Raw genomic sequence first — 144,179 nt, 5'->3', positions numbered from 1 at the left:
CAGTATGTGGTTTGGCATTGTCATGTTGGAAAATGCAAGGTCTTCCCTGAAAGAGACGTTGTCTGGATGAGAGCACATGTTGCTCTAGAACCTGGATATACCTTTCAGCATCGATGGTGTCTTTCCAGATGTGTAAGCTGCCCATGCCACACACACTAATGCAACCCCATACCATCAGAGATGCAGGCTTCTGAACTGAGCGCTGATAACAACTTGGGTCGTCCTTCTCCTCTTTAGTCCGAATGACACGGCGTCCCTGATTTCCATAAAGAACTTCAAATTTTGATTTGTCTGACCACAGAACAGTTTTCCACTTTGCCACAGTCCATTTTAAATGAGCCTTGGCCCAGAGAAGACGTCTGCGCTTCTGGATCGTGTTTAGATACGGCTTCTTCTTTGAACTATAGAGTTTTAGCTGGCAACGGCAGATGGTATGGTGAATTGTGTTCACAGATAATGTTCTCTGGAAATATTCCTGAGCCCATTTTGTGATTTCCAATACAGAAGGATGCCTGTATGTGATGCAGTGCCGTCTAAGGGCCTGAAGATCACGGGCACCCAGTATGGTTTTCCAGCCTTGACCCTTACGCACAGAGATTCTTCCAGATTCTCTGAATCTTTTGATGATATTATGCACTGTAGATGATGATATGTTCAAACTCTTTGCAATTTTACACTGTCGAACTCCTTTCTGATATTGCTCCACTATTTGTCGGTGCAGAATTAGGGGGATTGGTGATCCTCTTCCCATCTTTACTTCTGAGAGCCGCTGCCACTCCAAGATGCTCTTTTTATACCCAGTCATGTTAATGACCTATTGCCAATTGACCTAATGAGTTGCAATTTGGTCCTCCAGCTGTTCCTTTTTTGTACCTTTAACTTTTCCAGCCTCTTATTGCCCGTCCCAACTTTTTTGAGATGTGTTACTGTCATGAAATTTCAAATGAGCCAATATTTGGCATGAAATTTCAAAACGTCTCACTTTCGACATTTGATATGTTGTCTATGTTCTATTGTGAATACAATATCAGTTTTTGAGATTTGTAAATTATTGCATTCCATTTTTATTTACAATTTGTACTTTGTCCCAACTTTTTTGGAATCGGGGTTGTACATAAGAGAGCACTTTTCAGATTATAAAAGAAAACATAATGAAGGCTGCTGGGTTTTGGTGCAAAATGAAGAAGCGAGTGTGACAAAGTGTCCAGAAGAACTGTGGCTGGTTCTGTAAGACGCTCAGTAAAACCTACAGCTCATTTCCTTATAAAACTGCACTCATTGTACCTGAGACTACTTTTTTCCCTTTTTTTTTAAAGCAAAGGGTTGTCTCACAGCAAATTACTTTCATTTATTATGGCTTACTGCTGTTTATAGTATTTTTTAAATGTTGAAATATTTAATTTCATTATTTTTTAAGTCATTTTTTCGACAGAATTTCTTTACATGTACCAAAACCCACATAACTCAGGTTTAACCTTCATTTGATTTGATTTGATTTATTTGGTAAATAATGAAAAACATATAACAAATATGAAAGACATTAAGAACCAGGATAGCACATGAAAGTGAAAACACTTATTTCCAGTGTGGTCCTAGGAATCACATAACTATCATGGACACATGACTACAAAAAAAAAAAAAAAAATTATAAAAAGAACAAAAACTAAAAATATATAAAAAAGTGTTATTTTCCTGGTCTATGGGTTGATTAAAAAAATATAATTTAACTGCAGACTTAAAATTAACTAAACTATTTATGGATTTATGGCGGCACAGTGGTGTCATGGTTAGCACTGTCGCCTCACAGCAAGAAGGTCCGGGTTCGAGCCCAGCAGCCGGCGAGGGCCTTTCTGTGTGGAGTTTGCATGTTCTCCCCGTGTCCGCCTGGGTTTCATCTGGGTGCTCCGGTTTCCCCCACAGTCCAAAGACATGCAGGTTAGGTTAACTGGTGACTCTAAATTGAGCGTAGGTGTGAGTGTGAGTGTAAATGGTTGTCTGTGTCTCTGTGTCAGCCCTGTGATGACCTGGCGACTTGTCCAGGGTGTACCCCGCCTTTCACCCATAGTCAGCTGTGATAGGCTCCAGCTTGCCTGTGACCCTGTAGGACAGGATAAGCGGCTACAGATAATGGATGGATGGATTTATGGATTTAATATGGCCTGGAAGAGCATTCCAGGCCTTGATACCTGTGTACATAAAAGTGGAAGCACCATAAGGACCTATGTGAGGTATCTGCAAAGAAGTGCCACTTGACCTTGTGTTAAAGGAATGGGAATTTTGTAGAGCTGAACTGGCCTGAAAGAAAATATGGTGCATTAACGTGGAGCATTTTGAAGGTTAGGTTCAGCTTCAACTGGATATGACTGGCAACATATTTACCTGCTTAAATTCTGGTGGAAGTGTAGCAGTTGAGGCAGCCATGGCCTGAAAGTTAAAGAAGCAGCCTTGGGCCCAAAGCGTTGCTGGTTCGATTCCTGGGACCAGCAGGAAAATGTGAGTGGAGTGGAGTTGAGTGAATGAACAGAACTTTCCCCTCATGGCTGAAGTGCCTTTGAGCAAGGCCCCTAACCCCTCAACTGCTCCCTGGGCACTGGAGCAAAGCTGCCCACTGCTCTGGGTATGTGTGTGTGCTCATTGCTCACTTGTGTGTGCATACATGTGTTCACTACTTCAGATGGGTTCAATACAGAGGAAGAATTTCGCAAGTGTGTGATGAATACAGCTGTTCTTTCTTTCATACGGTATGAATTAAAGTCTAATGCAGTGCGCTTTATGTCCTATAGGGGGCTATCTGAGATTTGATATGAAGTCGAGGGTGAGCATTACCGGAAGTGACGTCTGAATAGCGTCTCAAAAAAACTACGAATATTAACCTGTTTAATATTTATGAGAATTTTGTATCAGATATGCTTTGTGAAATAGATGACTGAAAAGTAAAAATAGTTTAGGAACTTTTCAAAGCTTTTTTTTTTCAACACAATACAATACAACAAAGCCAATCATTTAAAGGAAATACACAGACATCAGATATTAACAGAAAGAATAAAAAAAACCCTAACATATAATGAATGCAAGTAATCAATTATGTAAAGAGTTAGCAGATCACCTATTCAATACTGTGCTAATAAAACACAACAGTCTGTCATTTCTTGAATTTTTCTTAACTAGATTTGGTATGAAGTCGAGCGTGAGCATTACCGGAAGTGACGTCTGAATAGCGTCTCAAAAAAACTACGAATATTAACCTGTTTAATATTTATAAGAATTTTGTATCAGAAATGCTTTGTGAAATAGATGATTGAAAAGTAAAAATAGTTTAGGAACTTTTTAAAGGGTTTTTTTAACACAATACAATACAACAAAGCCAATCATTTAAAGGAAATACATAGACATCAGATATTAACAGAAAGAATAAAAAAACTAACATATAATGAATGCAAGTAATCAATTATGTAAAGAGTTAGCAGATCACCTATTCAATACTGTGCTAATAAGACACAACAGTTTGTTATTTCTTGAATTTTTCTTAACTAGGTTCGGTATGAAGTCTCGCGTGAGCATGACCGGAAGTGACGTCTGAATAGCGTCTCAAAAAACTACGAATATTAACCTGTTTAATATTTATGAGAATTTTGTATCAGATATGCTTTGTGAAATAGATGATTGAAAAATAAAAATAGTTTAGGAACTTTTTAAAGGTTTTTTTTTTTTTTTTTACAATTTCCGGTGGGATTTTTAAGGGGGCGGGATTTAGGGGTCTGAATAAAAAGCAGCACCGCCTTCCTTTCGGCCATTTTCCTGCAGCACACATTGAGGTGAGATATTTTTATATTTATGTGTTTTGCTTTTGAAAACGAATATAAAACTGTGCACCTTTTCTTTTTCTAATAGTGTTTGGTTAAGCCATGTAAAGATTTTTGCGCAGTGAAGTTTGAGTATTCTGGTGTTTATTATAGTTAATTTTGGAGTGAACAGGCCCCAAACCGACTCTAAATCTCCTGTTCTGCTTCTTGAAGGATTCCTAATCCGTGGCCATCCTGTGCTTGGTTTTACTTATCGCTTATGTTTTCACTTCAGCATTAATATCACTTTATTGATGCGTTATTACTAGTGATTATTAACACGTTTTGCTGATTTGCTTGTCTGGATGAATGACTACTGAAGTTATGGCGTGCAGTTCTGCATGCTGCAGACATATCACATCTCTCAGTGATGATAACTTTCACAGACCTGTACTGAAATACTGTGATTGTAACTATATAATCTGATGAGAGATTTTTTTTTTTCTACCTCTTCCAAATCGCAGTGTGTTATAATGAAATTTCTCAGGCCCCCCACATGGCCATCCAGGCCCCTGACTCTCACTGCTTTCTTTTATTGCAGTGAATTGGCTGAAGCTGCAGCAGCTGGACAGGTGTGTGAATGTGTTTTATTTCTGTTTATTCTGAGTATAAGTCAGAACAGACTGCTTGCTTGGAGTTTAATCTACAAATTGATTGTTGCACTGCTTTGATGAGTCTTGAACTCTCTCTTACTGAATTCTGTTGAGGAGTCCATGTGTTTTATTCTGAGTAGTTGATCTTCCTCTTATACACTTCATATGGTCATGTACGTTGTGATCATTGTGAAATGTTCTTTGCAGCTTCTTTGACTTCCTGGGCCAGTTGGCTGATAAATGGTAAGTCTCGTTATGTCCTTGGCTTTCTTTTTTTTTTCCCTAGTCTGGGGTTATGATGAGTTAATTGACAAGCATATGTCTGAGTTTCAGTGATGCTCACTTTTAAATCTGAGTCCCTTATTTCCCAGTGTAACAGGTTAGAGTTGATCCTCTTTCACTAATCATTCCTTTCTTTTCTTGGCTAGAAAGATGTTCATCGTGAGACAAGCTTGTCAGCAGCCCACTGAACATGTGGTGCTTATCTGTAAGTAACTTTTTTTTTTGCACTTAATATTTGTTAATAAATTAGGTCTGAAGTGATTAAGTGGGTTTCATCCCATAATTTCTGGATGGCTACTTGGTCAAATGACGTTCTAGTCACCAAAGTCTGATCAGACTTTGGTTGGTGTGGATCAGAATCCAGTCATGTGATCAGACTTAATGTTTCACTTCCTTCCACACTAGGGGCCCTGGCTTCAATGTCCTTGAAAGATGTTAGGTGGTGAGTACGTGTTCATGTTTTCAGTTTTTACACTGCAGTCTGAAAGGATGAACTGGGTTCTACCCATTAAACTTGTGGACGGCATTCTTGTCTCATGGCATCTGTCACCAAAGCGCTGATCAGACTGTTCATAATGCAGCTTGTTGTAGTGAAGGTTTTTTTTTTGCTTCATTTCCACTATCTGTCTTTCAGATGCTGTGTAAAGTGGCTTTGACCCATGGTAAGCTTCTCCATAAGCTTGTTGGTTTTGTTGAGCCTGTCTCAGTGATGTGACCTTTATTCTTAGCTCAGTTTGAACCCATGTGATACCACTGAAACATCTGAGAGATTGAGGTGCTTTTTTTGTAACTTGTATTGTTTTGTTTGACTTTGCATCAGTCCCCCTCTCTTTCCTTCAGATGTCTTTACCTGGAAGCTTGAGGGTGTTTGCAGATGGGGTAAGCAGATGTTCTAGTTGCATTTATGACCTTTAGTCAGTGGCGTGCACAGACACGAGGTGGTGCTCAAGCGCCTGCCCCTCTGTCCAAAAAAGTGCCCTTTTGAATTTTTAAAAAAAAAAAAGTTTACTGAGGCCAATGTCGACATGATCTCTTAGAAAAGCCGCGGCATTAAAAGAATGTGTGAAAATGGTCCTGATGTGTGCCCCCTCCGCATACACACACCGGACCGCTGTCTCTCTTGCTCTGTCACGTGAACAAGCGTGCAGTGCATTCAATGTGAGGTTGCAGCAGCATAGCGTCCTGGAAGCCACGGCCTTGTCGTAGCGCAGACAACCCATCGGGCAGTCAGTCAGCTCTTCCCCTGCCCCACCAGCCAGGTGACACATGAATCAAGTGAAAATGTATTGTTTGCCCTCTAAGCCCAAGCTGTAATTTTGTCGTGAAGTAGCCCGTCGCATACAGAAACAACTGCACAAGTATATTTTTTGCCAGACCATTTTCAGATTTAGGAAAAATTTCTATTTTGTTCAACTAGAGATTCCTGGCAAAGTCAAAAAGCCTTGATGTAATAAATTAACATTAAGTAGTTGTTTTACACCTTTAAAAGCTAAAACGGGTCAGTGGCGACTCGAACACAAGAGGAGGGTTAAATCTCAGACTTTTATAATAAGGTGTTCCACATGCGCAAAAAAAGTGCCCTTTTTCCCCTCAGAGCACTTGCCCCCCAAAATGTCTGTGCACGCTACTGGCTTTAGTGGTCACATCATGCCACAAACTGTATGTTCTGTTAATTTTTGTTTGACTATTTCCTTCCTAAAGACTAGATGTCCTTGCCAATAATGAAATTTGGATTGCATTGAGCAAATTATATGAACTGCACTAAAGATTTAATGTGGGTGTTTTTTTTTTTTTGTTAAGTTAGATGGCTCTAAAGCTTTATCTAAAAAGCTATTTGTTTTCATCCACAGATGCATCATCCCTCTGAAGCGCAGACATTTGTGACCTTGAGGTCTTGGCTCATAAGTGCTCTCTTGAATGCAGTGTTCACGGTAAATGGCAGTTTCTGTAACTGCTTTTATAAATGGTTCTGGTCTCAGTGATGAAGATACTTAGCTCACTTTGACCCAATGTGAAAAGTTATGAACACCTGAGAGATCTATTTGCTTGCTTTCTACTCTACCTGCCTGGCCAGATCAGTCCTTGATCCTTTTGTCCTTTTTACAGGATGGCTTCAGGAACATGAGAACTTGATGGTCTACAGTGGATTTCAGGTAAGTTGCTGGTGTGTGGGTCCCCCCCGATGTCTGTCTGAATGTTTTGCATCTTATGATGATTTTACTCTGGAATCTCGTTCGTCTGAATTCCTGTTGAGATTTTTTTGAATGCTGATGATGCTTTGATCTGTTACTAATTGACCTACTTAAGGAAAGTGCAAACTAATTGTAAGTTCTGTTGTAGGTGGGCCTGGCAGTTTGTATTAAACAGGTGAGAACTTTTTGTTTTTAAAATTAAACTGACTGCTGGTGCTTATGATGAACCTTGCACGTGTCTTACGCACTGTGCTAATGCCAGAACCTGAAAAGGTGAACCCACTGGTGTTGCCAGGGCAGCAAGGGGATGGTTTGTTGGGGTTACCAACAGTCTGATGGCCCGGCTACAATTTTAATTTGCTTGTGTGGTGTGTTACTTTGTCTCATGCAGTGCCTAATTGTTTTTTAGCTGAGACTGGAGGAGTTGGATGCCCTTTGGACCAAAGATTTTCTTGATCAGGTAGGTGTGCAGGTGAAATTAAATTTCAAGTTCAGTGGTAACTGATATGATGAGTAGCTTATACCGCCCCAGTCTGATTTTGATCTGACTGATTGGTACCCCTCTGATCTCTGCTCATATCCAAGATAGTCAAGGATTTGTCAGCTGGATTGTTTTCCCATTGGTTGTACCTACAAGCCTGGTGCCAAATTCAAGTTTGTTTCAAAGGAATATCTTTATCTTCTAGGACCGTAAGCTGATGCATGAATGTACTGGAGCTGCCCTGCATGAGGTTTGTATTTGTTGTGTTGGTGTTTAACACTAGGTTGAAATGATGACTTGAGCTTACCGCCCCAGTCTGATGTGTAGTGACTGATTGGTACCCCTCTGATCACCTCCTAGAAAATGAACAAGATCTAATTTTATGTTGGCATGCTCTAAATGTAACTTTTAAATCCTTTGCAGATCCTGTTTTGTTGTGGAGCTGGTTGATTTTTGGTGAGTTGTATACTTATTCTTGTTGCAAGCTGCTGTAATAAATGATGAGTAGTGATACCGCCCCAGTCTGATTAAAATCTGACTGACTGGTAGTCTTCTGATGTCTTCTACAAAGCATTTGCTCATATATGCTAGTGAATAAATATTAATGTAGTCTTCTCTTTAAGGTGCTGGAGTCCATGGACCTGTGAAGTTATGCCTCTAACTGCATTGTCTTGTTTGCTGTGAGATTCAGACCTTGTAACTGCATTATTCAATAAACCTGCAGGGTGAACGTGTGCTTTTTTTTTTTAAATTTATTCCTTGCTGGCCTAAAGGGGTGGGGGGATTACGTTGTGACTGTCCATCCCAGGACAGGGTACTTGCCTTCTGAAGAGTGTATAAAAAAAAATTTCACAAGACTTGAGGCAATATGCATGGGTACAAGTTTTCCGGCACATGCCGGAATCTCCCCCCTCCTGGTTCTGAAAGTCACTTTTTTCCAAATCATGTAAATCTGAGATTTTTTTTTAGGGGTGGCCCTTTTGCTCTACCACAGTACAGTCTCTGCACGAGACAAAATCTTGTCTTTGCCACAAACCTCATTTGATTTATTCGCTGCTCACCGACAAAGCAGTCCTGATTAGCCTGTTTCATGGTGTTATACACGTGATGTTTCATGCACCATAGCTATTCCCATGAGTCACCGTTTCTTTTGGTGCAAGTTAGAACGGTGCTTTTTGATTGGCTCACTGTTAACTGCTGTCCAATGAAACTTCAGCTTTTATAATAAGCCTTATTTCACTTCCCTCCCTTGCAATATATTCACGTGCTTTGTCTCTGGTTGCTGACCTAAAGATGTCAATGTCTTTATCGGAAGGCTCCAATACAAAAGAATTAGAAAGATGTCTAGAAATAAATGGAGATAGGAATGGTTAAGAGAGGGTGACAAATGGGGAATATGGCTGAGAAAACCAGATGTCCTGGGAGTTGCGGATTGTGACTGCTGTTCAAAGACTAATCAAGTCTGGCTCCAGCGGGAAGAAGGGACTTAAGTCATGCGGATGAGACTAATCACTTTCTGATTTTTGTGCATGTAGTAATAAGTGAATTCGAAACATTTGACTTGTCATCTGATATTGTGTGATGTGCAAATGCAATGTGCTTTCTTCTAGAATTGAAATTCATCACAAGTATCTGCTTTTATAAATTTGACATTTGATTACCTTTCAATTATTAAATAAAAGTAAGGCAGGTCTTGAAATAAGTTTGTTTGCTTTTTATCATCTTTTCTAATGTGGTTGTTGGGTTGAAAAACTCCTTTGTAGTCATAATGGATTATAAAATATAGAATTTTTGTATATGGAAAAAGCTGAATCTTATTTGCTAAAATCCAGGCATTTCTGAGGATAAGACATGGCCCCTTATTTAAACTCAAGCTGTGTATATATTGTAAAAAAAAAAAAAAATCACAGTAAAAGCATATTAAAAATGGTTGTTTCAACTTTTAAATTAGTAGTTGCTAGTGTTTTGAAATATCAAGCCTTGTACTTGAACATTGGTATTTCAGATGAATTGATAAAATGTATTAAACATTTTGATGTGAATATGCAAGTTTATATAAATTAGTTAAGCGTTTACATGAGAGACAACCATTTTAACTTGTAGTTTAAAGTTGCTTTTTTGGGGGGGGCTCACCCCCTTTGTAAACATCCCCCACCCTGCATGGCTGTGCCATGCATGTCAGACTTTTCAGGTTTTTGAAAGTGTTATACTTGCACCCATGAATATGTTGCAAATGTGCATGTTTCAAGTTGGTTCCCATTTTACCAGAGTTGGTCCTTGATTAACAAAATTATACTTGGGCAATTGCATTTTTTTTTTCTGAAATTAACTCAATTGTTGGAGGAATTTCACACAACCTGGTAAAAGGCATTGTATTTTAAATTTTTTTTTTTTTTTTAATTTGGGTTTTTTAAGAAGTCTCAGCCTTTGATTAACAATTCTATTCATCTGTCCTGGGAAGGATACTTGCCTTCTGAAATCAACTTTTTTTGGGGGGGGAGGAATTTCACCAAACTTGACAGGATTCTTTGTTGGCAATATACATATTGCAATTTTGTTCAATTCAGTTGTATTTTCAGTGTTATGGCCCTTGATTACCAAACTTGCACTTTGACAATTTCATGAGGGTGTATTAAGAACTTGTAGTTGCCAGTAAGGGATATTGTGCTTTTGGAGCACTCTAAAGACTGGTGGAATTTACAGTAAATGCCAACTAAATGGAGTTAAACCTGCAACAGATGTAATTGGAGAGGGTTATATTTTAAAGTGATTTTAATGGATATAAATAAACTTTGATCCATTCCTACTTCTGCCAGATAAAGTGAAGTAACCTCAGTATTTGAGAAGGGGGTAAAGTCTTTCACAAACAGTTAAGATGACACGTATTGAATTCAAGTGTATAGCAAAACTTCTATTGCACAGAGGTAAATGTGTATATATTTTTTTTCTAAATTGGTATAGACTAAGTTTGACTTGTAGCATGAAAGACCTCTTTCTCAAGTGGCATCAACAAACTGAAGCTTACAATGCATTTTAAAATGAACTGATAGGATCTGAGTGTAGTGTGGATGTGTGGTCAAATACACCCCAGCCCACCTCTGCAACTGATCTAAATATCTCCTGGCAAGTGTTTGATGGCCACAACATTTACAGTGTGAACAGGGCATTAGTGGCTTCAAGTCAGGTTTGCACTTTAAGGTTGTACATTCTTGTGCTATTACAATATTTGGTTCATGTTTTAACTTTCATGTTACTGGGTGCAGGCCCACTAACGGGTATGTTGTCCCGGGCCCAGGAATGGGGAGGGCCCAGAACTGGGCTCTCATGAAGTTGCGATTATTTTATTTCATTTCAAAACATGTTGATTTGGGGGAGAAATGTGCTATATTTGCATTCAATAAATGATTGCTAGATCTTTTGCCTTTATTGTCTTTGAAAAAGGTGTCAAGAACCCCCTACCACCCCTAATGCAAAAATGGTTTGGTCTGACTCTTTAAGGGGAAAAAACGACATCGTTCGATCATAGCGCTTCGATAATCAGCGTGCGTGCCATTTGCCAACATGCACAAGTCAGGAGCACAGAAAAGAGAGGAAGAAACCAAGAGACTCGGGTTCACTGCATAAATATTTTAAAAAAGATTGGGATGATGCACCAGGTACTAGCAAAGGCAGTGCGGCAGCTGAGCCAGGTAAGACACAGCCAACTTTTTCCAGCCCCGTAAAGTAACCCCAACCAAGGTACGCGCGGCATGCGATTCATGTTACAAACGAGGGGAGAGCAAGTCACACTGAACACCATATCAAACGCACAGGGCATTGAATTATTTCATAACCACAATGGCTTAATAACATTGTGTTTCATATATCTGATTGAAGCTAAGAATATTCACATTAGCCCGCAATCGTATCCCGCCGTTTCTCAAGCGGTGTGTTCTCTGCTTTTCACACTGGACAGTACGCATGCACAAAAGTCCGGCGCATTGCATTTCGCGCCTGAATAGTTGCAGACTAAGGAAATGTTAAAACTGTAAAAATGTTGAAATGCTAAAATGAAATGGTTGTTGACCAGTTGAATGGTTTTTGAATACCTGTCATTTAAGGGTTGGAGTGAGTGGAGACTGGGATAAGAGAGGTGGGCATGTGTGTGGGTTGGCCCGGGGGGTTGTTAGGGGGGGTCCATTCAGAGCATTTTGTCCCGGGCCCAGCCAAAGCTGTCAGCGGCCCTGACTGGGTGTTTTAAGGATAAAATATAGTGCAGCTCTAACTTAATTCACAATCATTGCTGCTGGGAGAGTAGAACTAGAGAGGTGTTAAAGAGGTCCAAAATGAATGCACTTGATCCATACTGCGAAAGCAATTTAATAAACACGTAAAGTCACCTTTTACAAACAGTGTCCATCTGTTGAGGTTTGGGCCTTCACAGCTGTAATACTGAATGTATTTCTCAACTTATTCACAGGACATCATTTAAACCATTTTCTCCATAGGTTAGCAACATAAGGTTAAAATGCAGACCTTGATAAAGGCAGAGTGTTATTCATCTGAAAGGAGGGGGAGGGAAAAAAAACCTTCAATCACGTAGACTTATGCATTAGTTATGATGCCTCCTCAGGGTTCTAACCAAAGAATAAAGATGCTCTTCCTACAGTTCTATCAACAGTGAATTGTAAAACACAAGGCTGTTTTTCTCAGTCTGCTGTAAAAATCCGAGCAGCGATATCATCCAGGAGCCAGTCTACACCTGTCAGGAGGTTCTCTCCGGTCATGGCACTGCAGCCCACTATACACCAGTGATGCGTCTTAATCTCATCCAGAGCTAGTGCCTGTCAAAACAATAACAGTCACCTGTTGGAGTAAAGGAAAACTAAAAAGACAATTTAAAGTAAAGTACTGCTTTTGCACTTCTGGTTATGATTTATACACTTGATTTTGGCTTTAATAAAAAAAACAATAGTTTGAATCGGTGGTCTAGACACACAGTAGCAGTCAAAAGTTTGTACACCCCAACTCCACAGATTTCTGTATTGTGACCATTTTCTACATTACAGAACAATACTGAAGACATCAAAACTATAAAATAGAACATGTATGAAATGTAAACAAGTGTTAATGTTTAATATTTTAGATAGCCTTGCCAATAGCGTACAGTGTTATTCTCTTAACCAGCTTCACGAGGTAGTCACCTGGAATGCTTTTCAATTAACAACTGTGCCTCATGAAAAGTTAATTAGTGGAATTTCTTTTCTTAATGTGTTTGAGGTTATCAAAAATGTAATAATTACTATAAAAGGTGTCTTGCATAACAAACAACTGACATTTAATGCCGTGATCCCGTAGCACTGACAGCGAGGCTAGATGAATTACAAATGTCTGTAACAAGCATTTTCTCACTTGTAATACACACGCTTCAGCTACAATAAGTCCCTTTATCAAAGCAACTAACTGAGTTTGGGCATGACTACCCTGGGCGGTGCAGTGATTCTTTAAAACTGAATTATTGCAATCCTGATTTCCTGAAAAAAGAAAGATAGATATTGACCTCTCTGATGGCATCCCTGGACAATGCACCAGGCAAATCCTGTTTGTTGGCAAACACTAGGAGAGTGGCTCCTGCTAGTCTCTGGTAGAAGAAATGAATGGAGTGTAGAGAATAGAAGGTGAACAAGTTGATGACAGTAGCTATGAAAGGAGTAAAACAGTATTTAAAATAAACAGAACAGGGTTTTCACCTCCTCCAGTAAAAGAGCACCGAGTTCCTTCCTGCAGTCCTCCAGTCTCAGTCTGTCTGCACTATCCACCACCCACACCAGCCCATCTGTGCTCTCGAAATAATTCCTCCAGTACGAACGAAGAGACTTCTGACCCCCCACGTCCCAGATGTTCAACTTGAACCTATTTTCATGTGGGGGAAAATATAAACACAAGCAAGACAAACATAAGTGTACAACATGTGGGTGAGATGGTTTACACTGGGGCATTAAAGGAAAAGTCCATCCTGAACACACATTATATATACTCACAGTGTACTTTATTAGAAACCCCTGTACACCTACTCAATCATGCAGTTATCAAATCAGCCAATCATGTGGCAACAGTGCAGTGCATAAAGTCATGCAGATATGGACCAGTGGCTTTGGGTACTGTTTACAGCAACCATCAGACGGGGGGGGGGGGGGGGGGGGGGGGGGGGGGGGGGGGGGACACGACAATAGGATCACTGATTTTGATAGTGGTTGTTGATGCCAGACAGGCTGGTTTGAGTATTCCTTGAACTGCTGATCTCCTGGGATTTTCACACACAACAGACTATCATTTACTGTGACTGGTGCAATAAAGAAAGAAAGAAGAAAAAAAAAACATCCAGTGAGCAGCAGCTGTGTGGGGACAGAGACACCTTGTTGATGAGACAGGTCAATGGAGAATGGTCTGACTGGCTCGAGCTGATAGAAAGATTAAAGTAACTCTGATAACCACTCTGTACAATTGTAGTGAGCAGAAAAACATCTCAGAATGCACAAAATGTTGAACCTTGCTACAACAGACCACTTCTGTCAGCCAAGAACAGAAAGTCAAAGCTTCAGTGGGCTCAGGCTCACCAAAACTGAACAACTGAAGACTGGAAAAACATAGCCTGGTCTGATGAATCTTAATTTCTGCCGATTACCTGCCTTGTGTGAACAGTCCAGGCTGGTGGGGGTGGTGTAATGATGTGGGGAATGTTTTCTTGGCAAACTTGGCCCGTTAATACCAAATCAGTCATCACTTGAATGCCACAACCTATTTGGGTATTGTTGCTGACCGTGTGCATCCCTTCATGGTCACAATTTACCATCTTTTAATGGCTGCTTCCAATATGATAATGCACCATGTCACAAAGCAAAAGTCTCAAACTGGTTTCATGAACATGACAGTGAGTTCAGTGTTCTTCCCAGTCACAGGAGCTGAATCCAGTAGAACACCTATGGGATGTGGTAGAACAGGAGATTCGAAGCATGAAAGTGCACCTAAAAAATCTATAAGAATTGCATGACACAAATCATGTCAACATGGACCAGAATCTCAAAGGAATGTTTCCAAAAATCTTGTGGAATCCATGCTATAAAACAACGGAGGCTGTACACAATATTCATAGTGCTTCTAATAAACTGCTCAGTGTATATGCTTTTATTGAAATATTCATGAGTTTAGTGATTCAGGTGCAGATTTGTTGGGCGGTGTTGTATTTCCATTATTCACATGAGAAGTTATCAGCTGTGTCACACAGTGACATCGCAGCGTGCCAAATTTTAGGTCAAATCATAAATATGACCTAAAACATCATCAGATTTTCACACAAGTCCTAAAAGTAGATAAAGAGAACCCAGTTAAACAAATGAGGGAAAAAAAATTATACTTGGTCATTTATTTATTGAGGAAAATGATCCAATATTACATATCTGTGAGTGGTAAAAGTATGTGAACCTCTAGGATTAGTAGTTAATTTGAAGGTGAAATTAGAGTCGGGTGTTTCAATCAATGGGATGACAATCAGGTGTGAGTGGGCACCCGTTTTATTTAAAGAACAGGGATCTATCAAAGTCTGATCTTCACAACACGTTTGTGAAAGTGTATCATGGCACGAACAAAGGAGATTTCTGAGGACCTCAGAAAAAGCGTTGTTGATGCTCATCAGGCTGGAAAAGGTTACAAAACCATCTCTAAAGAGTTTGGACTCCACCAATCCACAGTCAGACAGATTGTGTACAAATGGAGGAAATTCAAGACCATTGTTACCCTCCCCAGGAGTGGTCGACCAACAAAGATCACTCCAAGAGCAAGGCATGTAATAAATCGGCCAAGTTACAAAGGACCCCAGGGTAACTTCTAAGCAACTGAAGGCTTCTCTCACATTAACATTTAGCCAATGTTCATGAGTCCACCATCAGGAGAACACTGAACAACAAATGGTGTGCATGGCAGGGTTGCAAGGAGAAAACCACTGCTCTCCAAAAAGAACATTGCTGCTCGTCTGCAGTTTGCTAAAGATCACGTGGACAAGCCAGAAGGCTATTTGGAAAAATGTTTTGTGGACGGATGAGACCAAAATAGAACTTTTTGGTTTAAATGAAAAGCATTATGTTTGGAGAAAGGAAAACACTGCATTCCAGCATAAGAACCTTATCCTATCTGTGAAACATGGTGGTGGTAGTATCATGGTTTGGGCCTGTTTTGCTGCATCTGGGCCAGGACAGCTTGCCATCATTGATGGAACAATGGATTCTGAATTATACCAGCAAATTCTAAAGGAAAATGTCAGGACATCTGTCCATGAACTGAATCTCAAGAGAAGGTGGGTCATGCAGCAAGACAACGACCCTAAGCACACAAGTTGTTCTACCAAAGAATGGTTAAAGAAGAATAAAGTTAATGTTTTGGAACGGCCAAGTCCTGACCTTAATCCAATCAAAATGTTGTGGAAGGACCTGAAGCAAGCAGTTCATGTGAGGAAACCCACCAACATCCCAGAGTTGAAGCTGTTCTGTATGGAGGAATGGGCTAAAATTCCTCCAAGCCGGTGTGCAGGACTGATCAACAGTTACTGGAAACGTTTAGTTGCAGTTATTGCTGCACAAGGGGGCCACACCAGATACTGAAAGCAAAGGGACACATACTCTTGCCACTCACAGATACGTAATATTGGATCATTTTCCTCAATAAATAAATGACCAAGTACAATATTTTTGTCTCATTTGTTTAGCTGGGTTCTCTTTATCTACTTTTAGGACTTGTGTGAAAATCTGTTGTTGTTTTAGGTCATATTTATGCAGAAATATAGAAAATTCTAAAGGGTTCACAAACTCTCAAGTACCACTGTACAATCACATTCAACAGGACAAACAAATTAATTGAGCGTAAATACAAGTTATAACAGTCAGGGTTTGCTGTCAGCTACTAAAATCAAAAGACAGAGTTCTTTTCTCATTTACTATTTTCCAGTGACATTCATCGTCATATTAAAGGGGTCGTCTCACTCTTCCCAGAAGCCTCTGCACTAAGCAGCGAATCACCATTTGTCGTCATCGATATTCCGCAACAATCCGCAACCGTGCAGCATAAGCCATAGATCATAAAGTGTAATGTGAAATTGAAGTTGTAGGATTCTGCATCAGTGCATTCAGAGACAAATGATGCAAATGCTAAATATGGAAAACTAGCACTGCTATCAGCAATCAGTCAAACAGCACTGTGGGTACAAAACCATTAACCAAAGTGAAAAGAGACGAACGTGTTAATGAAAAGTTTAAAGATAAAAAAAAAAAAATCAACTATGATATTCATTCCATAATAAATCTAAAAACTTTGTTAAAGATTAATTCATTCATTCATCTTCAGTAACCACTTCATCCTTGTTAGGGATGTGGCAAAGCCAAAGTCTGTCCTGGGAACACTGGACGTAAGGCAAGGACACACCCTTGATGGGATGACAGTCCATCACAGGACACCATGCACTCGCACATTCATACCTCGGGGGAATTTAACACAACAAATCTACTTTCTGGCATGTTTTTGAAGGTGGAAGGAAACTCATGTGGACATGGGGAGACCCACAGACCTGGACTCAGGATCAAACTGGAGATGTTGGAACTGTGAGATGGTATCACTACCCAATACTGTTAAAGATCACATGTTAATTGAATAAAAAAAAAGATTAACATGTAAATTGATCAGGGGGAATTTTCCTTTATGTATTCAGGGAGTAGGTTTTGCATTTTTAAAATGCTATATTTAGTTGTTTTGGCAGAGGTACTAGCTTACTGTAGGGCAGCATGGTGGTGTAGTGGTTCACACTGTCGCCTCACAGCAAGGAGGCTCTGGGTTCAAGCCAATGGAGGCCTTTCTGTGTGGAGTTTGCATGTTCTCCTCGTGTCTGTGTGGGTTTCCTCTGGGTGCTCCGGTTTCCCCCACAGTCCAAAGAGATGCACTTAGGCTAACTGGCTACTCTAAACTGTCCATTGTTCAAAGCTTTTTTTGTGTGTGTGTGTGTGTGTGTGTGTGTGTGTACAATTGTGAACAATAGCATGATAGAATACAATTCCACTTGGCCAATCATCTAGTTCACTGTAGCTCATCTGGTAGTGGGAGGAGTGGTCAGAAGATGCCTGTGGACCCTGCATTTAAAGGCCTGGGGGCCAGTGTCTACGGGTCCAACTACATGTTCTGGAAGGCTATTCCATACCCGGACAGCAGTGTGGAGGAAGGTTCTGTCCAGGGTGTGAGTATTAGAAGCTGGGAGGTCCAGGGCATGATCTGGCACAGCTGTGCATAGGCGGGTGGTTTGCCGTCTAGGGTACGGCGGGGGGAGCATATCCCGGAGATCCATAGGGCAGTGGTGGGTGTGCATTTTGAACAGGACTGTAGCAGCAGCAACCTGTCTTCTGTGGTCAAAGCTGGGGATGGAGAGTTTTGTGCTGGCAGTGTCCTGGTCCACTCCTATAATCTTTAGTGCCTTCTTCTGGATGTTGTCAAGTAGGCCAAGATGTGTTGGTGAGGCACTCATCCAGCTGAGTGAGGCGTATTCCATGACGCTGCGTACCTGTAGCTTGTAGACAGTTGCTCGGCTCTCCGTGGCGAGTTTACTGGCCACTCTCTTCAGCTCTGCCAGTTTCTGACCTGCCCGTATGGAGATTTTGGTCAGATGTTTCGACCAGGACAGCTTCTTGTCTATTGTGACCCCCAGGATGTCCAACTCATTGGCCGTGGTCAACCGGCGACCATTGAAGTGCAGGTCCAGTGCAGATGGAGTCCTCTTTCTTGAGAGTGTAACAAACTTGCACTTTGATGGTTCGAAAGTGGTCTTCCGCTGGTCTCTCCAGATGGCGATTTGTTAGAGATCCTGGTTCAGGCTCGCCTCCATTTCGGCCTTGTCTACTGAAGATCTGATGCGTGCATACAGGGTTAAGTCGTCAGCATACATGTACATCTCATTCTCACATACATCAACCAGGTCGTTGATGATGATGAAGAAGAGGAGAGGGCCAAGGATCGATCCTTGAGGTACTGAGGCATTGATAGAGTAGGGTTCTGAGGGCTGGCCTGACAGGACCACTCTGATGGATCTGTTCGAGAGGTAGCTTTGGAGCCATCGGAGCAGCTTTCCAGACACTCCTCTCGAATAGAGTTTGGCCATCAGACCGTGATGCCACACTTTGTCAAATGCCCCCTGGATGTCCAAGGCTACAACGCAGACGTCCTCGCCTGAGTCTAGGGAGTTGTTCCGCCTCTGATTCTGATTCAGATTCAGAATATTTGTCGTCATTGTCACAAAAAGAACAACGAAATTTCATTTGGAGCATCCATACAGCAGAGTTGATAAAGTGCAAACTCAAATAAATACATACCCCCCTAAGTAACCCAGTGTAAGCATTTGACCCAGTATTACATCAGTACAACAAAAAGCAGCATAGCAAATAGCAGCATAAGTTCAAGTCATCAATGTTGATAAAGTGCAGAGCAGGGACATTCCAACAGATACCTGAGTATTATGACATTGTATAAACAGTGCAAAAACCAGATCAGTGCCATTATAATGTTATAACGTTACTGTCTGGGGGTGTGTGTGTCAGGGGAGAGAGAGTAGTGACAACTGCAACAATGCAAACCAGTTCAATGATATTAATTGGTGGATATGGTTGTGGCAGAGTTCAGTAGCCTCACAGCTTGTGGATACAGGCTATTGGCCAGTCTGGATGTTCTGGCCTGTATAGACCTGTATCTTCTCCCTGAGGGCAGCAGGTGGAAGAGGTGATGAGCAGGGTGGTGCTGATCCCGCAGGATGTTGCGCACTCTTCTCAGACAGCGAGTGGAGTAGATGGTGCTGATCTCTGGGAGAGTCGTTCCAATGATTCTCCTGGCAGCTTTCACCACCCACTGAAGTGCCTGCTGGTCGGCCTTAGTGCAGCTGGAGAACCACACTAGAAATCCATGTGTCAGCACACTACTGATGGCACAGTTGTAAAAGTTCACCATCAGAGGTCTGGGGATATTAGCGCTCCTCAGCTTCCTCAGGTAATAGAGCCGCTGTTGTGCTTTTCCCACGGCTGTGGAAATGTGAGTGCCCCAGAACAGGTCCTCAGTCACCGTTACCCCCAGGAACTCTGGCACAGGATGTTTAGGAGGTCAGCCGTGCTGTGTTCTGGTCTGAATCCAAACTGTCTGTGGGACATGAGATTGTTTTTGAGAACGTATCTCTGTAGCTGTTGGTTCACTGCTGATTCCATAACCTTGCTGATGACTGAAAGCAGGGATATGGGGCAGTACTTGGATGGGTCCGCTTTCGAGTTTTTCTTGGGCACTGGAGTAACAGAGGCCACCTTCCACTGACTTGGGAAGAGTCCACTTGAAAAGCAGCGGTTAACGAGGTGACACAGGGGGCTTGTGAGCTCTGCACCACATTCCCTAAGGACTCTGGTGGGGATTTCATCTGGCCCAGAAGCTTTGTCTGGTTTGAGTCCTTTCAAGAGCCTCTTGATGTCCTTTGGTTTGAATGTGATGGTGTTGATAGTGCAGGAGGTGGCTTGCTGGATTTGAGGTGCCGGGGCAGTTGCATCTTAGAGATGGCATTTTTGTGTGAATGCCTTGCAGAACACTTCTGCCTTTTTATGGGCAGTAATGTGGGCTGTGTTGTTGTGAATAATGACAGGGATGTCAGAGATAGCAGCTCTCCCAGAGAGTGAGTTAACAAGCCTCCACCATCTCTTGCCGGTCAGGTTATTGCCAGTGAGTTCCTTGGTGAGTCTGGCGTTATAGTTCTGCTTAGCTTGCTTCTCTGCCTGGTTAAATATGTGTCTGGCATCTGCAAACTGCTGCTTATTGGTGGGTGAGTTGTTGCTTTTAAGCTCTCGAAAGAGACGCCGCTTCTTTCTCACAGCTCTTCGGCAGTTCTCGTCGAACCATGGTTTGTCTCCTGGTTTTTTTGGTGACAGTTTTGTTGGGGATGAACTGTTCCATGGCGGTCTGGATGATTTCTGTGATCTGGGCACATATGCTCTCAGGATCTTCCACAGAGAATACCTTCCGCCAGTTGGTGCCTGAAGTGAAGCCTTGCATTCCCCAGTAATTGGCTCTCTCATACTGCCACACCTTCCTTTTGTATGGCTTATCTCTGTATGCTGGCAGGTCAAGCCTTACTAGGACAGGGTTATGGTCCAATGTTCCCACGTTGGCCAGTGTTGTGGATACAGCTGGAAGGTCAGTCATGATGAGGTCTAGAATCTGGTCACCTCTGGTTGGAGTCGTCATGACTTGTTCTAGGCCTAGACAGCTCGCAAGCTCCAGGGCCTGGTGACCAGCTACATCAGTTGTTCGACTTCCTAGCCAATCTTCATGATGGACATTAAAATCTCCAACCAGCATGACAGAGTGGGCACCATGCTTGAAGAGGGATGGGCTCCACCAACTTTAAAATGCCCTAGACACACCAATGATCCATCCATTTTCTTCCGCTTATCCGAAGTCGGGTCGCAGTGGCAGAAGGCTAAGCAGGGTATTCCAATCGTCCGTCTCCCTAGCAACACTTTCTAGTTCCTCCTGGGGGATCCCAAGACGCTCCCAGACCAGATGAGATATATCGTCTCTCTAGCATGTTCTGGGTCTACCCCGAGGTCTCTTCCCAGTTGGACGTGCCTGGAAAACATTGAAAGGAAGGCACCCAGGAGGCATCCTAATCAGATGTCCGAACTGACTCCTTTCAACCTGAAGGAGCAGCAGCTTGACTCCGAGATCCTGCCAGATGTCTGAGCTTCTCACTCCATCTCTAAAGGTGAGCCCAGTCCATCACACTAATGATGGACTGTTAAAATGTCATCAGTGGTGCCCTTGCTGGCTATGGGAAGATAAGGATGACGACGACTAGCTTACTGTAGATCTGTGTAGGTTCTGTTACTTTTAACACATCAGTTGAAACATTTGCTTTTCAGCATATACAGTGGTTCTGTTGATCCTGTTTCAGGTTTTCCTTCTGTATCTAATTGGATGCCCATTGCAGTCCATATTGAAGAGCTCACTACAGCCGGGGTCCCTAACTTTTTGCAGTCAGGAACCTCTTTAATAGTAAAATAAATACTTTCCACTGAGTGCTGAGTACAAATTTACTTTAAAAATGTATTTTATTGATGTGTATAATAACAGTGACTATTTTTAAGAGCCATCAAGCTTTATAACCGACTTTGAAAACCACCGATCTACAGTGTGGGTTTTACTTCAAATGTCAATTTAGGATGATTTGACTCTTAGCTAAATCTAGGGCTCAGTTGATAGAAGTGCTCGGGTCAGATCCACTACTGCAAAGCAAATTCACATGATTTTAAACCAAATCACAGAACATTTATAGATTTGAAACATGAAACTGGATTCATCTCACTAGCTTCATCTGTAACAAGCCTCAATATACTGAAAGTTGAAATTTACCCTCTGTGTTCCAGTGTCTTTATGTTGAATCCTAATGTGGGAGAAATGGTGCTCACATCCTCGCCATTAAATTTCTTCAGTATGGTGGTTTTCCCAGCATTGTCCAGTCCACTAATCCAGTAGTTAAGGAACCAGAGAAGAACAGAGTTTCAACTTAACACGAAAAAACAAGGCTCTTAGCTAAAGCAGCATTTAAAAAAAAAAAAAAAAAAAACACACACACACACACACTATATATATATATATATATATATATATATATACATACATACACATACATACATATATATATATATATAGTACACACACACTGGCATGCAAAAGTTTGGGCACCCTTACTGAAAATCTCTGTTACTGTGAATAGTTAAGTGAGCAGAAGATGAACCGATCACCAAAAGGCATAAAGGTAAAGACGACACATTTCTTTTCAGCGTTTTCTGCAAGATGTGTGTATTATTTTTGTTTTGTACAATTGGAAAGTGAAAAAAGAAAAAGGAACACCATGCGAAAGTTTGGGCACCCCAATACATTTGAGTTCTCAGGTAACTTTTACCAAGGTTCCAGACCTTAATTAGCTTATTGAGCTGTGGCTTGTTCAAATTCTTCGTTAGGAAAGGTCAGATGATGCAGATTTCAAAGCTGTATAAATTCTCTGACTCCTCAAACTTGTCCCTAAAATCAACAGCCATGGGCTCCTCTAAGCAACTCCCTCGCATTCTGAATAATACAATAATTGATGCTCACAAAGCAGGAGAAGGCTACAAGAACGCAGCAAAGTGTTTTCAGGTAGCTGTTTCCTCAGACTGTAATGTTATTAAGAAATGGCAGTTAACAGAAACAGTGGAGATCAAGGTGAGGTCTGGAAGATGAAGAAAACTTTCTGAAAGAACTGCTCATTGGATTGCTAGAAAGGCAAATAAAAACCCCTGCTTGACTGCAAAAGACCTTCAGAAAGATTTAGCAGACCCTGGAGTGGCGGTGCACTGTTCTACTATGCAGCGACACCTGAACAAATATGACCTTCATGGGAGAGTCATCAGAAGAAAACCGTTCCTGCATCCTAGCCACAAAATTCAGCGTCTGAAGTTTGCAAATGAACATCTAAATAAGCCTGATGCATTTTGGAAACAAGTCCTGTGGACTGATGAAATCAAAATAGAACTTTTTGGCCACAATGTGCAAAGGTATGTTTGGAGAAAAAAGGGTGCTAAATTCCAGGAAAAGAACACCTCTCCAACTCTGAAGCATGGGTGTGGATCGATCATGCTTTGGGGTTGTGTTGCAGCCAGTGGCACAGGGCACGTTTCATTGGTCGAGGGAAGCATGGATTCAAATAAATACCAGCAAATTCTGGAAGCAAACATCACACCATCTGTAAAAAAGTTGAAGTTAAAAAGAGGACGGGGCCTACAATAAGACGATGATCCAAAACACACCTCAAAATCTACAATGGAATACCTCAAGAGGCCCAAGCTGAAGGTTTTGCCCTGGCCCTCACAGTCCCCTGACCTAAACATCATTGGAAATCTGTGGATAGAGCTCAAAAGAGCAGTGCATGCAAGACAGACCAAGAAACTTGTAGAACTGGAAGCCTTTTGCAAAGACGAATGTGTGAAAATCCCCCAGGTAAGAACTGAGAGATTATTAGCTGGCTACAAAAAGTGTTTACAAGCTGTGATACTTGCCAAAGGGGGTGTTACTAGGTACTAACCATGCAGGGTGCCCAAACTTTTGCTTTGGGCCCTTTTCCTTTTTTGTCATTTTGAGAATACAAAAGATGAAAATAAAAAATTGTTTTGCTTAAAATATAAAGGGAATGAGTCATCTTTAACTTTATGTCTTTTGGAGATCATTTCATCTTCAACTTGCTTAACTGTTCACAGTAACAGCAATTTTGACGAGAGGTGCACAAACTTTTGCATACCACTGTACATACATACATACATACATACATACATACATACAATATTTTATATATATGAGCAAATAAGCATAAATCCTCTTTAGGAATTAAGGACACATGAAGCAAAGCTGCGTAGCTTCTTAAGGATACAGCATCAGTAAACGCATCTCCCGCTCCTTATGTTTCAGCTTCTTTAATATGGTCAGTAAGCCCATCGTTTTCTCTCACCCTGTCTGCCTAAACAAAATGATAAACTGAAACACTTTATCTAAAACTGCCCCAGCTCTTCTTTCTGTCTTAAAAGAAGCATCACTCCATCACATCACCGCTTTCTTCAAACCAGGAAGTGTTGCTGCGCGTCGCTCCAACATCCTCAAACGTGATTGGTCACACCAACGAAATGCCTGACAAAATGATTGGTTGTCTGCCATAGGTCTCACCCATCTCTCAAATTGACCAATCAGCTCGAAGCTTCAGGGCGTGTCTGTACACCGGATTGGTCAAACGCAGAGAGACGCTTCTACACTGTCGCAGCATGTTCGGCCTCCTGACTCCACACCGCCACCTGGCGGCGCTCAGAGCTTCAGTCAGCTTCTGCAACTGCTCCACAAACTCATCTCATCTCATCTCATTATCTGTAGCCGCTTTATCCTGTTCTACAGGGTCGCAGGCAAGCTGGATCCTATCCCAGCTGACTACGGGCGAAAGGCAGGGTACACCCTGGACAAGTCGCCAGGTCATCACAGGGCTGACACATAGACACAGACAACCATTCACACTCACATTCACACCTACGCTCAATTTAGAGTCACCAGTTAACCTAACCTGCATGTCTTTGGACTGTGGGGGAAACCGGAGCACCCGGAGGAAACCCACGCGGACACGGGGAGAACATGCAAACTCCACACAGAAAGTCCCTCGCCAGCCACGGGGCTCGAACCCGGACCTTCTTGCTGTGAGGCGACAGCACTAACCACTACACCACCATGCCGCCCCTGCTCCACAAACTGATTTGGGTTATTTTTGTAATCACTATATCGCTTCATCAAACTTTATCCAAACTTACAGTAGAGTTATCAGTTATCAGTTAACAGTTATCAGTTATCATTATCTGTGAACACAATTCACCGTGCCATCTGCCGTTGCCAGCTAAAACTCTATAGTTCAAAGAAGCCGCCGTATCTAAACATGATCCAGAAGCGCAGACGTCTTCTCTGGGCCAAGGCTCATTTAAAATGGACTGTGGCAAAGTGGAAAACTGTTCTGTGGTCAGAGGAATCAAAATTTGAAGTTCTTTATGGAAATCAGGGACGCCGTGTCATTCGGACTAAAGAGGAGAAGGACGACCCAAGTTGTTATCAGCGCTCAGTTCAGAAGCCTGCATCTCTGATGGTATGGGGTTGCATTAGTGCGTGTGGCATGGGCAGCTTACACATCTGGAAAGACACCATCAATGCTGAAAGGTATATCCAGGTTCTAGAGCAACATGTGCTCCCATCCAGACGACGTCTCTTTCAGGGAAGAAAAAGTTAAATATTTTTCAATATTATTTATTATTTATTTTTCAGTATTTTTAATCGTGAAAAATTTCAATATTTCTATGTTCAGTACTGGAACATGTAAATTTCCCTACCGAGGGATGAATAAAGTTTATTTTATCTTATTTGATCTTATTTCATTTTTCCATCAGTTATTTAAGAAAGTGAAAATTTTATATATTCTAGACTCATTACACATAAACTAAAAGGTATCAAGCATTTTTTCTATTTTAAATTTTGATAATTATGGGTTACAGTGCAAAAAAAAAAATCTCAAATTATTAGAATATTTCATTTCGAGTTTGAGTACACCAGTATAAATACTGTGTATCTCTCAGTCTAGTTCAGTACATGCAACCACAATCATGGGGAAGACTGCTTACTTGACAGTTGTCCAGAAGATGATCATTGACACCCTCCACAAGGAGGGTCAGCCACAGAAGGTCATTGCTGAAAAGGCTAGCTGGAAAAGGTGCGCAAGCAACAGGGATGACCGAGCATTTTTAAAGGATTGTCAAGAAAAGTCGATTCAAGAACTTGGGAGAGGTTCACTAGAAGTGGACTGAGGCTGGTATCAGTGCATCAAGAGCCACCACACACAGACGTCTTCAGGAAAGGGGATACAACTGTTGCATTCCTAATATCAAGCCACTTCTGAACCAGAGACAACGTCAGAGGCATCTTACCTGGGCTAAGGAGAGAAAGAACTGGATTGTTGCTCAGTGGTTCAAGGTCTTCTTTTCAGATGAAAGTAAATTTTGTATTTCATTTGGAAATCAAGGTCCTAGAATCTGGAGGAAGAGTGGAAAGACACAGAATCCAAGGTATTTGAAGTCCAGTGAGAAGTTTCTACAGTCTGTGATGATCTGGGGTGCCATGCCATCTGCTGGTGTTGGTCCACTGTGTTTTATCAAGCCCAAAGTCAACACAGCTGTCTACCAGGAGATTTTAGAGCACTTCATGCTTCCATCTGCTGACAAGCTTTATGGAGATGCCGATTTCCTTTTCCAGCAGGACTTAACACCTGCCCACAGTGCCAAAACTACTATTAAATGGTTTGCTGGCCATGATATTACTGTGCTTGGTTGGACAGCCAACTTGCCTGACCTGAACCCGAGAATCTATGGGGTATTGTCAAGAGGAAGATGAGAAACACCCGACCCAAAAATACAGATGAGCTGAAGGCCACTATCAAAGTAACCTGGGCTTCAATAACACCTCAGCAGTGCCACAGGCTGATCACCTCCATGCCACGCTGCACTGATGCAGTAATTCGTGGTAAAGGAGCCCCAAACAAGTATTGAGTCTATCAATGAACATACTTTTCAGAAGTTGGATATTTCTGGATAGTAAATCCGTTTTTGGTTGACTTTAGGAAATATTCTAATAATTTGACATACTGGATTTCAGAATTTCATAAGCTATAAACCATGATCATCAAAATTAAAACAAAAAAGGCTTTAAATATTTCACTTTACATGTGATGAATATAGAATATAGAGTGTGTGTGTGTGTGTGTGTGTTATAGAATATATGTGTGTGTGTTTTTTTTCTATACTTTCTTTCTGTCTGTACTATGAAAGCTAAGTCGAACCGGAGTCAAATTCCTCGTGTGTGTAACATACCTGGCAATAAAGTGCTTCTGCTTCTGATTCTGATATAGGAAAGTTAAACTTTTTGAATTACATAACAAAAAAAACCCTTTTCCATGATATTTTAATTGTTTGAGATGGACTAGTATTTCCCAACTCTTTTTATTTCCATCTGTTATATTCAAATGAGTGGGGCATGGTTATTTCACAGATTCAGAACTTAGCAGTTAAAAATGATGAGCATCAGAGGATACTATTTTGGCACTTATTGAAGACATTTTAGAATTACTCAGATGGATAAGTGCTCTTCAAAATACAGTATGGACATGGATATTGAAGTGTTAAATTTAATAGGTTTGAGACTAAGAAATGGACAAAAAAGAAAATTACTGGTCCTCTTTACAGCAGACTTGTCTTGTGCACATAAAACTTGTCTTAGTATAAAAGAAAGTTAATTAATATAATCAGGCTATACCTTTTTATGCAGAACTTTATAGCCAGGTCATGAAACTTATAATGAATATTATAATAGTCTATGTGTCTAAATGCAAGAAGAATGTGTGTGTGCGCACAAGAAGTGATATTGGTGCTTTTCAAAACTCAGATTAGTTTAAAACACAGGTTCCCAGTTAGAGCCCTGCACTCCCGCGGGACCCGCCGCAAAGCAGTGCGGCGCAGGACAAATTTTGAAAGCTCATTGCGGGCGCGGGCAGGAGCGGGAGTGCACAATGAGGGCGCGGGAGGGAGCGGTGATAAGCTGCAGTCCCGCTAACTAAAAACGTGTTTAAAATAAAATTTATAAATTATTAATTTATGTCTATCATATATAATTTGTGCTGGATATTTTATTTGGCATCAATAAAAAACATTTTAAGATGCCTAAATTTGCAGAGAGAGTCAGATTGCCATTGATCACTTTAACGGGCAATCCTTTGATCACTCTAATGACTCGCCGTTCACACCCAGCCTCCAGTGACCCACACTAACATGATGCCTCAATGACACCTTAGATGAGCTGGTCATCAGAATTCTGATTCTGATTCTGATCCAGGAGAGGATAAATATCTCTCGTATGTTTCCGATTCCTTTCCTCTTCCGTGTTCGAGATCTCCGATCATGGCAGAAGAGCAGAGCTCCTCTACTGAAGCTCACAGTGCTTCAAAAGTAAGTGCTGCTTTAAAAAGAGATACATTTACCGTTAAAAAGTCAAGAGTCCTGAAATTGGACATTTGGAAATCATTCTCACTCGTGTACGACGCGGAGGGAAATCAGCTGCCCTTTGCTGTGATAAGTGCCAAAAGGTTCTGACATACTAGGATATTTTAGTTAGAAATGCTTTACAAATGTAAACTGGGTTAGCCTAATGTTTTGTATGGCTGAACAATAAATATACCAAATTTCCACTTGGAATTATGTGCTTGCCTGTCTTTTTTTATTGTTTATTATTATTATTATTATTATTATTATTATTATTAGAGACACTGACGAAGGCAACAGCCGAAACGTTTGTCTCCTTCTGCTGCTAAAAACAACTGAAAAGAAATGTAACTAAAAGAATAAGTTCAAGAGTGCAATCCATCTCTCCTTTCGCACTAATTATTCATAGGAGACGCACCACGGGAGAGCGCATACTTAAATGATTAGCCTACTTAAATAATTATTATTATTAGGTCTACATGTTGCCATTTCAACATTCCGAATTCAGAAACAAGGTAAATAATAACAAACGTGAACGTAAGCTGTAGATATTTAAGCTCAAATCCACTCAAAGTAGGGTGCGGGGCACCATCACGCTGTGTCAAGACAAGAACTTTCCTGAGAAATAACGCGAATGTCTGCATCATGCGGGATTTGCGGGCGGGAGCGGGACAAAATATGGCAGGCGCGGGTGGGAGCGGGACTGAAAATCATAATTCTTTGCGGGAGAGGGCAGGAGCGGGACTGCACAATGCGGGCGCGAGCAGGAGCGGGACTGAAAAATCTGACCCGCGCAGACCTCTATTCCCAGTCATGGTTCTGGAGTACACTTGAACATTTTTGGGCTTTCCCAACTCACCTGATCCAATCCATCTACAACCCCGATTCAAAAAAAAGTTGGGACAAAGTACAAATTGTAAATAAAAACGGAATGCAATAATTTACAAATTTCAAAAATTGATATTGTATTCACAATAGAACATAGACAACATATCAAATGTCGAAAGTGAGACATTTTGAAATTTCATGCCAAATATTGGCTCATTTGAAATTTCATGACAGCAACACATCTCAAAAAAATTGGGACAGGGGCAATAAGAGGCTGGAAAAGTTAAAGGTACAAAAAAGGAACAGCTGGAGGACCAGATTGCAACTCATTAGGTCAATTAGCAATAGGTCATTAACATGACTGGGTATAAAAAGAGCATCTTGGAGTGGCAGCGGCTCTCAGAAGTAAAGATGGGAAGAGGATCACCAATCCCCCTAATTCTGCGCCGACAAATAGTGGAGCAATATCAGAAAGGAGTTCAACAGTGTAAAATTACAAAGAGTTTGAACATATCATCATCTACAGTGCATAATATCATCAAAAGATTCAGAGAATCTGGAAGAATCTCTGTGCGTAAGGGTCAAGGCCGGAAAACCATACTGGGTGCCCGTGATCTTCAGGCCCTCAGACGGCACTGCATCACATACAGGCATACTTCTGTATTGGAAATCACAAAATGGGCTCAGGAATATTTCCAGAGAACATTATCTGTGAACACAATTCATCGTGCCATCTGCCGTTGCCAGCTAAAACTCTATAGTTCAAAGAAGAAGCCATATCTAAACATGATCCAGAAGCGCAGACGTCTTCTCTGGGCCAAGGCTCATTTAAAATGGACTGTGGCAAAGTGGAAAACTGTTCTGTGGTCAGACAAATCAAAATTTGAAGGTCCTTATGGAAATCAGGGACGCCGTGTCATTCGGACTAAAGAGGAGAAGGACGACCCAAGTTGTTATCAGCGCTCAGTTCAGAAGCCTGCATCTCTGATGGTATGGGGTTGCATTAGTGCATGTGGCATGGGCAGCTTACACATCTGGAAAGACACCATCAATGCTGAAAGGTATATCCAGGTTCTAGAGCAACATATGCTCCCATCCAGACGACGTCTCTTTCAGGGAAGACCTTGCATTTTCCAACATGACAATGCCAAACCACATACTGCATCAATTACAGCATCATGGCTGCGTAGAAGAAGGGTCCAGGTACTGAACTGGCCAGCCTGCAGTCCAGATCTTTCACCCATAGAAAACATTTGGCGCATCATAAAACAGAAGATATGACAAAAAAGACCTAAGACAGTTGAGCAACTAGAATCCTACCTTAGACAAGAATGGGTTAACATTCCTATCCCTAAACTTGAGCAACTTGTCTCCTCATTCCCCAGACGTTTACAGACTGTTGTAAAGAGAAAAGGGGATGTCTCACAGTGGTAAACATGGCCTTGTCCCAACTTTTTTGAGATGTGTTGTCATGAAATTTAAAATCACCTAATTTTTCTCTTTAAATGATACATTTTCTCAGTTTAAACATTTGATATGTCATCTATGTTCTATTCTGAATAAAATATGGAATTTTGAAACTTCCACATCATTGCATTACATTTTTATTTACAAATTGTACTTTGTCCCAACTTTTTTGGAATTGGGGTTGTATATACCAGACTATGCTGAGTTGAAGTGAGTGGATTAGAGTACAGTGGTGCTTGAAAGTTTGTGAACCCTTTAGAATTTTCTATATTTCTGCATAAATATGACCTAAAACAACATCAGATTCTCACACAAGTCCTAAAAGTAGATAAAGAGAACCCAATTAAACAAATGAGACAAAAATATGATACTTGGTCATTTATTTATTGAGGAAAATGATCCAACATTACATATCTGTGAGTGGCAAAAGTATGTAAACTTTTGTTTTCAGTATCTGGTGTGACCCCCTTGTGCAGCAATAACTGCAGCTAAACGTTTCCATTAACTGTTGATCAGTCCTGCACACCGGCTTGGAGGAATTTTAGCCCATTCCTCCGTACAGAACAGCTTCAACTCTGGGTTGTTGTTGGGTTTCCTCACATGAACTGCTCACTTCAGGTCCTTCCACAACATTTCGATTGGATTAAGGTCAGGACTTTGACTTGGCCAAAACATTCCAAAACATTAACTTTATTCTTCTTTAACCATTCTTTGGTAGAACGACTTGTGTGCTTAGGGTCACTGTCTTGCTGCATGACCCACCTTCTCTTGAGAGACAGATGTCCTGACATTTTCCTTTAGAATTTGCTGGTATAATTCAGAATTCATTGTTCCATCAATGATGGCAAGCCGTCCTGGCCCAGATGCAGCAAAACAGGCCCAAACAATGATATTACCACCACCATGTTTCACAGAGGGGATAAGGTTCTGATGCTGGAATGCAGTGTTTTCCTTTCTCCAAACATAACGCTTCTCATTTAAACCAAAAAGTTCTATTTTGGTTTCATCCGTCCACAAAACATTTTTCCAATAGCCTTCTGGCTTGTTCACGTGATCTTTAGCAAACTGCAGATGAGCAGCAATGTTCTTTTTGGAGAGCAGTGGCTTTCTCCTTGCAACCCTGCCATGCACACCATTGTTGTTCAGTGTTCTCCTGATGGTGTACTCATGAACATTAACATTAGCCAATGTGAGAGAGGCCTTCAGTTGCTTAGAAGTTACCCTAGGGTCCTTTGTGACTTTGCTGACTATTACATGTCTTGCTCTTGAAGTGATCTTTGTTGGTCGACCACTCCTGGGGAGGGTAACAATGGTCTTGAATTTCCTCCATTTGTACACAATTTGTCTGACTGTAGATTGGTGGAGTCCAAACTCTTTAGAGATGGTTTTATAACCTTTTCCAGCCTGATGAGCATCAACAACGCTTTTTCTGAGGTCCTCAGAAATCTCCTTTGTTCGTGCCATGATACACTTCCACAAACATGTGTTGTGAAGATCAGACTTTGATAGATCCCTGTTCTTTAAATAAAACAGGGTGCCCACTCACACCTGATTGTCATCCCATTGATTGAAAATACCTGACTCTAATTTCACCTTCAAATTAACTGCTGATCCTAGAGGTTCACATACTTTTGCTCCTCACAGATATGTAATATTGGATCATTTTCTTCAATAAATAAATGACCAAGTATATTTTTGTCTCATTTGTTTAACTGGGTTCTCTTTATCTACTTTTAGTACTTGTGTGAAAATCTGATGATGTTTTAGGTTATATTTATGCAGAAATGTAAAAAATCCTAAAGGGTTCACAAACTTTCAAGCACCACTATAGGGCATCAGGATGGATCAAGTAGGTCTGAAGAGCAGGAGAGGTCAGCATCACTGGTGTGTAACTTGACAGAGAGAGAGAGAGAAAGAGAGAAAGAGAGCGTGTGTGTACATTGTGTGCTGAGTAAGCAAACTTGCAAAACTATTCATGTAATCTGCGGAGGAAGAAGCTCTGAAGTCAAAAGGTCAGAAGTTGTTTTAGCTAAGTGTTATGTTTAGAAATGCAGAATTTAAAAAACCCCTTCATGTCAAAATTATTGCCTGTATGGCTCATAAACACACGTCTAGCAATGAACTCCTTCTTATCCACTTCTGTTCACTATATTTTTTACTCTATGATATGGTGTATTATATATGATTTTACTATTCTTTTTTATTATTTGGAAGTCATACAAAATAATAACCTTTTGTTATCTCTAATAAATGGCATTAATTTTTTATCCCAGGTGTATGAGGTAATAAAGTTGTACACCTGTACTGTAGGCTACATGATCTTTTCAAGTAAACACAAGTATATCTCATGTCAGCTAGTTAATCTAATAAATTATCTAATATATATATACACTACCATTCAAAAGTTTGGGGTCACTTTGAAATGTCCTTATTTTTGAAAGAAAAGCACTGTTCTTTTCAATGAAGATCACTTTAAACTAATCAGAAATACACTCTATACATTGCTAATGTGGTAAATGACTATTCTAGCTGCAAATGTGTGGTTTTTGGTGCAATATCTCCATAGGTGTATAGAGGCCCATTTCCAGCAACTCTCACTCCAGTGTTCTAATGGTACAATGTGTTTGCTCATTGCCTCAGAAGGCTAATGGATGATTAGAAAACCCTTGTACAATCATGTTAGCACAGCTGAAAACAGTTGAGCTCTTTAGAGAAGCTATAAAACTGACCTTCCTTTGAGCAGATTGAGTTTCTGGAGCATCACATTTGTGGGGTCGATTAAATGCTCAAAATGGCCAGAAAAATGTCTTGACTATATTTTCTATCCATTTTACAACTTATGGTGGTAAATAAAAGTGTGACTTTTCATGGAAAACACAAAATTGTCTGGGCGACCCCAAACTTTTGAACAGTAGTGTATAAGCACAGACTGTTATTTGGACTTAATCCCATTATATTCCATCATACTATATTGAAAATAGCATGTATCTGTGAGTGTTTGTGGTTAATATTCAGTTTATACACCTTTGGTAAACATATACCTCTTTGGTCTCAATATTTTAAATTATCAGTGTTGATTTTTTTCCCCCTCAAAATACTTTCCATGATTATTGATTGGCAGCACTCTATCTGGAAAAAGCTGGCCAACATGACATTTCATCTCTGCCCCAACTGCAACTGTACCATCCGAACTTTAACACACTTAATATCACATCAGAGGCTTCATTCATATGACCACAGGGAATGAACGCCTTCCTTTATATAGCACACGTTCCCAGCCCTGGTCCTGGAAAACCCATTGTCCTGCACATTTTAGTCTTTTCCCTGCTCTCAATAGACCAGCTAACAAACAGCCATTCCTGAGTTGAAGTAGGCGTGTTCGAGGGAAACAGTATAATGTGTGGGACGGGGGTACTCCGGGATGTGGTTTGGGAATCTATGCCATATAGTATCTCGCCTGTGTATCAGAAGCATGCAAAACATCCTCCAAATTAATTAGCCTTGTGCAAATCCAGTCGCAGTGGTGCCTCCTTCTGAATTCTTGGAAATGGAAGCGTTTTTGTTGAGGATCCTTGGGGGCTATGGGCCTCACTCTTATCCCAGCACTGACGTCTCTGACCAGGCAAACTGCCAACAACAGCAGGAATGTTCAGGGATAAGGCTAGTCCATAAACTATAGTGCTCTAATCATTCTTCTTTGAGAGTGCTGAAGGGTTGTGTCAGGGTGTTCCTGGTCAAGACTAGGGATGTTTAAGTTAGAACTGATGTCTAGGCTATTTGCACAGAAAATTAGCTATCTTATGTTTTTTTAAAAAAAGCTCTTGGCTAAAGGCTAAGTATAGAAGCTGTAATAATAGCAGGCTTATATTTATTCAAACAGTGAATTTCAGAAGTGGTGTAAGAGTACTGCAGTAGTTCTAGTGAATAATGTGGCTTTGGAAGTTTGCCACATAATCATTACCATCCTTCTAGAGGCAGGCTTTTGGATCAAGGCCAATATATTTCGGTTTTCACAATAATTTCATCATCACAGGAAACGTAATCCAGACATAAAAGCACTGTCGTGGCCTGGGAGTCCAGACCATGAGTCATTATGTGTATACTGGTAACATTTCAAATTTTATCCCTGATTCAGGGAACTTTTCAGAATAGGTAGGGAATTTCTGGGGAACTGGAATAATCAAAGATGTTATGGTGATGCAAAAAGGAAAAAATGAGTCAGTCCTTCCGATCTGCTGAATGACCTGACACCTCCCATTATTTTCATGTTTTAGTGTCACTTACAACTGTTACAATAACTGTGGAGTGTTGTGTCAGCAATATAGGAGGGCAGGAGATATAGGCAACATCCACTGACAGCTACAGGATTAAAAGACGGTCTTGAAGAAGACATACAAGCTATATGTACTCCGAGTGAGCAGTGGACTGAAGAAAGTCCATGTAAACCTTTGCAGGGTTTATAATTTAATGAGCAGCAGCAGTAGCAGCAGCTCTACCTCAACCACCAGTGTAGTAAAGATTTAAAGGGACCAGCTCGTCCTTAGAATAAGAATAGAATAACTTTATTTAACGAGAGTTGCATAGAATATCAAAAATGTGATAAAATACATACGGCTCTCAAAATAAACGATCAAAAATATAATTAAACAAATTAATGAAACTAAAAATGAAAAACTAAACTTACTAAATTATCAATTTCGAATAACAATAAAAACTAACCTAATAAACCTAACTTTATTGTAAGGTCTTAATCAAATCGCAGAATACAAAATATGATTTGATTTCTCTAGGTAGAGAATTCCAGATTTTAGCTCCACTAAATAAAAATGTCTTTTGTCTGAAACTTCGGTTCACACGAGGTAACAAAAGGCGATAAGCAGCAGACCTCATGTTCTTATCATGGACACTGCTGAAATTAACCAATTTTTCAGTGAGATACTTTGGCGCCAGGCCGTTCTGAACTTTAAACATCAGTTGGCATTTAAGTCACCATACTCTTTTGTCAAAGCGTTCAATGTTAAACCTTTGAAACAAGTCAGCTGATGGATGGTCCCATCGGGCATGACCAATGATACGTGCTGCTCTTTTTTGTAGTTTAACAATTTGATCAGTGTGCTTGGTGCTGCTATCTCCCCATACCACTGCGCCATAATCTAAGATGGGTTGAACCAGTGTTGCATAGAACGTCCGACGAGCTTTGACACTTAGAAAATTCTTGGTTCGTTTAAGAAGACCTAAGCGCTTATTGACTTTCTTAATGACGTGATCAATGTGGGTGTTCCAAGAGAGCATATTATCAAGGTAGAGTCCCAAAAGCTTTGCTGATGATACTTCATCCAACTTTCTGTCTCCAATGACAACTTCTAATCCAGTTCCTGTTACAGTTATGTTGCGAAGTTTGGGCGTGCTGCAGATCAACATTGACTTAGTTTTTTCACAGCTCAGTGTTATTCTATTTTCATTAGCCCAAGTGCCGATGTAAGTGAGTTCCGTGCACAAACTAGCTCGAACCTCATTTAAAGATGCTCCTGCGGCTATCTGAGTGGTGTCATCCACATACATCGAAGTAGTAGTATCGACGGTGTGCAACGGAAGATCATTGACAAAGACGATGAACAAAAGAGGGCCTTCCCATAATCCAATATGCTGTTTTAGTTTAAATAAAGATTATTGCTTTTGGAAAGCATATGAGTGCTACTCTGCTTGCTTTTTCCATCCATCCATCCATTATCTGTAGCCATGTATCCTGTTCTACAGGGTGGAGCAGCTGACTATGGGCGAGAGGTGGGGTACACCCTGGATAAGTCACCAGGTCATCGCAGGGCTGACACACTCATTCACCCTCACAAACATTCATTCCAGCTCATGGTCAATTTAGAGCCACCAATTAGCCTAACCTGCATGGACTGTGGGGGAAACTGGACCACCCGGAGGAAACCCACACAGACACAGGGAGAACATGCAAACTCCACACAGAAAGGCCTTCGCTGGCCACTGGGCTCAAACCCAGGACCTTCTTGCTGTGAGGTGATAGTGCTAACCACTACACCACCGTGCTTGCTTTTTGTTGAACAAATTTAAAACATAACTACTTTGAGAAAATTTCCACTTCACGTTGCAATGCGGCTTTGGATGTTGCCGCGTTGTTGAAGAAGAAAGAAACCTTTATTCGTCACATGCACACTTTAAGCACAGTGAAATTCATCCTCTGCATTTAACCCATCTGAAGCAGTGAACACACACACACAGATTGTTCCAGATCGCTTTTCAAATGTAAAACAGAGGAATATCGATGGCATCGAAAATGGTGATTTCGTGTTGGCTTTCTGGAAGGGTGAGCTGGCTTCTATATGGTACTCTGTACATAACTGAACTGTAACCATCCATCCATTATCTGTAGCCGTTTTATCCTGTCCTACAGGGTCGCAGCAAGCTGGAGCCTATCCCAGCTGACTACGGGCGAAAGGCAGGGTACACCCTGGACAAGTCGCCAGGTCATCACAGGGCTGACACATAGACACAGACAACCATTCACACTCACATTCACACCTACGCTCAATTTACGCTACGTTCACACTGCAAGGCTTAATGCTCAATTCTGATTTTTTTGTGAAATCCGATTTTTTTGTGAGGTCGTTCACATTAACAAATATATGCGACTTGTATGTGATCCTCAGTATGAACGAAAAGCGACCTAAAAGTGTTCCGCATGCGCATTGCAGGATACGACGATGTCACACGCAGTGAGCATGGCCAGTGTTTACGGAAGTAACCTAAAGTTTCCTGTGTATGACAGTAGCCAGCATGGAGTACCTGGCGATGATGCAGTTGTTGTTGCGACGGAGCCAGGACATGCACAATAGCCTGATGTTAAGGAGGAGGTTGAGAAGGAAGAGGGCAAGGGTTTTGGCTCAGGCGTTCTGCGGGGTAGTGACTGCAACCTCCGTTCAAAGGAACGTGTCATGCGCCATGTTTTTGTAACTTTTTTTGAGAGACCCGCCGCCTACTTCAGCGCAGAATAGTGACGTTTGTGGCTTGTTGATGACGTGTAAGTCGGATGAATGCGACCTGGCGGTTCAGACTGAAGTCGCATATGAAAAGATCGGATAGGAATCGGAATTAGGACCACATATCCAAACGGCCTGGGTCGGATTTGAAAAAATCGGATCTGTGTCGTTCATATTGTCAATGAAAGATCGGATACAGGTCACATATGGGTGAAAAGATTGGATTTGAGTCACTTCAGCCTGCAGTGTGAACGTAGTGTTAGAGTCACCAGTTAACCTAACCTGCATGTCTTTGGACTGTGGGGGAAACCGGAGCACCCGGAGGAAACCCACGCGGACACGGGGAGAACATGCAAACTCCACACAGAAAGGCCCTCGCCGGCCACCGGCCTCGAACCCGGACCTTCTTGCTGTGAAGTGATAGTCAGGGGCGTAACTAGGATTTTTCAAAAAATAATTACCATTGCTAGTTTTAGGCAGTGGTGGCACGGTGGTGTAGTGGTTAGCGCTGTCGCCTCACAGCAAGAAGGTCCTGGGTTCGAGCCCCGGGGCCGGCGAGGGCCTTTCTGTGTGGAGTTTGCATGTTCTCCCCGTGTCCGCGTGGGTTTCCTCCGGGTGCTCCGGTTTCCCCCACAGTCCAAAGACATGCAGGTTAGGTTAACTGGTGACTCTAAATTGACCGTAGGTGTGAATGGTTGTCTATGTGTCAGCCCTGTGATGACCTGGCGACTTGTCCAGGGTGTACCCCGCCTTTCGCCCGTAGTCAGCTGGGATAGGCTCCAGCTTGCCTGCAACCCTGTAGAAGGATAAAGCGGCTAGAGATAATGAGATGAGATGAGTTTTAGGCAGCTTAGAAACCGGCTCTCCATTATTGCTGTTCCATCCACGTTTTCTTGATGTTGTGTTCTAGAAACAGCACACCAAAACTTAGCTTCGAAGCCACAAAATGCAACTTTGATGGAAAAAATATATATATATAATAAATTGCTTACCTCTCTTCACGTCGAAAGAAGGAAAGTTTCGCTTGTTTTGACATGGTGAATTATTAACACGAGTGCTGGAAATTTCTTCTCTTTTCAGTGAGTCTGATCATTTGTTTCATTTATGTACTATAAGAGTTTCACTGAAGGACCACTGAATAATCACTGAAGGACCAGTGATTATTCTTCTTGTGCTCAAACACACGTCACTTTTCACGAGTGGACTGGTGGACTGATCAGTGTTCATTTAGGGACAAGTACAGCATTGCGTCATGTTTCACTGAGGAGCTTTATTGAGCTCCTGACTGTGGATTTCCTGTCGTGTGGAATAGAAAAGGAGTGTGTGTATGTGTGTGGAGTGTGCAGGACTGTGGGGGTGTTTATGTGAATCAGTGAGCACACAGCAGAGCGGGAAGAGGGCTGCAGTGTTCGGGAAGCGCGTCCTGGCGCAATGTGCCCTGCCTTCCGCTCTCCGCCTCCGCGAACGCGCCCGTTTCAAATAATGTGAAAGTGAAAGAGGGTGCACCCACAAAGAGGCTCAGTATAAAATAAAGCAGGACACTCAGGATCACACCAGTTCAGCTGCGTCAGGCCAATAACCTTCCTCCGGGTTGCATCAGCATTAAAGACGCTGTGTTTCTTCCAAGAAAAAGCGCACAGCTCATATTTAAGGAGCTTCAGCACAGCAGAGCTTCACTCTCCTCCTTCACTGGACTGAAGAACATGGACACATCTGTTCAACTGCTGCGTTTTTAAAAAGCGAGCACTGTGCTTTCGAGATGCCATTTGCGCTCATGGAGAAGTTAGATGAAGAAACAAGCTCTTTCTCTGGAAGTGATTCTCAGAGTCCACAGAACTGGGTAATCCCTTTATTACATGCATGAATTATAGGCCTAAGATTATTAATTACATGCATATCTGTGCAAACTATTGCATATACATGTTTAAATATATAGTATCAGTGCTAATTCTACTAATACTGCCATTAATAACATAATTAAGAATCAATATTGTACTCCATATTCTGTATAATAATAATAATAATAATAATAATAATAATCCTTATAATAATAATAATAATAATGCATTTACTAAATTTTTTAAAATTAATTAATTTATTTATTTATTATGATATATAGATACACACACTAGGGTGCATCAGTTGCCCTCACTTTCATAAAATCTGATGCATTTTTGTTCGGGTGTTCCTTTTCACCAATAAAGACATCCTGTAAAATTTTTTGACCATATTCAAAAGTCTAATGGTGGCACCATGAGGTTCATTTTTTTTTTTTTTGCCAAAAAACGCTTATTTTATGTTTTCGCGTAAGGTTTGAATCACAATGTTGGACTCCATTTATTGATTTCTTGTGACCCAGAGATCATGTTAAGAACCTTTGCAAGGGATTGAGAAGCATTAATGTGATTCATAATACATTTGTGTTGTTTAAAAGTAGTTGAACAATGATTCAGTGAACAGCTAAAACTCAAACTGTGCTTGATAATATATTTAGAATATGTACTAAAAATGTGTATCTAAGATATTTGGTATACTCTATAAGGTGCCATAATGTGTCATGAAAAGTGATTGAAATTTTGTCATAAAAGTCATAAAATAGCAGCTTTTTCCATAAATTTGGGCTCCTGGTGCCACCATTAAACTTTTGAATTTTGTCAAAATATTTCACCCAGTGTGCTTTCTTACCAAAAGGAACATAAAAACAAAAATGCATCATGATCGGAGGAACTTTTCATTTTTAGGGGCAGCTGATGCACCCTAACACACACACACACACACGTCCACATGCATTAAGTCCAGCATGTGTTAATTCGCTCGCTGTGGTACTGTGTTCAGGGTGGAGGTCAGCTAAATGTGCGGATTTGTCACCGTCGACAGCGGAACAGAGATGCAGCTCGGAAGAGTCGCAAAAAGCAGACAGAGAGGGCCGATGTGCTTCATGAGGTCTGTAGGCTTTTCCACAGACGACCATTTGACTTCATGTTGATACCATGCTACACTGTAAAACATTTCAAATTGTTTTAACTTAGAAACGCAAAGTTGACCTGCCGCCTTGAAAATGCAGGTCAACTCGATTTGACGATTATCTTTGTTTCAGCTCAGAAAACGCCAAGACAACTAAGTAATTCGAGTCTAACCTTTGAAAACTTGCACTTGGATTAGTTCAAATGAAAACACTTCTCAGAGCTCATTGAGTTCAAGGGAAAAAGTAAGTGGACATAAGGCTGAAATGTTTTACAGTGTAATATTACCGCATACTGATGCTATACTGTTTACCCAAGCCAGTCCATCATCTTAATCATGCATGTCTTGTTGCCAACTGATAAAACATACCATTTAAGTCATGCTAATAATATTACATATTACTTAGTATACAAATACTTTACAAATAGTTCTTCAAGGATTCTTGAAGTGTTTGAACCTTTCGAACCCTTCAGTGTGTACTATACACCTGTTCCAATCCGGAAACACTTCACTGAAGACTCTTAAAGGTTTAAGGTTCTAAATTTTCTACAGAGTATACTGTATATTTATTTGACCATGAAAAAGGAAGTGCTTTGAAGTATGTGGTTTCATATTACATTTTGGGTTCATGTACAGGAGTGAGGTTACTGGTTATAGTATAACTTGAATCTGTGTTTACTTTGAAAATTTTTAATATCCGCGGTCCTTTCATAGCAAGTGCTTTTATGAGTTTGTAAGAGAGAGAGAGAGAGAGAGAGAGAGAGTGTGTGTGTGTGTGGGTGGGGGGAGGGGGGGGGGGGTGTTGGGTGGGTTGTTGGGTGGGTGTATATGATAAAATGTGCTTGCCCAGGCAGGCATTTCTTGGAAACCCAGTTGATTAACAGAACAGCTATGGTAACTGGAGGTCAGATTCCTTCACCCATGTGTCATCTCAGTCTCATTTGTGCTTTCCTTTGTATAGTATTACTACAGTGGTTAGTTGTAAACTCTTTTGCTCAACTTAATGTCTATTTACTTTATCTTCAATGCTTATTTTAGTTCTCATTTCCATTTTAGCAATAACCTCTTTGATTTAATTCACCAGGACAGCTGTTTTGCTTTCACTTTCTCTTCTGAGGTTGTGCAAACCTTGGACTTTCCCCCCTGCTTAACTTTCCTGTTATTCCTCATTATCTTGACAGTAGCATGAAACCCTAGGAAAAACATGTACTTTACCGGATGTAAGGGTTTAATAAATATTCCTGCTGGGGGATGCTTTAAAATTTCAATGTAGAACAATACAACAGAGGATCTTCCTGTTAGACTGGGTTCCAGGCAGGACGTACGGTATTTAAGAAGCTAAGAAATCTGAAGTAGTCAAAGAACCCTTGAGGAACTATTTTTAAGAGTATAGTGGCTCATTAGGCAGATAATAATCGGTATAATTAATTATAACAAAAGTACAGTAATAGCTATGAAAATCTGTTTTGTGCAGTGTGGCCATAACTTGTGTTTATTTATAACAAAAATACAGTAATAACTATGAAAACATATAGAATGCATGCATTTTTCACACTGATATAATACATATTCCATAATTGAATACACACCTGCCACTTTAATAGAAACACTGGTACACCTGCTCATTCGATTCAAATTAACTCACTGCAATTATACAATCAAATCAAGTCATGTGGAAGCCGTGTAACGCATAAAATCATGTACAACCCTGATTCCAAAAAAGTTGGGACCATGGACATCACTAGGATTGAGAGATGGGGGGGGCTTAGCCCCAGGAGTGTGTTCAGTAATGTGCGTGCGCGCCGAAATTTTTTTTATTGCTCCTACATAGGCTTCGTCAATTATTCATTATTTGAAGAACATTTATCAGAATCTGTTATCTGACATGGCAATGTACAGGAGGCCTACAGTAGCCTATGACTGTTCTCATTAAATTAAATAATTGGGGGCGTCGTGGATAAGGCGCCATACCATAAATCCGGGGACCTGGGTTCGATTCTGGCCCGAGGTCATTTCCCGATCCCTCCCCGTCTCTCTCTTCCGCTCATTTCCTGTCTCTACACTGTCCTATCCAATAAAGGTTCAAAAAGCCCAAAAAAATTAAATTATTATAAAATAATCATTAATTCATTAAATATTTTGTTGTGTAGGCCATCAAACGACTTCAGGTGATGCAAAATGCAGCGGTTAGGGTTCTCACACGAACAAAAAGGACAGCACATTACTCCAATTCTAAGGTCCCTTCACTGGCTTCCAGTAAGCTACAGAATTGACTTTAAACTGTGGTTGGTTGAAGAGAGCAACTGGACTTGCTTGAAGTTGAATCTTCAAGCAAGTCCAGTTGCTCTCTTCAACCAACCAACCACAGATTACTATGTACCTGGATGACTGAGATTCGTCACAGATAAATTGACTTTAAAGCATTGCTGCTGGTGTACAAATCTCTAAATGGTACAGTACAGGGCCCAATTACCTCTCTGATATGTTGCAGCGGCCTAACCCAATCAGATCTACCAGATCGCAGCAGCAAAATTTACTGGTAAAACCTGTTGTTAAAACAAAGTGTGGTGAAGCAGCTTTTAGCTACTATGCAGTACAGCTATGGAACCAACTCCCAGAGGACATCAGAAATGCTCCTGCTGTTGGCAGCTTCAAATCTAGACTAAAGACCAAGCTGTTCTCAGATGCTTTCTGCTAACTGATAAATATCATCTTTACATGTTTTAAACTTTACTTTTTTACAGTCTCTGCATGTTTTAAACTTTACTTAACTTTTATTCTATTTTATTCTGCTGTTTTTTACTGAACTTTTACTTCATTTTATTTCTACTATTGTTTAATTCTTACTATTTTTTTCTCTCTTCTTCCCCCTTTATTTTATGTAATTTTATTTTCTATTGTTTACTGTTTTGCCTTTACCTCTGTAAAGCACATTGAACTGCCACTGTGTATGAAATGCGCTATATAAATAAACTTGCCTTGCCTAGGCCTACTGTATGTAAGCTGGCCTATCTTTAACATCCAGTGAGACTAGTTTAGACTATAAGCTAAGCCTAGATAGGGAATACAAGTCAAGTTGGCCAGAACTGAATATGAAATAAGGGGCTAGTTTATGCCATGCAAGACAGTTAATTCAACAGAAACAGAGGTGCACTAAAGGCGTTGATCAGACAGGAGCAGCTGAGTGGGCCATCGCTTGCCATTTGCTTTTATCCAAGCTTGATTAAGGCATATAAATATGGGGATTACTTTATTTTCACTTATATCATTCAACTGGAGGTGGATAGCCTACTGTGCATGTTGTCTTTTTTTATTTTTAATTCAGTGGGTTTTTGATGGCCTGCACATCAGTGCTGATATGGTGACTTCTGACACACCCACCAAACGAAAGAAAACAAACTCAGAAGCCTATTGCAAAGGCCAATGCGGTCACAATGTTTTGAAATGTTTTCCTACAGTTTCCATTCTTATGCAACGCATTGTCATCTTTAACTCGAGGAAAGCGTTGTGGGCTACTACTTCAGCATCAGCTCCCTTGTCACTCTCCTGTTCCTCACTCACTTAAAAAATTTTCGTATATCTATCTAGCCAATGAACTGAAAGGACACATTAAATCTTCTCTTGCTATAACTATTGCTACTAATGGCATTTAGTTTTCACTCACAATAGTTGAAGAACATACCAATACTGTTAGGGTTTTACTGGGATTCGAACCTGGTTCGCTGGTGTGATAATCCAGCAAACCCCCACTAGGCCACCAGGGGAATGACTCATGTGCAGAGGCATGAGGCGGAAGTAGAAAAGTATCAAAAGGTTTATTTACAATATTTACAGTCCCAAAAAATACAATCCAAAAAACGCTCAGAAGATGAAGGGAAAAATAAAATATCCAAAAGTTCAAAGTCAAATCCAACAGCCAAAAAACCAGAAAGAAAAGGCAAAAATACCAACGCTCAGAAGATCCAAAAAACGATAAATACAAAGTCCAAAAAGAAAAGCAAAGTGCAAAACCAAAAAGACAAAGGCAAGGAACACAGAGCAGTGGTAACTGGAGCTAAACATAACAGCATAAAGACTCCATGACAAGAGGACTGAACTCAGGGGTATAAATACAGGAACTAATTAAGGACAGGGCGGGGCAGGAAACAGGCAATAAGACAAAAACAAAACACAGAACACAGTGGTGACCTCTAGAGGCCCAAAACAAACATGACCAGAAAAGGAAATAACAGCGGCCTCTAGAGGCCAAAACAGTCCCAGACCTAACAAATACACAGATGGGACAGAATATAGAAAGCTGTCAAGTTTAACTGTTCACGCTAATATTGGCTAACATTTTCCATAAAGTTCAATTTAGCTGCCATAATGTTAAAAGGGACAAGTAGCCTACAACATCACATTTTCTTCCCCTTAGATAAACGTAGGTAACGTTAAGCAATTAACAATGACTGACATCAACTTACAATCTCTTGTTCACTGTATCATTCACTGCGAATTAAGTCCTCTTCTTCTCTTAACAACTCTGCCGGCCTCAGGAATGTAACGTTACAGCAAGTAGGCCTAATAACACACCGGTACAGCTCCCGCCTGAACCGCGCATGCCCGCCTACCTGGCTATGCTAGGAAACATAGCGATAATTTTATTCGTGTCGTAGCTAGAACTTGTAGACATATTATTGTTTGACTTGTTTTCTTGCTGGTTTGTGTTATGTGCAAGTCTGCACTATTATATATATATATATATATATATATATATATATATATATATATATATATATATATATATAAATACTGAAAATTATAGGGGGGCTTGGGAACATTTTAGGGGGGCTTAAGCCCCCCTAAAATGGACCTAACGACGTCCATGGTTGGGACAAAGTACAAATTGTAAAAACATAAAAACGGAATGCAATAATGTGGAAGATTCAAAATTCCATATTTTATTCAGAATAGAACACAGATGACATATCAAATGTTTAAACTGAGAAAATGTATCATTTAAAGAGAAAAATGAGGTGATTTTAAATTTCATGACAACAACACATCTCAAAAAAGTTGGGACAAGGCCATGTTTACCACTGTGAGACATCCCCTTTTCTCTTTACAACAGTCTGTAAACGTCTGGGGACTGAGGAGACAAGTTGCTCAAGTTTAGGGATAGGAATGTTAACCCATTCTTGTCTAATGTAGGATTCTAGTTGCTCAACTGTCTTAGGTCTTTTTTGTCGTATCTTCCGTTTTATGATGCGCCAAATGTTTTCTATGGGTGAAAGATCTGGACTGCAGGCTGGCCAGTTCAGTACCCGGACCCTTCTTCTACGCAGCCATGATGCTGTAATTGATGCAGTATGTGGTTTGGCATTGTCATGTTGGAAAATGCAAGGTCTTCCCTGAAAGAGACGTCGTCTGGATGGGAGCATATGTTGCTCTAGAACCTGGATATACCTTTCAGCATTGATGGTGTCTTTCAGATGTGTAAGCTGCCCATGCCACACGCACTAATGCAACCCCATACCATCAGAGATGCAGGCTTCTGAACTGAGCGCTGATGACAACTTGGGTCATCCTTCTCCTCTTTAGTCCGAATGACACGGCGTCCCTGATTTCCATAAAGAACTTCAAATTTTGATTCGTCTGACCACAGAACAGTTTTCCACTTTGCCACAGTCCATTTTAAATGAGCCTTGGCCCAGAGAAGACGTCTGCGCTTCTGGATCATGTTTAGATGCGGCTTCTTCTTTGAACTATGGAGTTTTAGCTGGCAACGGCGGATGGCACGGTGAATTGTGTTCACAGATAATGTTCTCTGGAAATATTCCTGAGCCCATTTTGTGATTTCCAATACAGAAGCATGCCTGTATGTGATGCAGTGCCGTCTAAGGGCCCGAAGATCACGGGCACCCAGTATGGTTTTCCAGCCTTGACCCTTACACACAGAGATTCTTCCAGATTCTCTGAATCTTTTGATGATATTATGCACTGTAGATGATGACATGTTCAAACTCTTTGCAATTTTACACTGTCTAACTCCTTTCTGATATTGCTCCACTATTTGTCGGTGCAGGATTAGGGGGACTGATGATCCTCTTCCCATCTTTACTTCTGAGAGCCGCTGCCACTCCAAGATGCTCTTTTTATACCCAGTCATGTTAATGACCTATTGCCAATTGACCTAATGAGTTGCAATCTGGTCCTCCAGCTGTTCCTTTTTTGTACCTTTAACTTTTCCAGCCTCTTATTGCCCCTGTCCCAACTTTTTTGAGATGTGTTGCTGTCATGAAATTTCAAATGAGCCAATATTTGGCATGAAATTTCAAAATGTCTCACTTTCGACATTTGATATGTTGTCTATGTTCTATTGTGAATACAATATCAGTTTTTGAGATTTGTAAATTATTGCATTCCATTTTTATTTACAATTTGTACTTTGTCCCAACTTTTTTGGAATCGGGGTTGTAGATACATGTCAAGAGCTTCTGTTAATGTTCACATCATTATCATCATCAGAATGAGGAAAAATGTGATCTCAGTGACTGTGTGATAGACAGGCTGGTTGCAGTATTTCAGAAACTGCTGAATAGAAACGTCACCTGTACTTTTCCAATCTTAAACTGTCCAGTTTCGGTGAGGCTGTGCCCACTGTAGCCTCAGTATATCGATTCCTGTCCTTGGCTGACAGGACCGGAACCTGCTGTGATCTTCTGCTCAAGGTTCAGTGTGATGTGAGTTCTGAGATGATTTTCTGCTCATTGTGGTTGTAAAAAGTGGTTTATTTGATTACTGTAGCCTTCCTGTCAGCTCCAACCAGTCTGGTTGTTTTCTTCTGACTGCTCTCATTACTAAGGTGTTTCTGCCCACAGAACTGCTGTTCACTGGGTGTTTTTAGTTTGTCATACAAATCTGTGTAAACTCTAGAGACTGTTGTATGTGAAAATCCCAGGAGATCAGCAGTTTCTGAAATGCTGAAACTGGCCTGTCTGGCACCAACAATCATTGCCACAGTGCTCACATATTTCACCCATTCTGATATTTGATGTGAACATTTACTGAAGCTCTTGACATGTACCTGCATGATTTTATGCATTGTACTGCTGCTATATGATTGGCTGATTGGATAACTGCATAAATGACCAGATGTACAGATGTTCCTTATGAAGTGTCTGGTGTCTGAATGTAAATGTTTTGTAAGATGTAAAATGACATAAAATGGTTTTACCATGCAATTAAAACTCAGTTCTTGCTTTTTTAAACAGGAAATGCAGACTCTAGAACGGTCCAACACTGCCTTAGCGAAAGAGATTTCTCAACTGGAGAAAGAACTGGAGCGATACGTTACAGCCTTAAAAGAACATGAACCCCACTGTACACTATCATGTTGGTCTGGAACTTCCATACCAAACATGTCTACCTCAGATCTACCCCAACGCTGTAACCCAAACCCTGGTGGAGAGCCTAATTTTCCAGTGAATGATCCAACCATACCAGATTCCTCTCTCGATGAGCTGCTGTGTAGAACTGACTGGATGTCATGGGACTCAGACTTACCATTGTCATCATTTTGAAAAGAAATAATAGATGTTAAAGCTGAAAACAAACAAAAATGTAGCTATGCTGAACGTACTTCCTCCTACCACCTCTGTCTGGCTTTAACACGTTCTCGTGGGTGCTGGTTTTTAGACGTCTGTGAGATTCAGCATTGTACTAAGATTTATTATTAAAATTCAAATTTATTTTTATATTGAAAACAAATATAGTCTACTTTTTGGTGTAAAATATAATGACCTGAATGAAAAAAATGTGTATGTTATTTCAGTTGTCCACAAACCACTTGCTGCTCATGTGTATGTATGAAAATTAATATAAAATGTATGACGTGTATATGTAAATATGTAAGCCAAATGTAAAATGATTGAATCTTAAATCACTGAATGCAGCCTGTATACTGCATTTGTATTTATAAATAATGTATTCAAAATATATACAGTTTGACTGATCCCTTGCATGTGTTTGTGTCCATGTCAGATGCAAAAGTGTATAAGGATTTTAATGCCAATTGAGGAAAGGTGTCTCAGTCAGCATCGAAGGGCAATGTATTGGTACATGATTAGATAATACAGCTGAAAATATCTCAATTATTCTCAATTTTCTTTCACTGTAACAGCCCTCTCAATATATTTCTGAGAAAGGGGCAAGTAAGAAAGAGTAGTAGGCAGAGGTTAAGCCAGGGATCCCAGCAATAATTGAAAAAAATAGAGGAATGTAAGAAACTATCAGCATGGGTCAAGGGGGCTGCAAGCCCTTTGCGGGGTGCAGGGGCAGCACCCCTGCTGGGGGTACAGGGGGCGAAGCCCCCTGAAGCTGTTGAGATTTTAACATTTAAAGATGCTATAGAACACATTTTTTACATAAATTTAACATAGAAAAGCAACAGAATTTAACAATAATGTGTATCTATTTGATGCCATATTTTGTAATCTATGACATAAGTGGCAAAAAAATTATTTATAAAAATTAGACGAAAATGTAGCTTTGAAGAATATACTTGCCTAAATATTCCACTGATTTTGTTATAATATAACAATAGTATCCATAGTTCATCTCATTTGTTTATTTTTTTGTTTCGAGTTAATGTCAATACTAGTCTAATATAAGCCACATTCATTTTTCAAAAATCATGAATATGAGCAGAAATCAATGATTCAGTAATATTATGCCGCTTTTCCACTACAAACGCGGCTGAGTCGGGCTGAGCCGTGCGGTGCTGAGTCGAGCTGAGCGGGGCTGTTGGAGTTGCATTTCGACTACAACCGCGCTGAACCGTGCTGGCTGGAAGTGGGTGGACACATTGGGTGGAGTTAGCGAAAGTGGGTGGACGTCACGTGATGTCGTTAAGCAGCGCAAACAGTGACATCAGTGAGCTTTTAAGCGGTAGTCTCACGACCCGAATAGTAAACAATAAACATGGAGGACATGGAGTCATTAGTGTTGCTGGTCTTGGTGCTGTGGCTTGTTGTCACCGACAACGTGGACAGATACTGGCAAGAGCGTATAGATGAGGCGAGGCGCATAAGGCTTCAGAAATTCTCGTAATTCGTAATTATTCTTCTTCCGGGTTTGCGGTGTTTACAGATCCCAGCGCACTCGCGGGGCGTGTGTGGGCATGTGAGGACACGCCTCCTCACCAATCAGTGCACAGGGGAGTGTCTGCTCACGCCCCTAGCCTCACTTGGCTCGCTTTGGCTCGCTTCAGCCCCACTCCAAAACGGTGCGAGTTTTAGGGGCTAAGCAGGGCTGAAGCGAGCTGAGTCGTGCTGGTTTTTGGTAGTCGAAACGCGAGCCGTGTCGGGCTGAAGTGAGCTGAAGCGAGCTGAAGTGAGCTGAAAAAGGGTAGTGGAAAAGGGCCATTAGATATATACATATGTACAGCAAATATTGGAGATATTTGATTTAAACCTTTCTCTTTTTGAAAGGTTTCACTGCAGAGGAATTTAATGCTCTTTTCTGGGGTGCATTTTGTGAGCTTTCCTCCAGTTTTCTCTGCTTTTGTTTCTCTGATCTTTCCTTCTGCTTTTTCTGATGTTCCTGCAGTGCTCTTTTGGATAGTTTCTTGGCTACTCTGTTCACATGAGCTTTTGTTTCAAGTTCTGTATTCACCACATTCATTAATCTCTTCTTGGATTCAACTTCCTCTCTGGCTAAGCACAACTACGCTTTCCACGACATATTGAATTAAGTTCAACGCATTAGAAACAAAAGCATGAACGGAGTTAAAACACGTTTTCTAGCAAATGGGCGCAGCCATATTGTTTTCTCATTCTATCGCGTACAGTCTCGCGGTATTTACATCAATTTAACTTCTGAGTGTTCCCGAATGTCAATGAGAACAAACGAAGCCGATGAAAACATCGCTAAACAAGCAAACCAAATCAGAACGTATTCTGCTGGTCATTTTACTTAAACATATTTTTAACAGATATACAAGAGATTTTAAAAAAGCAACACTTTGGCTAGAAAAATAGCGAAATTCCGCTAAATAGCGGACATCTGGGATCCATGTTAAGCGTAAGTTGAGCAGAGGCTGCGTTAGCCGCCGCCGCGATGTATAAAAAAGAGGGGGGTCCGGGGGTCCTCCTCCGGAAAATTTTGAAAATGTAGATGTTAAATGGTGAATTCTGAGTGATCCTGAATGCAAAATTTTATTTTTATGAAGTATAAATTATGAAGTAAAAACTTATGAATTTCAATTCTTTGAAAAACCACTGTGAGTAGCCGGCAATGGAGCGTTTGTAGGCGGCAAAATCGCCGGTTACCGGCAGTTATTGAGAGGACTGCTGTAAAAATCGCTGTTAGTGTAGAGTATCTGTTTTACATCAAAATACTGTTTTATTGTTTTTCAGGACGGTATTGTAAATGATAGGGTGGTGTAGTGGTTAGCGCTGTCGCCTCACAGCAAGAAGGTCCGGGTTTGAGCCCTGTGGCCGGCGAAGGCCTTTCTGTGCGGGGTTTGCATGTTCTCCCCGTGTCCGCGTGGGTTTCCTCCGGGTGCTCCGGTTTCCCCCACAGTCCAAAGACATGCAGGTTAGGTTAACTGGTGGCTCTAAATTGACCGTAGGTGTGAATGTGAGTGTGAATGGTTGTCTGTGTCTATGTGTCAGCCCTGTGATGACCTGGCGACTTGTCCAGGGTGTACCCTGCCTTTCGCCCATAGTCAGCTGGGATAGGCTCCAGCTTGCCCGCGACCCTGTAGAACAGGATAAGCGGCTACAGATAATTGATAGATGGATGTATTGTAAATGATTAGGAAATTAGAGCAGTGCTCTGGTTTACAGTAAAATGCTAGAAAATGCAATGCATAGTGGGATAGCTAACATTTTTGACAGGGGTGAAAATAGTAAAAAAAAAAAATTCCTTGTGTTGATATTGAATTTAACTTTATATGCTCTGGTGCCTCAGTAGTTAAGGCTTTGAGTTACAGGTCAGAAGGTTGTGTGTTCAAGCCCAGTACTGCCAAGCTGCTTGGATGAGTCCTTGAGCAAGACTCTCAACCTTCTGTTGTGTCCTTGTAAAATGTTCAATATATTACTGGAAAGTAATACAATGTAGTAATACACATACAGTCGGCGGCGGCACTGCTGAACCATGTTTGATTGACCTAGCCAGAATTGTAACAGTAGGGTGGCCGGTTCCTTTCTGTGCACTCACACAATTTAGAGTAGCCAGTTAACCTAATTGCATGTCTTTGGACTGTAGAGGAAACCCACACAGACACAGGAAGAACATGCAAACGCCACAACAGAAAGGCCCTCGTCGGCTGCTGGGCTCGAACCCAGAACCTTTTTGCTGTGAGGCAACAGTGCCAACCACTATACCACTGTATCACCCACACATACAGTAATATGCAGTAAAGAATGACCTGTAATTATCGGTAAAGATATGATAGTACTTTACTGTGAATATATTTTAAGTCAAGTCAAGTCTATTTTTATAGCGCTTTTAGCAATAAACATTGTCGCAAAGCAGCTTTACAGAATTTGAACGACTTAAAATATGAGCTAAGAGCTAATTTTATCCCTAATCTATCCCCAGTGAGCAAGCCTGTGGCGACGGTGGCAAGGAAAAACTCCCTCAGACGACACGAGGAAGAAACCTCGAGAGGAACCAGACTCAAAAGGGAACCCATCCCCATCCGGGCAACAACAGACAGCATGACTATAACATTAACAGTCCTAACATAAAGTCAGCTTCGTTGATGCTATAAACCCCCCACCGACAGAAACCCGAGCGCAGAACCATTCATGACAACCGCAGTCCCAGAGTCAGCAAGTCAACTGCAGTCCAAAGCACCACTGCAAGAGTCCAGCGCGTCCTCCAGGCGCGACCCCCAACTGTCCACATGGGGCCACCCTCCACAGGAGTGATGTGATGAGACTCCAACCAGACACAGGGCACCAGGATGGATCAGGCAGGTCCGAGGAGCAGAAGAGGTCAGTATCTCGATCCCAGGACCGACATGTAACTTTTTGGGGGGTTTACAGTATTTTTACGGTAGATGTTGATGTCCAGGACATACGAAACAACAAATTGTATTTTTCTCCTAGTTTTCATAATAACTGTTTACCAGTTAAGAGGCTGCCATTTTACCCCAGAGTGAATGTTTGGCATCACACATGATTCGGAATGATTCGTTTCAAGAGGTGCAGTGAAGAATAGTCAAGGAAGGCAGCACACAAAATCACTGGGGTTCAGTGTCTCTATGTGTGTGTCCATGTCAATCCAAACGTAGGGACTGTTGTTTATCAGGTGTGTGCTAGTGATGACTGAAGGGGTTTGATCTAGGCTCCTTTGTGCGTGAACATAATGCTGTAGGGACATGGCTGATCAGAAATCCCTTCATAGAGAGAGAGAGAGAGAGAGAGAGAGGGAGAGAGAAAGCTAATGTGCTGTGTGTGAGTGAAGCCATGATGGATATGTGATGGAGCAATAAGAACAATGGCTCTGTGCGCATGCAATGTCAGTCCCAAAATACCGCGAGAGAGAGAAAGAGAGAGAGAGATTGAGAGAGAGAGAGGAGGGCTTGGAGGAAGGAGACACAGACGACGATTATAGGCTATAGCCTTCCAGATAGTTATATGATCATGATCATGATCATCTGGGATTTATTTTAAAGAAAGACAAACCAGACGTCGGTGCTGTTTGGATTAGTGAGCGAACCAGCCGTGGGAAGGATTTAAAAAAAAAAAAAAGAGCAGTAAACAAGGTCGATAGCGCAAGTGCATGTGAGTAAATAAATAAATAAACAGAACGTCATCCGCAGTGTGTGAGCTCCAGCCCCCATCTCCTTGCAGCACCTGCGCGCGCGCGCTCAGGCTCCAGGAGCAGGAGCAGACGGAGCGCGAGGAACCCAAACACGAGGAGCACAGATCAGGAGACTGGGGTTTGGTTTTGCCATTATTGATCAAATCCCTTTTTATTTTATTTTTTTGAGAGAGAGAGAGAGAGAGGTGGTTGTAACGGCGCGGTTGGGTTGCCATTGCTGATGCACAGATCAGAAGATCAGGGTTTGGTTTTACCATATTGATCAAATCCCTTTTTTTTTTTTTTTTTGAGACAGAGAGAGAGGTGGTTGTAATGGCGCGGTTGCTGATGCACACATGTCCGCGGGTGTGAAGTCGCCATTCTCTGCCCTGCAGCGCGGATTCTCCGCCTCTCTGTGCTGCGGACACCAGCCCTGATCCGGATCATCACACACTATTCATACCCGACTAGCAGCACCACAGACCTGTAAGACCGAACCAGTGGCCTAAGACTCAGGATCAGTGGCCTGATCAATACCTGATGCAGTTTATTCTGTATGGACGGAGCATCTGACCGGATTTTTATTCCCCAGCACCTATTTTCCCAGACCTTCACCATGGGACGACACTGACTGGAGAAAGAAGAAGAAGCAGGAGGAGGAAAAAAACCGGTATGTTGATCGCATCTTCATTCTCTGTTCCATCCCGCTAATCTCCTGAGCCTATAAATATTTTAATAAAGACCAAATCCATGCTGATGACTTACCAATGACGCCAATACAGCAGCTCATTCTGTATAGTAGCTCTGGATGTATCTGTTCTCCCCCATAAGTAGATTTCATCGCTTGTTGTCTTATTTTAAAGGCAGATCCCTGGGTTTTGTTGTTGGGTTTTTATTAAAAACATAGGGATCCACCAAATCCAGCACTGATCATTCTATTCATATCCTGACTGGGCCAGGTTTTACTTCATGCTTATTTCTTCTTCTTCTTGCTGTTTTGTCAGCAGCTAATACAAGGCACTAAGGAACAGTTTTCTCCCGCTGCCTTACGGACATCAGGCTTCTATCAGGCTCGCACCCATGGATCAGCCCACCAAGCTGCCGCCGTCGAGTCCGTCCTCGCCCACAGCGGCCTTCTCTGTGCCCAGTGCTGAGAAGGTGGATGGCTTTCCACGCCGCTCCATGCGCAGGGCCCGCCAGAGAAGGTCACACAGCTCGTCGCAGTTCCGTTATCAGAGCTCGCAGGTGGAGCTCACACCTCTGCCTCTGCTCAAAGGTAGGCCACAGACTCCTGGGACTATGGCTGTTCGAAGGCTCCTTCCATAAACATCTTTAAGTTCCTCTGTCCATTAAGAGATCTGGATGGTAAAAGTCTTAAGTGCAGGGCTGGAGGGGAGTGGAGTCTGACACAGTCTGGTATGTTCCCTGCTCAAAGACTTATAATTCATAGAGCAAATAGATATATTATAAGAAGATCTAGTACTATATAAAATATGTACGATTTATAAAACCACCAAAATGTGATGTCTGTAACGTTGACGTAAAGTATACGCATATGGTCGAAACCAGGCGGCACAGTGGTGTAGTGGTTAGCGCTGTCGCCTCACAGAAAGAAGGTCCGGGTTCGAGCCCAGTGGCCGACGAGGGCCTTTCTGTGTGGAGTTTGCATGTTCTCCCCGTGTCTGCGTGGGTTTCCTCCGGGTGCTCCGGTTTCCCCCACAGTCCAAAGACATGCAGGTTAGGTTAACTGGTGACTCTAAATTGACCGTAGGTGTGAATGTGAGTGTGAATCGTTGTTTGTGTCTATGTATCAGCCCTGCGATGATCTGGCGACTTGTCCAGGGTGTACCCCGCCTTTCGCCCGTAGTCAGCTGGGATAGGCTCCAGCTTGCCTGCGACCCTGTAGAACAGGATAAGCGGCCACAGATAATGGATGGATGGATGGATGCGTCGAAACCTTATTCAAGACCCTGTATATGACCACATCTTCTTAAGAACAAGGCAAGTATCCATTACTGAAATATGATTACCTGATCAAAGCATATTCCATGGTTCTTTCAGCACATGAACATTTCAGAGACATCAGTTCATGCGCATTTGATTTCTGTGAGTGTGAAACATTTAAGCTGGACGTAACCAGTTACTGTACTCTTGAGCTCAAATTCGCTTACGTTATAATAATTAAGATAAAGATTTTAATGCTTTAGTCAGCATTAAAGGCAATGTTTTGGTGAAGGGTAGATAATACACCTGAAAATGTTTTCAATTTTCTTTTGTCTTTTTATGTAGTCACTATTTGTTGATTCATTATTAATGTCCAGGACACATAAAACAAGATAAATCGTATTCTTCTCCCAGTGTTCATAATAACTGTGAACCATAAGAGACTGCATTTTTACCCCAGAGTGAATTTTTAGCGTCACACATGATTCATATTGATTCATTTCAAGAGGTGCAATAGAAGAATGGTCATGGAGAGCAGCACACAAAATCACTGGGTTTCAGTGTAAAACCTATAAATCCAACATTCAGTCACTCTAGGTCATCTTTATCACCTTATCACCTTGATAACTCAAACTGCAAAGCAACATCACTCAGGACACTGGTAGTGTTATGAAACAGAAGATAACGTCCTCCACCACAGGATATTAGACATATTACTCAGTGACTCACCAAACCATGACCAGATGTAATCCAAAGTCAGTTTATTTCTTACCATCAGTTGTAAGAAAGATATCTCTTTTCATAATGATCACAAATATGACTCAGATTTTGTTCTTTTCATTTAGACACCCACAAGACATTTGTGATTCATATTTCAGCTCTGGATGATTCTCCTAGGATTTATCTGGGATTCTCTTTAGTTTCTTTTCTAGGGCAGCAGGATTTGGCAAGACATGTTCACATGTGAAAATGCAGATGTAAAATTGTTGCCAGTAAATGGAACCATCAAGGTCCAGACATGGCCCCTGTCCTTCTTTCTCATACTAATCCACCATTTGTAGTGGAACACACACGGATACTCTAAGCAAGAGCAGCTCTGAAGGAACTTCTAGTCTTTCATTAATTATATCTGACTAATAATACATTTAACCTTCATGCTCTCCATTGCACAATGGTTTTGGTATTGTATGTCTGTCATATAATGTTCTTAATGCAATCCATGACCGTGCTTTTAACATTAACAATAAGCCATGCAAACATTTACATTGAACACTCAAATGAATCTGTTGCGGCCACTTTGATTTGGAGAGCTTAACAGAGGCAAAACATTGTTTAAAAAAAAATCTTATTTGACACTGTCTAGAATCGTACACTATAGGTAAAAAAGTCCAAAAGATTATGGTTCTTTATTAACATTATTTTTGTGGAATCTAGTTAAGTATTCAGCATAGTGTGTGTTTAGGTTTTCTAGTGTTTTCTGTTTGGTATGCTCTACATACTGTTGCAGCTTGATGACTAAACCATGATGTTGCAGCCCCATAGCAGCATTTCAGCAGTTCTGCGCTAAAGTATGATTCTTTTTTTAACCGTGGTTAGGAAATGCATTTGAGGTTGTACTTATAGACTGGATAAACTGGGATTTTTGGAATCATTCTCTATGTAAATATTGCATTTATTGTATTTGTGAACATGGCATCTTTGACTGCTGGCATTATGATTCTTATAGTGCTCATGAAATTGCTTGAGAGTTGTGATTCTGATGCTGATTGTGGTTAGTTCCTTTTGAAACAGGAAGTCATGGAAGGAGCGTGTTGTTTGGTTCGACCGATTTCCCCAATAGTCAGTAGTGTTTGAGATACACCATATTTCCTGCCAAATCTAAAGAGACTTGATAGTGGTTTAGCAAATGGTCTGTAAAAGGACACAGTTTTAAATAGAGCTTGGCTTTAACGGCGTAGGATTTCTGATTGCCAATTTACTTATTGTCATTGTCACCTTTATCACGTTTGGTATCCTAGAACATAGGATTCCAGCCACTGTGCCTCAAATTGGTACCAGCCATGGCAGGTTTTATTATTTATTTATTTATCTATTTATTTATCTATTCATTATTTTATTGCTATCTATTCTCTGTGGCAGTGACAGCATTCCCCACGGGGGAAAAGACTGTAAAAAGGAGCAAACATTTTGGATAACTGTCTCTCTCACACACACATATACACAATTCACACCAATGTGCTTTGATACGTCCAAAAGCGCATTAACTGTATATTAAACTACACATCACAGCACAAAGTCCATCACAATTAGTGTGTCTTGCAATGGTCAAGATAAAGATTTTGGAGGGGGAACGAGTGAAGACATGCATACAGATAAACTTCTACCTTCTTTTCAACACATAAAGGATTGTTTGGAAAGAGAATAACATGCAGTAACATGCTGCTACTTTACAGTGATAATATATGGGGGTGGGACAAATGCATTTTTGAGAGCATTTGATTGGATGAGTATGGGACGAATAATTAGAAGTTTTTTCACGGTTTCCCCAGAAATGATAAACTGTAAAATTGTAATTAAGAATATCTACAAAAATAACTATGTCATTTTTAATATATATGGTTTGATTTGTGTCGACAACAACAAGAGACTCACACAACAAGTTCTAAAACACAAATGTTATAGATGGAATAATAGACCCGTATTTAAAAACAGAAAGGTTACATACAAACCCCATTTCCAGAAAATTTGGGATATTTTTCAAAATGCAATAAAATCTGTGACTTGTTAATTCACGTGAGCCTTTCTTTAACTGACGAAACTACAAAGAAAAGTTTTTCAGTAGTTTTACTGACCAACTTAACTGCATTTTAAAAATATAAACAAAGTTAGAATTTGATGCCTGGAACACACTCAAGTTTACAAGATATTCAAATAACACTGTTTTGGAAGATTCCACAATAAGCAGGTTAATTAGTAACATGACTGGGTATTAGGGTGCATCAGTTGCCCTCGCTTTCATAAAATCTGATGCATTTTTGTTTGGGTGTTCCTTTTCACCAATAAAGACATCCTGTAAAATTTTTTGACCATATTCAAAAGTCTAATGGTGGCACCATGAGGTTCATTTTTTGCCAAAAAACGCTTATTTTGTTTTCGCGTAAGGTTTGAATCACAATGTTGGACTCCATTTATTGATTTCTTGTGACCCAGAGATCATGTTAAGAACCTTTGCAAGGGATTGAGAAGCATTAATGTGATTCATAATACATTTGTATTGTTTAAAAGTAGTTGAACAATGATTCAGCTAAAACTCAAACTGTGCTTGATAATATATTTAGAATATGTACTAAAAATGTGTATCTAAGATATTTGGTATATTCTATAAGGTGCCATAATGTTTGATGAAAAGTGATTGAAATTTTGTCATAAAAGTCATAAAATAGCAGCTTTTTCCATAACTTTGAGCTCCTGGTGCCGCCATTAAACTTTTGAATTTTGTCAAAATATTTCACCCAGTGTGTTTTCTTACCAAAAGGAACATAAAAACAAAAATGCATCATGATCGGAGGAACTTTTCATTTTTAGGGGGCAGCTGATGCACCCTACTGGGTATTAAAGGAGCATGCTCCAAAGGCTCAGTCTTTGCAAGCATGGGTGGGATGTGGCTTACTCCTTTGCACCAAAATTCATGAGAGCATTGTTTGTCAATTCAAAAAGAACATTTTTTAATGCAAGATTGCAGAGAATTTAGGTATTTCACAATCTACAGTACATAATATTGTGAAAAGATTCAGGGAATTCAGAGACACCTCAGTGCGTAAAGGGCAAGGTTGGAAACCACTGTTGAATGTGCGTGGCCGTCGAGCCCTCAGGCGGCACTGCCTGAGAAACCATCATGCTAATGTGACAAATATAGCCACATGGGCTAAGGAGTACTTCGAAAAACCATTGTCACTTAACACAGTCTGCCACTGCATCCAGAAATGCAACTTGAAACTGGATTACACAGGAGGAAGCCATTCATCAATTCTATGCAGAAATGCCACCGATTTCTCTGGGCCTGAACTCATCTCAGATGGACCGAAAGACAGTGGAAATGTGTGCTGTGGTCAGATGAGTCCATATTTCAGCTTGTTTCTGGGAAAACCAGATGTCGAGTTCTCAGTGCCAAAGGCGAACACGACCGTCCAGTTCGTTATCACAGAAAAGTGCACAAGCCAGCATATGTGATGGTATGGGGTGGATCAGTGCCCATGGTGTGGATGAGTTGCATGTGTGTGAGTACCACTGACACTGAGGCATATATTGGGATTTTATAGAGACATATGTTGCCATCAAGGCAACGTCTCTTCCCGGGAAGTCCATGTTTATTTCAGCAGGACAATGCCAGACTTCATTCTGCATGAGCTACAACAGCATGGCTTCGTAGACACAGTGCGTGTGTTTGACTGGCCTGCTGCCAGTCCAGATCTCCTATTGAGAATGTATGGCGCATCATGAAGAGGAGAATCAGACAATGTTGACCATGGACTCTTGAGTAGCTGAAGTCTTGTATCAAGCAAGAATGGACAAAAATTCCAATTGCAAAACTGCAACAATTAGTATCCTCAGTTGCCATACGATTAAAAAGTGTTATTAAAAGGAAAGGTGACGTAATACAATGGTAATAATGTCTCTGTCCCAGCTTCTTTTGAATGTGTTGCAAGCATCAAATTCTAACTTCGTTTATATTTACAAAATACAAGTAAGTTGGTCAGTAAAACTATTGAAAATCTTTTCTTTGTACTTTCATCAGTAAAATAAAGGTTCACGTGAATTAATAAATCACAGGTTTTTGTTTTGGGGTTTGTATATAACCATGGTGCTACACCTTCAGAACTTGTGGAAGATTCTCGATCATTTCTCATTTCCTTGCCTAGTACCCTGACACCACGGCACTAGTCTGTAAAAGGCCTCTGCTATGTCACAGTCATCCTTTGGTCATTCTCGTCAACCCAAGTGACCCGAGTGACCCTGGCGCTATTTACATAACCTTCTGTTCTACCTTCTTTTGCCTACCACTTAGGCTATTTCCATTTGAAATCTTAGAAGCCATGTATAAAATTAGTCACAAAGGTTCATAAGACATCCTGATGATACGAGTACACCTCTGCAGAAAGTAATAGGTAGCACTCATGAATGATGCTGATACTATAGTTTACTGAAAATGAGATATTCTAATGAGGATTAAAATTAATTAAGTGCAGCTGCAGTTCTTTACTGTTTTTTTTAATGAAAATTCTGATACTGTATTTAATTAGCCAAGATGCCAATATTGTACTCTACTGAGGACTAGAATCTTGATGCTGTCCAATGTGGACAGTAAGGCTCACTCAAACTCATGATGGCACATGAGCTGCAGTGAGGTAACATTCATTCTGTAAGATCTACAAATGTTTGACAGTGAACTCCATGCCATTGCATCACAAATGTTCACAAGCGACGCTAGTCCTGCTCAAGAGGTTACCATATTGCATGCTGAATTGCATTTAATGGTATAAGGCATCTCTTATACCATCAAGAATGCTTGTGCAGTCCCTTCTTTTACTCAATAGGCTCAACATCCTTCAGACAGCAGAGCCTCTTTATGATGATTTTGTGTCCCCTGGTGATTGATGTAAAATCTTTTGCTACCGTTTCCCCATTTGCAGGTAGAACACCTTAAAGTAGGAATTTCACACTAAACCAGTGCCTGAGGGTGGGAGCACATGCTCTTATAAACAATACTGACACATGCCTGGTGTGCGACCACTCACAATTTCCTGATTGCATTCCTAATTGACATAGCTCTGTCTTCTGTCAAAAAGGCTTGCATAGCACATGAGTTCAATTTCATGCCTTGAACTGCATAGTCTGCCCAGGTGACAAATGATTCTTTATGTACTCTGTGTAATCCTAGAACTTCCACATGCAAGTTCAGGAGTTCTGTCTTGCTGTTGAGACTGTCACTGCTTGCTATGTGATTTCACGTATGTAGAAGAGGCAGAATCATTTGTGCTCCACAGCAATTGGAATGCAGAAATGTACATCCTTCAGATCTGTGCTTACAACCCAATCACATTTGCCCACTGTTTGCATCATATCTAGTATGTGTAGTATAACGAATGGCAGTCATTTTAAGATCATTGTTTAGATCCAGAATGGGGGAGATTCTACCTACTCTTTTTTTGGAATCTAAAACTTCTTCAGAAGAACCTGCTCAGGCTCTCTGGTCTAAGTACTTACATTTCTATTGTCTATTTATCTAGTAGTGACTGTACTTCTGCAGTCAGTAAAGGTGATTGCCTTGGGTATTGCACCTTTTTGGGGAGGACCCCTATGTTTGCCAGTGGCCAACAGCAAAAGTGTGAGGTATATCCTGTGGCCACTGAGTTAAGTAAACACTGATCTGTTGTTATCAAGCTGTAATGCTTCAGGTGCAGAAGGGGGAACCATCCCTCAGTTGGCCGTGTAAATTCAGAACCAATGCCAAGCTCCCTTGGCACATTCAATAAACCATGCTTTACAGACTTGGTCATTGCGCTGCCTCTTGTGACGCTACCTGCTTCAATGGTAGCAGTCTTTGAAACCCAGCTCTGCGGGAATAATATGCCTTTGCACATGAATGCCTAAAGGCAATCTGTTGTACCATGTGCTTTGTTCGTTCCTCACACAGAAGGGGTCAATCATTTAATGCTGTGTGGTCCTGTGTGCCAATGACCTGCCCAATGTACGCTTACACTTGCCAGTGTATCATATGTCTTGCAGACTGGTATGTCAGCTCTTTTGTATTTGGGCTGTATACAGCACAGTTTTACAAGCAAAGCTTCATTAGAGCATGTGTTCATATAGTGTTTTTCTCTGGCAGAAAAGTGCTGGCAGGGCACTGCTTCATTCCAGTGTTTCATCCAAAAAAAAAAAAATGCTCCCATGCTGCACGTGGGTTTGTTTCTCTGACAACAATATCTTGACAACATATCACCACTCTAACCAACATTGTATGATAGACTACCATCAATGAATGCAAAATATGAAATTAGAGTTTGAAATTAGAAATTGTGACTTTACCTTCCTTCCTATCTTCCCAGCCAACCTGCTCACATAAATGGTCTTTTCTGTCTTTGTTGTGATAATTTCTGTCTGACATGTAATTCAGCTCGGGATAGGCAGACTCTGCCAGAAACAGCTTCTCCTCCATTTTCTTGGTTACCAGGGTGATGAGACCTGCCCACATGATTGGTCGCTTGAAAAGCAGTGACAGTGACGACATCAGGGCCTTTCTGAAAAGTTCAGAGATTTTCAACTAGAAGCACTCAGAGCAGCCACAAAAAAAGTGGTGGAGCACTCTGCAAACAGTAGCTGGGTGCAGCGCTTTTTTTCTTGGCAGACACGTATGCTCTCTCCTTATTGGGAACAGTTGAAAAAAAGATGCTGGTTCTCAAAAAAAAATGCTATATGGACACTCACCCTTAAGTGACAAAGGCCTAAAGCCTAAAGCTGTCATTACATCTGTCATTACAGCCAGTATGTCTATGCATTTGAAGCTTCAATGTGCTATTAAACATGCATATGAGCTCATCAGTGAAATAGGTACATTGTGAAAGAACCAAGGGCGGCTGGTGCATAAGGGCGATTGGGCGACCCATTGCCAAAACGAAAAAATAAAAAAGTTTTTTTTTCTTTTTTTAAAACAAACTTTCACCAGCGCTGCTCGAGGCCGTTTTAATCTGTCTCTGGGTATCATTGTCCAATCAGGGTGGTCTTGCTTCTAGAGTACCGCCCCTTTTGGGGCGATTTCAGTCACGCTGAAAATTGCCCAAGAGTTCACTGATAGAGTCCCATGTTAATATATTTTTTTTCTCCTGACTGACACTTCAATGCAATCTCTATGGGTTCCGGGGGGGCTTGCCCTAACGTGCTTTCGTCACTGCGAAGCGCGGCAAAGTTGCGTTCGATCCGCTCAGTTTCTGAGGTGAGATGGATGCGGAAAGCAATTCAGTGCGGTCCTTAAAAGAAGTTCCATTTAGTCAGCGATCAAATCGAGCTAAGGCAACAAAACAAGCTGGACCCCCCTCGACCAAATCTAAACATAAAACAAATTTCGACAAGGGGGGGAATCATATACTCGAGGTTTTACTTCAACATGGTGCCAGCGCAAATCCTGGCGAGTTGGCTGCAAGGACGCCTCAGCGGTTTTCTGCTCCCCCTGCTTACTTTTCCACCCTGGAGGTGGCTCCATGGACAACACTGCTTGGACGGTCACTGGAGTTTCGGACATGCATCATTTGTCGGAGAAAATAAAAAAACATGAGTCATCAAAGATTCACATGGGCAGCTGCCTGAAATTTTCGGCTTTTGGGAGAGTGAACATCGCTACACAACCGGATGAGGGCTACAGGCTAGCAGTTTGCCGCCACAACGATGAGATGAGCAAGAACAGGCACATATTAAACCGGCTCACCCAATGTGTGAAATTTTGTGGAGTGTTCGAGTTAGCTCTACGAGGCAAAGACGAAACTGAGGGCTCCAGTCACCGTAGTGTTTTTCTGGGTTTGGTTGACTATTGACTTGCTACCTAGGTCAATTTACTTCAGTCCTGTGGACATTTATGGTCCGTGTAGACATAACGGGGGAAAATTGCCCCCCCCCCCCCGAAAAAAAATTCAGGAGCCGCCACTGGAAAGAACCCAGTCATTTGGCAGATGTACTAAAAATTCATTAGCCACTTGGCCAGTTGTATTTGGTGGGTGACCCATATTTACCTCCGCCAAGGAGGTTATGTTTTCAGTAGCGTTGGTTTGTTTGTTTGTTGGTTGGTTTGTCTGTTAGCAACGTTATGGAAAAAGTTATAAACGGATTGCTCTGAAATTTTTTCCAGAGGTGTGACTGGGCACAAGTAACAATCCATTAAATTTTGGCGGTGACCCGGATCATCTTCTGGATCCCGGATTTTTTTAAAGGATTCTTGGCGGAGGTCTGTGCTCTCTGAGTGCTTTTCTAGTTTATTTTATTTTACCCTCTGATCTTCACACCGCTAATCTTTAAAGCATCTAATGTATAGACACTCACACGTCCTCTTCCATGGGACTGATCAGCTGAGTCTTCTGGACACTTCTTTTCCTGCCACTGCAACATAGTAAAAGAGCGTACCTTTTTCTTCCCAGTCGGCTTTTTCTACTGAGCTGCTCACTTCACTACTCCTTGCTGTGGCAGCACAGCATCAAAGGAAGCAGATTAATAGCCAGAAGTATTTCCATAGCCTGTGAAGCATGCTTTGTGCATAGCTAATGGATTTACATTGCAATTAGGGCAATGCTCTTTTAAGTGCCTGTCACAGATGTTCATGTCCCAACCAGTTTGGTCATTGATCCTGTCCATCATTTAACTTCATCAGGGCTGGAAGAACAAACAGCTGGCCATCGTGCCCTGAAATACACAAGAAGTTGCAAGGTTGAATAAAGTGTCAACACTTCACATTGAATTCAGGTTACGGTTATAAGATTGTTTACGCTGTGTCTGCAGTGCCAATGCTGCTTCATACCAATTCAAACAATTGTAATATCATCAAATATTAGAATTACTGGCACCCACAGTGAGCATCAACACACTCTGTCTCATGGTGCGGACTGACGATAACACTGAGATTGTTATTTAATATCAAAGGATTTAATTTCTATACAGAGCATCTTTGAAACCATTTCCTCAGCTCCTCAACAAGGTACAGCAGTCGAGAACAAAATGAAGTAGAACCAATATGCTCAGCTATGCATCTGGAAAATAAGGCTACAAAAATGTTTTCTTTTACAAAAATGTGTAAGGGTAAGCAAACATAACCCTTAATATTCATATGAGTATTCCTGATAATTGAATGTACTGGAACAATGGAACATTTTCAACTCAAAAAGACAGCTCAATTTGTCTTGTGTTTCAGTTCACAGTTCACGTCGCACCTATTTCTAGGTTAACTGTTTATATGATATTATCATAACACCGACAGTTATGAATCAGTAACTGATTAGTCATGCCTCAGTCATATAATACTGTGCATTTAACTTTTGTAACATTTAATATATATTTAGGCACTGCTTAAAAGTGGAGCTCCTGTTGAGTGTATGAGCAAAATATTTCACATTGAATTCCCCATCTATCACAGTTATGAATACATATGTATCCCTTTCTGTGACACAACATGCCATGCGCCAGAAACAACACCAGGACATTTATTATGGTGTGACTATGCTGGGTGCCTGGTGGACAGCAGTGAACCAGCACTTTCACTTTACACCATTACTATATAGTTATGATTGAATATCAAACTTGATATGTTAAACAGTTTCCTGGTAACATCGCTCACATCCATGCGCGTTCACGCTTAGAGCATGCAGTGCACGTTGTAGACTGCAATGCATGCACAGCACCATTAGGACTAATTACCATGCACCTGTTCCTGATTAGAGTGCAATCACAGCACATACATATAAGGACTCTCAGTAACACACAGACTTTGCGAAGTATACACTCTGTACCCTGCATCTGATGTTACCAAGCCTTGTATTTTGTATCACTTTTCTGGTTTTGATCCTGTTTGTGTTTTTGGACTTTGAGTATTATACACTGCACGCTCCTCTGATATCCTGTCTGTGCCTCGCTTGACCACTGCCTGTTTTTCAACTCTGCCTTTGTCTACGTTTTGGATCAGTTTGCTAGCATGTTTTTAATAAAACTCTTCCTGCACTTACATCCATCTATCACCCTTACATGACAGAAACTGTAAATTGTCCAACAAGCTAGTGGACTAATAACTGTTTTAACTAGTTTTATATGAAACTGTCATGAATATTTTCCATAAAATGTGTTAGTAAATAATCCCATGTTATTTTTGAAAAAGCAAGTTAAAAATAACCACTAGATAAAACCCCATCTATCTTCTGTAAATAAAGATACGAATTTCATTGTCTGGTGGTCATGTGTTTATGAGATACGTTGCATTGCACTTACGATTGGATTTCCTGTGATGGTACGTGTTTGTCGGACGGTCGCAAAAGCCATCAAAAATCAGGTTGATGCATTACCATATTCTCTTAAGTATGGACCTCCATCATAAATATAACAATATAGATAGGCAGAAGTGAACAAATCTATCTATCTATCTATCTATCTATCTATCTATCTATCTATCTATCTATCTATCTATCTATCTATCTATCTGTGCATTGGTTCATACATAATTTTTGTACATGAGCTTACTGCATTTCATAATGTTGCCATTTTGTCAGTAGAATACTATGATACATATGGTATATCAGAAAAATGTCTTCAGGTATTATTATATGATATATTTTGATTTTTAATCATATCAGCTACCACTAATGTACTTATTTATAACTTCCCAAAAACATTCTGGGATTTCACCATTGTACTAGATGAGTAGCTAAACAGTCATCAAGATATGCCAGTGATTATCTCATTCACAGGTGACAGTCATATTGTTACATGCAATTTATCTCCATCCATCCATCCATCCATCCATCCATCCATCCATCCACCCATCCATCCATCCATCCATTATCCGTAACTACTTATCCTGTACAGGGTCGCGGGCAAGCTGGAGCCTATCCCAGCTGACTGTGGGCGAGAGGCGGGGTACACCCTGGACAAGTCGCCAGATCATTGCAGGGCTGACACATAAAGACAACCATTCACACTCACATTCACACCTACGGTCAATTTAGAGCCACCAGTTAGCCTAACCTGCATGTCTTTGGACTGTGGGGGAAACCGGAGCACCCGGAGGAAACCCACACAGACACAGGGAGAACATGCAAACTCCACACAGAAAGACCCCCACAGTTGGCCACTGGGGTTGAACCCAGAACCTTCTTGCTGTGAGGCGACAGTGCCACTATACCACTGTGCCGCCACAATTTATCTCTCATCTCATCTCATCTCATCTCATCTCATCTCATCTCATCTCATCTCATTATCTCTAGCCGCTTTATCCTGTCCTACAGGGTCGCAAGCAAGCTGGAGCCTATCCCAGCTGACTACGGGCGAAAGGCGGGGTACACCCTGGACAAGTCACCAGGTCATCGCAGGGCTGACACATAGACACAGACAACCATTCACACTCACGTTCACACCTACGGTCAATTTAGAGTCACCAGTTAACCTAACCTGCATGTCTTTGGACTGTGGGGGAAACCGGAGCACCCGGAGGAAACCCACACAGACACAGGGAGAACATGCAAACTCCACACAGAAAGACCCCCACAGTTGGCCACTGGGGTTGAACCCAGAACCTTCTTGCTGTGAGGCGACAGTGCCACTATACCACTGTGCCGCCGCAATTTATCTCTCATCTCATCTCATCTCATCTCATCTCATCTCATTATCTCTAGCTGCTTTATCCTGTCCTACAGGGTCACAGGCAAGCTGGAGCCTATCCCAGCTGACTACGGGCGAAAGGCGGGGTACACCCTGGACAAGTCGCCAGGTCATCACAGGGCTGACACATAGACACAGACAACCATTCACACTCACATTCACACCTACGGTCAATTTAGAGTCACCAGTTAACCTAACCTGCATGTCTTTGGACTGTGGGGGAAACCGGAGCACCCGGAGGAAACCCATGCGGACACGGGGAGAACATGCAAACTCTGCACAGAAAGGCCCTCGCCGGCCACGGGGCTCGAACCCGGACCTTCTTGCTGTGAGGCGACAGCGCTAACCACTACACCACCGTGCCGCCCGCAATTTATCTCTGTTATATAGAATTCTACATCTGAAAATATGTAATTTCCAAAATGTAATTATTCTGTATGCATTTGTCTTTTTGCAGTATTACACTGTAGTAAATTGCTAAAGTTTAAAAGAGTGAGAATTTGGCAGCCAAGCAGTATTAGGGTCAGGTGGCAACAAATCATGATGGTATTGATCAAGAAAAAATAAATTTGCAACCCTAACTGAAAGAGAGCCTGTTTGTTCCACATACAGTTTGGTAATATAATAAAAGCTATTACTAAAAATGATTATACTTTTTAAACCAAAATGTACTTGTACATCCTTTTAGAATAGTGGGTAACGTTATATTACAACTGTGCTTCATGTAATATGCACTACACTGATATATTTCCCCTTTTTGCTTTGTCACTACAGATGCATATTTACATCCACCTATTTTGTACACACAAGATACATGAAGACACTTAGAGTTTTCATGCAGACTTTTTAAATTAGTGATCAGACACATCAAGCTAAAGACAGTTAACAGAATAAACCACTGGTTTTATATGATAATGAAATAGAAATATCAAAGTCAATAATAGTCTGTTAACAGGGATCTGATTGAATTAGGCCCTATGTCTGTTGGTATCGTTGTTATTATTCCCAGCTAGACTCCAGCAGCGACTTGGCGTTAGCTGCTCCTAATGAGTGAGTGAGTGAGTGAGTTTCTGTAAATAGGCTCTGTAGCCTGCAGCAGGGCTTTCTTTCACAATAAGCCACTCAGAAATCGTACTTCAGTCTTGACTGCTGAATAGAGTCATGGAGTCATAACATTTGGTTTCAACGCAATTTCAGTTAAATATTTGGTCCTCCTAATCAGTTGCTTTGAAGTGATACTGATTGGGTGGGGAAATAAATTGCACATCTTAATGTTTTTTTTTTTATTTGTATATTAAGTGAATAAGCAATCATCGTGTGTGTGTGTACTACAGTGCATACTGTTAAGTTCTTTGTGCATATGTGTGAATATCTGTGTTTGCATGTCCATATAGAGCCAGCTGTACAGAATGGTGTAGGGTTACTGGCAGACAGAAGGTTTGCTCTTTCACTGGTCTCCTCAGATCAATAAGGGGCATGAGAGAGAAAGTGGAAAAGAGCAGAAGAATGGAGAGAGAATGGAGAAAGAGGGAGAGTAGTGCTGGGGGAATTGAATCTGAGGCAGTAAAGAGTTGTCTAGAAAAAATAGTTTCAAAGCAGAAAAGCTGCGTCTTGTTTTGGGACATGTGAACCAGGAAGCAAAAAGATCACATGTTTTCTATTTTGCCCGTATCTGATGTCAGGACATTGTAGTGTAATAATTCTTGCAAAAAAATAAATAAATAAATCAGTGCTTTTAATGTATTTATGATCCAAATAAAGAGCATTTGGTTCAACTCCAGCATAGGTTTCTTTTTACACATAAGCAAGCCTCCTGTAAATCTTGTTCATTTTGGTTTGTTGTGTTCTTGTAATCATAATTTTATTAAATAATTTTAATTCTGGGTGGCACGGTGGTGTAGTGGTTAGCGCTGTCGCCTCACAGCAAGAAGGTCCTGGGTTCGAGCCCCGTGGCCAGTGAGGGCCTTTCTGTGTGGAGTTTGCATGTTCTCCCCGTGTCCGCGTGGGTTTCCTCCGGGTGCTCCGGTTTCCCCCACAGTCCAAAGACATGCAGGTTAGGTTAACTGGTGGCTCTAAATTGACCGTAGGTGTGAATGTGAGTGTGAATGGTTGTCTGTGTCTATGTGGCAGCCCTGTGATGACCTGGTGACTTGTCCAGGGTGTACCCCGCCTTTCGCCTGTAGTCAGCTGGGATAGGCTCCAGCTTGCCTGCGACCCTGTAGAACAGGATAAAGCGGCTAGAGGTAATGAGATGAATGAATGAATTTTAATTCCTGAAACGTACTTAGGTTTACATTTACAAAATGTTTCTTTTTTATATGCAATTATGATGCATTTGGGAAATATCATACTGCAGAAAGAAAATTAAGTGTATTTTTTTAAAATTAAAAAGTAGTTTTAATGCCTTTTCTGAATGGCTGAAAAGAGAAAACTTTTGCTTTCCCAGGCTGCAGTGTGGCTGTTTTTACCAATAAGGAACAAGGTGGGTTTGGCAGCCCTGAAAATAGAGCAACAGCTCAGCAGCCACCCAAACACTTTAACTGTTATTTAATGAGAGAGAGAGAGAGAGAGAGAGAGAGAGAGAGAGAGAGGTACCTAGTGGGAGTGATGGAGAGAGAGTTGGGTGGGGGAAGAGGTGGAAGAGAGAGGTCTGGTAAAGGGATGACATCATCCCTGTTGCTCTCTCCACCCCGCAGCCTTTTCCTTCATTTTATTCTCCCTTGCTTTCTCTCTCTCTCTCTCTCTCTCACACACACACACTCTCTCTCTCTCTCTCTCTCTCTCTCTCTCTCTCTCTCTCTCTCCTCCTCCTCTGCCTTGCTCATTGGCTGCACTATATTTAGCTCCAGCTTTGAGTTGAGGATATTAGTGGGTGTTTCATTCAGTTATGGCCAGCCTTGTTGCAGAGAGGCTTCACTATTAAGACATCCATAGCCATGAATGTTAAATGTTGAATTATTGTAGTTTGCAATCAAATTTTGTGCAGCTGTTGTATCATATTAGCGCACATCAATTTAACATCTTTAATTACTTTTGTCTAGGAATAATTTTGCTTTCTTTTTTGGGAGGAATTGAAAACCTTGCTGTTCTCCATTCCCCCCTCTCTCCTCCCGCCCTCATTTTTTCCCCTGGAGAATTCAGCTCTTCTGCTCTCGTCTCTAGCAGAGTCATGCACTCTTGTTTCCATCTCTATCTAACCCCCTCCCTCTCTGTAGACGTTGAGGTTATGGACTGTGTGAGGTTATGGATTATGAGTGTAGCAGTAGGGGTTATGGACTGCGTGTGCAAATGTTAAGGTTATAAACTATGCTTATGGATGCAGGGATTGTGGACTGTGTGTGTAGATACTCTGGTCATGGATTGAGTGTATGGACTGTGTATAGTATGTTGAGTTTGTGGATCTAATAATGAAACATTAAAAATGTTATTTAACAAATAGAAACGTATCATCATCGATATGGTGAAGTTTTCTGTAAGATGTTTTTTTTAACATTTCTGTCAGGACTCTCTAGTGTGAGAACTTTGTGAAAGATGAATACAAGTTTTTGGGAAGTGCACTTCTAGGAAAATAATCAGCATAGGGCTGGTAACAGATCACACTTCCCTGTCATTAATTATTTTCCAGTAAAGCACAACCCACTGTGTTTCATTCTTTACACGAGTTTCACTTCATTCTAATTTTATATTCAGTTTATGGCAAAGCCACTACCACCCTTTGCGGCTCTCTCTTGAAGCACAATCTTAATTTTTCCTCTTCATGTGTATCACAGTAAAAACCCAGACACTCTTACTTATAGTTCATGACTTCAACATTAAATTGCAATCCACTACATAACCGCTATATGTTCACTTATAAAGGTGCAGCATGAGGGCCTGTGTTTGGATCACTTTAACTAGTATAATCACTAGTAGTTATTGCCTGTGAACCTGATTTCCTCTGAATGGCCCAGTGGAGAGTTGAATGGACACATGTGATATATATGTTTTCACTGTGTTCTGTCAAAATGATGTAAATTGCTCCCCGCGTCTTCTCAGTGATGTAGACTCGGCCCTAGCGGAAGTCTCCAGCAAGGAGTGCTGATTGTGAGGTCCCGTACAATCGAAACTCTCACTCAGGCAAGTCGGGGACGGGATTCCCTGCTGAGGCTGCGCGCAGTGTGTTAGCACGAGCATGTAGCCTATGGGAAATGGATAGTGTATTGGATTAACACTAATCCCATGTTTTGGAAAATCGAAAATGTTGTCTTGGGCCCATCTGGGGCATCACCAATCCATGTGCAAAGTATGGAGTCTGTGTGTCCAGCCGTGTCGATTTGCATAGGTGAACAGACAGACAGACTTCCTTTTAGTAATATATATATATATATATATATATATATATATATATATATATATATATATATATATATAATGCACGACTGATTGCCAGGGTCTGTTTTTCAGTGTGTGCATCAGGGCTTTACATTAGCACCCGCCAAATGCGGGTAAAAGTCGGCTTTAGCGGGTAATGACTTTAGTCTCACTAGCCACTTTGGCGGGTGGTTTATTCTGTGGTATGACAATATATTTTAATTGTAGTTTTCTCTGAAGGCATCTGATATAATAAATGCATTGCAATGTAATATTACGCGCCTACAACTCCCATGAGCACCTGCATAAACATTCTGAAAACATGTTAGAATTGTTTAGAACGTTCGTTAACGTCTCAGATAAAATCAATGATATGGTAACCTGCGGTTAATGAACGAAGCAACAAAGTTGCTGACGACTGACAAGCGCACTATGTGGCGGCAGAAAGCTGGAGTTTCAAACTCTGCTGCTCAGGAAAAAAGGGGCAGAGATGAACAGGGGCGGAGCAGCATTTTAAAATCATCGAGGTCCGTGATGCGCAAAGTGCGCGCCGAAAAATGTTCGACATATTTAAATGAGAGGGTGAATTACACATCACACAAGAGATCTATTCCTGAAATTACTTTTAATGGTGTTTGAATTGAATATCATCAGTTTTGAAAAAAATCATGTATGTGGCAAGAGTAAGAATAATTTAAGCTTGTTTAATGGTTTGATCCGGCCCAAGCAATGAGGACAAAAGATACCCTAACCATGCAGCCTATGTACGTTAAATAATGATACATTAACAATCTGGCATCCGTTACACCTACACAAAAAAAATTCTGGGAAAAAAATCAGGATACACCACCATGTTTTAGGCAAAGTTATCCAAGGCAAACATAAGTTAAAACTTTCCCCTCTATTGCTTTGGCTTATCGAATGATTTATTTTTAAAATCGCAAACAAAGTAGGTTACAACTGTGCTGCTTCGAAAATGTAAATTGAACAGCTTGATGAAAGTGCGCTGATGGTTCCCATGGAAACCCTGTGTCTCCTGCACTGCGTTCCTCCCCCGAGTCACGCACTCATTCGGTTTTGTGTTCTTGGTCTCAGAGCCACGCGCACGAAACAGACACAGAAGACAGAATCAACGTTTAACATAATTAACAATGCACTTTTTACGGAGACGTTTTAATGTTATTCTTTATTTTTTTTATCCAGTTGAATATTTAGCGTACAACTGTATTTTCAGCTCTTAAAAATGACCGAGGTCCAGACCTCGGTGGCCTCATTGCTGGCTACGGCCATGGAGATGAACAAGACGCTAATAGGAAGATAAGACAGTTCAATGACAAATGGAAGTTCGGGCGAGATTGGCTAGTTCATAGCAAAACCGAAAATACCATGTACTGCAAAGACTGTAGAAAGTCTGGCAAAGACAGGCACCAGTAATTTTAAACTCGAAACTATAAAGGACCACGAAAAGTTAAATGCACACATCGGTACTATAACATCAAAACCGACGAAGACGGCTGGTTCACTACAGGACAGCATTGCTTTCAGTCCCTGGCTGTCATGAAGTCGGCTGAGCTGGAGAGGATGGAGCTGCTGTTTAGAAACGTTCACGCAATTGGAAAGAAGTTGGTCCCGCCCCAGCTATCAACTTATGGCCTGCCGGAAGCCTCAGGTCACAAAGACCATTTTTCATGGACCATTCAGACTCATCTGATGATGAATGTAATGAGGACATCTAATGTCTCTCTCTACACATGTTCACACACACACACACTATTAATAGATAATACATAATATACAGGCGGCACGGTGGTGTAGTGGTTAGCGCTGTCACCTCACAGCAAGAAGGTCCTGAGTTCGAGCCCTGGGGCCGGCAAGGGCCTTTCTGTGTGGAGTTTGCATGTTCTCCCCGTGTCCGTGTGGGTTTCCTCCGGGTGCTCCGGTTTCCCCCACAGTCCAAAGACATGCAGGTTAGGTTAACTGGTGACTCTAAATTGACCGTAGGTGTGAGTGTGAATGGTTGTCTGTGTCTATGTGTCAGCCCTGTGATGACCTGGCGACTTGTCCAGGGTGTACCCCGCCTTTCGCCCGTAGTCAGCTGGGATAGGCTCCAGCTTGCCTGCGACCCTGTAGAAGGATAAAGCGGCTAGAGATAATGAGATGAGATGAGACATAATATACATAATAATACTTGATAATACACATAATACTTGCATATCAAAACATCAAATGTTTTTCAATGATAAATGTTTTGAATTGGACTTTTAATATTAGAATCAGTTTAGTTGTACTGAATGTTATTTTTCATATTATACGATATTTTATATTGTAAGGGGCTTGAATTTGAGTTCAATAAACAGAATACTCTGTTTATATTTTTGTCTGAATTGGTTGCATGTTTTCATATAGGGAGCTACCTTAACAGCACTGAATACTTGAGTGCTACTGTAGAGATACATTATACGCTGCCATTCATAATTCAATCTAGGTATTCCAAACTTTAACGTATCATGGTGAAGAAAAAACTGCGATTTCCTGGCAACAAAATTGTGGCTAGTGAAAAGACTGATTGGCTAGTGACTCGGGAAAACCACTAGCCACAGTGGCCGGTGAGCAAAAAAGTTAATGTAAAGCCCTGGTGTGCATATATCCAAACGATGTAATTCCTTTCTAGTCAAATGTGCATGGTTGCCCCCTGCCCTGACTCCCCGGTTTGGTCAATTCTCACCCACCCACCAGTTCTCCTCTATCATACAACAGCTACCAATCAGGTAGGGTAAAAGGCTAACACATGCTACTGTTGAGAAATCTGACAACAGCTGCAAATCCTGCATCGCTGGGAAGAGTAACGCACTCAGAGGAAAGCACTATCTGCCCGCTTACTCATGCATTAGCTCACAGACACCTATTGCTGTTCATGTAGCCGCTTGTGTCACTGTGATTGACAGGGGGGAAACATGCCACCCCTCTCACCCAGAGAGCACAGACAGTTTTGCTCCTGGCCAGGGTTAGATGTGGTATCATCAGGATTCAAACTCATGATCTCCTGACAATCAGGTGAATGTGTTACTGCTGTACCACTCAGGAGCCCCTGTGGGTTTTGTTTTAAAGATCTTTTATCTTTTTATCCAATTTCTTTTTTTCCCCTTCTTCACCTTATGATATTAGTTATATAAACAGAGTTGTTAAATCTGTTTATTTTCTCTCTCTCTATCTTTTAGATGCCCCAGTGGCGGAGCTGCATGATCTGTTTTGTAAGAAGCTGCAGCAGTGCTGTGTGCTCTTTGACTTCCTGGACTGTGTGGCTGACCTGAAGGGGAAAGAGATCAAGCGTGCGGCACTAAACGAGCTGGTAGAGAGTGTGGCCACCAGCCGCGGCATCCTTATTGAGCCCCTCTATCCTGAGGCCATCAAGATGGTAAGAATCACACCATAGAATGAATTATGAAACTAAAAATATGATTGTGATTGAGGAGAGAAAGATAAAGTTGTCGTGAATGAGTTTTAAATAGGGTGATTTTGTGATATTTTACATGATTTAGTTTTACTTGGCTACATTAGTGTTGGAATTGATGTCGTAGTTATTTCAGTAGAAAGGAAAAAATGTGTAAAAATATAGTGGTGGTTTGCTTGCTATGTTTTTGTGTATGTTATCTTTTTAGAATTTCATATGTGTGCTAGATGTTGGCTGGATTGACCTGCGCTGGTTATTCCAGTGAATTATTAAAATTGAACTTACCAAAAAAATTTACTGGTTCCACCCATAACTCTAGATCTCAGTGAACATCTTCCGCACCCTGCCGCCCAGTGAGAACCCAGAGTTTGATCCAGAGGAGGATGAACCCACACTGGAGGCCTCCTGGCCCCATTTACAGGTTCTTGCAAACTCACATCATTATAATCTTGAAAACATGTTGTATTTATTACTGAACTGATAAAGCCTGTTTGTGATTTTAGATTTTAACACAAATTCAGTAGGCTTTACTTACAGTTAGTGACCTCCATAATCACAAAGCTCTGGAGTGAATCATGGAGAAGAGCCTGGTCTTTAATAGACATAAGTATTGAGTGTTATGGAAGTTACATTATGATGATATGAAACCATGATATCAGGACACAAAAGTGCAGTAAGGACACAAAAGTGCAGAAAACTCAGTAAGAGTGAGACCAGTAGACCAGAGAAATAAATGAGTGCATAACCTTGATCCTGGGTGAGAATGTCTACATGTTGGGTAAGGCTGAAATAATCCAATACAGCCATGAATTCTCTAGAAAATGAGCATATTAGTGTCAACATGTTAAAATCATCAAGTAAAATCTTTCTTCTTCGTCCCATAGCCGGCAAGGGCTATAGGGGCACCACTGATGACATTTTAACAGTCCATCATTGGTGTGCCTTGGCATTTAAACTTGGCGGAGCCCATCCCTCCCCAAGCTTGATCAATGGGCAATTTAGAGTAGCCAGTTAACCTAACTGCACGTCTTTGGACTGTGGAAGAAACCGGAGCACCCGGAGGAAACCCACGCAGACAACATGCAAACTCCACACAGAAAGGCCCCCATCAGCCACTGAGCTTGAACCCAGAACCTTCTTGCTGTGCGGTGACAATGCTAACTACTGCACCACCGTGCCACACCGTAAAATCTTTTAAAAAAAAATCTAAAGTCCTTTCCGCACCATATGGTGGCACCGATCTCTGTTTCTGTAGCCCTCAGCCTCTCACCTATTACATAGCTAGGGTTACTGTGGGGGGCTGGTCCTCTGGTAACCACAAGAGTTTGACTCCCCATTCACATCTGTATTGCAGCATGCCTTGCCAGATGGCAGTAGGTACCATTTTTATGATGGTCTTTGGTATGACCTGACCACAAGTAGAACTCGCGATCTCCCGATCGAGAGGCGGACACGCTACCCACTGGCCAACTCATGGTGTAAAATCTTTATGTTCTTTAAATTAATAAGAACAGCTTATTAGTGGATCTGTCAAACCTTGGTATACTCAAAAGATGATTTTTCATTTACATTGAGACTTTTCTGAAAAAAAAAAAAAAACAGCAGCCAGACTTTCCCTTTCCTTTTCAAACAGAGTTTAGATATACAGTCATACCCTGGGGGAATCAGTATGTTAAAATGTAAACAGTCCCCTGGCCGTTGCCAGGTTTCAGTCAGCAAAAGAAAGTCTAAGAGTTTTTCCCTCAATGATCAGGCCATTAACTGGTGTTTCTTTATTAGCTTTGATGTGAGAGTTCAGAAGTGCTAAATATACATGATGAAAAGACACATACATCCATATATCTAATATACACAATGGGTGAAGTTCATATATCCTTGTGCCAATAGAGATGTGTAGTTCTGCAGTAAATAGAATGGCATTGCATAAACCAGTGAGTATACCTTGGACACCAAGCAATACTAACTGCACTACACAAATTAAATGTCTAGTGTTAAAGTTCATGTGTGGAGTATGTCATCTGCATCAGTTCATGACAAAAAATAGCCAATTAAAAAAGTTATTTTAAAGGGAATGTGAAAGCAAAAATGCTGTCAGGAGTCAGGAGTTAATTTATTGGTCCGAACTTATAAGCGAAAATTTTATGACACAAAAAGTTAGCCAACACTATACCTCGTTAGTAAAACACCACACTTACCTGCAAGACTGAGGGAATGAAAGCAGCAAGACTAGTAGAGACAGCAGCGAGACCAGTGATTACAGCTTACAGAGGGGATAGAGGCTCACTCTCTGCAGATGCAATCAAAAAGGTAAAGGGACGTGGGAAAGAGTCAGCCAGGTGGCGACAGCCAGAGGAAAAAAAGACCAGTGAGGATAAAATGGGGTCCAGAATGTTCAACAGGGGTCTTACGTAAATCAGCAAAGAAACCACACAAAATAAGCATGAAAAAATGACCTGAAGATATCAGGAAGCATATAAATGTGAAAGAAAAATGATCAGTTGAGAAGCAGAAGCCATACAAACACATTTGTATCATGTGTTATCACCATGTTTGAGTGTCTTATAACTGATGGAATGAAAACAGTTATTGGTGTGCTTGTAGTTACATGAGGTCTGTAATTTCTCCCTTTATCTAGTTAGTGTACGAGTTCTTTTTACGCTTCTTGGAGAGTCCTGATTTCCAACCCTCCATGGCCAAACGTTATGTGGATCAGAAATTTGTTCTGCAGGTACAGTGTCTCAACCTGAAATGAACCTGGAGATTGCTTGTGTATGTTTATAGGTAGCATATATTGTCTGTCATAATAACTGAGTGTATCCCTCACATATGTAAATCGTACTGCTTTCTTGTCCTTGGTATACCTGCTTGCTTTTGCTTTTAGTGAGATCATTTATATCAATTGCAGGTAATCTGTATGCATGCGAAATGACTTGTTTTGTGGATATATTGTTGTGTTCCAAGTTGCTAGAGCTATTTGATAGTGAGGACCCCAGAGAGAGGGAATATCTGAAGACCATACTGCATCGTGTCTATGGCAAACTGCTTGGCCTCAGAGCGTACATCCGGAAACAGATCAATAACATCTTCCTCAGGTTAGAGACACACAGACATATCTTTTATTGCTGGTCTATAATGATCAAGTCAAAATCATAGCTGAAATACAGTGATATTACAGTCTTTTAACAGCTTAGATAACCATAATAGGAATCAGCAAGCTGCAATATGACATACACTATATGGCCAAAACTATGTGGATGCCTGACCATGACCCCCCATGTGCTCTTTTCCCAAACTTTTGCTACAAAGTTGGAGGCACGCAATCTTTGTATGCTGTAGCATTACAATTTTCCTTCACTGGAACTAATTGGCCCAAACATGTTCCTGCATGATAATGCACAAAGCGAGGTTTGCTAAGGTTGGAAAGGAAGAACTTGAGTGGCCTGTTCAGAGCCCTGATCTCAACCCCACTGAACATCTTTGGGATGAATTGGGATGCAGACTACTTCCCAGGCCTTGTCACTCAAAATCAGTGCCTGACTTCACTAATGCTCTTGTAGCTGAATGAGCACAAATCCCCACAGCCACACTCCAAAATCTAGTGGAAAGCCTTCCTAACACAGTGGAGGCTGTTATAAAAGACATTCACTAACGTCACAGATTTTTGTTTTTCACGCAGCATCCTCCATATTGCTGGGCAAACAAAGAAACAGCCGCAACAGTTAATAATGAAAATTGAGATGACTGCAGTCAGTACAATTTCTCTGAAATTATTAAAAAATGTATTTTATACCAGCAGATTGCAATACATCCAAAAGCTGAAACATGTAGGCATCACAGATCCATATAGTTTCCCACAAACATATTTATTTATCATTTATTCTGCACACTGCTCTCTCTCTCTCTCTCTCTCTCTCCCCCTCTCTCTCTCTGCACATGTTCACAGCTTCAGATGGATTAAATGCAGAGGAAAAATTTCTCTGTGCTTGAGTGGATGTGTGACAAAAGTAAAGGCTTGTTCTTCTTAATTTAGCCATAAATTCAAGATTCAAGATTCCTTTATTGTCACTGCACCATACAGTACAGTGAAACTGAGGCAAGCAATCCAGTCGGTGTATTCATACAAACACTTAGTTTAAAAAAAAAAAAAAAGATAGTCGGATCTGTACAAGATAAACATGCAAGCAAAAAGATAAACAAATCTGTACAAGATAGATAGATAAGTCAATAAAAAAGATAAACATATCTATACAAGAATTGCTTAAAAATATTTAATTCTATGTATCTAGGGTGTGACCTATGATACAGCATGACGATCAGTCAGTGGGTTATTGCACAGTGATAAGTGAATGTATTGCACAATTAGGTGTGATAATTGCACATTTGCCCATGTTGACAGAGTGCAGTTGAGCAGGAGCAATATAACGTCGCTGTCAGTTCAAAACCTGCTATGTGACAATTTAGGTCAAATTGGGTTCTCTATGCTGGTTGGTCAGTTTTGACCTCGTGCTTCCATTTATGCTAATTAGAAAAGCTAATAATAGAACAAGTAAACTTTTACTGGCTTCTCAGCTTGTTATTTCAGAGTTTTATTGTTTTTTACGTCTCCTGTAAAAAAGGAAAAATGTCACATAGCAGGTTTTGACCTGACAGCGATGATAAATAAATAAATAAATCAATAAATAAATGTGATTGAGAGAATAAGGTGCATGTGGTTGTAAAAACATATATTGTTTAGGTAAGAGGTAGGCATGTAGAAGTGTAGACAGTTTGTGTTACAGTTCAGTCCTGTTTCTGCCCGTACCACTGGCATCTGTGTAGGTGACTGGCTTTGTTCAGTTCACGTATGCCACTCGGGTAAAAGCTGTTCTTTAGTCTATTTGTCCATGATGCAATGGACCTGAACCGTCTACCAGAGGGAAGTGGTTCAAGAAGCTGGTGTCCAGGGTGGGAAGGGTCCTTTAGGATGTTGGTGGCTCTGCTGAGGCAATGGGTGGTGTAGAGTTGCTCTAAAGAGAACAGTGGGCAGCCAATGATCATCTGTGCAGAGTCGATGACTCTTTGAAGGGCTTTCTTGTCTGCCACAGAGCTGCTGGTGTACCACGTAGCGATGCAGTATGTCAGCACACTCTCGATCGAGCAACAGTAGAAGGTCACTAGCAGCTGCTCGTGGAGGTTGTTCTTCTTGAGGATCCTCAGGAAGTACAGTCGCTGCTGTGCCTTTTTCACTGCCGCTGTGGAGTTTGTGGTCCAGGTGAGGTTGTCTGCAATGTGTGTGCCCAGGAACTTGAAAATGGGCACTCTTTCCACTCTGACCCCGCTGATTAGCAATGGAGTGTAGTTCTTGTTGTGTTTTCAGAAGTCTATTATGAGTTCTTTTGTTTTTGATGGGTTCAGGGCTAGGTTTTTTTCTTCACACCACCATGTCAGTTTCTGGACGTCATCATCCCTGTAGGCTGTTTCGTCATCTCTTGAGATAAGTCCAATCACAGTTGTGTTGTCCACGAACTTGATGATGGTGTTGGTAGGGTGGGTGGGAGTGCAGTCGTGGGTGTAAAGGGCATAGAGGAGGGGGCTCAGCACACAGCCCTCTGGGGCTCCAATGCCGAGTATGAGGGTGGATGAGGTGTGGGGGCCTAGTCTTACCATCTGGAAGCGGTTGGTGAGGAAGTCCTTGATCCAGTGGCAGATGGTTTGGGAGAGTCCTAGGTCAGACAGTTTGGGAATCAGTCTGTCTGGGATGACTGTATTGAATGCAGAGTGTAATCTACGAAGAGCATCCTCACGTAGCTGCCCTGCTGTTTGAGGTGGCAAAGTGCAGTGTGTAGGGCAGTGGTTATCGCGTCCTCAGTAGACCTGTTTGATCTGTAAGTGAACTGGTGTGGGTTGAAGGTGGCTGGGAGGTTGGTTTTGATGTGCTGCTAGATCAGCGTCTCAAAGAAAATGTATTTATTCCACTTGAAAAGTGTTCCGCAAACCAGCTACTGGATTTGGGACACTATGAATCCTGAAATATTTAGTATTTGGGACTTCTAAATACACTGGAGAGATGCTAAAGGCAGACAAAAGTACAGATGCTAACTGATATTTTGTGCCAGAATGTTATGGGAAATTCCCGAAAAAGAAAAATACCTTATTATGACAAAGGGAAGCTCAAACATGGGCTTATAACAGCAATAAACAAGCCAGGGCCTAGATCTAGCATATTTTATGGTGTTTAGCCTAGTCTATGCTATCACAACGTAAACATGCTGCTAGTTGAGCCAAGCATTAGGCCTAATAAAATATATTTTGTCCAAAGCCCACATCCAGATGTACATTTTAATGTTGCACAGAGCTTTCACACTAACCTGATATAAAATGTTCTCTACACACATGGGAATGTTTTGTTGGCATCCAGTCTACCTGTTTAACTACAGATCACCATTTTTCTCGTCTTTCTGGGTTTGCCGGGAAGCAGTGAAAAGTTAAACCAGGCTTATCTTCATGTCTGTTATTACATCCAAAAGCACTACAGGTCTCTGGCATTGTTCTTTTAGATGTAACTTCTACAAGTTTATCTGTAGACGCCCTGAATTTGGCTTACAATCACTCGTTTACATTTGTGCTGGTTGCTGGCAAACACAAAGCTCACCAGGCAACATGGCCTCATCAACAAACTCGTAGTTGTGATGACATCACGTCCTCTATAGCAGCAATGTTGGGGCCAACTCCATATTAATGCCATGCCCTTGGAATAGGATGTCCAACAAGCATACAAGCACATATGGGTGTCATGGTCATGTGTCCACATACAGTGGTGCTTGAAAGTTTGTGAACCCTTTAGAATTTTCTATATTTCTGCATAAATATGACCTAAAACATCATCAGATTTTCACACAAGTCCTAAAAGTAGATAAAGAGAACCCAGTTAAACAAATGAGATATTATACTTGGTCATTTATTTATTGAGGAAAATGATCCAATATTACATATCTGTGAGTGGCAAAAGTATGTGAACCTCTAGGATTAGCAGTTACTTTGAAGGTGAAATTAGAGTCAGGTGTTTTCAATCAATGGGATGACAATCAGTTGTGAGTGGGTACTCTGTTTTATTTAAAGAACAGGGATCTATCAAAGTCTGATCTTCACAACACATATTTGTGGAAGTGTATCATGGCACGAACAAAGGAGATTTCTGAGGACCTCAGAAAAAGCGTTGTTGATGCTCATCAGGCTGGAAAAGATTATAAAACCATCTCTAAAGAGTTTGGACTCCACCAGTCCACAGACAGACAGACTGAGTACAAATGGAGGAAATTCAAAACCATTGTCACCCTCCCCAGGAGTGGTCGACCAACAAAGATCACTCCAAGAGCAAGGCGTGTAATAGTCGGCGAGGTCACAAAGGACCCCAGGGTAACTTTTAAGCAACTGAAGGCCTCTCTCACATTGGCTAATGTTAATGTTCATGAGTCCACCATCAGGAGAACACTAAACAACAATGGTGTGCATGGCAGGGTTGCAAGGAGAAAGCCACTGCTCTCCAAAAAGAACATTGCTGCTCATCTGAACAAGCCAGAAGGCTATTGGAAAAAATGTTTTGTGGATAGATGAGATCAAAATAGAACTTTTTGGTTTAAATGAGAAGCGTTATGTTTGGAGAAAGGAAAACACTGCCTTCCAGCATAAGAACCTTATCCCATCTGTGAAACATGGTGGCGGTAGTATCATGGTTTGGGCTTGTTTTGCTGCATCTGGGCCAGGACGGCTTGCCATCATTGATGGAACAATGAATTCTGAATTATACCAGCGAATTTGAAAGGAAAATGTCAGGACACCTGTCCATGAACTGAATCTCAAGAGAAGGTGGGTCATGCAGCAAGACAACAACCCTAAGCACACAAGTCGTTCTATCAAAGAATGGTTAAAGAAGAATAAAGTTAATATTTTGGAATGGCCAAGTCAAAGTCCTGACCTTAATCCAATGGAAATGTTGTGGAAGGACCTGAAGGGAGCAGTTCATGTGAGGAAACCCATCAACATCAGGGCTTTACATTAGCACCTGTCCACCTGCCAAATGCGGGTAAAATTCGGCTTTGGCGGGTAATGACTTTAGTCTCACTAGCCACTTTGGCGGGTGGTTTATTCTATGGTATGACAATATATTTTAATTGTAGTTTTCTCTGAAGGCATCTGATATAATAAACGCATTGCAATGTAATATTACGCGCCTACAACTCCCATGAGCACCTGAATAAACATTCTGAAAACATGTTAGAATTGTTTAGAACGTTCGTTAACGTCTCAGAAAAAATCAGTGATATAGCAACCTGCAGTGTTGTGCAAGTTCACACTTTTTTTGAACTAGTTCAAGTTCAGTTCAAACATGTTAAAAGTGAACTGTTCATGTTCATAGTTCACAGTTTTAATTCTGAACTAGTTCAAAGTTCAGTTCATTTTACTTTTAGGTGGGATATGAAAATAAAGACTAAAATCATATGCTACATTCTAGCTCAAAACTACTCACATATTATAGATATTATATTCTATCACAGGGCGGCACGGTGGTGTAGTGGTTAGCGCTGTCGCCTCACAGCAAGAAGGTCCTGGGTTCGAGCCCCGGGGCCGGCGAGGGCCTTTCTGTGCGGAGTTTGCATGTTCTCCCCGTGTCTGCGTGGGTTTCCTCCGGGTGCTCCGGTTTCCCCCACAGTCCAAAGACATGCAGGTTAGGTTAACTGGTGACTCTAAATTGACCGTAGGTGTGAATGTGAGTGTGAATGGTTGTCTGTGTCTATGTGTCAGCCCTGTGATGACCTGGCGACTTGTCCAGGGTGTACCCCGCCTTTCGCCCGTAGTCAGCTGGGATAGGCTCCAGCTCGCCTGCGACCCTGTAGAAGGATAAAGCGGCTAGAGATAATGAGATGAGATGAGATATTCTATCACACAAAATGGAAGTTATTGTACATACTATATATGGAAAAAAGGACAAAATATTTTGATTTCTTCACTGACTCAACCACTGCTACCAAAACGTTACATGTGACTTCAAACAAATGCTTTCAGTTTCAACTAACAGTAACTTCTAATAAACGACAACTAGACTTCCTCATAAATGTGTGTTTCTAAAAAGATGACTGCCAATATGTATATACACTGAAGGAGTGCTATTTTAAGATCCATATCAACAGCATTGACCATATCAACCATATTGATCAGACAGAGGGATGCATGCTCAAGGGCTTTTTATTTCTCAAAATACAAAACAGGAAAACTTCAGATAGCCTCATTCTTCAGTACACATCTGTGTATGCACACAACAATCAAATTTCTAAAATTATTTGGCATTGTACTCATCTGTGTTCTCCGTGCCGCTACTTGAACTTTCACTGGCCATGTTGCTGTGAGTGTGCGCCGGCTGTGGTGTGTGCGCTGTCTGCTGCCTGTAGCTAGGGAACGCTGGGTTACACCTACTCTGCTCTGCTGCATCATGGGTAACGTAGTATGGAGCCAAATCATAGAGCCATCCACTATCTCCGGCTTCACACTACGTTATCCATGATGCATTGCACACACGCGGCACCTCAGGGCAGTGAGTGACAACAACATCAGACTGACAGTGAAGTAGTAGAACGTAAAATATCTTGCAAGTAGACGTGCCACTCGATTCATCAGGTTTCATGTTTCGTTCATCTTCATGTTTGTCGTTCATGTCACATAATTTGAACGAATTCACGTTCAAGTTCTTTCATTACAAAGTTGTTGCGTTCAGTTCAAAGTTCATGGAAAAACGAGCGTGTTCAGTGAACGCGTTCTTTTGAACGCGTTCATGCACAACACTGGCAACCTGGGGTTAATGAACGAAGCAACAAAGTTGCTGACAACTGACAAGCGCACTATGTGGCGGCATATAGCTGGAGTTTCAAACCCTGCTGCTCAGGGCAAAAGGGGCAGAGATGAGCAGGGCCGGAGCCACCATTTTAAAATCACCGAGATCCGTGATGCGCAAAGCGCGCACCGAAAAATTTTCGACATGTTTAAATGAGAGGGGTGAATTACACGCCACACAAGAGATCTATTCCTGAAATTACTTTTAATGGTGTTTGAACTGAATATCATCAGTTTTGAAAAAAAAATCATGTATGTGACAAGAGTAAGAATAATTTAAGCTTGTTTAATGGTTTGATCTGACCCAAGCAATGAGGACAAAGGATACCTTAACCATGTAGCCTATGTAACTAAGATAAATTAATAATCTGGCATCCGTTACACCTACACACACAAAAAAAATTCTGGGAAAAAAATCAGTATACACCACCATGTTTTAGGCAAAGTTATCCAAGGCAAACATAAGTTAAAACTTTCCACTCTATTGCTTTGGAGTATCGAATTATTTATTTTTAAAATCACAAACAAGGTAGGTTACAGCTGCGCTGCTTTGAAAATGTAAATTGAACAGCTTGATGAAAGTGTGCTGATGGTTACTATGAAAATCCCGTGTCTCCTGCACTGCATTCCTCCCCCGAGTCGCGTGCTCATTCGCTTTTGTGTTCTTGGTCTCAGAGCCACACAAAACAGACACAGAAGACAGAATCAACGTTTAACATAATTAACAATGCACTTTTTACAGAGACATTTTAATGTTCTTTATTTTTTTTATCCAGTTGAATATTTAGCGTACAAATGTATTTTCAGCTCTTAAAAATGACCGAGGTCCGGACCGCTGGGCCTCATAGCTGGCTGCGGCCATGGAGATGAATAAGACACTATTAGGAAGATAAGACAGTTCAATGACAAATGGAAGTTCGGGCGAGATTGGCTAGTTCATAGCAAAACCGAAAATACCATGTACTGCAAAGACTGTAGAAAGTCTGGCAAAGACAGGCACCAGTAATTTTAAACTCGAAACTATAAAGGACCATGAAAAGCACACGCACAGAACATGCAAACTCCACACAGAAAGGCCCTCACCAGCCATGGGGCTCAAACCTGGACCTTCTTGCTGTGAGGCGACAGCGCTAACCACTACACCACCGTGCCGCCCCCATTCAGACTCATCTGATGATGAATGTAATGAGGACATCTAATGTCTCTCTCTACACATGTTCTCACACACACACACACAAAATTAATAAATAATACATAATATGCATAATAATACTTGATAATACACATAATACTTGCATATCAAAACATCAAATGTTTTTCAATGATAAATGTTTTGAATTGGACTTTTAATATTAGAATCAGTTCAGTTGTACTGAATGTTATTTTTCATATTATACGATATTTCATATTGTAAGGGGCTTGAATTTGAGTTCAATAAACAGAATACTCTGTTTATATTTTTGTCTGAATTGGTTGCATGTTTTCATATAGGGAGCTACCTTAACAGCACCGAATACTTGAGTGCTACTGTAGAGATACATTACACACTGCCATTCATAATTAAATCTAGATCTTCCAAACTTTAACGTATCATGGTGAAGAAAAAAATGCGATTTCCTGGCAACAAAATTGTGGCTAGTGAAAAGATTGAATGGCTAGTGACTCGGGAAAACCACTAGCCACAGTGGCCGGTGAGCAAAAAAGTTAATGTAAAGCCCTGACCAACATCCCAGAGTTGAAGCTGTTCTGTATGGAGGAATGGGCTAAAATTCCTCCAAGCCGGTGTGCAGGACTGATCAACAGTTACCGGAAACGTTTAGTTGCAGTTATTGCTGCACAAGGGGGTCACACCAGATACTGAAAGTAAAGGTTCATATACTTTTGCCACTCACAGATATGTAATATTGGATCATTTTCCTCAATAAATAAATGACCAAGTATAATATTTTGTCTCATTTGTTTAACTGGGTTCTCTTTATCTACTTTTAGGACTTGTGTGAAAATCTGATGATGTTTTAGGTCATATTTATGCAGAAATATAGAAAATTCTAAAGGGTTCACAAACTTTCAAGCACCACTGTATTCAAAGGTAAGGTGGGATTGTGATTTAGTTTATTTAGTTCAAAACAAAGTATTTCTTGTGACTCAGCGTAGATAAGTGACACAAGTACACACACACATTACATTTGCATGCTGCTTTTGAAGATTGAAATAAATTATTTTTTAATATGATTTTTAAATAATCACCAATATTAAAACAATTACCTGCCTCAGGCTCAGTGACCATTACGGAATAATAACCTCGATTTCGTCTCGGTTATTATTCACCGAGATTCACTTTGCCTTTGGCGAACAAGTGTTAAATATCAGCAATTCTTATGGTATATAATCTGTTTCTCAACTGTACAGGTTCATTTATGAAACTGAACACTTCAATGGAGTGGCTGAACTGCTGGAGATTTTGGGCAGGTACGTGTTCAATACCGCCGTATAAGATGAAATGTGATGTTTGTAAATGCTTATAAATCATGTTTGAAAAGGAAAACCTCTGCAGCAGTGCTGAGTTGATCAAAGCACTGTCTTTTATTTAGTTTGATTGGTACACCACTTGTTTACAAATGAATCAAACCTTAAAATGAGTTACATCGTTGATTTTAATGTGTTTTGCCTTAAATAGGGAAGTCACTACTCATTCGGTACTTGTGGGCAGGACTAAATATAGCATCTTATAAAATTATACAGTATCACTATCCTACGGGAACAAAATATAATTTTATGCATATTTGAAGCGTGGCAGTAACTAATCCAAAGATGCAGGTAATTGCTTGAGTGCTGCTTTGAGCAGTGTGTGGGCCAGTGAGTCAGACCCTTAGCAGGGGTTTAAACATTAGTGCAATCTGCATTTCACCTCACAGCACTTTACTATTTGTGGTTCTTTTTTGTATTAAGAGCTACTATGCAATTTAGAGTCATGTTTTGGGTCTACAGTGTCATTCTCCGACAATTCGTCTCTTTGCAAACAGCATGCGACTTTTTTTCCAAAACATACTGGGAAACAAAAACAAAGCAAAATTTTGACGACTTGAAAGATGAGTTGAGAAGATGGAGAGAGGAGTAGGAGAGGTAGAGGATGAGTCAGAGAGGGGCTAGGGATGGAGGGCTACATTCAGGTTGATGCTTGTGCTATTTTTACTGCCACCCACACTTTTTGCTCTGATAACAGAGCAGCAGAGTCTGAGCATAACAGAAAGGGAGAATGAGAATGAACGACAGCGAAAAGATTGACAGTAGCCTTTCTGTCACTTGCCATGTCCTCCTCCCTCAAAGGAAATGCGAGCGTCAGATATGAGAGGAGTCAGTGGGAGGAGTGAGGGAGGAATATGAATGTCAGAAAGAGCTAAAAGAGAGTAAAAGGAGCTGAATAAAAATGAAGTAAACAAGGGTGAAGAATGCTTGAGGCACTTTATAGGAGAAATAAGAGGCAAAATGAAATTAAAAAAAGAGAAAAAGAGGACATGCATATCAAAGAAGAGCGCGTGTATATGTCTGTGTGCAACTGAGAAGTAGAAGGGTTGGTGGGAGGGTGGGGGTTGTTGAGACTTAGCTATTGAACCGAAGCGTGGCGAAATATGTGTGTACAGAGCATCGTCAGGACTACTGATACTAATCCTGTTTGATCCCCCTCCCTCTGCCTCCTACCCACTTCCCTCTGTCTGCTGTCTTCTCTCTAAAACGCTGTTTGGTTTCTATCATTTCCTCTTTCTGCCGCTTCTTTCCCCCACATTTCTCCTCTCTACCCTTTATCTATCTCATTCTCTCCGTTCTGTCTTTCTTCCTCTCCTCTTCTCTCCTCTCCTGTTTTAGTATCATTAATGGCTTTGCTCTGCCTCTGAAGTCAGAGCACAAGCAGTTCCTGGTGAGGGTCCTGATCCCGTTACACACTGCCAAATCTCTGTCCATCTTTCATGCACAGGTTAGTGTCATATACACATGCCTCTTACACATACTGTACGTCTTACAAATGCGCGCACATATACACGCACACATGCACACCTACTGTATCTTAGCATTCATAATCATGTGATTTTTCTGGCTTTGGTGCGCAATACGAACATTACTCGTGGTGAAAGTTTATTCACCTTACTTCACTAGAGAATACATGATACTTCAACAACTTGATAAAATAGACTCGTGTACTTTCCCCCAAAATGCAGACTGCACTCGAACTGACAGAAAACTTATCAAATTTGTGTTTTCCTGACAACGCAGAAACCTAGCGGCTCTTCATGTCTAGGTGGGTAAAAGATTCCACGTTTCACCAGGAAGAGAAAGAAATCCTGATGAAAGAACAGATTTTGTTAATGTTAGCAGTATTTGCTGCTGAGATCAACTTCCCATTTGCACATAACATAGCTAGTCAGCTAACACAGAGCTAACAGAGAGTGCAGTGCAGTGGACAGAGAGTTTCCACTGCACTGCTGCTTGTTGAAGAGGTAGTGTATGTAGTCACATGCATTAGGACAGTTGATTATCTTTCATTCATATTCATTTTCTATACCGCTTATCCATTATGGGTCGCGGGTGAGCAGGAGCCAATCCCAACTGACACTGGGCAAGAGGTGGGGTACGTCCTGGACTGGTCGCCAAATTATCACAGGGCTAATACAGAAAGACAGACAGCCATTCACTCTCACATTCACACCTATGGGCAATTTAGAGGAGCCAGTTGACCTAATCTGCATGTTGTTGGACTGTGGGAGGAAACCAGAGCATACAGAGGAAACCCATGCATGCAAACTCCATACAGAAAGGCCCCAGTCAGCTATGAGGTTCGAACCCGGAACCTTCTTTCTGTGAGGCGTCAGTGTTAGTCGATTATCAGTATAAATGAAAATGAAGCATAGACATAATAACATTCGTGCAGTTTTCAGTCCACAAAATGGCAGCAATTATAAGTGTGGCATCACATGAAACGCACGGATAAGCGTTTTTTTTTTTTGTACATTTCAGGACATAGGATATTGTAAGGGATAATATACAGCGAGTTGGTCATTACTACAAAATAAACCCCGATGCGATGTGAGGTAGAGGGGCCTTGAATCACCCTGAAGGAGTTTATTTTGCAATAATGACTGGCTCGCTGTACATCATCCCATACATTAGCCCACTGATTACATGGCTACTTACTAAAGAAATCAATAATTTGACACAAAATATTGATTTAAAAATGATTTTATTGATTTAAAATTGATTTTACTGCTTCCGCTAATGACACGGCCCATAGCAACAGTCTGTTATACAGAAATAACACACAGTAGAATGCCATAATTGACCAATCAGTATCGAGTGTTCAACAAAGCCATCTCATCATCTCTAGCCGCTTTATCCTTCTACAGGGTCGCAGGCAAGCTGGAGCCTATCCCAGCTGACTACGGGCGAAAGGCGGGGTACACCCTGGACAAGTCGCCAGGTCATCACAGGGCTGACACATAGACACAGACAACCATTCACACTCACATTCACACCTACGCTCAATTTAGAGTCACCAGTTAACCTAACCTGCATGTCTTTGGGGGAAACCGGAGCACCCGGAGGAAACCCACGCGGACACGGGGAGAACATGCAAACTCCACACAGAGGGGCCCTTGCCGGCCATGGGGCTCGAACCCAGGACCTTCTTGCTGTGAGGCGACAGCGCTAACCACTACACCACCGTGCCGCCCCCAACAAAGCCATGTAATAGTAAAAATATATACTGAATATATGTAACTATATATGCATCACATAATTAGAATTACACCTAATCCTAATTTTAACCTTAACTTTAACCTCAGTAACCGCAAGAAACGGATTAATCCTTTAATTTTAATTTTAATTTTTTTTTAAAGGAAGCTCATAGCTTTTATTAAATGCACTTTATCTTGTCAGGGTTATCTTGCTTGTCCTGAAAATCTAGGTTGCCTCTGGGTTTTTTTTTCCCTGGTTTACCTACATACCTACATAGTCAGGAGACACACACAGACACACACACACACACACACACACACAAAAGTCATCATTAGATTCCACATTGGGATGCTGAAGACTACACTTTGGACCTTCTAAGGAGTCTCAGTAAGAGAAAGATGGACGGGGAGTTGACCTTCATGCAAGTGTTTGTCAGCATGTGCACTTATGTATGCACGGCACTTATTAATCCAACAAAGTCTACTTAGAAATGTGGGACCTCAGGAGCCTAGTAACAGTCTATGTTTGTAGACAAGTATGCGAAAGAAATGTTCTAAATGGTTCATAAACAAAAATCAACATCACTAGCAGCACCACAATAAAAGGCCACTTCTGACACTGAAAGAAAAAAGATGAACTTATCAAATAGGTTCTTTACCACAAAACTAGCTACATTAACCAGTATATAAGTCATTATATGGTGGATATAAAAAGTGTACACTCCCCGTTAAAATGATAGGTTTTTCTGATGTAAAAAATGAGACCACGATAAATAATTTTAAAACTTTTCCCACCTTTAATGTGACCTATAACCTGTAAAATTCAATTGAAAAACAAACAAATCTGTTAGGGGGAAAACATAAAAAATAAAAAACGTACAATAAGCTGGTTGCATAAGTGTGCACACCCTTAAACTAATACTTTGTTGAAGCACCTTTTGATTTAATTGCAACATTCAGTCTTTTGGGGTCGGAGTCTATCAGCTTGCCACATATTTGCCCACTCTTCCTTGCAAAAGCGCTCCGAATCTGTCAGATTGCGAGGGCATCTCTTGTGCACAGCCCTCTTCAGGTCACCCCACAGATTTTCAATTGGATTTAGGTCTGGGCTCTGGCTGGGCCATTCCAAAATTTTAATTTTCTTCTGGTGAAGCCATTCTTTTGTTGATTTCGATGTGTGCTTGGGGTCAATGTCATGCTGAAAGATGAAATTCCTCTTCATCTTCTGCTTTCTAGCAGACACCTGAAGGTTTTGGGCCAAAATTGACTGGTATTTAGAACTGTTCATAATTCCCTCCACCTTGACTAAAGCCCCTGTTCCAGCTGAAGAAAAACAACCCCAAAACATGATGCTGCCACCACCATGCTTCACCGTGGGTATGGTGCTCTTTTGGTGATGTGCAGTGTTGTTTTTGCATCAAACATACCTTTTGGAATTGTGGCCAAAAAGTTCAACCTTAGTTTCATCAGACCATAGCACACTTTCCCACATGCTTTTGGGAGAATTTATGGGTTGTTTTTTTTTTTCAAAATTTAGCCGGGCCTGGATGTTTTTCTTTGTAAGAAAAGGCTTCCATCTTGCAACCCTACCCCATAGTCCAGACATATGGAGAATATGGGAGATTGTCACATGTAGTACTTGCCAGAAATTCCTGCAGCTCCTTCAGTGTTGCTGTCGGCCTCTTGGCAGCCTCCCTAACCAGTTTTCGTCTTGTCTTTTCATCAGTTTTGGAGGGATGTCCAGTTTTCGGTAATGTCACTGTTGTCCCATATTTTCTCCACTTCTTGATGACCGTCTTCACTGTGCTCCATGGTATATCTAATGCCATGGAAATGTTCTACCCTTCTCCTGACTGATACCTTTCAACAGTGAGATCCCTTCGATGCTTTGTATGCTCTCTGTGAACCCTGGCTTTTGCTGGAGGATGGAATGGAGTAAATGTCTGAAATTTATTTGGGCTTAATCAGAGTCCTTTTAATTGATGGCAGGTGTGAACCCAAAAAGACTGAATGCTGTAATTAAATCAAAAGGTGCTTCAATAAAGTATTAGTTTAAGGGTGTGCACACTTATGCAACTAGCTTATTGTACGTTTTTGATATTTTTTTTGTTTTCCCCTAACGGATTTGTTTTTTTTTTTCAATTGAATTGTACAGGTTATAGGTCACATTAAAGGTGGGAAAAGTTTTGAAATTATTTATCGTGATCTCATTTTTTTACATCAGAAAAACCTATCATTTTAACGGGGTGTGTAGACATTTTATATCCACCATACTTATATAATTATTGCATAATGGAGAGTCTCTTTAGAGAATCAGCTGATGGGACAAAGTTTTATTGTCAGCAACTCATGACTAAATGATACTATAGCTGAACTTACTGAGAAAACAACTCACAGGCTCTTGTAAAAAGGAAGTGCTTTGCATGTAGGGGTGGGAATTACAGCTGGCCTGGGCAATGACTGAGCAATTTTATATTATTTATATTGTTGTATTGTCCATGTCAGATTTGAGCTCACTGTACTGGCCTCTCATTCCCTGAGCTTGGGTTTACTACATTACAGCCTTACGGTACTGACAGCCTCTCATAACATAACTGACAACCTTCCTCATGTGTACAAGAAAAATCTCTGTTCCTTTTTTATAGCCATCAAAAATGAGGATTTTGGTCTATTTTAGTGTAATGTAACATTTGCATTTTATCCAACAGACTGTGTGTTCTTTATATGATATCTATAAAAATTATACAAAAATAACATCTCTGCACAATGATGCAACACTACCTTAATACAGTCAAACCTCGGGTCACGAACACCATTTCTGAACAAATTTTGCTTTGATTCGCAAACGATGCTTTGATGCACAAATGCACAAATTGGCGGGCTTCCGCACCATGTGAGGCGTGCGGCAGCATCAGTTGTACTCAAGGTGGCGCACTGTGAACATTGTTCGTCATTGCGTTGTGTTGATACGATTTCTTTTTTGCTTTCTGCATTAAATTAACCCTCATTATGGCTCCCAAGAAAGTGAAAAGTGTTAGTGATAGTGCTCCTCCTCCTCCTCCTCTCCTCCTCCTCCTCCTCCATCCACGTGTGCCAGCAACTATCAACCACAAAGGTAAAGTGTACTGTACAATTATTATGTTTTATTTTAGTATTACTGTATTTTTCTATAATTAAGGTTCTTTAATTCCTTTCTGTATTTTTTCCACACATAAACCCATAAAAAGTTGCAAAAAACTATGTTTCTGGGGCCGGTGAACAGATTAATTGGATTTACATTAATTTCAATGGTAAAAATTAATTCGGTTCGCGAACTTTTCGGTTCGCGAACGGAGTCAAAGAACGAATTAAGTTCGTAACCCGAGGCACCACTGTATTAACTACTTAAATTTATTCTAACCAGTTTCACTTGTACTTTTTCTTAAACATCGATAAATAGAGTAAATAGTAACCCAGCAGAAAAAAATATGCATGTTATACAAAGGAGAAAGAAGAAGCCTTTATTTTTGTCACGTGTACACTAACCCATTAACCCATCTGAAGCAGTGAACACACACATGCCCACACAAGTGAGCAATGTGCACACACACATACATACCCAGAGCAGTGGGCAGCTTTGCTACAGCACCCAGGGAGCAGTTGGGGGTTGGTGCCTTGCTCAAGGGCACTTCAGCCATGATACAGATGGAGGGGAAAGTGCTGTTCATTCACTCAACTCCCATCACATTTTTTTCTGCCAGTCCCAGGAATCAAACTGGCGACCCTTTGGGCCCAAGGCTGCGTCTGTAACCTTCAGGCCATGGCTGCCCACAAAAATATCACTTTAGAAAATATTCCATCTTTTTTAAAGCTAATCTCTATCCACTGCAGATTGTCACACAAAATGACTTTCTTTGTACTAACTGTTAGGTTTTGATCTGTCTGTACCGAAGGAGATTGAACTGACACAGTATGATCTAGGAATATAGAATTCTGCCGCCTAAGAGATTCTGCCTCACTGATCAATCTGGGAGAAATCAGTCACTGACACAGACACAGCTGTTCAGAGATGTTTCTCAGTTTATTGTAGGACAAACATGAGTATATACCATATTCACATTCAAGAGTGTGTTGCAGCGATGTGACTGAATGATGATGATGTGATTGATGAAGCTAAGTTACCTATATATGACAGGGTAACAGAAATGGGTGATGAACCCTTACATCACTGATTTACAGTGGTGCTTGAAAGTTTGTGAACCCTTTAGAATTTTCAATATTTCTGCATAAATATGACCTAAAACATCGTCAGCTTTTCACACAAGTCCTAAAAGTAGATAAAGAGAACCCAGTTAAACAAATGAGACAAAAATATTATACTTGGTCATTTATTTATTGAGGAAAATGATCCAATATTACATATCTGTGAGTGGCAAAAGTATGTGAGCCTTTGCTTTCAGTATCTGATGTGGCCTCCTTGTGAGGCAATAACTGCAACTAAACATTTCCGGTAACTGTTGCTCAGTCCTGCACACCGGCATGGAGGAATTTTAGCCCATTCCTCCGTACAGAACAGCTTCAACTCTGGGATGTTGGTGGGTTTCCTCACATGAACAGCTCGCTTCAGGTCCTTCCACAACATTTTGATTGGATTAAGGTCAGGACTTTGACTTGGCCAAAACATTCCAAAACATTAACTTTATTCTTCTTTAACCATTCTTTGGTAGAACGACTTGTGTGCTTAGGGTTGTTGTCTTGCTGCATGACCCACCTTCTCTTGAGATTCAGTTCATGGACAGATGTCCTGACATTTTCCTTTAGAATTCGCTGGTATAATTCAGAATTCATTGTTCCATCAATGATGGCAAGCCGTCCTGGCCCAGATGCAGTAAAACAGGCCCAAACCATGATACTACCACCACCATGTTTCACGGATGGGATAAGGTTCTTATGCTGGAATGCAGTGTTTTCCTTTCTCCAAACATAACGCTTCTCATTTAAACCAAAAAGTTCTATTTTAGTCTCATCTATCCAGAAAACATTTTTCCAATAGCTTTCTGGCTTGTCCACGTGATCTTTAGCAAACTGCAGACGAGCAGCAATGTTCTTTTTGGAGAGCAGTGGCTTTCTCCTTGCAACCCTGCCATGCACACCATTGTTGTTCAGTGTTCTCCTAATGGTGGACACATGAACATTAACATTAGCCAATGTAAGAGAGGCCTTCAGTTGCTTAATAGTTACCCTGGGGTCCTTTGTGACCTCGCCGACTATTACATGCCTTGCTCTTGGAGTGATCTTTGTTGGTCGACCACTCCTGGGGAGGGTAACAATGGTCTTGAATTTCCTCCATTTGTACACAATCTGTCTGACTGTGGATTGGTGGAGTCCAAACTCTTTAGAGATGGTTTTGTAACCTTTTCCAGCCTGATGAGCATCAACAACGCTTTTTCTGAGGTCCTCAGAAATCTCCTTTGTTCGTGCCATGATACACTTCCACAAACATGTGTTGTGAAGATCAGACTTTGATAGATCCCTGTTCTTTAAATAAAACAGGGTGCCCACTCACACCTGACTGTCATCCCACTGATTGAAAACACCTGACTCTAATTTCACCTTCAAATTAACTGCTAATCCTAGAGGTTCACATACTTTTGCCACTCACAGATATGTAATATTGGATAATTTTCCTTAATAAATAAATGACCAAGTATAATATTTTTGTCTCATTTGTTTAACTGGGTTCTCTTTATCTACTTTTAGGACTTGTGTGAAAATCTGATGATGTTTTAGGTCATATTTATGCAGAAATATAGAAAACTCTAAAGGGGTTCACAAACTTTCAAGCACCACTGTAGACTTTACTACTTTATTAAAGAAGAGAGACATTAGGTACCGTTACCTCACCCATCAGGATCATAATCCTGTGAAAAGAAGAAAGACATTACTGGTTAAGATAACCTTCATGAAGCAGAGGAGAATATGCGAACGAAGATAAATCTCAAGGATTTAACTAACCAAAACAAGTAACAATCAAAACAACCTGCCTGTTCCAGTTTCAAACATTAAGTAGCAATCAGACCAGCTTGTACTAGTTTCAAGCATGCAAAACATATATTTTGATCACTAACAAAAGAATGATAACCTAGTTGACTTGAAACTTTATATGAGCTAATTTGTGGAAATCTATCAACAAATGTTTCAAATATACAACTATATAATGCAAATTGAGAACTACAAATGTTATAGTTGACCACCAAAGGTCTTACCAAATTTGTTATTGCAGTATGCAACTTTCCAATATTGGAGCAATACCATGAAAAATGCCCTGTCTCCCCCCCAACTTCCCCCAGAGGTTCCCTCTTATCACTTCTGTGATCATGTAGCAATGCATACCCACAACTTCTTCCCTCGGAAAGAGTAGTCCTATTTGTGAAAAAAAATATACAGATTCGAATGAATTTTCCAAATACATTTGGCTGAAGAATTAACAATAACCTTTTTTTTTTAATTACAAAAAAACACGTTACACTTAGACATTTGAGATGAGATTTACTTGGAGGTTTATACTGAGAGCAATCTGGAACTACTTACAGGATCTGCTGGCTCCATTTGGTCCGTGGGAAGGTGCACACCACACATGCAATTAAACACACACACAGTTCAACAGTATCCTGTAGAGAAAAGATGAAAGTAAGGGTAAAAAAGTAAGAAGCTAGATAAATGAAGTAGATGAGATTGATTTTGTAATTACAGCATGAATTATTTAAGATTGTGTGTGTGTGTGTGTGGGGGGGTGGGGGGGGGGGGGTGGGGGGGGGGGGGGGGTTGGTGAAGTAGCAAGAGAGCCTGACTCAGGGACCAGAGGAAGTAGCAAGTGGGTTAATTATACTGTTCAAAAGCTCTTTGTCGCCCTCAAGAGAAACAGTGTACTTGACATCAGTTCTTCCAAGATGCAATCACTGTTCGTACATCTAACATGGCACCTTGCTATGATAGGAAAGCAATTGAAATACTTGTACCAATGTCTCTAGGGCATCAAATGGTGAAGGGAAGACTCGAACAGATTGCTTGTCTGAGTGAGGACCTGAAGTCAGTTACAGAAAAAAACACCTTATACAGTGTCTTGCAAAAGTATTCATCCTCCTTGGTGTTTGTCCTGTTTTGTCGCATTACAAGCTGGAATTAAAATAGATTTTTGGGGGTTAGCACCATTTGATTTACACAGCATGCCTACCACGTCAAAGAAATCTGGAGTGTGCATAGGTATTCACCCCCTTTCGAAAGAAAACCCTAAATACAGGGCAGTTCTGGAGGAAAACCTGTTTGAATCAGCCAGAGGTTTGAGACTGGGATGAAGGTTCACATTCCAGCAAGACAATGACCCAAAAAATACTGCTAAAGCTACAGTGGAGTGGTTTAAAGGGAAACATTTAAATGTCTTGGAATGGCCTAATCAAAGCCCAGACCTCAATCCAATTGAGAATCTGTGGCATAACTTGAAGATTGCTGTACACCAACGCAACCCATCTAACTTGAAGGAGTTGGAGCAGTTTTGCCTTGAAGAATGGGCAAAAATCCCAGTGGCTAGATGTGCTAAGATAATAGAGACATACCCCAAGAGATTTGCAGCCGTAATTGCAGCAAAAGGTGGCTCTACAAAGTATTGACTTTCGGGGGGGGGGTGAATACCTGTGCACATTCCAGATTTCTGTTTTTTCATCTTAATTATTGTTTGTGTCACAATAAAACACAATTTGCACCTTTAAAGTGGTAGGCATGTTGTGTAAATCAAATGGTGCTAACCCCCCCCCCCCCCCCCCCCCAAAAAAAAAAATCCATTTTAATTCCAGCTTGTAATGCAACAAAACAGGACAAAGACCAAGGGAGATGAATACTTTTCCAAGACACTGTAATTACAACCCCAATTCCACAAAAGTTGGGACACTATGTAAACTGTAAATAAAAAGATAAGGCAATAATTTGTAAATCATGAAAACCCTATATTTCATTGAAAATAGTACAAAGACAACATATCATATGTTGAAACTGAGAAATTTTATTGTTTTTTGAAAAATAAATGCTCGTTTTGAATTTGATGTCAGCAACATGTTTCAGAAAATTTGGGACGGGGCAACAAAAGAAAAAGTTGTGTAATGCTTAAAAAAACTAATTTGGTTAATTGGCAACAGGTCAGAAACATGACTGGGTATAAAAAGAGCATCCCAGAGAGGCAGAGTCTCTCAGAAGTAAAGATGGGGAGGGGTTCACTGCTCTGAAAGACTGCGTGGGCAAACAGTGCAACAATTTAAGAATAACGTTCCTCAATGTAAAATTCCAAAGAATTTAGGGATCACATCATCTATGGTCCATAATATCATTAAAAGATTCAGAGAATCTGGGGAAATCTCTGTATGCAAGAGATAAGGATGAAAACTGACATTGGATGCCTGTGATCTTCAGGCCCTCAGGCGATACTGCATTAAAAGCAGACATGTGTCTGTAGTGGAAATCACTGTATGGGCTCAGGAACACTTCAGAAAACCATCGTCTGTGAAAACAGTTCATTATAGCATCCACAAATGCAAGTTAAAACCAGATATAAACAATATCCAGAAACACCGCCACCTTCTTTGGGCCCGAGCTCTTTTACAATGGACTGAGGTGAAGTGGAAAATTGTCCCGAGGTCTGACGAATCAAAAGTAGAAATTCTTTTGAGAAATCATGGACACCATGTCCTCCAGGCTAAAGAGGAGAGGGACCATCCAGCTTGTTATCAGTGCACAGTTCAAAATCCAGCATTTGTGATGGTATGAGGGTGCATTAGTGCACATGACATGGGTAGCTTGTACATCTGGGAAGGCATCATTAATGCTGAATGATATATACACATTTCAAAGCAATATGCTGCCATCCAGACAAAATCTTTTTCAGGGAAGGCCTTCCTTCTTTCAGCAAGACAATGCCAAACCTCTTTCTGCACATTAAAACTGTATGGCTCTGTAGTAAGAGTCCAGGTGCTAAACTGGCCTGCCTACAGTCCAGACCTGTCTCCTATTTAAAACATTTGGTGCATTATGAAGTGCAAAATACGACAAAGGAGACCCTGAACTGCTGAGCAACTGAAATTGTAAATCAAGAATGGGACAACATTTCTCATCTCATCATCTCTAGCCGCTTTATCCTTCTACAGGGTCGCAGGCAAGCTGGAGCCTATCCCAGCTGACTACGGGCGAAAGGCGGGGTACACCCTGGACAAGTCGCCAGGTCATCACAGGGCTGACACATAGACACAGACAACCATTCACACTCACATTCACACCTATGGTCAATTTAGAGTCACCAGTTAACCTAACCTGCATGTCTTTGGACTGTGGGGGAAACCGGAGCACCCGGAGGAAACCCACGCGGACATGGGGAGAACATGCAAACTCCACACAGAAAGGCCCTCGCCGGCCCCGGGGCTCGAACCCAGGACCTTCTTGCTGTGAGGCGACAGCGCTAACCACTACACCACCGTGCCGCCGGGACAACATTTCTCTTTCAAAACTACAGGTATTGGTCTCCTTAGTTCCCAAACGTTTACAGAGTGTTGTTAAAAGTAAAGGTGATACAACACAGTGGCCTTGTTCAAACTTTTTACCTCTGCCAAGGAGGTTATGTTTTCGGTAGCGTTGGTTTGTTTGTTTGTTGGTTGGTTGGTTTGTCTGTTAGCAACATTATGGAAAAAGTAATGAACAGATTGCTCTGAAATTTTTTCCAGAGGTGTGACTGGGCACAAGTAACAATCCATTAAATTTTGGCGGTGATCTGGATCACCTTCTGGATCCCGGATTTTTTTAAAGGATTCTTGGCGGAGGTCTGCGCTCTCCGAGTGCTTTTCTAGTTTGATATGTGTTGCTGACATCAAATTCAAAATGAGCACATATTTTTCAAAAAACAATAAAATTTCTCAGTTTCAACATCTGATGCGGGCGGCACGGTGGTGTAGTGGTTAGCGCTGTCGCCTCACAGCAAGAAGGTCCTGGGTTCGAGCCCCAGGGCCGGCGAGGGCCTTTCTGTGTGGAGTTTGCATGTTCTCCCCGTGTCCGCGTGGGTTTCCTCCGGGTGCTCCGGTTTCCCCCACAGTCCAAAGACATGCAGGTTAGGTTAACTGGTGACTCTAAATTGAGCGTAGGTGTGAATGTGAGTGTGAATGGTTGTCTGTGTCTATGTGTCAGCCCTGTGATGACCTGGCGACTTGTCCAGGGTGTACCCCGCCTTTCGCCCGTAGTCAGCTGGGATAGGCTCCAGCTTGCCTGCGACCCTGTAGAAGGATAAAGCGGGATGAGATGAACATCTGATGTGTTGTCTTTGTACGATTTTCAATTAAATATAGGGTTTCCATGATTTGCAAATTATCGCATTCTATTTTTATCTACAGTTTACACAGCGTCCCAACATTTTTGGAATTGGGGTTGTACTTTCCCCCCCCAAAAAAGTCTTCCCTAGTTTAGTAGTTACCAATTTCTATTCATTATCATGATCTCATGAAAGCTGTCAAATATTGTGAAGATAAGTAAAGACAAACACCACATGTTTTTAAGATGCCAAGTGCACAATGTTGTAAAATAGTTGAACACACCTGAGCAACACTTTGATGGTCCAATTCTATATGCTAGTTATAACAAATGACCACAATGGTACATTATTACTGGGGATGCAACTATCAGGAGATTTAGTTTTAATAACACCATTGAAGACAACTTTGTCCTGCAGTATTCATGATATTTAAATGATGAACATTGGTCGAATGTTACCTTATAGTGGATTGGAGTTTGAACTCTCTTGATTAAGGAGGGAGCTTTGAGTAAAACAGAAGTGATAGTACGGCTCACAGTTGAGAAAAGCCATTTACTGAAGTCTTATTTCCTGTTCTTTACATTCTTCAGCTTGCATACTGTGTTGTGCAGTTTATGGAGAAAGACGCCACTGTTACAGAATATGTAAGTCACTGCAACACAGGAAATGCATACAAGAATGTGAGCTTATTTGCCTTCTTTGTTCATTTGTTCCATGAATTGAGATCTGTGTGCTTGAAATATTTTCAGATCATCAGAGGGTTGCTGAAATATTGGCCCAAAACATGCACTCAGAAAGAGGTGAGAAAGTCAAGTCATGGATGGATGTGGTTTGTGCTAGACAATGGACATTGTGGGAGACAATGTGTGTACAATTCTGGACTGTTTTTAGGTGATGTTCCTGGGGGAGATCGAGGAGATTCTGGATGTGATTGAGCCATCACAGTTCATCCGTGTGCAGGAGCCACTTTTTAAGCAAATTGCCAGCTGCATCTCCAGCCCCCACTTCCAGGTCTGTCCCTTTTGTAATCCTCCTCCTCATGGATCATAATTATTTACACACTACCATCCACCACTCTCATTTTACCAGAGTTGGGGCCTGAAGTGACTTCACTTCCATCTGATTCGCAGTATTCATGGGAAACCCAGTCTGTATTCTGTAGCAGACTTAAACTAAGAACTGGTGAAGTAGAAGTGTTACCTGTCTTCTGGTTCTCAACTTTGTCTCTGTGTGCGTCAGGTTGCAGAGCGGGCTCTGTATTTCTGGAATAATGAGTATATTCTGAGTCTGATCGAGGAGAACTGCCAGGTCATCCTGCCTCTGGTCTTTGGCACGCTTTACCGAGTCTCCAAAGAGCACTGGAACCAGTAAGTAGCACACACAGTAACCTTGACTCGAAGCAGGAACATTTTTAGAAACCCATCTTTGGTGTTTTGTAGATTAAATAAAATTTATAGTAATTACTGGACAATACAAAGCCTTTAAAACGCCATCACTATACTGCAAGACATTTATCATTTTGATCTCTTAGCAGTGCTCATCCATCTATCCATTATCCGTAACCGCTTATCCTGTGTAGGGTTGCAGGCAAGCTGGAGCCTATCCCAGCTGACTACGGGCGAGAGGCGGGGTACACCCTGGACAAGTCGCCAGGTCATCACAGGGCTGACACATAGACACAGACAACCATTCACACTCACACCTACGGTCAATTTAGAACCACCAATTAGCCTAACCTGCATGTCTTTGGACTGTGGGGGAAACCGGAGCACCCGGAAGAAACCCATGAAGACAACATGGAAACTCCACACAGAAAGGCCCTTGTTGGCCACTGGGCTCGAACCCAGAACCTTTCTGCTGTGAGGCGACAGTGCTAACCACTACACCACCGTGCCGCCCGGTACTCATGCACTAAATGTGAAAACTGCTAATCATGTGACTATCAAAATGGACACTGATGGAGATGAGGCTGATTTTTTGTTCTGGTTTTTATTTGTAATTTTTTTTTCTTTTTACAACCAGTATTTTTCTTACAATTATGTAGGAGAAGATGGAGAAACATCAAACGAGTACTTGTGATCTTGCCCTCCATTTTCAAATCAAATCAAAATCAAATCAAATCAAGTTTATTTGTATAGCGCTTTTAACAATAAACATTGTCGCAAAGCAGCTTTACAGAATTTGAACGACTTGAAACATGAGCTAATTTTATCCCTAATCTATCCCCAATGAGCAAGCCTGTGGCGACGGTGGCAAGGAAAAACTCCCTCAGACGACATGAGGAAGAAACCTCGAGAGGAACCAGACTCTAAAGGGAACCCATCCTCATTTGGGCAACAACAGACAGCCTGACTATAATATTAACAGTTTTAACAGGTATAACCCTCAACTGTCCTCATGGGGCCATCCTTCACAGGAGCGGTGCGATAAAACTCCGACCAGACACAGGGCACCAGGATGGATCAAGCAGGTCCGAGGACTTTCTGTGTCCAGTCAGCTTACAGAGTGTGTACACACTCTGAGATTCTTTTTTATTAGCTCACCGGTCATAGGCGATGAGCTACTGCCATCACGCGTCGTCCATCCGTCCACAATTCACAAAAATTGCTACTCTTCCCTGAGTTTTCAGTGGATTTTGATTGTTTGGAAGATCAAGTTGTTCTAATGAAGAGCAACTTAGCTAATTATAAACGAGTCTGGTTTCTCATGGTACAGCCATGTGAGCTACTGCGTCGCTGACATTCTGGTTGCTCACTGCTGTTCATGCACTAACACTTTTTCAAATACACAAGAAAATATGGGTACATCAATGACTGCTCAAAGACTGCGTAAATCAAATAACTGCAAAAAAAATTGTGTGCTTTTAACATTATCAAATGCTATGATACGTTATATGGTCCTTGGCTGATGATCCTTAATATTTGTTAGTATGCATTTGACATAATCATCTACTGTAGCCCTTTTCAGATTGGATTAGTTTTACATGGGTAGATGGGGGTAATATAGTTAGTACGGGTGTATCTCTGGGATTTTAGTCCTGTCCAAATCTGTCAAGTCAGTAGTTTTTATGGACAATGGGAAAGATTCGTTATATAACAGGAGCAGTAGAAATACCTCCAGGTAATATATACCCTGTTACGATATATCAGAAGTTCCTTAATTCCCTGATTAATGACTGATCAAAAATAGCAATTTATGTAATGTATCGCAAGTCATTATCAAGAGATATACTGGATGTGCTTTTCCTTTTCTTCATCAGAACTATTGTGTCACTGATCTACAATGTCTTGAAGACCTTCATGGAGATGAATAGTAAACTTTTCGATGACCTTACTGCCTCCTACAAGGTGGAGAAGCAGAAGTGAGTTTGTAGGGATTCTCACGACAGCAGCACGCGTCAGAGTAACTTTTACAGTGAGAGTCTCATTTTTGACCTTCTCTACTTTCTCACCTCTCTTTATTTTCATTCTCCCTCTGTGGCTTTCTCTGTAGGGAGCTGAAGAGGGAGAAGGAGCGTGCTGAGCTGTGGAAGGGGTTGGAGGAGCAGCAGGAGCGGAGGCTGCAGAGTCTGGGGGAAGCAAGTCGCAACCAAAAGAACCTGCAAGAGCGAGAGAACCTGAGCAAGAACGAGCCAGAGAGCAGTGCTGCCAATGCCACCTAGAACACATACACACGCACACACACACACATACAGACAAATGCACAAGCCAATATGTACAAACATGGAGATCATAATAACACACACACACACACACACACACACACATTGTTTTACTGACAGTTTTTACTCTGGACCTTACCATCACCTCTTAAAATATACATAAATACATGCCTACACACACACACACACACACCATACAGACAACATTGCTGGAACAATCAGAAAGAACAAACCAACAGCCGGTTGTCTATATGTAGATATACAAGCCACTCTCACACTCAAACACAAAGACGTGAGATGTAAATGATGCAGAATGAAAAGATGAGTACCTCTCACTCTTCATGCCTTTTATTCATTTCCTCTGTCTCTATACATATCTTACATGCTTCTTACTCAATCTATCGCTTCCATTCCGTTTCTCTCTTCCTCTCATTGACACTAAATGTATACATGCATACACACACTGAAGACACAAGCAACACAAGCAAGAACACACGACACATGCATGGACATATGAACAGGTTGGAGTCAAATAAACACACACACACACACACACACACAGAGTCATCGATTAAACTCTGGAACGGGTCTAATCTCGCTCGGGACCGCTCTCAGTCCCAGTGTCATGTCCACCACTGGACTCTCTCATTCTCCCAAAAGATGAAGCAACATCTGAAAATGATGATTATGAAGAATTATGATGAAGATAACTCTGTAAAAGTAATGGTTATAATGTTCTTATTACAGCTTATTCTATAAGTAACACTTCTATTGCTACTTCAACTGATGTTTTATATATACATATATATAAATATATATAAATATAATATCTATGTCCGATTATAGTGTTGGTGGGGGTATTCTAGTGTAGCACCTCTTAAACATGACAAAAGTATGCTGCTAGACTAAACTTGTTCTGATGTGAAGATAAAACATTTCACTAGTCTGTTCTTCTTCTGGGGTTTCTTAAAAAAAAAAAAAACATCCAAAATGCAATATTCTCATCTACTTTGAATGTGTGTCAGCAGTTTTCTTTGGAAACCATACCGCCTACTTCAGTACACCTTGTTTTAAAGATGGGGTCGATATTTTGTTGATTGTTTTAAGTTTTATTTTTGTATAACAATTTGTTTGTTGATATTTATTAATATTTATTTCATATTGTGACCATCTTGGAGCAAAAACTTGATGAACAAGACTGGAAATGACTGTATGCTTCAGCATACTTAAGTCTGGGATGGATTTGTCAATGTTTTGATGTTGGATGTTGGTTCTGTACCAGCATATTCCATGACTTTCCTCTGTTTTTCTCTGGAAAAAAAATGAAAAATGTAGAAAAATCATTGCTCATTTTGTTATTGGTTTTGTAAAAGATGCAGTTCATTTCCCCCATACTTCCTGCAATGAGAAGGCTTAGATTTGAGAGAGTTGGTAAGGGAATCAGTAGAATAGAGAGAAGGCAATACATGAACTGGAACTGTTAGCATAAGTAGCACCACTTCAACTAGAATTGCACTGTCCTCTTGATCAATGTTTTGTGTTTAAATATAGCAATGTATTTTTGGGGGACCAACGGCTTTGGGATATGAATGTATAAAATATGGGATATAAACATGAAAATGTCTGTTGAAGTGCTTCACATGGAGAGATGAGTGTTATATGTCGTTATTCATGACGCGCACACACAAAACTCAAAACACATGGCTACCTCAGATTCATTGATTGCTCAAATTTTTGCACACAGGGTCATTCTTATGTTCCCCAGCTCTATACAGGATATAATAGGAACCTGAAAAAGATATTCCCCAGTTCTGTGTTCACTTAATATGACATGGACTACTGTGGTGGTTGGGGGGAGTGGGCAGGGTTAGAGCGTAGGACTCTGGGAACATAGATACACTCCCTTGCAGACACATACAGTCTGAGGTGGGTTTCCCAAAAGCCTCTTAACACTAAGAGCATCTTAACTAAGAGAGAGAGAGAGCATTCATTGTGCTACTCGCTCTACTGTGTAACAATGATCTTTGTGCTGCGATGGTTTTGGAAAACTCAGGCCTGGTCTCTCAGAAACAGAAAATAAATGTAACATTTTGCATTATAAAAACTGTGGTAGGTGAACAGAAAAATGTTGCCGGGACTGAAGTTGCTCACTAGTTAATGTTTTGTCAGTAAGAGATCACCAATTTCAGCTCCTTGCCTGAATTCATTGTGAGTCTCTCTCTCTCTCTCTCTCTCTCTCTCTCTCTCACACACACACACACACACACACACACACACACACACACACACACACACACATATAAACATTACATTATTGTATTTCTTTTGGAGTCCACAAGAGGGCTCGTTTTTAGTATATTAGGGTAGGAAGAACACTACTTGCACTGTGGGGATAGAATTCTGTCTCCAGCTGTTCACTTTCTGATCACATTTTACACACTCTATTATTATATTACCAAAAAAAAAAGCTCTTCTGTGCCATAAATCAGGAATTCACAAACTTTTTGCAGCCACTGATCCTTTCACTGGCTGAAAGAAAGAAAGAAAGAAACCCCATGGATGCTGAGAATAAAGATTTATTTTATAACCTATTCAGATATTACGCTTGCTATTTAAATGTGTACAGTAATATTTTGCCTATAGAACCATGCGTTTTTAAAGGGTGGCATGGTGGTGTAGTGGTTAGCGCTGTCGCCTCACAGCAAGAAGGTCCTGGGTTCGAGCCCCGGCGCCGGCGAGGGCCTTTCTGTGCGGAGTTTGCATGTTCTCCCCGTGTCCGCGTGGGTTTCCTCCGGGTGCTCCGGTTTCCCCCACAGTCCAAAGACATGCAGGTTAGGTTAACTGGTGACTCTAAATTGACCGTAGGTCTGAGTGTGAATGGTTGTCTGTGTCAGCCCTGTGATGACCTGGCGACTTGTCCAGGGTGTACCCCGCCTTTTGCCCGTAGTCAGCTGGGATAGGCTCCAGCTTGCCTGCGACCCTGTAGAAGGATAAAGCGGCTTGAGATGATGAGTTTTTAAAGGAATTTTGTATAACCACTTTAAATTCAAATGACCCGTCAAATAAATAATAAACACAATAATGAACATAATGTAATATTATTACTTTGTTATGAGTAGGTTCTGATTTCTATCATTAACAAAATTTTCAATATTGTGAACCCCCTGGCTATGTGTCACAGACCCCCAGGGTGCTCAATCCTCCATTTGAGAGCCACGGCTATACTTTCTTTTTAATCAGCATTTGTCTGCCAGTATGAAAAGCACCTTTACTGGAGTAAACAAACTTTAATCTTAATCTTTGTGCTTATGCAGTTTAATTCTTATTCATTTGGAATTGTCCACTCAGAAGAAGTAATGATGCATATCACTACAATAGGAGCCAGGGCTGAAATATAAAATGATTTGGGGTTAAACACCACAACAATTTGAGGTATGCTTACATTTAAGTATTTATTTAATTTTTAGCTCATACAAAAACCTTGTTGGTTTCGATAGCATGGTTTTAGCAAATCATTTATCATTAAATCACCCTGCAAATACACTAAATAATTATAAAAGCTAAAATTAATGTTATAAACAGAGAAAAAAAGCTAGCAAATCATACATAAGCCACTGTAAAAGCTTATGTAAGTCATTGAATATGTGCTACTAATTTGTGTATTTTAAGACCACCACCAATTATTCAGTTTTCACTAAATCTATTGCTTTTTATTCTATCCACATTCACTGGATATGAGCAATCGTGCACTCTGATTGGCTACTCTACTACTAGGCTATCAGCTCTTATACCGTGAGTAGAGAGAAACAAAATGGCAGAGCATGTTGCTGAACCAACCGAGAATGAAATAACTCGAAAACAAAACCCAAAAAAATACCAAAAAAAAGCGCGCAACAAAATACGGAATGAAAGTATTAAGAACGTATCTTTTTTTATTTTTCAGGAATTATTATCATTATCGCATTTTTCACAAATTGCTACCGTCATTTCACTGGTTTGTTTATATTCTTCATCTTTAAGCATTAAAATTTGTTGAATTTTTTTAGACTGGTTCAAAAGCTCAAAGAAGTTTGAAAATTACACCACTGAAATATCCAAAGGAGAATTAAATACATGTTTAAAGCTATTCTATACCTTGGCATGACAGCAAGATGACACTTTATACAAAAAAACAACACTAACGTCAATTCGTGCTGCCATTGATAGGGTTTTAAGAAGTCCGTCTAAGCAGAAATTATTTTGTCGGACATTTTGTATAAAGTTTTTATATATCGAATTTACAAAACCTAAAAATAAAAATGCTCTGTTTCTCAAAATCCAGTGAATGTGGATAGAATAAAACAGTTATTCCACTCAGCCTTGTCGTACATGGCCAACCCTATGTGCCTCCTTGTTGGCTATCAGTTCATGTACGACTCGATTTCATGGAATAACTGTTAAATATGTGTCAAAATGCTATTTTATTTTAGATTCAATGAAAACACATTAACAGCAAGTCCTCTTTTTAGTTTACATAGAGGCTGTGCAGATCATGTATAATATTGGTTTATTATAATTAGTTTGAGGCCAGATCTGTGTCCTAAACTGTGTCTGCATGTCGAACCATCACATGACTAGCTACTTTCCCTTAAAACAACTATTCCTCTACAATATCTCACTGACATCTCTAAAATAGCAACTTGCAAATGATTTAACATTTGAATATTTCATACATTCATTGAGGACCTTAAAGCATTAAAGTCTGACTATTTTTTTGGCATTGTAGTTCCATACCATGTTTAAGTGCATTATTGTAATATACACTTGTAAAAATTTAAAAAGAAAAATATATATCGTATTATTCTCTCTCTCTCTCTCTCTCTCTCTTTCTCAGTACTGTATGTCAGTGTAACACAAACTAAACTATTGTTACTCTGGTAGTTTAGTAACGAGCCTTGTGACACATATGACAACGGCAGGCCTGTGCTGTTAGGATCTCAATGTTGTCATGGCGATGACCTTCAGGACATTCCACATGAACTTTGACCTGAGGGAAGACAGAAGGAATCTGGTATCATATAGATATAGATATGATCAGTATTATTAATGGATTTTAATGGCTGTAGGTCTGTAACTGTAAGGTAATATTATGATGCTGACCCTAAATATTTCTGACAGCAGAACATTCATTATGGCAATTGCTACTTTCACTTCAGTCTATGTGGTGTTCCAGTACCTTGATGGCTTTACTGATGGTGCAGCAACGTGAAACAGAGGTGATGTTATGAGTGAAGTTAGATGCCAGCAGGACAGAGTAGCGGGAGGGAAATGCACTCGAGTCACAGTAACCCACACAGGCGTGCACCACACGGGCTCCTTGACATGTCTCACTCCGGTCACTCCTGATAGTCATATTAATTGCTGAGGAAGTGGGAACAGAGGAAGGGAGAAAAGGAGAATGAATATGTTTGAAATGAGGACCTTCTCTCTGATTTTGTCTTTTAGAGTGTTTGGGTGAGCAAGTAGCTCTTGATCTCTAGTAGCAATGAAGGCAAAGATTTCACCAGCCATCCATTCATAAGTCAGTTATGTCCCTTGGATAAAATGTCAAGATTATACAGGGTCGTAGCTCCGGGCCATCACTTCACAGCTCCAGAGCTGCCATTCACATTGTGTCTCTTTTACTCTCAGGACAGATGCATGGCTTTGTGTGTGTGTATGTACAGCGTACAGCTTTATGTCACACTGAAAAAATGAGAAAAAAATCCAACTTTGGGCGGCACGGTGGTGTAGTGGTTAGCACTGTCGCCTCACAGCAAGAAGGTCCGGGTTCGAGCCCCGTGGCCGGCGAGGGCCTTTCTGTGCGGAGTTTGCATGTTGTCCGCGTGTCCGCGTGGGTTTCCTCCGGGTGCTCCGGTTTCCCCCACAGTCCAAAGACATGCAGGTTAGGTTAACTGGTGACTCTAAATTGAGCGTAGGTGTGAATGTGAGTGTGAATGGTTGTCTGTGTCTAATATGTCAGCCCTGTGATGACCTGGCGACTTGTCCAGGGTGTACCCCGCCTTTCGCCTGTAGTCAGATATAAGGAGATGAGATGAGATGAGATGAGATGAGATGAGATGAAATCCAACCTTTATGTGGCAGCAGGGGCATGGCCTAGTGTCAGTTTGTGAATGGAGGGCGGGGCCAGGGAGGGTGAGTAGCAAACTCAGTGCATCTGTGGTTAATTAATGTTGCGTGTCTGTGTTGTTGCAGTGACAGAGGATAGAAAAAAGGGAGAGAGCAGAGAGAAGGAAGCTCTCCCAACCAGAACACATGTGTTGCGTATGTAACTGGGTGTGAGCAGCAAGTGAGTAAAGCTGAAAAGCAGCAAAATAAGGAAAATAAAGTGTGTGTGTGTGAACATTAGCTCCCTCCTGCCGTGCTTCTGTACTCCACCCCCATCAGGGACATATTACAGTGGTGCTGAAACCCGGGAGTACAGAAGGGAACCCCCACATGGAGTCCTCCCCATTCAAGGAGCTCATCCATGCCCTTGCTACTGCCCAGCAGAGCCAGCATCAAGCGCTGACTGCCCTCCGGAAGGAGCAAGAGCAATGCTTTGAAGCCTTGATGTTGGCCCAGCAGGAAGATCGCCAGGCATTCCAGCATCTGCTCGCATCAGCAGGGGCTTCGACCACCACCACAGCGGACCCTCCTCACGTCACCTTCATTAAGATGGGCCCGCATGATGATCTGGAAGCTTTCCTCGCTCTCTTTGAGCAAGTAGCCAAGTCGTGGGGGTGGCTGCTTGAGCAGCACGCAGCATGCCTCCTCCCACTCCTGACTGGCGAGGTGCAGCTTGTAGCGCAGCAGCTCCCTGCTGACAGTCGGCTCGTGTACACCAACCTAAGGAAAGTCATCTTGCAGCATGTCGGCTGCTCCCCGGAACAACATTGCCAGCGCTTCTGGATGCTGGCACTGGAGGAGGTCAGCCGGCCGTTTGCATTTGGCCAGCAACTCCGGGATGCCTGCCAGTGGTGGCTGAGGGTGGACAACTGCGACACTGACAGGATCATCGATCTGGTGGCACTGGAACAGTTCATCTCTTGACTTCCGGAAGGAATGGCAGAATGGGTCCAGTGTCATTGCCCAGCATCACTAGAATGAGCCACTGAGTTGGCGGAGGACCATCTGGCGGCAGTTCCGATGGCAGGTGGATGAGACGCCTCCCCTCGTTTCTTTTCTCTATCTCCTTCCCCCCCTTCTCACTCTCTCTTCCCCGCCTCATTCCCCCACCACGGAGGTGGGGGCCGGCCCCTCCCCAGCTGGCCCGTCACACCCGTGGTGTCCTCCCATCTCCCTCTTCCATGTCTGCATCTTCTTCCCCACAGGTGAGTGATTCCCATAACGCTGGTGCAGAGGGAATGTCTGGGCCGGTGTGCTGGCGAGACGGGGAGCCGGAGCATCTCCAGAGTCAGGGCTCTGTGATGGAGGTGGGAGCTGCAATCTGGATCCCTGATGCACCAGAGACCGCCCCCGATCGGGTAAGAATGTGTCGCATACTGGTAAATGTGCAAGGGGATACATATCACGCGTTGGTGGATTCCGATTGTAATCAGACCTGAATTCACCAAAGCCTGGTGCAAGGTGAGGCATTGGGGAGGGCACAAGCAGTGAGGGCGTTGTGTGTGCATGGGGATGTTCATAATTATCCTCTAGTGTCTGTCCATATTCTATTCCTGGGCCAAAAGCATAGAATAAAGGCGGCTGTTGATCCTCGTCTCGTCCACTTGCTGATTTTGGGAACTGATTGGCTAGGGTTTTGAACCTTAATGGAACACGTAGTAGGGAGTGGGTCCTGCAGTAAAATCTCACAGGGGGATCCCGGTGTGGCATTGACTGGGGAAGCTGTCACAGAGCCGGCCACGTCATCACTGCGTCAGGGCAATACGAGGAGTGAGGAGCAGCTCACCCTTCCTCCTGCTCTCAGGGATTCCCTTGAGGATTTCCCTTTAGAGCAGTCATGAGATGAGACTCTGTGGCATGCGTTTGACCAAGTGAGAGTAATCAATGGTCAAACTCTCCAGCCAAATACGGCACTCGCCTTCCGGTACTTCACAATTATTAAAGATAAACTGTATCGAGTGATGCAGGACACTCAAACCGATGAACAAATAACCCAGTTGTTAATCCCTAAGAGGCATAGGGAACTCGTGTTCCATGTGGCTCACTTTAATCCCATGGCTGGACCCTTAGGGCAGGATAAAACACTAGCCTGAATAATGGCCTGGTTCTATTGGCCAGGGATTCACGGGGACGTTCATCGGTGGTGTGTGGCTTGCCGCAAATGCCAATTAGTAAATCCTGAGGCCACTCCAAAAGCACCTTTGTGCCCTCTTCCTCTAATTGAGACCCCCTTTGAAAGAATTGGTATGGATCTCGTCGGGTCATTAGATCAGTCAGCACGAGGATATCACTTTATTTTAGTTCTGGTGGATTATGCAATGCGATATCCGGAAGTGGTGCCTCTCCACAATATCTCAGCATGCAGTATTATCTCCTGGGTTGAGATTCCGAAAGAAATCCTGACAGACCAAGGCACTTCATTTATGTCACACACACTGCATGAACTGTATGTGTTGTTGGGAATGAAATCGATCCACACCAGTGTTTATCACCCACAAATGGATGGTTTAGTAGAGAGGTTTAATCAAACACTTAAAAATTTAATTCGAAAGTTTATAAGTGAAGATGCACGTAATTGGGACAAATGGCTTGAGCCCCTGCTATTTGCAGTACGAGAGGTCCCACAAGCCTCCACGGGATTTTCCCCATTTGAATTATTATATGGGCGAAAGCCACGTGGCATCTTGGATGTGCTGTGGGAAAATTGGGAGGAGGGACCTTCACCTAGTAAGAATGAAATTCAATATGTTCTCGACCTGCGTGCAAAGCTCCACACCCTCACACACTTAACCCAGGAGAATTTGTGGCAGGCACAAGAACGTCAAGCCCGGCTGTATGACAGGGGCACGCACCTTAGAGAGTTCACTCCGGGAGACAAAGTACTTGTGTTATTGCCCACGTCAAGTTCCAAATTAGTCACCAAGTAGCAAGGGCCCTTTGAGATCACATGGTGAGTCGGGGATGTTGACTATAAGGTGAGGCGAACAGATAGGGGCAGGGCTCTACAAATATACCACCTCAACCTATTAAAATGTTGGAATGAGGGGGTCCCTGTGGCATTGGTGTCGGTAGTTCTGGAGAAGGTGGAGCTGGGGCCAGAGGTATAAACAACCAAAACCACAACCCGAACAGCTCCGGTCCCTTGTGGAGACCACCTTTCACCAGCCCAACTCACAGAGGTGGCCAAGTTGCAGGAGGAATTTTCTGACATGTTCTTGCCCCTTCCCGGTCACATCCACCTCATAGAACACCACATTGAGATGCCCTCGGGGGTGGTGGTGCGTAGCTGCCCTTACCACTTACCCAAACACAAAAAAAGGTGATTCAGGACGAACTCAAGGCCATGCTTGGCATGGGCATAATCGAGGAGTCACACAGTAACTGGAGCAGCCCAGTGGTCCTGGTACCCAAAGCCGACAGGTTGGTCCAGTTCTGTGTGGACTATAGAAGAGTTAACACAGTGTCTAAATTTGACATGTACCCAATGCCTCGCATTGATGAGTTGCTCAGTCGGTTAGGTGCGGCTTGCTTTTATTCGACACTGGATTTGACGAAGGGATACTGGCAAATCCCCTTGACTCCTCTATCCCGAGAGAAAACAGCTTTTTCCACACCGTTTGGATAACACCAGTTTGTCACGCTTCCTTTTGGGTTGTTTGGGGCTTCTGCTACATTCCAGTGGCTCATGGACAAGATCATCATTTACAGCAGTGACTGGCCACAGCACATAGAACACCTTAGGGCTGTCCTAAAGTCACTGAGGCGGGCGGGTCTCACAGCTAATCCGAAAAAGTGTGCAATTGGGCAAGTGGAAGTACAGTATCTGGGTTTCCACTTGGGTCATGGGCAGGTGCATCCCCAAATTGACAAGACTGCAGCGATTGCGGCCTGCCCGAGGCCTAAGACCAAAAAGGAGGTGAGACAGTTCCTGGGGCTGGCTGGCTACTATTGTAGGTTCATACCTAATTATTCAGACATCACCAGCCCGCTGACTGATCTCACTAAAAAGGGAGCGCCAGATCTGGTCCAGTGGACGGAGCAGTGCCAACAGGCTTTCACCAGGGTAAAAGCTGCACTGTGTGGGGGGCCACTCTTACACTCCCCTGACTTTTCTCTCCTCTTTATTTTGCAGACAGACACATCGGACAGAGGGCTGGGGGCTGTTTTGTCCCAGTGGAGGGTGAGAAACACCCCATGCTGTACATCAGCTGCAAGCTCTCGATGCGTGAGAGTAAGTACAGCACCACCAAGAAGGAGTGCTTGGCCATCAAGTGGGCAGTCCTCACCCTCCGGTACTACCTGCTGGGGTGCCCTTTCACCCTCTGTTCAGACCACATGCCCCTCCAGTGGCATGAAAGATGCCAATGTGCAGATCACCCGTTGGTATCTAACCCTTTAGCCATTTAAATTTGAGGTGGTTCACAGGCCGGGGGCGCAGATGGTAGTGGTAGACTTCCTGTCCTGTTGGGGGGGGGGGGTGTCCGCTGCAGGTCGGACGGCTCCCCAGCCTGAGTCGGGCGGTGGGGGTATGTGGCAGCAGGGGCATGGCCTAGCGTCAGTTTGTGAATGGAGGGCGGGGCCAGGGAAGGCAAGTGCCAAAGTCAATGCACCTGTGGCTAATTAATGTTGTGTGTCTGTGTTGTTGGAGTGACAGGGGATAGAAAAGGAGGGAGAGAGCAGAGAAAAGGAAACTCTCCCGACCAGAACATGTGTGTGTGTGTGTGTGTGTGCTGCGTATGTGACTGGGTGTAAGCAGCAAGTGAGTAAAGCTGAAAAGCACCAAAATAAGGAAAATAAAGTGTGCGTGTGAACATCAGCTCCTGCCTGCCGTACTTCTGTACTCCACCCCCATCAGGGACATATTACACTTTGATTGAAATACATTTATTCAGAGAAAAACAAATCCCTCATCAAGAAAGAATTATTTTCAAGAATTAATTAATTATTTTCAACACATGAATTATTTTCACATCAATTAACACATAAATTAATTACTTTCAACACACATGTCACTATTATTAGCACCCCTGGAAATGATAGTGAACACAATGTAACTGAAGCATGTTTGCCATTTAAATTTTACGTTTCTGAGTTGATTGGAGCATGTAGGAACTTTCAAGCTGTAATCCATGACAAACTTGCCTGGAAGAGGATGCGAGTTTATTTTGCTCCCATGTACAGTGAGGAGGATAAGAGAAGCAAAAAAAAAAATAAAATTTCCCCAAGGATCACTGTTGGTGAATTACAAGAAAAAAGTAAAATCTTGGGGTTTTCAAGTCTACAAAACCAACATCAGACTCCACCTCCATGCCAACAGATTATTTGGAAGCTATGCCAGATACAAGCCTTTTCTGTCAGTTAACTACAAACATAAGCGCCTGAAGTTTGTGAAATGCTACAACAACTTTGATTGGAACCGTATTCTCTGGTCTGATGTAACAAAACTGGAGCTTTTTGGTAATAAACACTGAAGGTGGGTTTGGTGTAAAAAGAAGGATGGCTATAATGAAAAGAGCCCGATACCAACTGTAAAATATGATGGAAGTTCTGTGATGTTTTGGGGCTGTTCTTCCTCCAAAGTCCCTGGAAACCTTGTTAGGGTACACAGTATCATGGACTCCATGAAATACCAGGACATTTTAAATCAACATCTGACTACCTCTGGCAGGAAACTAAAACTGGGTTGTCATTGGATCTTCCAGCAGGACAATGATCCAAAGCATTTGTCCAAATCAACACAAAAACGGTTTGCTGAGCACAGACTCAAACTTCTGCCCTGGCACAAGAGAAGGTCGAGGACCCTGGATGATCAGAAGAGACTGTGTAAAGAGGAACGGTCTCAGATGCCCTGCTCTGTATCTCCAACCTTATAACATGTTATAGAAGAGACTCAGTGTTGTTTTACTGGCAAAGGGAGGTTGTAGAAAGTATTAAATGCAGGGGTGCCAGTAATCGTGGCACATGTGTTTTTGTTGAAAATAATTATTTTTTGATGAGGAATTTGTTTTTCTTTGAATAAATTCATTTCAATTAAAGGATGGATTTTTCTCATTTTTTCAGTGTGAGATGAAGCGACTTCACCAAAAGGTGGATTTTTTTTAATGCTTTTTACTTATCTTTACAAGGGGTACCAATATTTGTGGCAGGCACTGTATGCATGCGTGTATGTGTGCGCTCACGGTAGAGGTGGCAGCCTGGGCCCAGTTCATTAAAGCTCCAGCTAAATGGAGTCAACAGCAGCAGCAGCACTACAGGTAGCACGAGCACAAGATCGGAAGTCACACGCTGAGCCATGGGGATGGAGTCCTGCACGGGACAAAAGGCCACAGCTTAAAATATTCATCCATGTTCTGATCTGTTTAATTGGTTAATTCTTCTATACATTAATTTTATTTTTACATATAAAAAGTATATCATTAAATCTCTCTTGTCTCATATTTTCATGGTCAGTGAATAGAAAACAGTGACATTCATGCTTTATTTAGAATCGACTTTTGAACTATAAAAAAAGTTACTTTTGCATAGAACTTCCTTTCATGTACAGTACTGTGTAAAAGTCTTCAGCACCTTTTTTTTTTGGTAAAAACTGGGTGGTGTAGTGGTTAGCACTGTCTCACAGCAAGAAGGTTCTGGGTTCGAGCCCAGTGGCTGATGGGGGGGCCTTACTGTGCGGAGTTTGTATGTTCTCCCCATGTCCGCGTGGGTTTCCTCCAGGTGCTCCGGTTTCCCCCACAGTCCAAAGACATGCAGGTTAGGTTAATATGGGACGGCCTTGGGCTGAGGTGCCCTTGAGCGAGGCACCTACAGTAACTCCCAACTGGTCCCCGGGCGCTGTAGCATAGCTGCCCAATACTCTGGGTACATGTGTGTGTGCTCATTGCTCATGTGTGTGCATATGTGTGTGTTCACTGCTTCAGATGGGTTAAATGCAGAGAGGAATTTCACAATATACACTACCATTGGGGTCACCCAGACAATTTTGTGTTTTCCATGAAAAGTCACACTTTTATTTACCACCATAAGTTGTAAAATGAATAGAAAATATAGTCAAGACATTTTTCTGGCCATTTTGAGCATTTAATCGACCCCACAAATGTGATGCTCCAGAAACTCAATCTGCTCAAAGGAAGGTCAGTTTTATAGCTTCTCTAAAGAGCTCAACTGTTTTCAGCTGTGCTAACATGATTGTACAAGGGTTTTCTAATCATCCATTAGCCTTCTGAGGCAATGAGCAAACACATTGTACCATTAGAACACTGGAGTGAGAGTTGCTGGAAATGGGCCTCTATACACCTATGGAGATATTGCACCAAAAACCAGACATTTGCAGCTAGAATAGTCATTTACCACATTAGCAATGTATAGAGTGCATTTCTGATTAGTTTAAAGTGATCTTCATTGAAAAGAACAGTGCTTTTCTTTCAAAAATAAGGACATTTCAAAGTGACCCCAAACTTTTGAACGGTAGTGTATATCCCTCTCAACTCTGACAGAGTTTCAGAATAGCCACTGTTTATGTGCTGAGTTTATGAAGTCAAATCCCCATCCTTATATAAACATATTTGAACCTTTCATCTCTTCTCAGACACTGTTCCTTCTTCCTGTAAGGTATTTACAACTTCACAATGATTTTCATGCAGAAAGACCTGAAAGTTGGATTAGGAATTACACGTCTTTTCAAATTCCTGGTCACTTCAAATCATATTTTAAGATGTTTTTAAATGTATAATGAAGAAATGTACCCGCACATAGACTTTTATCTTACTGTAGATTTGTTTGAATGGAATAACAAACTACAATTAAATGTATTTATAGACCTCCCAAGCAAAAAATATTTAACTTTGTCCTGGATGGGTTTGGGGCGGCACGGTGGTGTAGTGGTTAGCACTGTCGCCTCACAGCAAGAAGGTCCAGGTTCGAGCCCCGTGGCTGGCGAGGGCCTTTCTGTGTGGAGTTTGCATGTTCTCCCCGTGTCCGCATGGGTTTCCTCCGGGTGCTCCGGTTTCCCCCACAGTCCAAAGACATGCAAGTTAGGTTAACTGGTGACTCTAAATTGACCGTAGGTGTGAATGTGAGTGTGAATGGTTGTCTGTGTCTATGTGTCACCCTGTGATGACCTGGCGACTTGTCCAGGGTGTACCCCGCCTTTCGCCCGTAGTCAGCTGGGATAGGCTCCAGCTTGCCTGCGACCCTGTAGAACAGGATAAAGCGGCTACAGATAATGAGATGAGATGGATGGGTTTGACCTGTCAGCTAAGAACAAGAATAACTCTTGGAGCACATTTCTCCTGAACAGTTTACTTTTCAATATATCTTCATCTAAATTTCATCAGAGCAGTATTTCATTCACACGTTTAAAGGAACATGAGCTAGATCCATAGAAAACCAGTCAAAAAAAAAAAAAAACCAAGGCATTTCATACAAACCAATTATCTTAAGTGATATAAATTCAAAAATAAAATTAAGTCAAGTTTATTTGTATAGCGCTTTTAACAACAGACATTGTCACAAATCAGCTTTACAGAAAATTAAAGACTTTAAACATGAGCTAATTTTATCCCTGCAGTGAGCAAGCCTGTTTTGAAAGCAGTAATCATTTTTTGCATATGTCAATCTTTTTGTGTACTATGTGTTTGTATGAATAAACAAGCAGAAAAGAAAAGAAAAGAAAAGAAAAGAAAAGAAAAGAAAAGATATGACAGAATATGATAATGTATATTTTGGGGAACAGAAGCTTGCCTGCGACCCTGTAGAAGGATAAAGCGGCTAGAGATAATGAGATGAGATGAGAACCTTTGTACAGTAAGAAAGGAGTTCAGTGAATGTAGAAAGGCTTTGTTACCTCTTAGTGTGAATAGTCTTCTATCCGGATGTGTAAAGGTCAGTGTGTACGTCTTCTCTCTTTCACACTCTCTTTAGTATTAGTTCACTTCCCACCTAGCAAAATTTGGATCCCACCTAGACACGCCTACTAAGATCTTTTTTTTTTTTTTTTTACTTTTCTTCCAATTACTTTGGAGTCTCATTCCATGACCCAGCAACAGTGCAAAAGATGATGTCATAGCAAGTGAAAATATCTTGAATATAGTCACATTTATTGAGTATTTCTTATTAGAACATTACAACACACCAAATTTTAGATTATGAAAAAGATTTCTAGACATTCTACTCTGGAAACAGTCTTTTTTGTATTGGCAGGTAATTCAGCTAATTTACACACTGATTTCTAGAAAGAAGCAAAATTATCTGCTAAATAAATTTAAAGCTTGACATTTTAATATATTCAAGATAGTTTCACTTGTTTTAGATATCAAGTTTGGTTGTTTTTTTGTGTGTGTGTGAGCAGATCTACAAATGTCCATCAGGAGTGCTTCTACCCCACTGGAACCCACCTAGAAAGTTTTGTACATTTACAGACCTCCGTGTTTTTTTGCATAAGGGTGTGCAGGTGTGTTATTACAGTTGAGAGGCTTCATGGCTGTTATATTAAACGGTGGTTAGCACTGTTGCTTCACAGCAAGAAGGTTCTGGGTTCGAGCCCAATGACCAACAGGGGCCTTTCTGTGTGGAGTTTGCATGTTCTCCCCGTGTCTGCGTGGGTTTCCTCCGGGCGCTCCGGTTTCCCCCACAGTCCAAAGACACACGGCTAGGTTAACATGGGGCAGCCAAGTGCCCTTGAACAAGGCACCTAACCCCCAACTGCTCCCTGGGCGCTGTAGCAAAGCTGCCCACTGCTCTGGGTATGTACAGTGGTGCTTGAAAGTTTGTGAACCCTTTAGAATTTTCTATATTTCTGCATAAATATGACCCAAAACATCATCAGATTTTCACACAAGTCCTAAAAGTAGATAAAGAGAACCCAGTTAAACAAATTAGACAAAAATATGATACTTGGTCATTTATTTATTGAGGAAAATGATCCAATATTACATATCTGTGAGTGGCAAAAGTATGTGAACCTCTAGGATTAGCAGTTAATTTGAAGGTGAAATTAGAGTCCGGTGTTTTCAATCAATTGGATAACAAATCAGGTGTGAGTGGGCACCCTGTTTTATTTAAAGAACAGGGATCTATCAAAGTCTGATCTTCACAACACATGTTTGTGGAAGTGTATCATGGCACGAACAAAGGAGATTTCTGAGGACCTCAGAAAAAGCATTGTTGATGCTCATCAGGCTGGAAAAGGTTACAAAACCATCTCTAAAGAGTTTGGACTCCACCAATCCACAGTCAGACAGATTGTGTACAAATGGAGGAAATTCAAGACCATTGTTACCCTCCCCAGGAGTGGTCAACCAACAAAGATCACTCCAAGAGCAAGGCGTGTAATAGTTGGCGAGGTCACAAAGGACCCCAGGGTAACTTCTAAGCAACTGAAGGCCTCTCTCACATTGGCTAATGTTAATGTTCATGAGTCCACCATCAGGAGAACACTGAACAACAATGGTGTGCATGACAGGGTTGCAAGGAGAAAGCCACTGCTCTTCAAAAAACTTGCTGCTTGTCTGCAGTTTGCTAAAGATCACATGGACAAGCCAGAAGGCTATTGGAAAAATGTTTTGTGGATAGATGAGGCCAAAATAGAACAATTTGGTTTAAATGAGAAGCGTTAAGTTTGGAGAAAGGAAAACACTGCATTCCAGCATAAGAACCTTATCCCATCTGTGAAACATGGTGGTGGTAGTATCGTGGTTTGGGCCTGTTTTGCTACATCTGGGCCAGGACGGCTTGCCATCATTGATGGAGCAATGAACTCTGAATTATACCAGGGAATTCTAAAGGAAAATGTCAGGACATCTGTCCACGAACTGAATTTCAAGAGAGGTGGGTCATGCAGCAAGACAACGAACCTAAGCACACAAGTTGTTCTACCAAAGAATGGTTAAAGAAGAATAAAGTTCATGTTTTGGAATGGCCAAGTCAAAGTCCTGACCTTAATCCAATCAAAATGTTGTGGAAGGACCTGAAGCGAGCAGTTCATGTGAGGAAACCCACCAACATCCCAGAGTTGAAGCTGTTCTGTACGGAGGAACGGGCTAAAATTCCTCCAAGCCGGTGTGCAGGATTGATCAACAGATACTGGAAACATTTACTTGCAGTTATTGCTGCACAAGGGGGTCACATCAGATACTGAAAGCAAAGGTTCACATACTTTTGCCACTCACAGATATGTAATATTGGATCATTTTCCTCAATAAATAAATGACCAAGTATCATATTTTTGTCTCATTTGTTTAACTGGGTTCTCTTTATCTACTTTTAGGACTTGTGTGAAAATCTGATGATGTTTAAGGTCATATTTTTGCAGAAATATAGAAAATTCTAAAGGGTTCACAAACATTTAAGCACCACTGTATTTGTGTGTGTTCACTGCTTCAGATGGATTAAATGCAGAGGAAACATTTCACTGTGCTTGAGTGTACATGTGACAAATAAAGGCTTCTTCTTCTCTTAAACTGCGACTCAGATAATAATCGTTTCTCTACTCTCTGTCTTTCATCCTGAGGTCTTTTCCACATTTCATATTCCAGTCACAGAAGGAAGAACGGTTATACAGGGTGTGTTGCCGAGGAAACAAAGTACTGCTCATCTAGTCACTTGTGTTGTAAAAAACATCCATAATTTTTTTTATTGCAAAAAATATTCATCACTATTCGTCAACAATGCTTTACGTTGACAGTATTTATGTGTTTCTCTTTCGTTATTTATTTTCCATTACAAAACAGTAAATCAACTGAACATGATTTTTGTTAGCTGAGAAAAGAAGGGAAATGAAATAAATGAAAAGAGAAAGAAAGGAAAGGAGTGAGAAAACTCACAGAGCTATGACTATCATACTATATCATGTTTATCCTAATCACATTAAAGTTAAAGAATCCAGATCTTGCTACATTTATCTTTGTCAGTGTTAGTCAACCATAAAAATACACTTCTCATTTCCCTATCCATATTTCATATACTGGTGTAACCTACACTTATTCCTCTGAGATAAGGTATCAGTGGGTTTGATGTCCACTTCTACGCATTTTCTTAGAAAATTCAATAGATGTACAACCTGGTACAAAAATCTATCATGAAGGAAATCGTCTACATTGGTTCTTTAGCTATCCTGGCACCAGTATAAAGACAAAGCAACTAATGACACTGAAGAAAAAAAAGATATTAATATACGGTACACTACTGTGCAAAAGCTTTAGGCACATGCAAAGAAATGCTGTAGAGCAAAGATGGCAGAAATTAAATGTTTCTACAGCACCGGTCAAAAGTTTGGACACGCTTTCTAATTCAGTGGTTTTTCTTTATTTTTATTAATTAAAATACACTTCATGTCTTAAAGTAATGACGGATGTCATTTCTCTTTACTTAGTTGAGCGCTTCTTGACATAATATGGATTACTACAGTTGTGGAATAGGGCTATTTACTGTATTTATCATTATTTACTATTTAATATTTGATCTCAAACACATTAAGAAGGCAAGAAATTGCACTAATTAACTTTTGACGAGACACACCAGTTAATTGAAAAGCATTCCAGGTGACTACCTCATGAAGCTGAATGCCAATAGTGTGCAAAGCGTCATCAAGGTAAACAGTGGCTACGCTGAAGAATCTAAAATATAAAACATATTTTGACGTTTTGTTTTTTAACACTTTTTTGTTTACCACATAATTCCATCTATGTTCCAGATGTTATTTCATAGTTTTGGTGTCTTCAGTATTGTTCTATCATGTAGAAAATAGTCCAAATACAGAAAAGCCTATGGATGAGTAGGGGTGTACAAACTTTTGACTGGTACTGTAAATTTAAAAGAAGAAGAAGAAACCTTTATTTGTCACATGCACACTTCAAGCACAGTGAGATTCATCCTCTGCATTTAACCCTTCTGAAGCAGTGAACACACACGCACACACCCCGAGCAGTGGGCAGCCACACTACAGCACCCGGGGAGCAGTCAGGGGTTAAGTACTTTGCTCAAGGGCACCTCAGCCCAAGGTCGCCCCACATTAACCTAACTGCATGTCTTTGACCCGTGGGGGAAACCAGAGCACCCAGAGGAAACCCCGGCTGACACGGGGAGAACATGCAAACTCCACCAGAAAGGCCCTTGTTGGCCACTGGGCTCGAACCCAGAACCTTCTTGCTGTGAGGCAACGGTGCTAACCACTACACCACTGTGCTGCCCTTATATTATAAAGAGCAGTAAACAGTCATACATGAACAATTTTATTGGGGAATGGTGGGGAAGCTACCACATGGCCTAATGATTAGAGCAGCAGCTTTGGCCCCAAAAGGTCACTGGTTTGATTCCCTGGACCAGCAGGAATGGCTGAAGTGCCTTTGTGCAAGGCACCTGCTCCCCAGGCTACTCTGGGTATATTGTATGTTGCTCTGGATAAGAGTGTCTGCTAAATGCTATTAATGTAACATAAAAAAGTCAATATTTGGTGACCGTTGAGGTCCCTTTGCTTAAAAACAAATAGTAGTATCAGGTATAATGTGTTCAGTTTTATAAGGAAATTATCAATAAGTTTTATTGAGCATGTTGCAGAACCAGACATGGTTCTTCTGGACACTTTGACTGTCGGACATCCTTCTTATTCTTGCAGCAAAATCCAGCAGCCTTCATTATGTTTTTAGTCTGAAAAGTGTCTTTTATATAATATACTACTTTCTTTACTGACATGCAAGCATTTTTCTGTCACGTTTAATTTTGTGCTGGAGAATTAATGTGCGGAAATCTAAAATGTTTTTGTATTGACTCGATAATTAATGTCATAAAATAAAAATCTATAGCAAAGTTTGTGCTAAAAAGTTAGGGTGCCTAAGACTTGCACAGTTCTGTATTTTGTTTTATGTTCTCGTGTTTCTAGGTTATAGTGTTTTAGCAGGAAAAAAAAAAAGCAAAAAAAAAAAGCAGGAGTGTCAACTGTGGTTTCAGACTTCTTTAAATCATAACTAAAGTTAGCACACTTTTTGAAGTTCATTTTTAATTGTTCTATACTATACACATAATACAGTATTGTATAGCCCAGGGTTTCTCAACCTTTTCTGCTTCGAGGCCCACCTATTCATACTTGTAACGAGTCAGGGCCCATTAAAAAAGATCCCCAATTATTTTGGCTCATCTATTCTATTAGAATCTAATAATCTACTGTAAAGTGTATTAATGGGATGCAACATCACTCCCTGTTACAGATGGGAGCCCAGGAATTAAATAAATGCAATAAAAACAAACTGTTTTTAACTGTAGGTCTTTAAAACTGTATGGAAGTGCCAGAAGCCAATATAAACCCATGCATGCAGGGCGTTCTCAGTCAAAAGGGATTAATGATCCAAAAGTGGAGTCTGGTCCATTAACACAAGAACTTATTGCCATGTTTGTGTACAGAAAAAAAAGCAATTTAGACCAAGAAGTACACTCAAAAGAAGTGGATATAGAAACCACTCAATGGGATTAGATCCTTACACGCTAACAAAGAAGGATTTTTCCTACGAGTTGGAAAATTATCCATCCTTTGAGTTCCCTGACATCTCAAACTCCCTGGTGCTGCAGACATCGGTTGTTGGTAACTCGCCAGCGCCCCCTATAACGATCCCACAATTTCCTTGCGCGCTCCACCCGGATGTGACGTGAAGTGGAACTGCTTTAACTGTATCGAGAGCGCCTCGATTCGCTCTCTCATGTTCTGACTACTGGAGTGGTCGGACGGACTGTAGGCACGCTCGCCTACAGTGTTGAGACTAACCGCTATTGTCTGAGAACAGCCTGTTCAAATTAGTTTCGGCCGAACTTTTGAACGACCCGCTAAGTTTCAGCGATATAGTGGTTTCGATTCTAAACCTTTGCAAAGTTTAACTACAGTTAAGTAGTTTTCCACGCTAAGAGGCATTTGCGGACAGCTTCGCTCCTCTCAGCCTTTTTCTCGTCGACGCATCACCGGAGGTTTCTCCTGAAGCACCGTGGGCCAGCTAGGCTTCATCTCCCTGCTTCGTTAGCCGCGGTTGGACGCAACGCGCCGCTAACCTCCTCTCCTCGGACTGCGACCCTCAGCGCGGACATCGGAGAAAGAACTTCCATCGCATTGAGTAGGCACTTGGGCAAATTTTTAATTTGTAGCTTATTCAGATGGTTGTTAGGGTCATGTTTAAGCTTTGAGCTATTTAGCATACCCGCTCAGACACGGAAGGTGTTTGTTTGTTTTATTGTTTGTTTGTTTGTTTTTATTGTTTGTTTTGGTTCTGTTTTTTTTCTTTGAACTTGTTAGACAGGGTATCTTGCATGATATCTTTCCTTAACTCCATTGCTAGCTTCCCTATCTGATTAGCAGCGCAGCGACAAGTTTGTTATTTTAAGCTCCGAGGCTAGACCGCTACAAGGCCTAGTTCTCTCCATCCAACACATATACACACTCTCTCACACTCTTTCTCTCTCTCTCTCTCTCTCTCTCTCTCTCTCTCTCGCGTTGAGTTCTTTGCCTAGATAGTCTGTTGGAAATTGTTGTTAAGTGCAGTGTTTGGATCCAGCTGTAGCGTGGTCAGATTCTCCTTAGCAACTTATTGCTAGCTACCTCAGGGTGATACGCTAGCTCGTAGGCTTGTGTTCTCGACTAGGCCTGCAGGCGCCATTTTTCCGACGCCATTTTGATACCTTCCTCATTGAGTTACCTGTGATACGACACCTAGGCACTGACCGCCATTTTGTTTAAGCATTGCCAGAGTGGCTAGTCATTAGCATCTGCCCACAGATACCTACACAAAGCACACATTAGCCACAGAGCTAATCCTTTGTTCTATTTAGCTAACATTCCTTTGTTTTAGCTAACATTCCTTTGTTTTAGCTAACGACAAGCTAGGTCACACACACACGCATCGGCTTGCCCTAGCCTCACGCACACACAAGGGATTCTTTTCTTTTTCCTTCTATCTCTTTCTCTCTCTCTTTCCCTCAAATTTATAGTCCAGGTGTAATTGTTCCATTGTTTTGTCTTGTTATTACCTTTGCTGACATTGAATGTATTTTGAGTTTATTATTATTAGCGAGTAGTAGACAAATAAAAGCTAATAAAATTGAATTGCATTTTACTTGTTCCTGTTGTTTATTCACAAGGTCAACTATTTAGAACTCCTTTTTCCTTCAGAATTTAGCTTTTGTACACAACTGGGTTTCCCCTCTAATACAGAGCTACCATTAATCTTGAATGTAACCATTCATGGTGAGTATTAAGATTAATAATTTAAGATTTTATGAGACTGATCTTTATTTATAAATTGATTAATTTAATTATCAATTATTACATAATTTATAATTTAATTAATCCCAATTCAACCTACATTAAAGTGGTGCCCCGTGTGAGGCATAGTTTAATGACCTTGTGAATTTCTCAACAATAACTTGTAAACTGCTGTATACCCAAAATCAACTGCCAAGGTATAACACAGATGACTTTAATGGTGAATCATTAACAGTGTGTTAATCACAGAACTGAAATTCAGCTGCCAACCACAGTTAGCTGATAAACTGGTTTAATTGATTAGTACATTAGAGTAATATCTAATCCAAGTACTTAATTAATATTATTAATAATAATAATCATTATTGTTAACTAATTATTAATTGAGCTAATTAATACAAGTGAAACATTAGTGAAAACAAAGTAGCTAAGAAACCACATCAATTATTTAGCAACTTGGATTAAATTAAATTCTAACCTAATCAACACCTAGTATTAATTTCCTTTAAGTTAATTAATACATTTCGAACAAAATGTCGCGTTCCCCATCAAGGGAGTCAGAAGGGCCCCTCCTCTCTCTCTTCGACGTTGTAGGCGATTTAGGCCAAGTCCCGGAGGATAGGAGAAATTACTTCTGTGATCTGGACCAAAAGGCTCGCTTTGATGAAATACACATAGCCGTTAGGGAACTTAAGGAGCGTACTATGACTCTCCCAGAAGGGCTACCCAAATTGTTCATGATCTACTATAAGGAAATGGAACATGTGTGTATGACCCTCGAACAAGAGAAAAGAACACTAAAACGACAACTGGCCGAAGCTCAAAGGAGAGCAGAAAGCGCGGAGAGTAGCCTCGTGGGCCTGAGAGCCACACAAGATGAACTAAAGCGCGAAATAGAATACCTCAGAGAAGAAGTGACGCAAGCACGTCGCTCAGATGAGGGATCGGCCAAACCCTCCCAAGAACAGAGTTCCGCTCTGGAGGAGGAAGAACCTGAGCTTAGAACGGTAGATCAGACACCGCACTCAAGCTCAACTCGCGTGAAAGTCGCGCGATCGCCACCTCGTGGCGCTGGGAGTTTTTACTTTACTCCCCACTACACCCCCTCGCGCTTCAATATCGCTGCAGCCTCTAGCCCGCAGAAAACGCCGCGCTACGTACCCTCAGACTCCTCTGACGGAGAGGCCGCCTACAAGCCGAAACGCAGACATAGGCGATATGAGAGCAGCTCAAATAGCGAAGACAGCGAGGACCCCTACGGGTCAAAATCAAAACGCCTCGTCGCAGAACGCAAAACTAGGATCCGCCAAATCGACGTCCTTGCAAAAGACATAGAGCGTTTTGAGCCGGAAAATCATAGACACCGAAGCGTTAATGATTATTTCCGGGAAATCGAGCGTAGCCTCCTGGACCTGCCAGAGGCTACGTCGCATGAAAAGGCCAGACTAGTCTGGAAAACTTTAGGTAGCGGCGTACGAGCATTCGTTGAGACCTTACCGCAGTCAGTCCTCGACAACTACAAGAAGATACGCAAGTACTTGAAAGAGGAATACTCGTTGTACGAGGACGAGACTGCTGCGACGATGGGTGCCATTCTGATCAGACAGAAACGAAGCGAACACCCTCGCGAGTACTACCGTCGGCTCCGTGCAGCGTACTTTCAGGGCAGAAGCGAGCCCGGGCTAGAGGAAGATCGCAACTTCAAGTCCCTCTTCCTCCATAACCTTCACCCGTGCATCCGTAACCAAGTAACACTCGCGTGTCGCCAGCGCCCCCATACTATGAGAGAAATGCGTCGCACCGCACAACTAACGTGGGAGACGTTCGTCCGACCCACGGACCGCCACGAGGACGATCCCAGAGTCCTCAGCCTATATGAGCAGGAAGATCAGTCCTTAGGCCTAGAAGGGGGTGAAGCCCCAAACCGCGGGCCCCCTTGGGCGAACCCAAACCCCGGCCACCAGACGTCGAGTCAACCCAAAGGTAACTGGAAAGTTCGACAAGCTGGAGCCAAGGGGGAACAGGGCTCCAACGCCCACGGGCAAGGTAACCGCAAACCTGGCAGTCACGGCCCTAAATCTCAGAATAGCGGACAGTCAAGGCCCCATCGCAACTCCTCTCGAAGGGAGCGGAGCCCTAAGCTAGCTACCGCTAAACAAGCCAACCAAGAGCCGCTTGGGATGGCAGAACTGAGGGCTGAATTAGCACGGATTAAACAAGCCAACCAAGAGCCGCTTGGGATGGCAGAACTGAGGACCGAATTAGCACGAGTTAAACAACTGCTGAGCAATAAGAACAGGAAGGGTAAGCCGAGCAAGGACAGGGACGAACCGTCAGCATGACTAGGCCGGGACCCATCCCCACCACCACCGCGTGTCTACCTCGTGGGGTGGGGAAAGGACCCCTGCCCAATAGGCAGCGATGAGTTGAAACCACCCCCTCCGTTAGTGAAGCCTGACCCGCAGGATGCACCCCTGACGCAGTTTCTTGGAGATTTGGTTAGGAAAGGCAACGCCAAGCGTATCTATACCCCAGTTGTGGTAGAAGGCAACGTTTCCCTCCAAGCTCTCTTAGATACCGGGTCAGAAATCACCCTGATGTGTTCCAAAGTCTTCGCAGAGGTTTCTGATGCGCAGCGCGCGCAAGGTAGACCCATCAGAACCGAACGTTGTGACGTCAACTTGGTTAGCTTCACCCAGAATCAAGCCCCAGTAACAACCATTGCATGGTTAGAACTCACCTTCCAGGGCATGTCCATCACTCACCCCACTTACATCTGCTCTGTTGGGGTAGAACCGTTCCTCATTGGCCAAGACCTACTAGATAGGCTAGCGCCCCTCATTGACTGTCGTCGTGGGCAACTGTGGGCCCAGGTCGCGTCCCCACAGACCCCAGATCCTCGTCGTCACGATCGAGCCTGTTGCGATGAAGTTAGCGTGGAGGCTACTCCACCGATAGCTGAGTCAGGGCAGGTCCCCGAGAACCTCGAGACCACTCCGCTCCACCCTGAGCCGAGTCAAGACGCACCAAACTCAACCGACACTCCTCTCAACCGCAACGCGCTTGATGGCCACCCGTCTTTCCTTTGCTTTCTTGGCGAATCTGCCCCAACCAGGTATTACCCCTGGATATCTGGCAACATTGCTGTCAACGGCGTCACGGCACCTGCCGTCAGGTTAGCGCTTTGGTCAGAGAAGTCAGCCATCAGCCAAACGTGGTTCGACATAGTGCGTCAGAGCACTCCTTCCGCTGTCTTTGTGCAGAAGAGCCACCGGCTACTGTCAGCCGAACAACCCCAGAGCCCCATCAAAGCCACAGGCGTCTGCGCCGTGTCGCTCGCCATCGGTCAGAGAGAATTCCTTCATTTCTTGAGTGTCGTCCCCGGACTTCCTGACCCACTGGTCATTGGGGCAGACATCTTGGTCAGACTGGGAGCCCAACTGGACCTAGTCAACCGGGTCATCTGGACCCAAGCCGACGCTGCTAAGCACCCGTTCCAAGCTGACCCGGAACAAATGCGGTCAGGACAAACGATTCCCCAAGCCTGCCATGTCACTAGCGAATTTGACATTGTCATTCCCGCTAGGACTGCTGGTTCCCCTCTTAAGCTGGTCATCATGAAAGACCAACAGTTTCGTAGCCCCCAGGCGTTCTTCCAGCCTCTCAGATTCTTCATGGAGCTCGATTTAGCCGTGTGTGGGACTCCGCTGCTTGAAGTGAGTCATCGTTCCGCTTACCTCCTGGTTCAAAACTCCACGCGGGACGCCATCACGATCCCCGCCCGTCGGCCTTTAGGCCTTCTGATAGACCAGGCATTCCATGACTTTGAACTCACCATTCCAGTCATTGGTGAGCTGCCAACGCCGGACACTCATTCCGATCCAGTGGAACCTCCCTGGATCACTCTTCCTTTCCACATGATCCGCATCGAACCTCACATCATGCTTTGCGACGAGCGCATAGTCATGACCAAAACTGACACCCCGAAACACATGCTGGTGTATGCTCTTGCCACGCAATCGAGCAACGACACCCCTGCAACTGAGGTCGTTGATTCAGCTCTAGGTGAACCGTACCCAGGCTTTGAACGAGAAGTTCAACAACAGCTGGTGAAAGCTGACAGCCTGACCACGGACGCCCAGAGACGACAGCTCCGTGAACTGTTCTACGACTTCAAGGCGATCTGGGCGCGAGATTCCAATGACTGCGGAGTCACGGACATCCACACCGTCCGAATCCCAACAGATCCGAACGCTCCACCGACGTTCGTGCGGCAATACAAAATCCCGTTAGCCGCATACGACTCAATACAAGAAACACTGGACACTCTGCTGGAAAAGCAGATCATTCGTGAGTGTAACTCGACTTACAACTCCCCCTTGTGGCCGGTGCTGAAACCGAACGGCAAGTGGCGTCTCACCATTGACTATAGGCAGCTGAACAAGCAAGTGCCCTTGTCAAGATGGCCCATGATCCATCTGGATCAAGAACTTGCCAAGGTGAAGGGTGCAAAGTTCTTCTCCACCGCCGACGTGGCGAGTGGATTCTGGACCATGCGCGTGGATCCAGCTGACCAGCACAAGCTGGCCTTTTCCTTTGGGAACCGCCAGCTAACTTTCAACCGATGTCCGTTCGGCTACGCGAACTCCCCCGCTGAATTCAACATCATCTTGCATAAGGCAATGAGCGATGCCGCAGCTCGTGGCAACTTGATCTATGTCGATGACATCCTCATTAGGTCACAGACTTTTGATGCACACCTCGAAGAGATACGCCATGTTCTGTCTCAGCTGTCCAGAGCAGGAGCGAAGCTCTCTGTCACCAAAGGGCAGTGGTGTCGCACCAAAGTTGAATACGTTGGACTGTGCGTCGGGCCAGATGGCATTGAACCCCAGTCAGGGAGGGTGCGGGCTATCCAAGACATCAAAGCCCCATCCAACGTACCCGAACTCAGGAGCTTCTTAGGGGTCTGCAACTACTCCCGACAGTTCATTGAGGACTACGCGGACATAGCACGACCGCTCACCGAGCTCCTCCGGAAGGATAAACCCTTCCAGTGGAGTGACCCTCAAGAACTCGCGTTCAAGAGCATGAAGCAGAAGCTCTGCTCCGCTCCCTGCCTCGCGTATCCCGACAAAGACAAACCGTTCTTCTTGGAGGCTAGTTTCTCCACCCACTGCCTGAGCGCTGCACTGTCACAGCAGCATGACAAAGATCGCCGTGTCGTAGCATACGCCAGTCGGCCCCTCAGTGCTGTGGAGTTTAAATTTTCAGACTGCGAAAAAGCCCTGCTGGCCACGGTCTGGGCCGTTGAACACTTTCGCAGTTACATTGGTGGCCAGAAGGCGGTGATAGAGACCAATCATCAACCGGTCTCGTTCTTGAACAGCCAGAGGCTGAGAGAGGGAAGAGTTTCGAACAGTCGCATCGCAGCTTGGATGATGGCACTACAGGGCTACGACGTCGAGGTGAAGTACGCCCAGAACCACAAGATGGCGCTTGGCCGAGGCCTGGCGGAATGCCAGCATTGCGACTGCGAGAATAGTCCGGATCAAACCGAACTAACAACCGTACCTGCTCTCTCCTCCGACCACCACTACTATGACGAGAACGTCTGCAAAGACCTCCCCACCGCTTACATAGGTGGATGCTCATTCCATCATGAACGCAAAGTCCAAGCCGGTGTCGGTATCGTATGGGCGAACGGCCCTATACAAGGGAAATACCAACATCGACTCGGGGCTAAGACTAGCCAATATGCGGAGGTAGCAGCCGTGCTCATCGTCCTGCAACAAGCTGCCCGTGAGAACATCAAGCGGTTAGTCCTCTGCTCTGATTCAAATTATGCCAGGCATAGCTTCGTCTCACACTTTCCCTCGTGGAAGGTGCGGGACATGAAAAACGCAAGGGGCAAGGAAGTGAAACACTCCGAACTCTTCCTAGCATGCGATCGACTCGTAACCGAACAGGGAATGTGCGTCTATTGGAAGAAGGTGAAGGGACATTCTCAAGTCCCAGGACCTGACAAAGTCGGTAACGATGAGGCAGATGGCCTCGCCAAAGCGGGAGCCGTGGACGGCCCCCTTTGGGAATTCCAGCCGTCATGGCTTCCCGAGACGCCACGCCATAACGTAACCGCGATTACTCGCCGACAGGCTAGAGCAGGTCAAACTGACGCAGTACCCCAAGCAGGAACCGTGCAACTCGGCCGACTGCCCCAGGACGCCGACCTGGTGTCTATGCAGGAAAGGGATCCCGTGATCCACCAAATCCGTAAGTTCCTTGCGGACCCCGTGGCGTCCCCAATTTCCCCACAAGAGTTGCAACAGTCCCGAGACTTAAATCACCTTCACAATCTCAAAAACGGCTTAAAACTCGAGAAAGGACTCCTGGTGTACACACCACGCAACCAGGGACCTCCCCGGTGGGTCGTGCCCACAGATCATAGGGGGGTCATGTTGCAGTACGCTCACGACAGCCCGTGCGGGGGCCATAGGAACGCTCAGGCGACCTACCAGACACTCCAACAGATTGTCTATTGGCCCTTCATGATTCAGGACGTTACCGAGTATGTTAAAGGGTGCTTGATTTGCTGCCAATTCCGACCAGCCCAACCGTTGAACCGCGCCCCACTGCAAAGCAAAGGCATCTCATTCCCCTGGTCTAATCTCCAGATAGACTGGGTCGGACCGGTGCCGAAATCAGCTCGAGGTAATAAGTACCTCCTGACCGTCACTTGCGCGTTCACGAAGTGGGTGGAATGCTTGCCCGCCCCAAACGAAACCGCAGAGACCACCGCTCTCCTTCTTATGAACCATGTGTTCAGCCGTTGGGGCTTGCCCCTATCCATTGATTCCGACCGAGGTACTCATTTCACCGCAGAGGTCATGAGAGTGTTGTGGGAGATGCTCGGAGTCGAGGCAAAATTCCACATCGCGTATCATCCTCAGTCTTCCGGTCAGGTCGAACGCGCCAACCAAACCATCGTGAGCATGCTTCGCAAGTATGTGAGTCACCATGGCAAAGATTGGGACATCAAACTCCCTCTGGTGCTGATGGCCATTTGGTCCACTCCTCACCGCACCACCGGAGTCACCCCGTTCGAAATGATGACTGGCCGTGAAATGGTTCTTCCCTTACACCTCCTCTACCGACCAGAGGACCTAAGCGTTGCCACTGCGTACACCGCACACCAGTACGTCACCGACTTGCAACGCCACTTGCAGGCCACGTTTGCGTGGGCCCAGGAACACCTCGAAAAGAGTGCGAAAGGACAGAAAGCTTACTACGACAGAAAGGCGACACACCGTGAGTACGAAGTAGGCGACAGAGTCCTATACTTCAATTTCACCAAACCGGTAGGAGTAGCCAGAAAATTCTTACCCCGTTGGTCCGGCCCTTTCGAAATCGTCGGTAAACTGTCCCCCGTCGCCTACCGCATCAAAACTTCGAAGCCCAGCCAGGCGCCTTCGTATAGATGGGCCCATAGCAACCAAATAAAGCTTTTTGAGCAGTCCACACTCCATAGGGGGGTGGACAAACAATAAGTTATAGCCTGCCCAACTTAGTTGCATGCCTCTCAATCCATAAGCGTGCATCTATAAGTAACCACCCTCGTTACCACTCAAATCGGAATAACAAACTCCTGTATGTTGCAGAATGGCCCCTCTCTGGATCCTCGGTATCTTCCTAGTCCTGCAGACCACATTGGCCGGTAACATAGTGGAACCAGGTCCGCCGAGTGGCATTGTTCTCCAAGATGCCCCAGGACTGCTCCTCACCAATTGCCGCGTCCATACCCAGCGCGTGTACACCCGCCTCGATCCTTGGGACGTGTACCGTAAGCATTTTAGATCGCCCACACAAACAAACCTCGAAACCGGGCCTGACTCCGAGATTGGGTCCAACATCGAACACGCCAAGCGTACCACAGTTCACATGCTCGAACAGTTACAGAAGTTCATAGTCACTGAGGAGGAACTCAGCGGCAAAACACGCCCTAAACGGTTCCTCGGAGGACTACTTACTGCTGCATCCGCCATTGGCTCTCTGTTCTCAATGGGCCTCTCTGCCGTTAACACCGTTAGCCTAACCGCGGTCAAACGAGAAATGAACATTCTTAAGGAAGAAATGCCAGAAATCCAGGGTAGACTACTAACTCAACAGGAGGAGCTGCAGGGCCTAGGCAAAACCCTGCAGGGAACCATACTAACCGTTAACATGCATTCTACATTAATCAAGAACACAGTACATGCCGTAGACAGGCTAGCGACAATCATGAGAAGCGAAGTCAAGTACGTCCGAGTAATCCGAGACCTAATGCAGGACCTGATGAGAGAAGTAAGTAGCTCTCTCAGCACCCTGAGTGGAGGTAAAATCCCACCATATTTGATACCCCTCAGCATGGTTGACAGCATACTCCGATCTACTACCACGACTAACGTTTACTCATCACAGATTCATCTGGCTTATAGTCTTGGCAGTGCTATCCCCATTTTTGTGAACCCTCAAAACCTAGAAATAGGCTTCATCCTCAATCTCCCCGTTATTGAACGGCAAAACATATACAGAATCAAATCTGTCCTTAATGTAGGTTTCTGGAACAACGACGTACACGTACGTTTGCAGACACCTTCCACCATAGCCTATCACGATGACAACCCCTCTATCTACCTCGTCCCTAATTTAGACATGTGCACCTCTACCAAAGATATCCACTGGGTCTGCCCCAGCAATCCCTTTCTCCGAGACACCACAGACCGTCTCTGTGGATTGACAAAAGTCCCCGAGCAGAAGTGTGCAGGCAAATTGTCTATTAAAGATGAAGGAATAGGAACTAGAGTAGAAAGAGCTGGTAATCGGTGGCTAATCAACACTCCCCAAACTGAGATTCTGGTATCATATGATCAACATAACACTGCCACTAGAATGAAGATCCCTAACGAAACCTCTCTCCTAAGTGTCCCACTAGGAGCCACTGTTCACGTGGGTGACATCACCCTCCATCACCTTAGCGCTGACCAGTATGAGACCGAGATAGAAATGCCCGATGCCTTCCCAGGTCACGAACTTGAGATAAACTCCACCCTCCAAGCACAACTACTGCTGGAAGGGACCAAAACCGTGCAATTCGATCTTAAGCCCACTGGCATCGCTACCACTTTCTTGAATAACCGCGCAAACCCTTCGTCCGATCAAGGATCTTTAATAAGCCGAATTGCGCTGGGATTTCTAGCTAGCGGTTGGGTTATCACAGTCTTCATAGCCATCACTCTACACAGGTACATACTGACACTACACCGCAAACTGGACAAAACGATCTACGCACCTGAGAAATTAGATCGTGGCATTGTCCGATTCTCCATCAGGCCTAAGGCCTCCACTAACTTTCTTGAAGAGTAGGCTTGCTAACACGCTAACTAACCCCTCTTTTCCATTTTCCTTTATGGAGTTTTGATTATTTTTGTTTGCTGTGTGAAATATTGTATGTAGAAGGTAGTTAAGTAGCCATAGTGTAATTGTTTTCATGTCCAAGTGCCTATGCTTTCATGCCCAAGTGCCTATGCATCTTATGGACTGTATGAAATGAATTGAACTGTTGAACTGTGTCTGAAAGACTTTTCACAGAAAGGACCCTTGGAACTACCTCATTGTGGAACTACCTCATTGTGGATTACTAGGGACCGTGGGCCGCAGACTAAACACCATGTGCCCATAGGGTATCACTCCTTTCAGCGCCTATGGCCAAGGGGGGAATGTTGGTAACTCGCCAGCGCCCCCTATAACGATCCCACAATTTCCTTGCGCGCTCCACCCGGATGTGACGTGAAGTGGAACTGCTTTAACTGTATCGAGAGCGCCTCGATTCGCTCTCTCATGTTCTGACTACTGGAGTGGTCGGACGGACTGTAGGCACGCTCGCCTACAGTGTTGAGACTAACCGCTATTGTCTGAGAACAGCCTGTTCAAATTAGTTTCGGCCGAACTTTTGAACGACCCGCTAAGTTTCAGCGATATAGTGGTTTCGATTCTAAACCTTTGCAAAGTTTAACTACAGTTAAGTAGTTTTCCACGCTAAGAGGCATTTGCGGACAGCTTCGCTCCTCTCAGCCTTTTTCTCGTCGACGCATCACCGGAGGTTTCTCCTGAAGCACCGTGGGCCAGCTAGGCTTCATCTCCCTGCTTCGTTAGCCGCGGTTGGACGCAACGCGCCGCTAACCTCCTCTCCTCGGACTGCGACCCTCAGCGCGGACATCGGAGAAAGAACTTCCATCGCATTGAGTAGGCACTTGGGCAAATTTTTAATTTGTAGCTTATTCAGATGGTTGTTAGGGTCATGTTTAAGCTTTGAGCTATTTAGCATACCCGCTCAGACACGGAAGGTGTTTGTTTGTTTTATTGTTTGTTTGTTTGTTTTTATTGTTTGTTTTGGTTCTGTTTTTTTTCTTTGAACTTGTTAGACAGGGTATCTTGCATGATATCTTTCCTTAACTCCATTGCTAGCTTCCCTATCTGATTAGCAGCGCAGCGACAAGTTTGTTATTTTAAGCTCCGAGGCTAGACCGCTACAAGGCCTAGTTCTCTCCATCCAACACATATACACACTCTCTCACACTCTTTCTCTCTCTCTCTCTCTCTCTCTCTCTCTCGCGTTGAGTTCTTTGCCTAGATAGTCTGTTGGAAATTGTTGTTAAGTGCAGTGTTTGGATCCAGCTGTAGCGTGGTCAGATTCTCCTTAGCAACTTATTGCTAGCTACCTCAGGGTGATACGCTAGCTCGTAGGCTTGTGTTCTCGACTAGGCCTGCAGGCGCCATTTTTCCGACGCCATTTTGATACCTTCCTCATTGAGTTACCTGTGATACGACACCTAGGCACTGACCGCCATTTTGTTTAAGCATTGCCAGAGTGGCTAGTCATTAGCATCTGCCCACAGATACCTACACAAAGCACACATTAGCCACAGAGCTAATCCTTTGTTCTATTTAGCTAACATTCCTTTGTTTTAGCTAACATTCCTTTGTTTTAGCTAACGACAAGCTAGGTCACACACACACGCATCGGCTTGCCCTAGCCTCACGCACACACAAGGGATTCTTTTCTTTTTCCTTCTATCTCTTTCTCTCTCTCTTTCCCTCAAATTTATAGTCCAGGTGTAATTGTTCCATTGTTTTGTCTTGTTATTACCTTTGCTGACATTGAATGTATTTTGAGTTTATTATTATTAGCGAGTAGTAGACAAATAAAAGCTAATAAAATTGAATTGCATTTTACTTGTTCCTGTTGTTTATTCACAAGGTCAACTATTTAGAACTCCTTTTTCCTTCAGAATTTAGCTTTTGTACACAACTGGGTTTCCCCTCTAATACAGAGCTACCATTAATCTTGAATGTAACCATTCATGGTGAGTATTAAGATTAATAATTTAAGATTTTATGAGACTGATCTTTATTTATAAATTGATTAATTTAATTATCAATTATTACATAATTTATAATTTAATTAATCCCAATTCAACCTACATCGGTCTACACCAGTGTTTCGCAAAGTGTGGTCCGCAAGGTGATCTACAAATGTAGTCAGCGTTTTCAAGATAAGCTAGCATATGCTTTGTAACATTATTAGAAAGTTAAATTTATCCAATCTCGTTTTTAACGGCAATCAAACGGGCCTGTAATTTCATCATTATTATTATTTAAAAAGCGTTCTGCATCCGAATTTGCACCACATAAAACTTGTAGTGTGCACGTGCTCTTATTCCGCCTCTCGTCTCTAGGCAACAGTCACCTCACAAATCTCTGCCTCACAGGCAAACAGGCAGGCAGACCTGAAAACAAGCAAGCCAAAATTCTGAACATATAATAGGCTAATCCTAACTAGCTCGTGTTCGTGGCGATTTTTTTTAATTTACTGAAAGTGAAACAACAAGGATGGAGAAGTGGCTGACAGGTTCAGTTAAGAGGAAAAAACCTGACACTACCGACACAAGCATCAATAAGGAGAAAATGCAAAGAAAAGAAGATTCAGTTAGCAGTGAGTCCCCAACACAGGAAGAACAAGAAAAACAAGCTCGGCAGACTAAACCAACGGCAAAGGTGAAAAGAAAATACCACAATGAATATCTAAAGTTGGGATTTTTTTAAAAACCACGGAGGACATGGAATGGATAGGCCTTTAATGTATTTAGTTAACCATAATTTTTTCAATTAAAAACACCTAATAGTACACATCTCTGTATGGTCTGTGTGTGTGTGTGTGTGTGTTGTGTGGGGTGGGGCGGGTGTTGACAGGTGGTCCCTGAAATTTTTTTTTGGGACAAAGTGGTCCTTGGTCTGAAAAAGTTTGAGAAACACTGGTCTACACAGACAAACAGGTGAAAACCTGGAAGAGCATGGAGGAGTACAACTTTTTATACGTAGCTGGGTTAAAGATCTAGGGATCAGGACACTACAAATCAAATCAAAATCAAATCAAGTTTATTTGTACAGCGCTTTTAACAATAAACATTGTCACAAAGCAGCTTTACAGAATTTGAACGACTTAAAACATGAGCTAATTTTATCCCTAATCTATCCCCAATGAGCAAGCCTGTGGCGACGGTGGCAAGGAAAAACTCCCTCAGACGACATGAGGAAGAAACCTCGAGAGGAACCAGACTCAAAAGGGAACCCATCCTCATTTGGGCAACAACAGACAGCCTGACTATAATATTAACAGTTTTAACAGGTATAACCCTCAACTGTCCTCATGGGGCCGTCCTTCACAGGAGTGGGGCGATAAAACTCCGACCAGACACAGGGCACCAGGATGGATCAAGCAGGTCCGAGGGGCAGAAGAGGCCAGCATCTCAATCCCAGGATCAACATGTAACTCAGAGGGACAGATGGGGGGGGGGGGGGAGAGCTACAAGATAAATGGCAGTAGACAGATCTAAATACAGGAAGAGTGTTTATTAGTAGGCGTGATATTGAAGTCAAGTGTATTTTTATAGCGCTTTTAACAATAGACATTGTCGCAAAGCGGCTTTACAGAGAATTAAAGACTTTAAGCATGAGCTAATTTTATCCCTAATCTATCCCCAATGAGCAAGCCTGTGGCGACGGTGGCAAGGAAAAACTCCCTCAGACGACATGAGGAACAAACCTCGAGAGGAACCAGACTCAAAAGGGAACCCATCCTCATTTGGGTGAGAACAGATAATGTGATTATAAATAACTCGCTTCTATAACTGTGTCCTATAGAGTCACAAAGTATAACTGTGAAACCAGCAAATTCATTATAGTTTTAACATGAAGTCTGTTTTGTTGAAGTTTTAAACTGTTCACTGATGGAAACCTGAGTGCAAAACTGTTCATGCAGTCCTAAAGTTAGCAAGTTAACTGTAGTCCTCAGCCATAACAGCATTACTGTAAGGGTCCAGAGCGTCTTCCAAGTGTTTTTTTTTCTTTTTACAAAAGCAAAACAGAAAGCAGAGTATTTAAACAGCGTTATAAACATGGCAAGAAACAAATGTGACCGTGATAATGATAATACTTCGCAAAGCCTCTGTGAAAACAGCTTCCATATCTCTGTGTGCTGATTGCACTCTTTTTTTTTTATTGCTTTATTGGGTATGACTTCTCACATCAAATTACAAAAATACAAAAATAAATGAGCAATAAATAAATAAATAAATAAAAAAATAACTGACAAGAAAGCCACCCAAAGGGGTCGGCACGAACGGGACCCGAAAGTACCCATGCGAGGCACCGCCCAAATAATTAAAACTATGTATAAATGAATAAACACAATTAAGGTAAGCTAAAAAAGGACAATTAACATGATACAGATATTAAACTCTAACGATGACAAGGGCACGATCTCACAAACGACCAAGTGCACGGCCGATCGACATCGAAAGTGTTTTCCAGAAGGTGGAACAAGGTTTGCCTGACGTAGGTTTGAAAAGAGGTCGGAGTAGAAAAACAGATTTTAGGGGCATAGTTACAAGTAGAGTTCCACAGTTTGACAATTCTATTAAAATAGGAAGCCTGAAAAGTAGACGTTTTGCAGGAAGGAGTCTCCAAATTTAGCGAGTTGCTCTGTCTTGTATGGCCGTGTGACAAAAATGATACAAAGTTATGTACATTTAGATTGGTATGTCCGTACAAACATTTGTAAAAAAATACAAGGTCTTTCAGTTCCCTATCAAATCAGTATCAGGTGTTTCTCATAACGACTGGGTCCCAAGCGTGTGCACAATGCGCTCCATGAGTGCGCATGGCTGCTCGAGCTGTGCCAGGCTCAAGCACGCAAAGATGTGACAGTCAAGTGTTCGCGTGCTGTGTGACCAAAACTTTTACCTCACATGTATATCGCCATCAAAATGCCTCATTTTCAACAATAACCCATCGCAAAGCATCGTGAGCTGTAGTGTGATCGTAGCTTAATGAGGCAGATGTGACATCGGATGCAACCCAGCAATTGTACCGTACTACAAGTAAAAAATTAACTTCAACTTGGAAAAAACATTCATGGCCCAATAGATGGCCCAGTGGTTGAGAAACACTGGTATAGCTATTTGCATCACCCTACGACAGAGGCAAGGACGCCTTATCCTAATGGGCTTCATGGGCAGCTGCCCAGGGCCTCGGCCACTAGGGGGCCTCGGAGGTAGTGAGATCGGAAAATATGAAAAGATATTTTCAGAAGTTTTGCTCATATTGATAACATTTTTTATGCATTTCGCCACCCGTAAGGAAGCCCACCTTGTCCCGTCGCATAAATCACCCGTCATTGTCAATATGATCACTGTCCACCATGTCTTCACACGCTACGCCAGCTTGAGTTCAATGATTTAATTAATGACTTCGCTTTCCAGAAAAGTAGGAAAGTGCCCTTGTAAGTTGACCCATGGCTGTCAAACTGAATGCGCAAAGCTGTGTGCCACTGCTGTTTGGGACATTACGTGTGTGAAAGGATGAAATGTTTCACATAGCCTAACATTTTGAGATTTATTTCTGAGAAGCAAGATATTTTTCTCTCTTTGTTATCGCTCTTTGTTTTCACAAGCTAAAAGTCGCCTGGATTCCAAAATGAAAATGAACGGTTATATACCAAATGAATGTTCTTGTTCTGAATACTAAAGAAACTGTTGTAGGCCGAGGTTATGTTCTTGACATGTTGTTCATTGACTCACTCATTCAAAGGCTTCTTGAGGCTAAACTTTAGTTAACCAGACTTGTTAACCGTGATGTCTGATGGATTTTTTTCACCATGCAATTGCCTATTTCACCATTGCTTTTTCTCAATTAAATAGGTGCTGATGGATATAAAGGTTTATTGTTCAATAGTATTTCTAATTGTGCCACTGTCATTATTTAAGTTTCTGTGTCTAGTTAGACAGGCACGTCTGAGGGGGTGAATTTGCTGAGCGCAGTTGACAACAGGCGGGGGTGGGGCCTCGGGGGTGTGTCTGCCCAGGGCCTCGGCAAGGGTTAACGCGGCCCTGGACAGAGGTTTCACTTTTAGGAAAGGTTCCCTTCGAAACCTTCAGAAACCCTTTTTTCCAAAAAGCATAGCTTGTAATGATCTGTAAAGGCTGCTGTCAGGTAAATGTATGATTGGGAAGATGAGCAGAGGCAGGAGACGAGTGTGTAAAGCCTAAGTGAACCAAAGTCCCCAACTTCATTACTTAAGTCAAAGTACAGATCTCATTGGTCAAATGTTACTCCGATACAAGCGAAAGTTGTACAGTCAAATTTTTACTTAGGTTAAAGTACTGAAGTACTTGCTTTTAAAAATGCTTAAGTACATTTTCTGTCAACGCATTGTTGTATTATTGCCACAACGCTTACAAAACCTAACGCCGTGACCAAAGACAGAAATGTGAATTCACAAAATGAACGCATGCTGTGCCATCATGGTGGTTTAACGTTAAGCTAGCGAGTCAGTGAAACTCCACCTGACATGCTAGCAAACTCTTTTCAAACTCAAAATCATACTGGGTAGCTAACGCTACTAGAAACGAAAGATTTCTACATTGTTTATTTGGCAAGATTATGCTAAAACATATTTCTGAAAGGACTTCAGATAAGTTAATGTTATTCATCTTAGCGTAACTCCGTTTTTACATGCTAACTAACAGTGTCCAAGTTAACTAGCTATGTGTTAACGTTAGCCGTGGACAAGTCTAAGGCAACTTGGTGGGAAAATCCATAGAAAGTCATTTGACTAATCGGACTGCATAGCTATTGCAACATTATCACTAGCTCTAAAAGCACAGACAACTTCGTTGCAAGCTTTCTCTCAGAATAAAACGTTTACACACCTCAATATGCTTCCGCAGGTTGGACGGCAAGTTTTTGTAGGCCGTGATGTGGTTCGTTTTAGGTAAACAAAGCAAACATTTAAAACAAAACGAATCTTTAATCCTTTCAGAAAACTGAAACATGGGTTCTAGGTATGGCCGTGGGTGCATTATTCCCCAAAAGAACCGCCTCCTTCCATTCTGCCATCAACTGATTGTATTCAAATAACGCTGCAGAGAAATCACTGATCTTTATTTTACACAGTGCATGGACGTGACGTGACCCTAGTCATTACTGATAGGCTGTCTCAGTGTCACCTGGGGAAAAAAATCAACCACATTTTAGAAAAGAAAAGAAAAAAACATCCACTTTCAAAGCTGCTTTATAGTAACGAGTAACGAGGACCTTGACAGAAATGTAGTGGAGTAAAAAGTATGATATTTGCCTTTCAAATGTAGTGAAGTTAAAGTCATAAGTTTCAAAAAAAAAAATTTATATTCAAGTAAAGTACAGATACTCAAAAAGTGTACTTAAGTACAGTACTCAAGCAAATGCACTTCGTTACTGTCCACCTCTGACATGAACTAATGAAGTCACCTCACTAGCACATTAGAGAAGGCACAAAACACAGTTTTTTCTAAGAGAGGGGCAGGTTACATCTGGAAAAGA

The 144,179-nt window shown here is 42.0% G+C and overlaps 4 protein-coding genes, 1 long non-coding RNA gene and 6 other non-coding genes across 12 annotated transcripts; 9 read left to right on the top strand and 2 right to left on the bottom strand.

Annotated features, from left to right (window-relative positions):
• The first annotated feature begins 3,775 nt into the window (after nucleotides 1-3,775).
• On the top strand, nucleotides 3,776-8,120 carry LOC132894165 (uncharacterized). 2 transcript variants are annotated; one of them, XR_009656068.1, is made up of 14 exons: nucleotides 3,776-3,815; nucleotides 4,384-4,414; nucleotides 4,643-4,678; nucleotides 4,864-4,922; nucleotides 5,123-5,159; nucleotides 5,352-5,379; nucleotides 5,558-5,596; nucleotides 6,568-6,648; nucleotides 6,824-6,870; nucleotides 7,058-7,084; nucleotides 7,319-7,369; nucleotides 7,596-7,640; nucleotides 7,814-7,846; nucleotides 8,014-8,120. It is a non-coding gene; the product is annotated as an uncharacterized LOC132894165 (long non-coding RNA). The 2 variants fall into 2 exon arrangements; XR_009656648.1 differs by having other exon boundaries at nucleotides 5,538-5,596.
• On the top strand, nucleotides 6,691-6,755 carry LOC132896707 (small nucleolar RNA SNORD29). Its single transcript, XR_009656141.1, has one exon. It is a non-coding gene; the product is annotated as a small nucleolar RNA SNORD29 (small nucleolar RNA).
• LOC132896711 (small nucleolar RNA SNORD30) lies at nucleotides 6,922-6,993 on the top strand. Its single transcript, XR_009656142.1, has one exon. It is a non-coding gene; the product is annotated as a small nucleolar RNA SNORD30 (small nucleolar RNA).
• Nucleotides 7,124-7,251, top strand: LOC132896725 (small nucleolar RNA SNORD22). Its single transcript, XR_009656148.1, has one exon. It is a non-coding gene; the product is annotated as a small nucleolar RNA SNORD22 (small nucleolar RNA).
• On the top strand, nucleotides 7,411-7,482 carry LOC132896715 (small nucleolar RNA SNORD31). Its single transcript, XR_009656143.1, has one exon. It is a non-coding gene; the product is annotated as a small nucleolar RNA SNORD31 (small nucleolar RNA).
• Nucleotides 7,672-7,745, top strand: LOC132896723 (small nucleolar RNA SNORD31). Its single transcript, XR_009656147.1, has one exon. It is a non-coding gene; the product is annotated as a small nucleolar RNA SNORD31 (small nucleolar RNA).
• On the top strand, nucleotides 7,881-7,953 carry LOC132896717 (small nucleolar RNA SNORD31). The gene has a single exon (XR_009656144.1). It is a non-coding gene; the product is annotated as a small nucleolar RNA SNORD31 (small nucleolar RNA).
• A 3,611-nt stretch (nucleotides 8,121-11,731) lies between the features above and the next one.
• arl2 (ADP-ribosylation factor-like 2) lies at nucleotides 11,732-24,105 on the bottom strand. Its single transcript, XM_060915580.1, has 5 exons — nucleotides 23,889-24,105; nucleotides 21,836-21,946; nucleotides 13,120-13,282; nucleotides 12,930-13,010; nucleotides 11,732-12,213 (listed from the first exon to the last, which is right to left on the bottom strand). The coding sequence occupies exons 1-5, from the start codon at nucleotides 23,951-23,953 to the stop codon at nucleotides 12,079-12,081; spliced, it is 555 nt and encodes a 184-aa protein (XP_060771563.1). The 5' UTR covers nucleotides 23,954-24,105; the 3' UTR covers nucleotides 11,732-12,078.
• Nucleotides 24,106-38,891: 14,786 nt separating this feature from the next.
• batf2 (basic leucine zipper ATF-like transcription factor 2) lies at nucleotides 38,892-48,219 on the top strand. Its single transcript, XM_060924264.1, has 3 exons — nucleotides 38,892-39,207; nucleotides 40,203-40,310; nucleotides 47,585-48,219. The coding sequence occupies exons 1-3, from the start codon at nucleotides 39,127-39,129 to the stop codon at nucleotides 47,891-47,893; spliced, it is 498 nt and encodes a 165-aa protein (XP_060780247.1). The 5' UTR covers nucleotides 38,892-39,126; the 3' UTR covers nucleotides 47,894-48,219.
• Nucleotides 48,220-53,430: 5,211 nt separating this feature from the next.
• ppp2r5b (protein phosphatase 2, regulatory subunit B', beta) lies at nucleotides 53,431-106,473 on the top strand. Its single transcript, XM_060924250.1, has 14 exons — nucleotides 53,431-53,796; nucleotides 54,131-54,402; nucleotides 75,041-75,237; nucleotides 75,593-75,694; nucleotides 77,909-78,001; nucleotides 78,235-78,365; nucleotides 87,547-87,606; nucleotides 89,002-89,110; nucleotides 101,772-101,825; nucleotides 101,931-101,981; nucleotides 102,073-102,192; nucleotides 102,421-102,548; nucleotides 104,441-104,542; nucleotides 104,674-106,473. The coding sequence occupies exons 2-14, from the start codon at nucleotides 54,207-54,209 to the stop codon at nucleotides 104,840-104,842; spliced, it is 1,512 nt and encodes a 503-aa protein (XP_060780233.1). The 5' UTR covers nucleotides 53,431-53,796; nucleotides 54,131-54,206; the 3' UTR covers nucleotides 104,843-106,473.
• Nucleotides 106,474-109,763: 3,290 nt separating this feature from the next.
• Nucleotides 109,764-117,283, bottom strand: gpha2 (glycoprotein hormone subunit alpha 2). The gene is made up of 3 exons (XM_060924241.1): nucleotides 117,169-117,283; nucleotides 110,058-110,242; nucleotides 109,764-109,868 (listed from the first exon to the last, which is right to left on the bottom strand). The coding sequence occupies exons 1-3, from the start codon at nucleotides 117,281-117,283 to the stop codon at nucleotides 109,764-109,766; spliced, it is 405 nt and encodes a 134-aa protein (XP_060780224.1).
• Between the last annotated feature and the right edge of the window lie 26,896 nt (nucleotides 117,284-144,179).

This window comes from Neoarius graeffei, chromosome 1 (assembly GCF_027579695.1).
Source record: "Neoarius graeffei isolate fNeoGra1 chromosome 1, fNeoGra1.pri, whole genome shotgun sequence".
NCBI classification, from domain to species: Eukaryota; Metazoa; Chordata; class Actinopteri; order Siluriformes; family Ariidae; genus Neoarius; species Neoarius graeffei.
Note: the sequence above shows the minus strand (reverse complement) of the source record. Positions and strands in the feature narration are given on the sequence as shown.

What these genes read in the sequence shown, in the direction of transcription:
- arl2 (XM_060915580.1), bottom strand. Translation starts at nt 23,953, where the DNA reads ATGGGCTTACTGACCATATTAAAGAAGCTGAAACATAAGGAGCGGGAG. An exon ending in GAGATGCGTTTACTGATGCT is followed by an intron (nt 21,947 to 23,888) that starts GTATCCTTAAGA and finishes CTACTGGATTAG; the next exon opens with TGGACTGGACAATGCTGGGA. An exon ending in GTGCTCTTTTACTGGAGGAG is followed by an intron (nt 13,011 to 13,119) that starts GTGAAAACCCTG and finishes TTCTTCTACCAG; the next exon opens with AGACTAGCAGGAGCCACTCT.
- ppp2r5b (XM_060924250.1), top strand. Translation starts at nt 54,207, where the DNA reads ATGGATCAGCCCACCAAGCTGCCGCCGTCGAGTCCGTCCTCGCCCACA. An exon ending in ATCCTGAGGCCATCAAGATG is followed by an intron (nt 75,238 to 75,592) that starts GTAAGAATCACA and finishes CCATAACTCTAG; the next exon opens with ATCTCAGTGAACATCTTCCG. An exon ending in TACAAGGTGGAGAAGCAGAA is followed by an intron (nt 104,543 to 104,673) that starts GTGAGTTTGTAG and finishes CTTTCTCTGTAG; the next exon opens with GGAGCTGAAGAGGGAGAAGG.
- batf2 (XM_060924264.1), top strand. Translation starts at nt 39,127, where the DNA reads ATGCCATTTGCGCTCATGGAGAAGTTAGATGAAGAAACAAGCTCTTTC. An exon ending in CTCAGAGTCCACAGAACTGG is followed by an intron (nt 39,208 to 40,202) that starts GTAATCCCTTTA and finishes TACTGTGTTCAG; the next exon opens with GGTGGAGGTCAGCTAAATGT. An exon ending in GGGCCGATGTGCTTCATGAG is followed by an intron (nt 40,311 to 47,584) that starts GTCTGTAGGCTT and finishes TTTTTTAAACAG; the next exon opens with GAAATGCAGACTCTAGAACG.
- gpha2 (XM_060924241.1), bottom strand. Translation starts at nt 117,283, where the DNA reads ATGGCTCAGCGTGTGACTTCCGATCTTGTGCTCGTGCTACCTGTAGTG. An exon ending in CCCAGGCTGCCACCTCTACC is followed by an intron (nt 110,243 to 117,168) that starts GTGAGCGCACAC and finishes CCACTTCCTCAG; the next exon opens with CAATTAATATGACTATCAGG. An exon ending in CCATCAGTAAAGCCATCAAG is followed by an intron (nt 109,869 to 110,057) that starts GTACTGGAACAC and finishes GTCTTCCCTCAG; the next exon opens with GTCAAAGTTCATGTGGAATG.